This window comes from Panthera leo, chromosome E1, assembly GCF_018350215.1.
Source record: "Panthera leo isolate Ple1 chromosome E1, P.leo_Ple1_pat1.1, whole genome shotgun sequence".
Taxonomy (NCBI): domain Eukaryota; kingdom Metazoa; phylum Chordata; class Mammalia; order Carnivora; family Felidae; genus Panthera; species Panthera leo.
This window is the reverse complement of record NC_056692.1, coordinates 42,117,742-42,239,637: the sequence shown is the minus strand read 5'-3', so window position 1 is coordinate 42,239,637 and position 121,896 is coordinate 42,117,742. Positions and strand designations below refer to the sequence as shown.

The 121,896-nt window shown below is 39.2% G+C and overlaps 1 protein-coding gene across 8 annotated transcripts; it reads left to right on the top strand.

The window, feature by feature from the left end:
- Window positions 1–17,369: 17,369 nt before the first annotated feature.
- GPATCH8 (G-patch domain containing 8) lies at window positions 17,370–119,310 on the top strand. Of its 8 annotated transcripts, none has more exons than XM_042915873.1 (11): window positions 43,542–43,622; window positions 46,029–46,239; window positions 48,978–49,048; window positions 49,647–49,664; window positions 51,991–52,063; window positions 72,107–72,151; window positions 74,236–74,303; window positions 76,512–76,598; window positions 93,900–94,043; window positions 108,340–108,470; window positions 113,060–119,310. In XM_042915873.1, the coding sequence occupies exons 7-11, from the start codon at window positions 74,277–74,279 to the stop codon at window positions 116,946–116,948; spliced, it is 4,278 nt and encodes a 1,425-aa protein (XP_042771807.1). In that variant the 5' UTR covers window positions 43,542–43,622; window positions 46,029–46,239; window positions 48,978–49,048; window positions 49,647–49,664; window positions 51,991–52,063; window positions 72,107–72,151; window positions 74,236–74,276; the 3' UTR covers window positions 116,949–119,310. The 8 variants fall into 8 exon arrangements, with proteins under 8 accessions (XP_042771806.1, XP_042771807.1, XP_042771811.1 ...); XM_042915876.1 differs by having other exon boundaries at window positions 43,576–43,622; window positions 46,162–46,239; XM_042915875.1 differs by lacking the exon at window positions 46,029–46,239 and having other exon boundaries at window positions 43,556–43,622.
- Window positions 119,311–121,896: the final 2,586 nt, after the last annotated feature.

Below are 121,896 nucleotides of genomic sequence, written 5' to 3'. Positions count from 1 at the left end.
ACGGCTGGGTCGTAGGATAGTTCTATTTTTAATTTTTTGAGGACCCTCCATACTCTTTTTTCCAGAGTGGCTGCACCAGTTTGCATTCCCACCAGCAGCACAAAAGAGATCCTCTTTCTCCACATCCTTGCCAACATCTGTTGTTGCCTGAGTTGTTAATTTTAGCCATTCTGACTGGTGGAAGGTGGTATCTCATTTGTACTTCCCTGTATTTAATTTGTATTTCCCTGATGATTTATTTTTTTATTTTTTAAAAGATTTTATTTTTAAGTAATCTCTACACCCAACGTGGCGCTCAAACTTATAACCCCAAGATCAAGAGTGGCATGCTCTACCGACTGAGCCAGCCAGGCCCCCTATGTTGTACATTTTAAATTCTCCTTTTTAACCTCACTGGGCATTAGTATTATTGTTTACCCCGTCAATGCTTTTTTAGATTTATGTACATATCTTTTCACTTTTTTAAGATTTTTATTTTTTTATTGAGATATCATTCACCCCTTAATTAATTAATTTTTTGAGAGACCGCACACAAGTGGGGGAGGGTCAGAGAGAGAGGGAGACACAGAACCCGAAGCAGGCTCCAGGCTCTGAGCTGTCAGCACAGAGCCCAACGCGGGGCTCGGACCCAAGAACCTGGAGATCATGACCTGAGCTGAAGTCAGACGCTTAACCGACTGATACACTGAGAAGCCCCTCATTCACCATTTTAAATGTGCAACTCAGTGGTTTTTAGCATATTCACACAATTGTACAACCATCACTGCTATCTAATTCCATAATATTTTTGTCGCCCCAGAATGAAATCCTGTACTCCTTAGCAGTCATTCCCCACTCTTTTCTTCCTGTAGACCCTGGCAACCACTAACCTACCTTCTGTCTGTCTCTGGATTTGCCGGAATCACACAATATGTGGCCTTTTGTGTTTGGCTTCTTTCATTGAATATAATGTTGTCAAGATTCATCCACGTCATAACATGTATCAATACTTAATTCTCTTTGTGACCGATTCCATTGTATGGACAGACCACAATTTGGTTACGAATTCATCAGCTTATGGACATTTGGGTTTTCACTTTTTGGTTATTATGAAAAATGCCGCGATGAACGTTCATGTGCAAGTCTTCACTCCTTGCGTCTCGGACCTTCCATGTTTGATCACTTCTGTCTGAATTGCATCCTTTAGAATTTCCTTCTGTGAAGCTCCGCTAATGGCAAATTTTCTTAGTTTTTGCTTGTTTGAAAATTTACTCTTGACCTCTCGGTCAGAAGTTACTTATTATTTTTTTTAAGTAATCTCTATGCCCAATGTGGGGCTCGAACTCAGGACCCCAAGATCAAAAGTCGTGTGCTCCAACTGAGCCGGCCAGGTGCCCTAGAAATTATTTTCTTTCAGCATGTTCAAGATATCATTCCATTGTCTTTTAGTTTCCATTACTGCTGGTGAGAAGGCTGCTCTTAAGATTTTCTTTCTTTCTTTGTCATTCTAAAGTTTCACTGTGATATATCTACATGTGCATTCTATTTTATTTGCTCTGCTTGGGATTCTCTGGGCTTTCGGGACTTGTGGATTGATGCCTCATCAGTATTGGAAAATTCTTTGGCATTATCTTTCAAATCTCGCCCTTGCCACATTCTCTTGTCATTTCCTTCTAGAACTCAGATCAAGTTTTGTTAAACATTTTCAATGTATCCTCCAAGTCTCTCAACATCTTTTCTCATTTCGCCCCTCTTTTCTGCATTCTGGGTCACTTCTGCTCCATATTCTAATGCCTTTCTGGGATCCCACTCTCTCTTAGGCTTTGCCATGGAAATTTATAACTCTCTTGTCATATATTTGTGCTATTGTTAAGGAGATTTAAAAAAATATTTTATAAAGCACTTGCAGTTGCTTTCAGTGGGAAGGTTGGTCTGAATAACTTAGCCCATCATTACTAGAAATGGAAGTCCCAGAAGTCCCACTGGCGTCTTTATTCCCTCCACTTGGTATACGTTCTCCCTTCCCTGCTGACTCAAACTGGAGCCATTCCCCAAAGACGGCCTCCGATTCCATGTCTTCCAGCAGCCCCGTTCTTTCCTGCCCCCTTGGAGCCTTCTTAGCCCACAGCCAGAAGTGATTGTCTCCCATTCAGTGGCAGCACCTTGGGGCTTCTCCTGAATTGTTTACTTATCAGATAAATTTATGGATTGATTTATGTCTCCTACACTAGATGACTGGCTCAGGAAATGCAGGAATTGCCCCACCACAGGCTCCAGATCCTGGCAAATCAGGGTGTGTGGTGGGGATGGGAGAAATTCAGGTTCAGAAGGTTTGAGGTAGTTTCTGATTCTGACCAGGCATCTGGGGGTGCATTCTAAGACTCCTCCCTCCATGGAGCACGTGGGTGGCTCACTTGGTTAAGCCTCCAACTCTTGGTTTCAGATCAAGTCACCATCTCACAGTTCCTGAGTTCGAGCCGCTTGCTTCGGGCTCTGCGCTGCCTGTGGAGAGTCTGCTTGGGACTCTCTCTCTCTCTCCAAATAAATAAATAAACTTAAAAAAAAAAAAGGACTCCTCCTACTAACTGCTTCATTAAACCCCTGTTGGCCCTTACACATCTCCTCCTCAGAGTTGGAGATTGATTGGAGAGGGAGCCTGGGGTCTGGAAACCAGGATCTGAGATCAACTTGGGGCGGGCCAGGAAACTCGAAGGTGACTGCATTCTCTCAGCACGTCAGTAGGTGGCAGCACACACATACCCATTTGCAGCCCTAGTAGCTGCTTACACACTTCCGGGTCCACCGGGACCTAACTGGGCACTAGGAGTGTGACTGCCCTAAGTTGGACATAACTTAAGTGCCAAAACAGGATACGGTAAAGAACCTCCCCTCCAACCCTCTCCCTGTTCCCTCTCCCCTTGGGTCCCCAGCTACAGCGATACCCACCACACTCCAGTCGAGTGTTTCCTGCCTGCTTAGTCTTTGCCCTTGCTGTACCTTCTGAAAGGCTCTCCCTTTCAATCAGCTCTTCTAACCATTCCCAGCTCAAAAAAAGTTTTCTGAATTGGTTACAATGATCTTAAACTTTATATATGATAACGAGAGCCAAGGAATATATGGGAAAGAACAGAGTGAGGAAGGACTTGTGTGTGACTACCACAGTAGTGGTAGTCTTGGTAGGAAGGACTACCAAGTGTGAGAAGAGACCATGAAGGCTCTGTAATTAAATCGATACTGCATTGATATGGGAGTAGACAAATCGATCAGAATATCAGAACGGAATAAAGAATCCAAAAATAAGTCCCACAATATATGAAATTCTAATATATAACATAGGGGGTGGTTTAGTTGATTGGGAAAAATATAAAAATGATTTTCCAATAGCATGCTTTCCAAATGGAAGAAAATAAAATAAGAGTTTCATCTTATATACAACAATGAGGCTTAGGTGGATTAAAATTTTAAATGTAAACAATAAATTCATCTCACAACTAGTAGATAAATTCTGGGGATCTAATGCACAATATAGTTATTATAGTAAGTGGTACTGTATTATAAACTTCAAAGTTGCTAAAAGAATAAATCTTAACTGTTCTCAACTCAAAGAAATGATAAGTATGTGATACGATAAGGTGTTAGCTAACATTGCTGTAGTAATCATATTGCATACATAAATGTATCAAACCAACACATTGAATGCCTTAAATAGCATGTCTGTTATATCTCAGAAACTTCATAAAATCTTGTATGAAAATCTAGGAGTCTGCATGCATGATGTAGAGTGAGAAAATATTGGGGCCCCTGGGTGGCTCAGTCAGTTAAGCATCTGACTTCATCTCAAGTCACAATCTCACAGTTCATGGGTTCGAGCTTCACATCAAGCTCTGTGCTGACAGCTCAGAGCCTGGAGCCTGCTTCAGATTCTGTCTCCCTCTCTCTCTGCCCCTCCCCAGCCCACTTGCACTCTCTCTCTCTCTCTCTCAAATAAATAAACATTTAAATTTTTTTTTTTTATAAAGAGTGAGAAAATATTAACCAAGATTGAAAAAACTGGAAGCTGTAATAGAAAAAAAACAAATAAGGGTGCCTGGGTGGCTAAGTCGGTTAAGCGCCAACTCTTGATATCAGCTCAGGTCATGATCTCACAGTCTGTGGGTTCGAGTCCCACATCACTGGGCTCTGCGCTGATGGCACAGAGCATGCTTGGGATTCTGTCTCTTCTCTCTGCTCCTATCCCACTTGTGCACATGTGTGCATGCTCTCTCTCTCTCTCAAAATAAATGAATAAACTTAACAAAGAAAAAAGAAAAAAAATAAATTGACTATGTAAAAGTTAAAAAGCAATCGTTTTGCAATTATATGTATCGCAAATCACCATGTCATATACCTTAAAATTATGCAATGTTATATGTCAATGATATCTCAATAAAGCTGGAAAAAAGCTAAAATGGTTTGGGGATGGGAAAATAGAACATAAGCACAGTTGTTAAGGTAAACGGTAGATTTACTTATTTTTTTCTTTTTTAATAAATATTTTTATTTGTCATTACTCTTGAGAGAGAGGGAGAGCGTGTGCAAGTGGGGGAGGAGCAGAGAGAGAGACACACACAAAATCCGAAGCAGGCTCTAGGCTCTGAGCTGTGGGCACAGAGCCTGATGCAGGACTTGAACTCAATAACTATGAGATCATGACCTGAGCCGAAGTCAGATGCTTAACCAACTGAGCCACCCAGACGCCCCGGTAAATGGTAGATTTAGAAAAAAAATTGTAACACAAATGGCAAATCATGGGTTAATAGTTCCGCTATGCAAAAAGATTTTACAAATCGACAAGAAAAAGACAAACAACCCCATAGAAAATGGCAAGGCCAAGAATAGGTAATTCATGGAAAAACAGTAATTTTTAAAAGACTCAAATTCACAAGTACACAGGGAAATGAAACATTAAGTAACAGTAAGTTGTCACTTTGTACCCACCACACTGACCAAAATTAAAGGGAGCAAAGACACTTCCTGGCAGGAATATGGAGAAAGGTGCACTCTTGGGTATTATTGGACACTATTGAATGAAGGAGGTGGTGCAGCCTCCCTGGAAAATAACCCAGCAACATTTATTAAAATTAAAAAAAAACAACCCTCCTTTAACTGAGCAATCCCAGCCTTGGGAATTTGCCCCATGGAAACAGGACCACCCATACATAGGAAGGAGAATACAAAGATGATCAATGTAGCATTAATTGCAAAGACACTGGAAACAATGAATGCCCATCAGTGAATGGTAGAATAAATGTCCATCAGCAAATGGTTGAGCAAATGGTGACATGGCCATACAATGGCATATTATGCAGTCTTTAAAACGAAAAAAATGAGAGCCCTTCCAATAGTCTTGGAGAGCTTTTCACAAGGTATTGTTGAGTAAGATAAGCAAGGTGCAGGTGTGAATAATAAGATACTGTTTCTTTAAAACTAACAACAAGGGGTACCTGGGTGGCTGAATCAGGGTTGAGCATCTGACTCTTGATTTCAGCTCAGGTCATGATCCCAAGGTTGTGAGACTGACCCTCATGTCGAGCCCCATATCGGCCCCACTTCCGGCTCCATGCTTAGCATGGAGCCTGCTTACAATTCTCTTTCCCAGTTCCTGAGTGGCTCAGTCGGTTAAGTGTTCGACTTCCGCTCATGTCAGGATCTCACATTTCCTGAGTTTCAGCCCCGAATTGGGCTCTCTGCTGTTAGTGTGGAGCACACTTCAGATCTTCTGTCCCCCTCTCTCCCTGCCCCTCCCCTCCACTCTCTCTCTCTCTCAAAACTAAATAAATATTTTAAAAAATGATTCTTCTCCCTCTCCCCCACTTGTGCACGTGCTTTCACTCTAAAATACAATTTTTAGATTTTGGAGACTGTGAGGGTGTTATCGCCATGTTCCTGTCTGTGGTCACCTAATCTTAGCGGATCCCTACAAGTAGTTACTTGAGTGACAACCCATGGCATACTTCATGACTTATGTATTTATTACAGAGATTTATATGAACTTTGCATAAGAAAGATAATAAATTGATACTTTCTTTTCTCTTTCAACCTTTCCTCTCTGAGAAAAAGTTGCCAAGAGCAAGTCACAAACCATTCTGGTGGAAATGCTGAGCCAAGCTGGGACGGGTTACTCCCTCAACACTAAGAGAAGCCAACTCCGACTCCGGGAGAAACTGACTCTCCTACGTTATGATCTGATTGTGAAAACAAAAGTCCTCTTTGTGGAACAGAAAAACATACACTCCCTCTAAACAATGGATTGAAAATGAATTTGATTTATAAATGAGAAGACTGAGGGCGGGATACTGATTCAGAAATTCTGCAGCGTGTAATAGAAGAAATGGCAGGGAACCACTGCCTCCTGTGATTTGAAGGCCACTGTGAAGGAAAACAATGTACTGAAAGTTTTTCATATTAGGACATATATCATTGCATCACATTCATTTATCATTCTGGATATTTTCATAGCCCTTAATAAAAAATGTTAAAATAAAAAAAGGAAATAAAACACAATTTTTAAAAATTGCTTTAAGGGACCCCGGGTGGCTCAGTCAGTTAAACCTCCAACTCTTGGTTTCGGTCGGGTCATGATCTCGGGGTTTTGTGCGTTCGAGGCCTGCACGGGGCTCCGTGCTGACAGCTCAGAGCCTGCTTGGGATTCTCTTTCCCTCTCTCTCTGCCTCTTTCCTGCTCCGGGGCATGCAGGCTCTCTCTGTGTCTATCTCTCAAAATAAATAAGTGAACTTAAAAAAATAAAACCACACCAAACTTGTGTGCATTAAAAAATTGTTTATGCTGATACGTGGAAAAAATAAGCAAAAATAAAGAGAAAAAAGAGGAAAAAATCTAGTTCAGATCTTCCATGTTCTTTCACATCATCCCCTGTAAAGGAGAGTTGGCCTCTTCAGAGTTGCACCCTGAACCCACACTGTGCCCCTTACAGGCTCCTTCCTATCCCTATACCTGACTGGTGGACATTGACAATTACATCTACTAACTGTCTCCTTCAACGTCTGGTTGGTCCTGGGGGTCACAGATCATTCTTACTAAATGTCCTAGCATGGTAATCCCCAGGTTAAATATTCAAGAAGTCTCACTAAGTGATTGTTTCGTCACTCAGCCTGAAGAATCTGCAGAAGGAAAGAGGATGCCTTGGCCCCTTTCCTTGAAGAAATTCTTAGAACAGTTGGCCTCAAATATTCATGAGCATCAGAATCATGTTTTGGCAGGTGGGTGTGGTATTTTGATTTGGCAGAACTTGGGTGGGGCACTGTAATCTGCATTTTTAACAAGCACTCCCGTGTTATTCTGACCCCATTTTGAGAATCTCCTCTCAAGTCAAGATCTGCATAGACAATTGATTTCATTTCCATTTAAATTCTCAGAGACATCTCAGACTTAGCAGGTCTAAAGTGCACTCTTGGCCTGCTTAGTTGGTGGAGTGTGTGACTCTTGATCTTGAGGTTGTGGGTTTGAGCCCCACATGGGTGTAGAGATTACTTAAAAATAAAGTCTTAAAAAAAAAAAAAGTAAAGTGAAACTCTTGATACCCTCCCAAATTTTTCCACCACCCACACAACCTTCCCAATCTCAGCAAATGATTCCACATTCCACCTAGTTACTCACACCAGGAATCTTGAAGTCATTTGTTTTTTATTTTATTTTATTTTATTTTATTTTATTTTATTTTATTTTAGGGAGAGAAAGAGCACACAAGCAAGGGAAGGAGCAAAGGGAGAGAGAGACAATCTTTTTTTTAAAATATTTGTTTCATTTTGAGAGAGAGAGAGAGCCCGTGCACATGAGCACAGGGAAGGAGCAGAAAGAGACGGAGAGAGAAAATCCCACAGTCTTTGCACTGACACAGCGTGGAACCTGACCCAGGGCTCAAACTCAGGACCATGAGATCATGACCTGAGCTGAAGTCAAGAATAAGACGCTTAACTGACTGATTCACCCAGGCATCCCATCACTCTCTCTTTTTAAAAGTTTATTTATTTATTTTGAGAGAGAGAGAGAGAGCACACTCTCATGCATGCTTGAATGAGTGGGGGAGGGGCAGAGAGAGAAGGAGAGAGAGAGTATCCTTTTTTTTTTTTTTTTTTTATATGAGAGAGAGTATCCTAAGCAGGTTCCGCACCATCAGCGCGGAGCCTGATTTGGGGCTCAAACTCACCAACTGTGAGATCATGATCTGAGCCGAACTCAAGAGCTGGACGCTTAACTGACTGATTCACCCAGGTGCCCCCCCACCTCGCCCCGCTACCCTCTCCCTTTTTTTTTTTTTTTTAATTTTTTTTTCTTTTTCAACGTTTTTTTTTTTTTACTTATTTTTGGGACAGAGAGAGACAGAGCATGAACGGGGGAGGGGCAGAGAGAGAAGGAGACACAGAATCGGAAACAGGCTCCAGGCTCCGAGCCATCAGCCCAGAGCCCGACGCGGGGCTCGAACTCACGGACGGCGAGATCGTGACCTGGCTGAAGTCGGACGCTTAACCGACTGCGCCACCCAGGCGCCCCTACCCTCTCCCTTTTAAAGTAAGCTCTATATCCAGTGTGGGGCTTGAACTCATGACCCCTGAGATCAGAGTCAAATGAGTCACATGCCCTACCAACTGAGCCAGCCAGGCACCCCTGAGGGATCTCTTGGAGATGTAAACAGGGTCACGTTGCTCCTCTTCTTCAAATCTATCAAAGCTTTCCCTCTGTGCAGAGTCCAGCTCCTCGCTGTGACTTCACGGCCCTCCTTGGTGAGTGGTTCCTGCCTCTCTTTCCACTTCACTTCTAAATCCTTTTCCCTACCCCTTGTGGTCCCTCTGACCTGGACTGGCTACAGAACATGCAGGGCCCAGTGGAAAGTGAAAATGCAGAGCACTTGCTCAAAAGTTATTAAGAATTTCAAGATGTAACAGTTACACCAAGAATGGAGCATCAACCCGAGGGTGGAGCCTTTCCGAGTACAGAGCTTTGTGCTACAGGCCCTGCCTCTGCCTGGAACTGTCTGCCCCAGTTTATAATACCCAGCTCTCAGCTCAAATGTCACCTCTTTAGAATTGTCCGCTGAATTTAAAGTAACCTCACCCAGTTCCTCTCAATCATATCACATCACTGGGTATTATGATCTTCTCTGCACGTGGCCCTTTCTGAAATGATCTCATTTGTTTACTTGTATATTTTCTGTGTCTCCCTGCTTCCCTCCGCGCCCCCCCCCCCCCCACCAAAAAAAAGAAACTCAATGAAGGACTTTTCCCGCCATGTCACTTCTGTATCTCCAACACCCAGAGCAGGGCTGCTTCAAGACTAGGCACGCGATAAATGTTTGGTGAATAAAACAAATGACTATGCTGAAGAATGCACTCCAGGAAGCTGGTGAAGCATACTGGCCATCTACCACAGGGGCATCCTACAGCCACCAGCGTTTTTGCTTTTGTTTTTTATTATTTTTTTTAAAGATTAAAAAAAAATGTTCATTAAGTAAACTTTACTCCCACCGTGGGGCTCGAACTCACAATCCCAAGACCAAGAGTCGCATGCTTCACTGACTGAGCCAGCCAGGTGTCCCTATTTTTTTTTTTTTTTTTTATTTGAGTCGCATTTGAATTCCTTCAGGCATCCTTCCCACTGTCTTTTTTTTTTTTTTTAATGTTTATTTTTTGAGACAGAGAGAGAAAGAGCACAAGCGAGGGAGGGGCAGAGAGAGAGGGAGACACAGAATCTGAAGAGGCTCCAGGCTCTGAGCAGTCAGCATGGAGCCTGAAGCTGGGCTTGAATTCACGAACCATCAGTTCATGACCTGAGCTCAAGTGGGATGCTTAACCGACTGAGCCACCCAGGTGCCCCTTCCCACTGTCTTAAATTCTATCCCAATTTACACACTTCAGTTCCTGTCTTTTCTGTGGTTGAGCACGGATGAACATATCACTTTTGAATCTTTCTATTTATGTGACCAAGAACAAATTACTTGATGTCTCTGAACCTTTCCTCTTCATCTGCCCGATGAGGACAATTCTGCTATCAGCTATTTGAATTGAGATTAAAGGAAATAACACCCATACATTGCATGTAAACACTAAAATGTGTATAAGTGCTGCTGTTACGAGTTTAAGAGAGGCAGTGGTGAAATGGGAAGGACACGGCATTCTGGTTCTAGCTCTTCACCTACTACATGTATGACCTTGGCCATGTGACACTACCTGCCTTAGCCTCCGTGTCGTCTCCCACAAAATGGTTGTGTTAGCAGTGACAGCTATGTTACAGTATTGTTGGGATTATCAGAGAAGGTTCGAGAAGAAAGTAGGAGTTACTCTTACCTTTCCCTGAAAGAGCAGTGGGAAGGAGCCATTGGAAGAGCCCCGGGATAGTCCCTCGTGTAGCCAGCAGGGGTCTGCTCTCCCTCACATTGTACCCAGGACTCCTTGGGAGACACAGCTGGGTCCACAGGGCCCAAACAGAGGCAGCTCTTGGTTTCACCATCCCAAATGCCTGTCTCCATAATGAGAAAGGAACAGAAATCTGATTTCACATATAAGCAAGGCACCTCCCCCAACCATGCAAAAACAAACAGATAAATAAATAAAATAGCTACCCTTTGTGCCTTCCAAAATGTGCAGGTTCCAGCTGATGGAGTTCAGGACATACTACCCCCAAATATGGCACTGTGACATGTTGAATGTTTCAAGCTGAAGGAATTTAAGGAATCATAGATGCAGAAAGGGCTTTCTAACTCCCTGAAGCATGTCAGAAAACTGTCATGTGAGAAGTGCTCTCTCTATATCTGGAGAGAAGAAGCACCCTTATCTCTGAAGTCTGAGGGATACAGGGAGGAATCTGAATGAACAGGCCTTGCTACATTTCTCCCAGTTTACTGTATTGTTCTATCCTATCTTTCTACAGTTGGGTCCTCATTTCCTTATGAAGGCTCCCGTGTCACTTAAAACTTATACTAAATAAATCTGTATGCTTTTCTCTTATTAGTCTGTTTTTGGTTACAGGAGTTCCAGTGGAGAACCTAAAAAGGTAGAGAAAAAGGTATTCTCCCTCTCCTACACAGCCCTCTATCATTACTTACTGACCCTATACTCTTGCAGGCTGGGGCTTCATAGATCAGTCCCACTTTTGCCGCTTGGCTACCAGGAGTCTGACCTTGGGTGAGGGTGGGATTGGGGAGGTCTGGAGGAAAGGAGGGCCTTCTAAGATTGTCCCAGCTCCTTCCTCCTTTGCCTTCAGTGCCCCGCCCTTTTCCTGTTCCCATCAGCTTCAGCCTTCACAGTGCCGGTCTTTCCCTATGCGGGTTCCCACTGGACGAATGTCTAGTTTGCCATCTGGGAGTAGAGGTTTAGAGGTGGGGCTCTTGACCCAGGCAGACCCAATTTGAATCCAGACTCTACCTCTTACTAGGAGTTTGACCTTGGGTAAATTCATAGAAGCCTCAGTTTCCTTACTTGGGAAATAGGAAAAAACCTAATCATAGTACCTACTTCATAGGGTGGCTGTGAGCACCAAATGAGATAATGCATGTGGAGTTATTAGCTTGCTGCAAGCACGGCACATAGTAAGCCCCACCCCAAAGGCTGCTAAATAGGGATAAACTTTCAAAATATCTAACAACTGTTCTCCTTGGCCAAGTATAGAAAAACCCGAGGGGCTCCTGGGTGGCTCAGTCGGTTAATTTCGGCTCAGGTCATGATCTCACAGTTCATGGGATTGAGCCCCGAGTAGCGCTCTGTACTGACAGCATGGAGCCTGCTTGGGATTCTCTCCCTCCCTCTCTAACCTCTCCCCTGCCCACACACATCCTCTCTCTCTCTCAAAATAAATAAATAAACATTAAAAAAAATCTGAGTTATGTGATACTCTTTTCTATGTTGTCTTATCCCTGCAAGAAGTGAAAGAATAGAGAACTGGCTGGTATGGACCTTTTTTTCAATCACTAAATTGAATTTTTGGTTTTAATTGAAGTAATATTATTTCCATACGCTAAAATGTCAAACTATTCTGCATGACTTTTTATGAAAAAAGTCATCTCACCACTAATTATTATTTGGAGGCAGCTGCTTTCAACTCTTTTAGCTCTTTCTTCCTTATTTTTAATCATGCCTCTGTCCAATATTTCTTCATTCTAAATAATATGCTCATACTAATATTTCTTGATTTTTTTTCAAATGTAGACATTACCTATTGAGTTCCCATTATGGAATAAGACTTATATCTCCCAAACTAGCCCCCTTTCCTTTCCTATACCCTCACTATATACTTTTGTTAAACATTTTTATTAGATCAATATTCAGGTTTTGTTTTTTGTTTTTTTTAGAGAAAGAGAGGGTGCAAGTGAGCAAGGGGCAGAAAGAGAGAGAAAAGTGGGGCTCAAGCTCACTTGAAGTGGGGCTCCTGCTCACCAGAAGCAGGGTGCAAGCTCACCCAAGCAGGGCTCAAGCTCATCAGATGTGGAACTTGAACTCATGAACTGGGAGATCATGACCTGAGCTGAAGTCAGAGGCTTAACAACTGAGCCAGCAGGCGCCCAATATTCAGTTTTTATATTACTGTGATTGTAGGTATTTTTCACAGTTAAGCCATGTTACAGAGCAGAATTACTATCTTTAAATTTTTTCCTTATAGGGGGTGCCTGACTGGCTCAGTCGGTGGAGTGTGTGACTCTTGATCTTGAGGTTGTGAGTTCAAGCTTCATGTTGGTGTGAAGATTGCTTAAAAAAATAAAACCTTAAAAAATTATTTTTCGGGGCGCCTGGGTGGCTCAGTCGGTTAAGCGTCCGACTTCAGCCAGGTCACGATCTCGCGGTCCGTGAGTTCGAGCCCCGCGTCGGGCTCTGGGCTGATGGCTCGGAGCCTGGAGCCTGCTTCCGATTCTGTGTTTCCCTCTCTCTCTGCCCCTCCCCCGTTCATGCTGTGTCTCTCTCTGTCTCAAAAATAAATAAAAACGTTAAAAAAAAAAAAAAATTTTTTAAAAAAAAATTATTTTTCCTTATAATATTTTCCCTTGAAGTTTTTTGTCTTTCTTTCCTCCTTTCTTTCTTTCTTTCTTTTCTTTTTCTTTCCATGGTTTTCTATATTCTTGTCACTGACTTCCCCTGTATACACTTTGTAGAAATGAAAACGTCCCTTTCAGATCCACTAGTATCCCAGCAATATTCTTTCTGGCTTGCCCCTTCTTGGGGCCTCTGTCCTCCTGTGTCCTCTTATTTTCATCTGGATTGTGTGTTTTTAGGCCTGCTGCACACTAGTCATCCTGGAGTGTCTCCACACGGTTACCCTGGGAATCCTTTCGCTTCTTCCTCAGGCTGGATTTGATTTCTGGACCTCAAGTCTCCCTCTTTATTGTTTTACTCCTTTGTTTTGCTGTAGAACTTCCCTTAGTGTCTTCCAGAGAAAGAGTCCGTGGAAAATAGATTTTTTTTTTTTTTTTGAGAGCTTGCAGGTTGAAAAATGTCATTTTCCCCTTTTACAGTTGAGTAATGATTTGGGTGGATAAAGATTTTTTTCTTTCCTTCTTTTTTGGGGGTAGGTGGGTGGGTGGATATAGATCTCTAGGTTCAAACTCTCCTCTCAGAATTTCTAGGGAATTACTCCTTAGTCTGGTGTTTTGGAGAGATCCAAGATCATTCCAATTCCCAATCCTTCATTTGTGACCTATTTTTCTTCTTTGGAAAGCTGTAAGACCTTCTCTTTATCCCATGTGTCCTGAAATTTCACAACGCTGTACCAGGCAGCAAGCTATTTTTCCATCCATTGTGCTGGGCCCTCTCAACTTGGACATTCAGGCTCTTAGAACCAGAAAATGTTATTTCTTCAATATGCTCTTCCTTCCTTTTTCCCCCCATTCTTTCTGGAAATTCTGCTATTCAGATGCTGGACTGACACTTACATTTTCTTCTCTGTTCTTTCCTATTTTTCTTCTCACCTATTCAAAAAAATCTTTCTTTAGTGCCTATTATGTATCATTCATTATTCTAGGTGCTAGGGATACAGAAGGGAATAGAACTGGAAAAAAAAAAAACCACCTCTGCTCTAATGGAGTTTACATTAAATATTAGAAAGTGTAACTACTATGGAGAAAAATAAAATTAGGGAAAGAGACCAGGATGTTCAGAATACTAAGCTCCGTGATTTTAAATAGGGTTATCAGGGAAGATCTTACTGAGAAACTAACATTTGAATAAAGCCCAGAGGATGAGGAGACAAGCCACATTGATAAGTTATCTTGGGAGGAATGAGGCAAAAAGAACAACATATACATTAGCCCCTAAGTAGGGCAGACTGAGGCAGGAACAGGTCTGGAGGATCAAGGTATAGCCAAGAAGCCAGTGTGCCCAGAGAAGAGGGGCAGAGAGGAATGATGTCTGAGAGGTGAGGTGATAGTGGTGAATGACAGGGAAAGCCACTGAAAGGTTTCAGCAGAGGACTAATGTGCTCTAATTGACCTCATAACCTTATCACTATGCTCCTTGGAAGACGGTAGGGGGTCAGGTGGAGGCAGACGCTTAGTTGCTATTGCAATGATGAGGGAGAAAGTGAAGATGGCTTGGACCAGGGTGTCTTTTTATTGTTTTCTGGGAGATTTCTGCAATTATTTCTCAACTCTTCTATTGAATTTTTCATTTCTGCTTAAAACATTTTAACTTTCAAAAGTTATTTCTTAATCTCTGAATATTCCTTTTTTCTCTTTTTGGCATCTGATGCTTCCTGATGTGGTCCCTTATTTCCTGAGGTAATATTATATTTCTGTGGCTATTGATTGCCATTCTTTTGATGGTTTCTTTTATTATTTCCATTATCTCTGGTCCCTCTGAATTCCCCTTCCTGTTTTTTGTTTTGCTTTGGGGTGGGGGTGTCTCTGTCTTACAGGTTCCCTTCAATGTCTGGTTATCTTTGGCTATCCATTCATACATAAGAGCTAAGTGGAAGCTCTGTGTGGATGGGGCTTCTGGAATGATGGACTTCTCTGCAGGATATCTGGGCTGGAACATGACCTTTATATGTTGGGGAGACACCACCCCTACTCCCATTTTTGCCACCAAGTCTGACCACAATGTTAGCTTCCACCAACTCTTCTCACTTTCGGCATGGTACTTCTTTCCTTATCTGTGCCAGATATGTTAAAGTCTCTTTGTTCAGTCTTTCCGGAGGACAAAGGAATTTATAGAGTCCGTTTCCTAAACTGCCTTGTAACCAGTCTTGTTTTCAACTCTCTCATCTTGGTACCTGGTGATTCCAATTCCTGAACCTTTCTGGTACACCTTAGCATTAGTCAACTAGTTTCCTTGGCTTCTCCACTCCAGTAATTTGTTTCTTCTATTCTACTAAAGGCATTTCCATTTAAATTTGTTTCTTCTATTCTGCTAAAGCTATTTCCATTTAGCTATGCTTTCCGGCTTCCAAAATCTTTTCTTTTCTTTTTTTTTTTTAATCTTTTCTTTTTTAAAAGATTTTATTTTTAAGTAACCTCTACACCCAATGGGGGCTCAAACTTACAACCCCGTGATCAAGAGTTGCATACTCTACATACTGAGCCTGTCAGGAACCCCTCCAGCTTCCAAACTGTTGTTTACATCTCTTGCCTGCTGTTGTTCCTTCTTCAGGCCTCCTTGTCCATGTGAGTTTACTGCCCTTCTCATCCTTTTATTGTCATTTTAGTGGGGTTGGGAGAGAGAGAAGGGGTGTATCTGACTCAACCTGCAACATTTTAACCCTCTAGTCTCTCTACAATATTTACATTCTGTGTTCTGCCTCTCCTTAGATAGAGAGTTCTTTTCACAGCTTAAAATTGTAATTTGCTTGGACTGGGGTTGGGTGAGGCACAGGGTAACAAAGGAATGGAAGATACACATCCTTCTTCCAAAAACTTGTATTTCACTTGACTCTCTCAGGGTCGGGAAGGGCTATTTTCCATTTTATGATTTCTGTCAACTACTCTTTTCAAAAGCAGGGAAGTTTTCATGTCTCTCCTACATTTTATGTATTTTGGCTAAGGGAGCTGGAGGGCTGGGTGGGGTCCTCAGGAAAGCCATAGGATGGAAAAACCTGATTCATAACCCACACAAAGTCATTGCCGGTCATGGGCAGTAGAGATTACCAAATTTAATTTCCTTATTTTATAAAAAGGAAACTGAAACCCAGAGAGCTTTAGTTGATTTTTTTTTTTTTTTTTAATTTTTTTTTTTTTTATTTATTTTTGGGACAGAGAGAGACAGAGCATGAACGGGGGAGGGACAGAGAAAGAGGGAGACACAGAATCGGAAACAGGCTCCAGGCTCTGAGCCATCAGCCCAGAGCCCGACGCGGGGCTCGAACTCACGGACCGTGAGATCGTGACCTGGCTGAAGTCGGCCGCTCAACCGACTGCGCCACCCAGGCGCCCCGAGCTTTAGTTGATTTTGATCAACTTTGGTCTCCTTAAAAAATATTTAATCTCTTAAAAATGCCAACTCTTGGGGCACCTGGGCGGCTCACTTGGTTGAGCATCCAACTCTTGGTTTCAGCTCAGGTCATGATCTCACAGTGTCATGATCTCACAGTTCATGGGATTGAGCCTCAAATCTGGCTCCAAGATAACCGCACAGAGCCTGCTTGGGGTTCTCTCTCTGCCCCTCTCCTGCTAGCCTGCACTTTCTTTCTCTCCTTCTCTCAATATAAACAAATAAACATTAAGAAAAACAAGTCAACTCTTAACAGTTAAGGGGCCTTTAGGTCTAACTTTCCCTTCCCTTTGCTCCAAGCCTGCAGGCGCCTTGCTGTTCCTAAAGGTCAAAGGTCATTTTCGAGGTCTCTGAAATGCACTGTACCTTGTTTTATTTTTTACAGCACTCGTTAATATTTAAAATTATGTAAATATTTTACTATTTATCTGATTTTCTCCACTGGAACTTAAGTCCTATGAGAGAAGGGCTCATTCCTGTCTCGTTAGCCGCTTAATCCTCAGAGCAAACCAGGATTTGAAAGGAGCTAGTCTGGTTCCAGATCTGCGCTTTCAACCACGATATTACGTTGCTATTCAGTGAATAAAGCTGAGGATAAGCTTCTACACACACATGGAAACAAGAGGGTAAGAAAATAGATCTCACTCGTAGAAGCGAGCAGGTGGAAAACATCCGGACCCAAGCGCATTGTGCCCCCGTGACCTTTCTCTCCGGAAGCGCTTGCTGCTCTCGGGCGCGAACGCGCACGCGCGGCCGCCGGGGTCGCTCTGGGCCGCGAGAGTGGAGGGGACTTAAGGGAAGGTTCCGCCTCCAGGGCCGAAAGGCGCCTGCGCTGGAGGGGCTCCCTTCTGGACGCGACTTCTCGTTTCCTCCCTCCCTGCCTGCGCGCGCCGGGTGGGCGTGGGAGGAGGCGGGGAACTGGGGAGGCGAGCGAGGGGGCGGGTGTCGCGGGAGGGAAGGAGCGAACCCGAGAGCTTCGTCCTGAGAGGAGCGAAGGCGGCAAAATGGCGGACCGCTTCTCCCGCTTCAACGAGGACCGAGACTTTCAGGTAAACACGGGCGTCGCCGAGCATCCGGGAAGGCGCTGGCCGAGCCGGGACCTCCTCACCCCCCGCTCCCAGCTCTTTTCCTTCAGGCTCCGCTCCGGATTACGAACCGGCTCGCTCTGCTCCCGCCTCCCAATTCTTCAGGGGGCCTCCCAGCTTGAGGCGAGGCCGCGTCTGCTCTCACTTCTTATTCTCTCACCTGTTCAACTTAGGCCGCGGGTTTGCGGCTTCGGCCTGCTTGGGCGGGTTTCGGAAGCCCGACCGCCCACTGGGGTCTGTGCTCCCCTCGGGTCCGCCCGGCCTGCGGAGGCGACGGGCGGGCTCCCGGGGGGGAAAGAGGGGTGGGTTGGGAGGGCTTCGGGCGGGTGTTGCTGAGACTACCGCTTCCGAACCCCTGGGTTTTGCTCGCTCGGCTCTTCTTGGGGTCGTCCTTCGTCCATCCTCACGAGGGTGAATCCCTTTCATTGTCTGTCTTTTCATTTCTTCCCGTGGAAAAGGGTGCTTTAGTTACCAGACGCCTTCTTGGTTGGTCAAACATTGAGATTTCTCCGGGCGTGAGCGTTGTTGTTGTTGTTATTAGGCCGTTAGTTTTGCTTGGCAAACCGTAAGTTGTAGGACTGTGGTCGACGTAAGGTTGGCCCCCACCTACCTCGAAAGATTTTTTAAGAAGCGTAATGATCATGGACTTCCTAAGCGTTTGATAACTAGCGCCACAAGCTGCCTTTTTCTTTCTTTAGTTGCAAGTGTTGTAAGGAAAAATGTCCTCGTGATAGCAGGCATTATTGAGCGAAAAATAAAGGCCAAATTAGAAGAACTCGTCTTTCGGGTGTTTAAAATACCTTCCAGTTGAGCATTGTTACCGCAGAAATCTCGGCCACTAAAAGGGATTTACTAGAGATTGCCTATTTCTAGGGTAAAGTACATCCTTGGAGTCTCAAAGAAACCACTGCATTACTACCGCATATCCTGGCAACAGCAATTTGGGTCAGGGGATGAACATCAGAACTCAAGTTTTTATCCCGCTGCAGATCTTTCTCTGAATATCAACATGGGATACTCTAGATACGTTTCAGAAGGCGATTTGGAGGGTTTGAATGCCCCGAAATGATTGGGTTGGTTAATAAACAGGTAAAGCAGTTAAACCAGCACTGTTAACAGTCTAGTGCACAGAACGCTTGTGAGAAGTTTTGCAGCAGTAAGGGATCTGGGGGCTGTTAAAAAGCCTTGTAATCATGCGCCTGCTGTGTAGCTGCAGCACAGGACTGGATCTCAAGGTGTTTAAGAATATAATGCAGGGCCAGGGAAGTTGAAGCAGTTCCTGTATAACCATTTGATTCCTGAGAAAGATTGTTTTTTAGTGAGAACTATAAAACGCGTGTAGGCTGAAAGATGCGTGGGCTTTACTGGTAATTTTTAAAGAGACATGTCGTTAAACTAAAATCCTCAAGTGCTTTTTCAGAGGAGAGAATTTCAAGGTGACCTAATAAAATTGAAAATAGATAATATGGACAATTAAGTTTTGAGGGAAAATGGCTGTCAACCCCAGAAGTTCAGCAGGCTTAAACAGAGAGCATTTGCAGAGCCCTGAAAGAAGAATTTGAAAACTGGATAGCAGATTATGAGTGCTGTCACTTGAAAAAAATGAGAAAGCCTCTACCTTTCAAGTAAGAGTTCTTTCTCTTAGGCTTTGGTTGGGTTTATGTAAAACCTGGTTGCTAGTCCTTTGAGGATAGTACGTTTATTTGAAGTTTGTTTCCTGCTTGTATGTTGGAATAACCAACTCCCGCAGTATTGGGTCAGCCAGGAAAATGTTGGTTTTTAAAAATTCGGATGTCCTAATATTAAGGGTAAAATAGGGTATAGACAATTATAAGATGTTACAACTTTTGTAAATTATTGTACTACATTTCTAAAAAGCATCCATTTAAAAATACTTAAATGTAGCACCGGGGTGGCTCAGTCTGTTGTGTCTGACTGCTGATTTCTACTCAGGTCATGGTCCCAAAGTAATGGGTCCAAGCCCAGCGTCAGGCTCCATGCTGAGCGTGGAGTCTGCTTAAGATTCTTTTCTCTCCCTCTGCGCCTCTTTGCTGCTCTCTTCTTTCTCTAAAATAGAAAAAAATACATAATAAAAATACTTAAAGTAGTAATTTTCTGGATATTATGGTAAAAGGAAAAATAAAAATTGATTTTCATTAATATGGTCTTTCAATTAAAGTTACTGAGAGGAAGTGTAATAGCATGCTTCTGAATATAGTATATCTGAAACAAATTTCAGGGTTGGGTTCTTCAAAATTAAATGTGGCCTCCTTTTAAGGTTTTAAGTGATAAATGAGGTGAAGGCATTGAATACAGTTGAAAACAAATCCCAAGTAGGTTTCCAAACAAAGTGCATAGATCCTGTTGCTTTAAACAGATCTTCTTACAGCACTAGAAAATTTTCTGTGCTGTCTTCTCTGGTAAGTTCTAGATGAGTATCATTTTCTTTGCCTTTAATTTGGCAAGATAATTTAGAAGTATAAAATTACACTCTTTGCCAATTTATCATCAAGTGCAAATTTTGAAGAGTTTGTGGTATCTTGAACTGAGTATTGAGTCAGAAGTGGGTTCACTTATTTGTAAACACCTGAAGTTTAAAGGTGTTTTGTATAATACGGTGAGGAGCTTAATTAACTGTGGTATGCCACCTGGAGCACTTATGACTAGAAGGGGTAATCATTATCAGGGACATACATTTAAACATTTTCAGTAAGTTCATTTTATTTATTAATTTTTGTTTTTTAAAAGCTTATTTATTTTGAGAGAGTCAGAGAGAGTGTGCATGAGTAAGCAGGTGAGGGGCAGAGAGAGAGGGAGAGAGAGAATCCCAAGCAGGCTCTACGCTGATGGGGGCAGGGGGAGGCTTGAACCCACGAACTGTGAGATGACCTGAGCTAAAATCCAGAGTCTGGTGCTTAACTGACTGAGCCACCCAGGTGCCCCTCGATAACTTCATTTTAATAATAAACAGGTATTACTCTACAGGCTTTATGTGTATTATTAGCTAATAATCTTCACAATAACCCTATGAGGTAGGTACTATTAACGCCCATTTTCAAATGAAGCAGTTAAGGCATAGAGAATTAAATAGCTGGCCAACCACATACAGTGGATAAATGGCAGAGCCTAGATTCACACTCTGGCTCTTAGACTCTTGAACCTGTGCTCATAATCATTGTGTTTACTGGTAATTACGTATTTTCTGTATCTGTAATTGAGTCATCAAATATGGAGGATAAACTTCTAGGTCACAAAGAGTAAGTGAGCTTTTAGAGAGATTACACAAGTACTTTTTACTGTGTTCTCTTTTGTCCAGATCTGTTTCTTGGTCTCTCAAGGACTTCTAAGGAGACTTCTGACAGTGATGAGTTATACTCTCCTAGAGGATATATTAACTTAGTTTAGGCATTCTTTTGTGTAGTTTTTTTAAGTGATATTTTTTAATCTTTGGAAATCTTTGTGATTTAGGCTGATGTATTTATTTTTTTTTATGTTAAGTTTTGACTACTGCTTTAAGAATCTGACCTCAATTTCTGAATGAGACATGACTTCTGCCTACACTTACCAGGTTAAGGCATATTTGTTCACAGTTTGAAATGTTAACACAAACTAATTGAAAATATATAGTATAATTTAAGATATAGATGTATTCAGTACTTTGAATTACAGGTTCTCTAAAGAAAGTTTTGTTTGTACAGTGATGTGCAACCATAAGGCGTTAAGATCTGCTCAACATTTAGTGGTTGTGCAGCTATTAATGGTGACACTGCTGAATGCTATGAGGAAATACGTTCTTTAGTTTGTGTTCTTGCAGAGGACTGGTGATTTAAAGTAGCCTCTTGTTACTTTTTGTTCTAAATATATTCTGCGTTAGATTTCTTTTTTTTTTAAAAAATCATTTAATGTTTATTATTGAGAGACAGAGACAGAGCATGAGCAAGGGAGGGGCAGAGAGAGAGAGAGAGAGAGAGAGAGAGAGAGAATGAATCTGAAGCAGGCTCCAGGCTCTGAGCTGTCAGCACAGAGCCCGACACGGGGCTCGAACTCACAAACTGCGAGATCATGACCTGAGCCGAAGTTGGACACTTAACCGACTGCACCACCCAGGTGTCCCTCTGTATTAGGTTTCTAGTGAAAAGGAGCTATGATAATAGATAGTTGAGTAATAAAAGAATGAGAGAAATATCTTAAAGTTCATAGTAGAAATAAAATTACCCAAGGATTTTCTATAATCTATGTAAGTAATCATAGTGGTAAATAGCAATAAATCACGTATTACTTTTATGTAGCATGTTTGTAGGATTCTTCTAGGTGTTTCACATGATACCAGGATGTGGCCTTCACTTAATTCTGAAGTTGACCATTAAGTGAGGAGGTTAAAGTTTTAAAGTACTTAGGGCACGGAAGCATGTAAGTATATTTTCTGTGGTGGTGTCTTGTAAAAAAGTTTGCATTCTAATGCAGATATGACAGAGACATGGGCAAGTGTTCTAATCTCTGTTTTCTAGGTCTCCCATCATCTGGAAGAGATGCCACTAGCTATGAGAATGAATGTCTGCTTTGCTTGGGATACTGAAACTTATGCAAAATTATTACTGTTCCCTTTCTCAACATATTATGATAGGTGGAAAGGATTGGAACCAAGGCTGTACCAGTTTCAGAATACTGATGATAAATTGGCATGGTTATTAGCAAATGAAAAATTATTGGTTAGTATATTCTCAGGGGATCAAGAATTACCATGTCAGGTCAGCTTAAGGGAAAGCTCTCTGGTGGTGATTTGAAGGATACAGGGTATATATTCAAGATAAAAGGTATTTGAAAAGGGATATTTTAAGGAAAAAAAAAATCACAGAGAAAGACATTTAAGAGTTTCATTGAAGGGAGAATGGGTTTGACAAGAATTGTGATCACAGGGTTTTGTGTGATGGTATGCTTATTTGTTTTAAAAGTAGGCATGGGAGACGAAGAAACAGATCTAGAGGAATATAGTATCAGGCTGATGATTCACAGGGCTGTTCTAATACCATGAACATAGAAAAACAGGTGTGTTGTGTTCTTTTATCCTATACATATCACACAGTTCTCATTAGCGTACTACAGAGGGATTCTTTTATCATGTTTTATCAAGTCTTTATGATAAATTATATAACCAGGGTGCTTGGTGGCTCAGTCAGTTAAGCATCTGACTCTTGATTTCAGCTCAGGTCGTGATCTCAAGGTTCCTAGGTTCCAGCCCACTGACGGCGCAGAGCCTGTTTGGAATTCTCTCTCTGCTCCTCCCCTGCTCGTGTGTGCACGCTCACTCTCTCCCAAAATAAACTTTAAAAAGTACTATGAATTACATAACCAGAACTAAAAACTGTGACTTAAAAATTTTTAAAGATCTATATCATTAATTATCCTGATTCTGCTGCTTTGTAGCTGAGACACATTTCTATGTCCTTTCCATCTGTTGTTTGGGTACATGATAAAATGAGAAAAAGGACAGTGTTTTCCTGGCAAGATTTCCATTTTCTGGGGCACCTGGCTGACTCATTTGGTGGAGCATGCAACTCTTGATCTCGGTGGTGACTTCAAGCCCCACGTTGAGCGTGGAGTCTGGTTAAAAAAAGAAAAAGAATAGAAGTTCATGAGATCTTGAATTATGTATTTGAAACCCATGTAGAGATTTCATCTTTTTTCTTATGACTTGATAAATTTCTAATATTTTATTAGTGAAAATGGGTTCCAACTTGAGGTTGACATCCTGTTCTTGAATTCTATTAAAATTCCTTCCCTGAAAACTGCTTGGTACTTTTGCTTGTGTGTCTGGCATTATATCTCTTTTTCATATTAGCATTGCCATTTAGCATTAAGCGAAAGCTGACTCATGTTTAATTACCAGAGGAATTACAAATGAGCACCACAAATACTGAAAGAAGTCATTGATTTGATATTGCAGCAAATACCAGAAGATGTTGTAATGATTTTCCAGTTATAAAAAGTGAATTGTCTGTTTAACTGTAGAAGTCTAACCGAATGTGCTTAATGCATTGTATTAGTCAATGCAAAAGTTTAAATATATCCAGCTGAAAGAATGTATTGTCATGCTTATACTAAATGATTTCTTTGGGATTTAACAGATGCATTTGGTATCTTATACTTAATATAGGAATTTATGGAAGGAAAAGCAGCTAAAGTTGCTTTGGCATTGTACATAGGTTATAGCATGTATTATTTTATTTATTTTTTTATTAAAAAATTTTTTTTAGTTATGTATTTTGAGAGAGCACAAGAGCTTGATCCGGGGAGAGGCAGGGAGAGGGGGAGAAGAAGAACCCCAAGCAGTCACCACAGAGCCTCATGCGGGGCTTGAACTCATGAACTGTGAGATCATGACTTGAGCCAGTTAAGAGTCTTGACGCTTAACTGACTGAGCCACCCAGGTGCCCCTAGCACCTAACATTTTAGTAAGTGCCATAGATAGTAATTTAAAACTAGGGCCAAAATAGTAGTTTTCTGTTATTTGCCTTAATTTTTTTAAATATTTATTTTGAGAGAAAGAGGTAGAGAGAGAGAGGAAGAGAATCTCAAGCAGGCTCGACAGTCAGTGCAGGGCTGATGCAGGGCTGGATCTCATGAGCCAGGAGATCATGACTTTAGCCGAAATTAAGCAGCCATCCAGGCATCCCTGCTTAATTTTTATTTTTACCAACAGTGTTGAGGTAAGACATAGGAGGTAAGACATATCTTGAGTTGTGTGTCTTCGTAATATTAATTTGGTCTCATCTCAGGGTGCGTGGGTGGCTCAGTTGGTTGAGAGTCCCACTTTGGCTCATGTCATGATCTCACGGTCTGTGAGTTTGAGTCCTGCGTCGGGCTCTGTGCTGACAGCTCAGGGCCTGGAGCCTGCTTCGGATTCTGTGTCTCCCTCTCTCTCTGCCCCTCCCCCACTCATGCTCTGTCTCTCTCTGTCTCAAAAATAAATAAACGTTAAAAAAAATAAAAAAAAATAATTTGGTCTCATCTCATGAAATTCCAATTATTTATCATCCTTCTCTGACAATTACATTGATTTCAAAGAGGAATTTGAATTTTCTGTCTGTTTTATGGAATTGAAATACAAAATAGCTCTTCAGATTTAAAGTTGTAATAGAAAACATCATTGATCATGTTTTGTGACTATTTTATTTTTTTTAATGTTTATGTACTCTTGAGAGAGAGACAGCATGAGGGGTGGGCAGACACACACACACACACACACACACACACACACACACGCACAGAATCTGAAGCAGGTTCTAGACTCTGAACTGTCAGCACAGAGCCTGAAGGCACTTCAACTCTGGAACAGCAAGATCATGACCTGGGCAGAAGTCGGACGATTAACTGACTGAGCCACCCAGGCGCCCCTTGTGACTGCTATTTTAAATAATGATCATTGGAGAAATCAGTACTCCTGTGTTTTGTTTTGGGTAACCTTTTTCCAGTGTTGATTAGGGAGGAGAGGCTTACTTTTTCACCCATTTTGTAGGTAGTACTGATCAAAAATCAAGAAATTAATTTGATGTTTTAGATCTGGACTATACAAGAAGCTAAAGTTGATGCTTACGGGGACAACTGGATGGCTCAGTCGGTTAAGTGACTGACTTCGGTTCAGGTCATGATCTCACGGTTCGTGGGTTCGAGCCCCATATCAGTCTCTGTGCTGACAGCTCAGAGCCTGGAGCCTGCTTCGGATTCTGTGTCTCTCTCTCTCAAAAATAAACATTAAAAAAATTTAAAGCTTATGCTTGTAGATTATATGCTGTAGTGTCGGTAATTTCCCTTGTTATGAGTAAACCTAGAAGTAAAATTATGAGATATCTTAAAAGGAGCAAGAGTGGTTGAAAATTTAATTGGTTTAATAACTACTTTAGGGTATCTACACAAGAGATACCGAGAGGTATGTTTACCTTCAGAATATTTTCTAGTATATACTTGTTTTTAAGAAGGTTGTTAATAAAATAATATTTGAATAGTGGCTGTGCTAAAGAGTATGTGTATATTTGTGGAAGAAGCTTTGTTAATAAGTGGTGGTTTTCAAGGAACTTTTGTTCCAGATTGAGAGATAATAAAGAAAATAATATTTACTACTCATAAGACCAGCATGATTATCAGATGAATAGTATACTAAATAAATACAAAACTCAAAGTAAATGACAGAACCCTTAAAGTGGGATAGTTGGGCATGCCTTTATGAAGAAATTAGCATTTAAGCTATATCTTGAAAGATAGGATTGCATCTTTGCAACGAAAAGAATGGGAGGGATTCAGTTGGAGAAAACAGCCAGGGCAAAAGTTTGGAAGTGGAATAAGCAGAATTGGTGTGGGGGGGGGGGGGGCAAAAGTTTGGAAGTGGAATAAGCAGAATTGGTGTGTGTGTGGGGGGGGGGGGTTTGTTTTTCTTTCTGTTTTCACAATGATAAAACTATTGAGCATAGGGGAAAAAAGTAAAAGCTAAGGCTACAACAGCAAGTTTTATTTTAATGTTCTATGCTGGAATATTCTACCTATTTAAGATGTTTAAATGGGGGATAGACATCGAAACAGTTTTTCTTATTTGAAGATTAATTCAGTTACAATGGTGTTAGATGTGCTATACATACAGTTAAAGCTGTGATAACCAGTCTCCATTAACCAGAGTTAATGTGGGGGGGGGGCAAGAGAGGGGTTATAATGACTGATTTTAAGCTTAGTAGGGGGATAAGTAAGGACTTTTGGGGTGGAGGGAAAAGTTGGATCAATGGATTATAAACTGATGGGATTTAAAAATTGTTGGAGAGATGGGAGGTGGGTGGAGGATGGGGAAAATATAAAAAGCATTAAGAATATACTTACCCTGATGAGCACTGAGTAATGTATAGACTTGTTGAATCCTTGTACACCTGAAACGAATATAACATATGTTAATTACACTTTAACAAAACAAAAAAGAATTTTTGGAGTAGAGGTACTGGAGTGAATGAGTGGGAAAGACAGAACTTTGTGGTTGGGAGAGCACAGTGTTTGAAATAGAGATTATGGAAGGGTTGAGATTATTGGTAATGACTGGGAGAATGAAATGGCTAAAGTAGTTTGGAGGACAAGATCATAGGAAACGAAGTTAGGGAAGTAAGACACCAGAGTTTTGTAAAATCATCTAACCTGGATGTTAGAATGGTAATATTGTGCAGTTATATACTGCATGGTTTAATAAGTGCCCTCATACACACTCTTATGTAATTCTTTTGGCAACTCAGGTAGATTAGGTAGAAATTGTTTTGGAGATGATGAAACAGAGGCCCAGATATTTTAAGTATTTTGCCTAATACAGAGCTGGATTTTGAACTTTAATCTTCTGATTCTTTTGGTAGTATTCTTTCTGCTGTGTTATATAGATTGGCCACTTTTTGAGACGAGTGTTGGTATTGTCTACGGTACACAAAGCATTGTTTTGGTTTTTTTTTAACTATCTTTTTAATGTTTATTTTTGAGAGAGACTGAGACAGAATGCGAGTGGGTTAGGTAGGGGCAGAGAGAAAGGGAGATACAGAATCAGAAGCAGGCTCCAGGCTCCTAGCTGTCGGCACAGAGCCCGACGTGGGGCTCAAACTCACGAGGTGTGAGATCATGACCTGAGCCAAAGTTGGATGCTCAACTGACAGAGCCACCCAGGTGCACCAGCATTGTTTCTTTTTAATACAAGGTAGCATTTTCTACCAGTTAACTGGTAGGAAATAGTTGGTATGTTTATCATTAAATATTATATTTTTTTTCTGGAAACATCTTGGTGTTATAGATTTAATTTGGTTATTTATGACTTCTTGCTGGCCTATTCACTGTGTATATAGGTCTACCAGACAGTTCCATTTCCCAAACATTTATTGAGTGACTATGTGTTAGCATCATAAAGAATAAGAAACGAGATTAAGAAGAATAGATGGGGAAAGAGAATGGTACTTTTACTGGATACTGTCAAATTAGGGTACTATAAACTTATCCTTGACCACTACACCATCAAAAGTTGACTGCTGTGATATCTAGTGATGGTACTATCAGCTGCTATTTGTTGGGTACTTATTACATTCCAGGCCCTGGGCCAAGGCATTTTAGAGATATTTATGTAATCTTAAGTAACCTTTTAAACCAGGTGGTGGTATCTCTATCTTTTTACAGGTGAGAGAACTGAGGATCAGAGAAATCGAGACCATATAGTTAGAAAACTCAAATTTGAACCTTGAATGCTCCTAAGCTACAGTTTTTTTCTCTTGTTTCTGATTTCTCAAGTATCTGATTCAAACTCACTAACTTATGTTTTAAGACTCTTTTTTTTTTTTAATTTTAACATTTAAAAAAAGTTTTTGTTTATTTTGAGAGAGAGAGAGGGAGAGAGAGAATCCCAAACAGTGTAGAGCCAGATGTGGGGCTTGAATTTAGAAACCTTGAGATTATGACCTGAGCCAAAATCAAGAGTTGGACACTTGGGGCATCTGGGTGACAAGGTTGGTTAAGTGTCCGACTCTTGATATCAGTTCAGGTCATGATCTCACGGTACTGAGGATTTAGCCCCATGTCGGGCTCTGTGCTGACAGTACAGAGCCTGGAGCCACCCAGGTGCCCCAGGTGTATATCTTCTTTTCCCTTCTTTGTCCTGCCATCCTACAGTTTCTGTTGTTATCTGGACATGCTAGGCTCTTTTATTATTCTTGTTTTTGCATATACTCTAACCTGCCTGGAATTCCTACTGCTGTACTCAATTTTTTACTCAATTTTGGTGTCACCTCTGACATATTCCTTAGGCAGAGTTAGTTACTCCATTTTCTGTGCTCCCACAACACTTTCGTAATATTTCAGTATTACATTTACTTGTAATAGTAGCAGCTAACAGTATACAGTGCTTCCTCTGTTGTGTGCACCATTATCTCATGTAATCTCCCACTAATGCAGGTCCTATTACCCCCATTTTATAGTGAAAAACTTAGCCAGATCTCATGGCTGGCAAGTTGAAGAGGTAGCTTTCGAACCAGTCGCAGCCTTTAATCACTGTGCTTTTATCTCTCCTGCTGTATACTTCTTATGATTTATCTTATCATACCAGACTTAGAATTCCTTGGGGCGCCTGGGTGGCTCAGTCGGTTGGGCATCGGACTTGGGCTCAGGTCATGATCTCGTGGTCCGTGAGTTCGAGCCCCATGTCAGGTTCTGTGCTGACAGCTCAGAGCCTGGAGCCTGCTTCAGATTCTGTGTCTCCCTCTCTCGGCCCCTCCCCCACTCATGCTCTATCTCTCTCTGTCTCTCAAAAATAAACGTTAAAAAAGAATTTCTTGAATGCAAAGTCTTTGTTTTATTCATTTTTCTAGCATTGAGCCAGGGTATGGCACCTAAAAGTTGCTCAGATATTTGAATTAATGGTTAAGTAAAGTCAGGTATGTTAAGGAGAGGCTTAGTCTGAGAAGAATGTAGACTTGGGGACTCAGCTTCCTGCTGTGCTGTGGATTATCTAGGTTGAACTGTTATTTTCTGTGATATCTTATAGAGCCAGTTGAGGGATATTTCAGGTATGGAGGCTGTATTATGGTCATTTATAGTTTCACTTTATTACATATTGTATATAACCACACCAATCATCTTTTAATTGTGAGTTTCCTTTTCTGTGACACATCGTACATATACTTGTTTTTCTGTGGACTAGGGCAGAAATTCTTTCAAACTTCTGAAAAGAGCTATCATACCAGCCAGTGGTAAAAGAAATAATATATGTTACTGTGGGTCCCAGATGAATTGTTTAACTATTGTCTCCCTATCTTTTTGAATGCCTCAAGAATTGTTTGTTGTATTTTCATGCATTTCTGAAAAACCCCTATGGGTTTGTTTTTTTTTTTTAAGTTGGTAATTTTTCTGTGTTGTGCTTTTTTTTTTTTTGGAAACCATTTCTTTCTCGTTCTAGTTGAATTATCCAGAAAATTTGATATGTCAAACAGGTGTGCATGTATTTTTAGACTAGTATGTGATATGCTCATACCCTTGACCCAGTGTAATATGTTTTCAAGTTCTTAGTTGTTTGCTGAGATTGCTAGCCAATTAGCTTTCCTACCAATTTATGTAGAATTAAGTTTAATAAATGAATTTTTCTCTGGGTATTGACTGGTCTCAAGAGTGCTTTAAAATAATTATAATTTTGTTCCTCTTTAAACCTCACAATCTATGTAGTAATGCTATAGTGTAATAATGTGGATTTTACAGCTGAGGAAACCAGCCTAGGCCTGGACAGAGGTTTAGTAATATGTCCAAGGTGATACAGCTAGCAGATGGTTGTGATTTGATTTCTGGTGTCTCTGATATCAGACAGAGATCTTTGGTTTTATAATTGCATACTGGAAGCCATTGTACATTAGACAGTATGATTATGAAAACAATACTAAAGAATTGGGGGTTTTGAGGAGTTGACCACAATGATGTTTCTGTCGACTAAGGGGAAATAAACTTTAAGTATACTAATAAAATGATACAATAATTCCCTAGAATGTTCATTTCCTTTTGGATAGGGTTTTTCCTCCTAAGACATTTTTATTCTGAATTGTTTAGGATAATATTAGAGTTAGTTTTTTTGGAATGAATAGAGAGGGGGATGGGGATGATGTCTCTTATTTATTTGGTGACAGAGGAGGACTGGTTGTGTTCATAGATGGAATATGAAGCTATCCTGTATGGCTCTGTCTGCTAAACATACCATTTTTTGTCCATGGTAGGTAAAATCAGCATCATTATGTGTTTTGAAATTAGAAGGTCCAAATTATGAACAAGTATGTTGCTTGAGTTGTAAGGTCGGGCTATGATTAATATTTCCTCTTAGTGACATTAGATTATCTCTAAGAGAATAATAAGTACAGTACAACAGATAAGTTTTGCTTGGGGATATTTGAAGCAGAGAGAGACAGGAATGTCTATAATATGCAGCCTAATAACCAGAGCCAGGTGCTAAAAGATAGGGCTAGCATTGAGTGGTAGAATATACTGCTAAAGATAAAACTACTTTAAACTTGGCTCATACCTAGTTTAGGGAAAAGTCAGACAGGATTTAAAACTTTAGTTTGCATAATCCTTGTGTTAAATAATTGATTCATCAGAGATCTTGGATCCAGTGACTTTGACTATGAGTAATATTTTTTCATTAGTTTTTTTTGGGAAATTGTGTTAAATTTTAATAGTCATTGTCAGATGGAAGAGAATATCACCTCTTTATGTCTGAAATGTTGTGTTTTGTTATTTGAGATTGTGATGTTTATTGTGATGTAAACAATTTTTTTAATGTTTATTTTTTGAGAGAGACAGCAAGCGTGAGCACGCATGAGTGGGGGAAGGGCAGAGAGAGAGGGAGAGAGAGGGTCCAAAGCAGACTCCATGCTGACAGCAGAGAGCCTGATGTGGAGCTCGAACCCATAGAACCATGGGATCATGACCTGAGCCGAAGTTGGATACTTAACCAACTGAGCCACCCAGGTGCCCCTGTTTGTTGTGATTTTTAAAGAATTGTCCTGATAATTTCCTCTTCTCTAGTTTTAATTTTCCCTATGGGATTGTATAAATTCCAAAATAGCACTGGTTAGCAAATAACAAGTTTCCACTTATATGGATAAATTTAGGGCAGTCCCTGCCTCTATTTATATTTAAATGATCATCACAGCTAAATTTGTAATAGAGAAGTTTCCACATTTGTCCTGTGCTTGGAAGCAGAATCCTTGACCTATAAGGAACTAGAGCTACTGTGTATTTTAATGACCTGCAAGTCAGCCAGGTTCTATTCATTTATTATTAGATCTACCACAAGTTGAAGCTTTTTTTTTTTTAATTTTTTTTTTTTTTTTTTAATTTATTTTTGGGACAGAGAGAGACAGAGCATGAACGGGGGAGGGGCAGAGAGAGAGGGAGACACAGAATCGGAAGCAAGCTCCAGGCTCCGAGCCATCAGCCCAGAGCCTGACGCGGGGCTCGAACTCACGGACCGCGAGATCATGACCTGGCTGAAGTCGGACGCTTAACCGACTGCGCCACCCAGGCGCCCCTTTAATTTTTTTTTTTTTTTTTTTTTTAACATTTATTTATTTTTGGGACAGAGAGAGACAGAGCATGAATGGGGGAGGGGCAGAGAGAGAGGGAGACACAGAATCAGAAGTAGGCTCCAAGCTCCCAGCCATCAGCCCAGAGCCCGACGTGGGGCTCGAACTCACGAACGGTGAGATCGTGACCTGAGCTGAAGTCGGACGCTTAACCGACTGAGCCACCCAGGCGCCCCTGAAGCTTTTTTTTTGAGAGAGAGGCAGTTGAAGGAAAGTCTGTTGGGTATATGTATACATCTGTGTACATTTTAACATCTTTTTTTTCTTTAAAGTGAAATTGCTTCTGAGGTGCTGGGGTGGCCTGTGTCTCCCTCTCTTTCTCTGCACCTATCCCTCTTGCACTGTCTCTCTGAAAAATAAACATTAAATTTTTTAAAATTTTTTAAATTTATTTTTTTAAATGTTTATTTTTGAGACAGGGAGAGACAGAACATGAGTGGTGGAGGGTCAGAGAGAGAGGGAGACACAGAATCTGAAGCAGGCTCCAGGCTCTGAGCTGTCAGCACAGAGCCCAACGCGGGGCTCGAACTCACAAACTGCGAGATCATGACCTGAGCCGAAGTCCAGCACTCAACCGACTGAGCCCCCAGGCGCCCCTAAAAATTTTTTTAAAAAGTGAAATTGCTTCTAGTCCGATCCTTTTGAACTTAAATTTCTTTTCTTTATTTAAGATTTTATTTTTAAGTAATCTCTACACTCAACGTGGGGCTTGAACCCACAACCCTGAGACCAAAAGTCGCATGCTCTACTGACTGAGCCAGCCAGGCACCCCTGTACTTAAATTTCTTATCACCATAAATGAAAAACTATATTTCAACTACGAAAGCACATAATACGTAGAAAGGAAGAGTTGATTTAGGCATTGTGGAGTAAGTGTTTCAAGCAGTCATTAAAAGTAAATTTTAGGGGGGCGCCTGGGTGGCTCAGTTGGTTGAGCATCCGACTTCGGCTCAGGTCACGCTCTCATGGTTTATGAGTTCGAGCCCCCACATGAGGCTCTCTGTTGTCAGCACAGAGCCCACTTTGGATCCTTTGTCCCCCTCTCTCTGCACCTCCCCTGCTCATGCTCTCTCTTGAAAAAGCAAACATTAAAAAAAAAAAAGAAAGAAAGTAAATTTTAGGAATACTGTAACATAGTGATCTGTGATTTTTCACTAGGATAGATATGTTGTGGTTTATGTCTTTTGTCCTGGCATATTTAGTCTCAACACTCCTTTTTACTCTCAAAGTGCCCTGGTTTGCCTGATAACATTTTGTGATCATCTTAATTCTGATGGGGTTTGAGAAGTCTAAAGGAGATTTTTGAAAGTAGGGTAAAGCAGAAGAAATACTTCTCTTAAAATCCCTGTTGAGGCCTTCACATAATCAAAGGCCATATTGACTATTTTTGGAAAGAATGATTTTTTTTTTTTTTTTAAGTTTATTTTTGAGAGAGAGAGAGCATGAGCACAAGTGGGAGAAGGGCAGAAGGAGAGGGAGGAGGAGAGAGAATCCCAAGCAGGCTCTGCACTGTCAGCACAGAGGCCATTGCGGGCCTCAAATTCACAAACTGTGAGATCATGACCTGAGCTGATGTCAGAGTTGGGTGCCTGGGTGGCTCAGTTGGTTAAGCCCCAACTTCAGTTCAGGTCATTATCTTGGGGTTCGTTTGAGCCACATGTTGGGCTCTCTGCTGACAGCTTAGAGCCTGGAGCCTACATCAGAATTTGTGTGTGTGTGTGTGTGTGTGTGTGTGTGTGTGTGTCTCTCTCTCTCTCTCTCTCTGCCCTTCCCCTGCTTGAACCCTCTCTCTCTCTCTCAAAAATAAATAGAAACATTAAAAAAAAAACGTTAAAAAGTCGGATGGTTAACCAACTGAGCCACCCAGGTGCCCCTCTTTTTCTTTTTTGCTTTTGCTTTTCTTTGCTTTTTTTTTTTTAAACGTAAACTCTACCCCTAACATGGGGCTTGAACTCAAGACCCTGAGAACAAGAGTTGCATGCTGATGGGATGCCTGGGTGGCTCAGTTGATTAAGCCTCTGACTTTTTTTTTTTTAATATTTATTTATTTTGAGAGAAAGAGAGTACAAGCTGGGGGAGGGGCAGACAGAGAGGAAGAGAATATCCCAGCAGGCTCTGCACTGCCAGCCCAGAGCCCGGTGTGGGGCTCATGAACCATGAGATATGTGACCTGAGCCGAAATCAAGAGTCATACTCTTAACTGACTGAGCCACCCAGGTGCCCCAAGCCTCCATCAACTCTTCATCTCATCTCTGGTCTTAATCTCAAGGTTGTGAATTAAAGCTCTGTGTTGGGCTCCGTGCTGGAGTGAAGCCTACTTAAAAAAAAAGTCTAAGTCTTAAGTTCATCAAGATGACTTGAAAAAAAATTGAGGGGGTGGGGGGTGGGAGGGAGGGGACGGTGGGTGATGGGTATTGAGGAGGGCACCTTTTGGGATGAACACTGGGTGTTGTATGGAAACCAATTTGACAATAAACTTCATATATTGAAAAAAAAAATTGGGCACGAACAGGGAAAGAAGCAAGAAATAAAATATTTATTACTGTTATCATAATCATCACCACCACCGTTACTATTATTACTATATATTTAAACCCTTGGGGGGGGGTTTAAAGTCAATTTTATATTCCTTCCTCTCCCCCCCCCCCTTTTTTTGCTTTTCTAGTACAACATTTAAAAGGGACAAATGGATTCAAAGTGAAAAGTAAACCACTTAATTTTCTCAAAGACAAACACTATTTCCAATTACACGTGGGTTCTTTTAGACATACATAATACGTATACATACAGGCATTCTCCACTCTTCTCCTTCCCCAAAGGGTAGCATGTAAACACATCTTTCGGCACTTTGATGTTGTTTTTCTCTTAATGCTAATATGCTGAGATTATTGCATAACTAAAAGGTTTTTGTTTTTTAAGCAAGGTTTTTTTTTTTTTATGTTTATTTTTGAGAGAAAGCGAGAGCAAGGGGGAGGGGCAGAGAGAGAGGGAGACAGAATCCAAAGTGGACTCTGTGCCAACAGCAGAGAGCCTGATGTGGGGCTAGAACTTATGAACCGCGAGATCATAAAATCTGAGCCGAAGTTGGATGCTTAACCGAGTGAGCCACCCAGGTGCCCCTATTTTGAGCATTAAGTTTTATTTACTTTTAAAAAATGTTTATTTTTGAGAGCGAGAGGGAGAAAGAGCGCATGCGTGAGTGAGGGGCATAGAGTGGGACAAAGGATCCTAAGCAGGCTCTGTGCTGACGGTAGTGAGCCTGATATGGGGCTGGAACTCTCAAACCAGAGATCATGATCTGAGCTGAAGTTCGATGCTTAACCTGACTGAGCCATCCAGGCATCCCAAGCATTAAGTTTTAAATTTATGGAATAGTTGTAAATATAGAGTTTTGGATTACTACTCACCCAGCTTCCCCTACTACAATAGTTGCACAGTAACCATAATATAATTATCAAAACTAGAAAATTAACATTGGTACAGTAATATTAACTAAACCACAGTCCTTATTTGAATTTTACCACTTTTATCCACTAATGTTCTTTTTCTGTTGCAGGATCCCACCCAGGAATTTGAATTGATTGCATTTAGTTTTTCTTCATCTCCTCTAATCTGTAACATTTCCTCAGTCTTTTCCATGTCTTTTGTGATAGGAAGCAGGTTTTGACTAACTGTTCTCTTTATGGAATATTGTTTCAGAATTATGGAGTCAAGGTTGTTTATTTTTAATCTTTTGAGTTTTGTATAGTATAATACATTGGCAGAAACATGGGACTAAGAAGATGCATATCACTAGGTTGCACACCTGAAACTAATGTAACATTGTGTTTCAACTATACTCAAATAAAAATAAAACAAAATTACATTTATGCCTACCATCTACTCCCCCACCCCCAAAGAATCAGAAGCCTTTAAGAATTAAGGACAATCTGTGTGTCAGTTTTCTTATTTGTGAGATAGGGATGATTAAAAAAAAAAAAATCACCTAGGGTTGCTTGGGTGGCTCAGTCCGTAGAGCTTACAACTGTCTTCTTTGTTTTTGTTTTTTTATTTTTTATTTCTTTAGTAGGCTTCATGGCTAAGCGTCTGACTCTTGATTTTGGCTCAGGTCATGATTTCATGGTTCACGAGATGAAGCCTCTCCCCCACTTGTGCACATACTCGCATGTTCTTTATCTGTCTCTCTGTCAAAATAAATAAACATTTTTTTAATCCCCTAAATTCAACTGATTGCCAAATCCTGTGCTATCTAATAAGTTTGTTGCGATAAGGTTTCTGAAGATATTTTATAAAACTAAAAGAACCTACACATGTCTATGTATATGGGGTGGTATTAACCATTCTCAAAACTTTGTTTTAAATAAACCTTTTAGGACAGTTTTAGCTTAAAGAAAGATCACTAAGATAGTACAGAATTCCCATAGATATGCACCCAGTTTCCCTTGTTATTAACATCTTACATTAGTGTGGCACATTTGTCACCATACTAATGGACTCATTGATACCTTATTATTAACTCAAGTCCATAACCTATATCCTTAGTACTCCCCTCATGTCCTTTTCTGTTCCAGGGTCCTGTGTAGGATACCACATTACATTTAGTTGTCATGTCTCTTTAGACTCTTCTTGGCCGTGACAATTTCTAAAAACTTTTAAAGGGTAAAACTTTAATGTTGTAATTGTTATTAATTTGGGGTCTAATTTACTATTTCAGTTTATTGTAAGAACTTATATATGTTCTATAGCACAGAAGGACCCTATGTCTAATTTTTATTATATATTTGTTTTTTAAAAATTTATTTGAGAGAGCGTGTGAACATGAGCTAGGGAGGGGCAGAGAGAGATACCTAAGCAGACTCCATGCTGTCAGCGCAGTCGTGCTTGATCCCACGAACTGTGGGACTATGACCTGAGATGAAATCAAGAGTCGGATGCTCAATGGACCAAGCCACCCAGGCACCCCAACTCTTCTTTCTTTAAGGAAGGAGCTATTTAGTCTTTAAGGCAATTTCCTCCAAATGTCTATTATCTTTGATCTTTTCCAATAGTTCTCCCTTTGTTTTCTGTATATTTGCCCCCCTTTATATCCTAATATTTATTATTTTTATTATTTTTTAAATTTACTTTTGAGATTGAGAGAGGGAGCACGTGTGGGGGCGGTGGGGGGGGGGGGGGGATAGGGGAAGAGAGAGAGGGAGACACAGAATCTGAAGCAGGCTCCAGACTCTGAGGTGTCAGTGCAGAGCCAGACACGGGGCAAACTCGTGAACTGAGATCATGACCTGACCAAAGTCAGACGCTTAACCAACTGAGCCATCCAGGTGCCCCTATAAGCAGTTTTTATACTTTTCACACGTTGCTACTAATTGATTTGTTTATTGTGGGAAATCAAGCACTCATAAATGTTAAGAAGTAATCTCTGTTCTGGATGCCTGGGTGGCCTAGTCGGTTAAGTGTCTGACTTCGGCTTGGGTCATGATCTCACGGTTTATGAATTCGAGCATAGAGCCTGCTTGGGATCTTCTGTCCCCTTCTTTCTTTGCCCTTTCCCCACTGGCACGCATGCTCGCTCTCTCGCTTTCTCTCTCGCTCTCTCTCACGCTGTCTCTCGCTCTCTCTCTCTCTCTCTCTCTCTCTGTCACACACACACACACACACACACACACAAATAAATAAATAAATAAAAAGAAAAAGTAATCTCAGTTCACTAATTTAGTTATGGTTGTGGAATATTTCTAGGCTGTTTAAAGTCAACTTCTATCACAAATAATATTTAAATTAAAACAATTAACTTTAGATGTTCGTTAGATGCTTCTTCAGATGTTTATCAGTTCCTGTCACATTTTCAGAACACCACTCAGTTCTTGTCCACATAGTCTTACACAGTTGTAATTAGTGAACTGCCTTTTTGATTTGTTCCTCCTTCCATTTAAACTTAACCTGTTTCTGCATAGTTTTAAAACTTTTATTGTAACTCCCTAATTGTTGTGTTAATAAAATAGAATTAAATTAAACTCTTCCTCTATTGGACATTTGCTTCTAATTTTTTAAAAATATATTAGAGAAGTGCTACAGTGAATGTTATCTGCATTTAAAATTCGCAGAAGCTATGGAAAATGTGGTATCTGGAACCCTGTCTCCCAGTGTTCTTCCTCCTGCCTCTTCCTCCTGGAAAAAAAAATCACAAAGTAGCATACCAGAAAGAACATGGACTTTGAAGTTAATAATGACTTTGGGTTTAGAATTTGGGCTTCTTTACTTACTATTTAAGTGAGTAGATTTTGTACTTACACCCCTGAATTCTTCATCTGAAAATAGAAATAATGATACCTACCTTGTTGGATCATTCAGAGGATTGAGATCATGCCTGTGAAGCACACAGTTCCTGATACTTATTAATAGGTACTCAAAAGATAGCTGGTACAAATGTACTGTTTAGCAAGACCATGGGAGTAAACTGTTAAAAATGAGTTCCTGAGTTCTTCTAAACAGTATCTAATTTAGGCGGTGAATTAGTTATACCAGCAGAGTATTTGTATTTTTTAATGTACATATTTGTTGGTTTCATTGAAAAGATCATTTGGTTATCATTTTTAAATTTCTGAGTTCAAGATGGGAGCAAGGGGAGAGTGGGTGATGGGCATTGAGGAGGACACTTGTTGGGATGAGCACAGGGTGTTGTATGGAAACCAATTTGTGAATAAATTATATTAAAAATTTCTGAGTTCACATAGTTTGTCTTTCATGATTATTAATTTTTTCTATTTAAACTAATTAGTTTTTTAAAATTGAAATGTATTATAGTTGGGATTACATTGTGGATGATTAGTCGATGTCTTTTTTTTTTTTTTTTTTTTTTTTTAAATAGTCAACCTCTCAGCAGCAGAAGAGCAACTCTGGTGTCAATAACTGAGAAGACTGGCAAAAAAAAAAAAAAAAAAAAAAAGGAGCTGAGCTTATAGCCTGTTATGTCTGATGTATAAGCTTTTTTTTTTTTTTTTCTTTTTCAAGCTTATTTATTTATTTGGGGGGAGGGAGGGAGAGAGGGGCAGAGAGAGAGAATCCCAGGCTCTGTCAGTGCAGAGCCTGACTTGGGGCTCAAACCCACGAACTGTGAGATTATGACCTGAGCTGAGACCAAGAGTCAGATGCTTAACTGACTTGAGTCACCCAAGTGCCCCTGATGTATAAGCTTTTTAAAAAAAGTTTCAAATATTCAATTGGAAATCATGATTTCATTTTATGTTTATGCTTAAACATTTAAAATTAAAGTTAATATTTTTGAATCAACACCACTTTAAAATGTGTTAAACATTTTAAAATAAATTCATCAGAAATTTATTTTGAATGGCATTGATTAAGCATTCAAAGATAAATACAAAATGGTTGTGATTTCTATTAAATACAAAATATTTATGATTTCTATTAGAGTATTTGAGTATTAGGGAATTTAAGTATAAAATTCAAAAGGAAAAAACACGCAGTTAAAAACAGAGCCTCCCAGGGGCACTTGGGTGGCTCAGTGGTTGAGTGTCTGACTTCAGCTCAGGTCATGATCTCATGGTTCCTGAGTTCAAGCCCCACACATGGGGCTCTCTGCTGACAGCTCAGAGCCTGGAGCCTGCTTCAGATTCCGTGTCTCCCTCTCTCTCTGCCCCTCTTTATTTGTGCTCTTTCTCTCTCTCTCTCTCAAAAATAAACATTTAAAACAACGAAAGAGCCTCCTTCTCATCTCTTGTCTCTTAAGCACCCGGTTTTCTCAGAGTTCACCGCTAGTGTCAGCTTCTTATGTATTCTAGAGCTGTCTATGCATATTTTTTAGTTTATTTTTATGTAATAAGTCATACAGTAATATTGACTTCTATTTTGGTGTTTAGTTCTATAAATTTTAAAACATGTATAGATTCCTGTAACCATCACCGTGTGTTTACACAATAGGATTTAAACTTTCTTAATGCTTAAAAAAGTATTTTTAAGGGGGGAGATGTAGATATACTGGCTTTTTCCTTTTTTATTAAAAAAAAGTATGATTAAGATACAGGGTAATTCATTTTAGTGTACAGTTCTTCGAATTTTAACAAAATATAGTGTAGTCACCAGTGCAATCAGTATATAGCTCCAGGCAACCGCTGATCAGTTTCCTTTTCTCTGGTTTTGCCTATTCCAGAATGCCATATAAATGGAATTATACAATGACTTTTGAGTATGGCTTCTTTCACTTAGCGTAATGCATTCGAAATGTTACTGCTTATATGAGTAGTTTCTTTTTATTGGTGAAGAATGGTTCATTGAATGGGTGTATCATAGTATTTTAATCTATTTCTCAGTTGAGGGACATTTGATTGGTTTCCATACATTCACAAGACAGGATTTTCTGTGAACACAGGTTTTCCTTCTATGTGGACAAATACCCGGGGACGGAATTGATGGATTGTTTGTTCAATGTGTGTTTAATTTTATAAGAACCTGCCAAACTGTTTTCTGAAGTGTCTGTACCATTTTACACCCCACCAACAACCTATGAGAGTTTCCATGCAATTTCTGCAACACTTGTTAGTTGTTTTGTTTTTGTTGTTGTTGTTGTTGTTGTTTTAAGCTGTTTTAATAGAGGGGCAACTGCATGGTGCAGTTGCTTCAGTGTCTTATTCTTGATCTCAGCTCAGGTCATGATCTCACAGTTTGTGAGTCTGAGCCCCATGTCGGGCTCTGCACTGATGGCGCGGAGCCTGCTTGGGATTCTGTCTCTCCTCTCTGTCCCTCCCCAGCTTGTGTTCTCTCTTTCTCTCAAAATAAATAAATAAACTTAAAAAAAAAAAAAGCTATTTTAATAGATGTGTAGTGGTATTATCTTGTGGTTTTAGTTTGTATTTCCTTAGTAATGATGTTGAGTGTTTACTTGCCATCTATGTATCATCTTTGGTGAAGTCTGTTAAATCTTTGCCCACTTGAAAAATTGGGTTTTCTTATTACTGTGTTTAGAAAGTTTATTGTATATTTTAGAAATACAAATCCTTTATGAGATATGAGAGTTGTGAATACTTTCTCCCAGCCCAGGTTTTTTGTTTGTTTGTTTGTTTGTTTGTTTGTTTTAATAAGTGTAGGCTGTGTGCCCAGTGTGGAGCCCACTTGGGGGCTTGAACTCACAACCTTGAGGGCAAGACCTGAGCTGAGATCAAAAGTTGGACACTTAACTGACTGAACCACCCAGGCACCTTGCAGCCCAGTTCTTCATTTTTTTTCTTTTATAGATTGTGCTTTTGGCAGTGTAGCTTAAGAAAGCTTTGTCTAGCCCAAGGTTACAAAGATTTTCTTCTATGTATTTCCTTCTAGAAAAGCTTGTAATTTTAGGTTTTATATTTAGGTCTGCGATACATTTTTTAAAAAATTTTTATTGTGTGCAGTATGGATTGAGGCTCATTTCTTTTCTTTCTTTTTTTTTTTTTTTTTTTTGCATATGGATACCGAATTCTATGCCATTTATTGAAAATGCTATTATTTCTCTATTGAATTGTCTTTGCATCTTTGTTGAAGATCAGTTATTCATAAATATATGGGTCTTTTTCTGGACTCAAACTATATTATTAATCCTGTTTTGTATTGTGTGTGATAGATCCAGAATGATTTGACAACTTAGGCGGCTAGTTTTAGCAATTTGTAAAGCATGGGGCACCTGGGTGGGTTAGTCACTTGAGCGTCTGACTCTTGATCTTGGCTCAGGTCTTGATTTCAGAGCTGTGAGTTTGAGCCCCGTGTCGGGTTCTGCAATGACAGCGTAGAGCTTGCTTGGGATCCTCTCTTTTTCTCTCTCTGCCCCTTCGTGCCCTCTCAAAAATAAGTAAATCAAGCAAACAAACAAACATGGTTGTCCTAAGTTTAATACTCTAAAGATTTACTTTCAAAATAGTATCCAGTTATTGTTGGTATTAACACCAATAGTGGTAGTGGTAGAAACAATTAAGTGATTGTTTCTAAACTTTTAAATGTTGCTTTAGAAGTTAAAATAAGAGGCAAATGTTAAAGAGATTGTTGGACAAAATATTGGAGATTAAGAGAGACTTTCAGAGATTGTACCTATTTTTCATTTTTAGTATTTGTTGATGATTGCTTTTCCTCATTTTTAAAAAAAGTTTTATTTATTTTTTGACAGAGAGACAGTGCCAATGTGGGAGGTGCAGAGAGGTGGGGGAGAGAGAGAATCCCAAGGAGGTTCTGTGCTATTAGCGCAGGCCCCAATGTGGGGCTTGAACCCACAAAACTGTGAGGTCATGACCTGAGCCAAAACCAAGTCAGATGCTTAACTGACTGAGCCACCCTGGCACCTCTGCTTTTCCTCATTCTTGGAATGCCTGCTCCTCCATTTTTAAGATTTGCTTTTTGTCTTTGGAAAACCTATTCCTGTCCTGTTACTCCTTTCTTCTTTTGGATATACTCTACTACACAATTTTATTTTTATCATTTTTATTGTGCTAAGATACATACAACGTACAAGTTACCATTTTAATTATTTTAAAGTATACAGTTCAATGGCATTAAGTATATTAACAGTGTTGTACAACCATTATCACCACCACTGTCTGATTCCAGAACTTTTTCATCACTACCACACAATTTTAGCACCTAATTGTTCTCTAATGTTTAGCCACCGAGTTAAGTTTTAGGGTTGTAAGAGGTAAACAATATTTAGTTCTTGTTCTTAAGGACTTTACAGTCTGATGAAGGAAATAAGTAACCTAGTAGTTTTGATACAGTGTGGCAAATTATATGTTTAGGATCTCTATGGTTAAGATTTATTCAAGTAAAATTTTACCTTGAAAAAGTAAAATAACTTTTTGTTAACATTCAAGTTGTCCTACCACTCCACACATTGGATTAACATAGGCTAGACTGAAGTCTTTCCTCTTTTGATTTAGGTCAGTTCAGGACTTACAAATCATCACGCCCTCTATTTTGTAACATAAAGGGAACCAGAAAGTTGGTATTCTGTTTTAAAGCCAAATTATGAGCTATTATTTGCTAATAGAGTAGGGAGATCAGAGAAAACCATGATTAGAGAGAACTTCCTAGTTGTCTCCTCCTATCCTCAGTTGAACTATTTTGACTTACTCTAGTTGCAGTGACTGCTTACTTATGGTCAAATATGGCATTATACAGACATGTTTATCTCTCTTGGCAGATCATTTGAGGAATAGCTGTATTTAGAATACTGTGTCAAGAGATTGTGTTTTTAGATTCTTTGAAACTTGGGAGTTAGCAACTTGATTTAAAGTCCAATGTTTTAGCAGTTTTAATTTAAAAGCAATGTTACCAACATTGAATAGTATTATAACAGATTTTTATTTGCATTCTTCTATTATTATGATTTATCTTCTTCAGTGCAAGATTGTTTATGAAAAGCTAAAAAACATGGCTTTTTTTTGTTTGTTTATATATTTATTTTGAGAGAGAGAGAGCATGCACAGGAGGGGCAGAGACAGAGAATCCCAGGCAAGCTCTACACTGTCAGTACAGAGCCCGACGTGGGGCTCAACTCACGAACAGTGAGATCATGACCTGAGCCAAAACCAAGAGTGACACTCAACCCACTGAGCCACCCAGGCATTTTTAAGATTCTGGAGTCTCCATGATATCATCAGTCAGATAAGGAGTTGATAATCCCAAATGGTTGATAGTATTTTAGTTAGCAATTTCAATGTTTATCAAAGGGAGAATTCCTATTACTGGGCCTAGACTTCTAATAAATTGGTTTTTTTTATAGATTTAGAAAAGTCTGAAATTGTGGCACAGTTTTGATTGTCTACTGAAAAAGAATAAAAAGTTAAAAATAACCCCTAGCTGGATTAGATTATTCATATTTTGGCATTTATTACTTTTGAAAAATAACTGTAGTCTTGTCTTTTCAGGGTAATCACTTTGATCAGTATGAAGAAGGACATTTGGAAATTGAACAAGCATCACTTGACAAGCCTATAGAATCGGTAAGCCTATAGATCAGTGCTTAATTTTGGGTCATAGTTAGTTAGGTAGTGTTCGTGTGACACTTGATGTGAATGAATTTAAACTTATTAATAAGTTATAGTACAGTTTAGAGCTGTTTTCTTGCATGCCCTACAGTAATCAAATAGAATTTGGGATGTTATCTAATATTTAATATTTTGGGAAATCAGTCTGAAAGATCTAGAAACCACTTAGAATTTGATGGAAAATTTCATTTTGGCCCATACTGATATTCTGTTAAAGATAGCGAGTTAAAGTTTAGTGTTTTTGTAAATTGAATAAAGGAGTAAAATGTATTTTGATCCTTTAAAAGCTACACCTTTCCTTGGCAGCACAATTACGTGTGAAATGTTCCATTAGGAATAGTTAAGGACTAATATATTTACCAGACACTTACGAAACATGATAAATTTGGTAGCTTAAGAGATGTCTGGTTTTTGTGAAAAGCTGATTCTTTCTATCCCTTTACATGACTTAGTTTTGGATATTGATATAAGTCAATAGAACAAGGAGATTTATTTTCCTGGCTTTTAATTTTTTTAAAAAATCTTAATTTTTGAACATCATTTTCATTTTGAAAAGCTCTTTATTTTTAAATTACACAGTGCATTGTTAAAATGTCTAAACTTGTCAGTATTGTCAGTATTTAATATTTGTGCTTAAGTATACATATTTAATTAGGGTCTCAGTGAGTTATTGGTAAACTTGAGTGAAAATGATCGAAGAGGAAGTCTTAATCTTAATAGCAGTGAAGACATCTCCCTTCTTCTTTAAGAAACACTAGCTTCTTCTCCTCCCTCAGGAAAATAAGACAGTTTAGAGAGCACAGACATTTTAACTTCAGCTTTTATTTTCAAAACTATAACATAGTAAAGGATCAACATATATTTATGTTCCTAATTAGGTTGGTGTTGTGTGTGTGTTTGTGTGTGTGTTTAGATGTTTACAGAAATTTACACAACTTGGGGTGTTCGACATTTTTCTTCCACAGCAGTTGGCCCATATTAGCTAAGCAGCCATGATCTGGTTTGTATTGCACGGTCTGCCTTTTTTTAATTTCTTCTCTAGGGTTTCTTTCTCCCCCACCTCCCCTTCTTATTTCTGTTCTTCTGGTCCAGTGAACACTGCATATAGTACCTTCTGTCTTAATGTGCTGGCATGATGCTAGACTTAGGCATGGCAGTAATTGATGACGCATGTGATAATGCTGCAGAGGGAGAATTCACATCTGATCTTGAGCTGAAAGCCCAATCTTGTATTTTGACTTGAGGATAAAATGCCAAGCCCACATTGCTAAGTTAAAAATCACTGAAGTTTGTGCCTTGTTCTGTGTCATCTTGGGAATTACCACAAGGCAGAATTTTATAATGAAGTCTGTAGGCTGGCTAAGCTAGCATTTTGTACTTGAAAAATAATTTAATTTTTTCATTTTATTTAAATGTCTCTTTGGGTCATAGTTTAAGAACAGATAGTTGTCAGAAGCAAGACCCAAGTACCATATCTACAAGGTACATGATTAATATTCTTAAATAAGCTATAAATCTGTGGGTACTCTGATTCAACAGTAGTAGGGAATTTAATTAGACTAAATTTGCAGCTTAGTATTCATTATTACTATACTCAAAAGATTTTTAAAAAGCTCTAAAGTAAATAATATTTAACATTTTTAAAGCATTTTAGGGCTGTATTTTAAGGTTTTTGGAAAATTCATTCCTTCGGCATGTGAGACTAATGCTATTTTTCCTCTCACACTGTCCAGGATTTTTTCTAGCATATGTCATAGAAAGAATGCTATCAGAAGACTGTCTGAGTGATCACTGTTGAGGAATCTCAAAGAGTAGGAGTGGAATTGATAATATGCCTTATTTATTGAATCGTATTATCTTCTCCACTTAAAATAGTGAATGACATAGTGCTCAGACTGGATATTTAATTTTTTTTAATAAATAAGTGTATGTTCAGAGATGCATATTAATTATATCTCTAATGAAAATTTACTCCTGAAACATAAATAAATACTATTTGCGTTGTGGTAGTTTAGGTAATAGGAGGAGGAGCTTCATAGCCTACATTGCTTTAGGTAGAAGTGGAACACACAAGACAGGAAGGATTTTATTTCTCTTATGAATCACTTGGGAACAAATTGAAAGTTTTTAAAGGTTTTAAGGAAACTTTTGCTAAAACAATTGGCGTGAAAGTTGGTAGTGCGGTATCAATCTCCCCCTCCCCTCCAAAGGGAAGAACCCTATCATCTAAGGAATTCCCACCAAATAAATATATATTATATCGCTGGCTGGCTATATTGAGCTCTCTTGTTCTTAGGGGGAAATGGCATTGCTTTTCACACATAGAAAGAGTCTCTGCTGAATTAAAATCTTTCTCTGCAGCAATATCTATTGAGAGGTGCTGACTGTTTTGCTACAGCATGCAACTCAAAAGTGGCTGGAAATATGCAGCTTTGGGAGTCTACAGATCACTGCAGGAGCTAAAGGTCTAGTCATTTTTTTTTTTTAAACAAAGGTAATCTGCAGCAGCTGGTAACCGTGGAAATCTCTGCACAGGTTTGTGCCAAGAAATATGCCTGTGTGAAGGGTTATTGTGAGTATAGGATTAAGGTCTTTTCCTTTGGTAATAGGGTAAATTTGTTGTAAACTGGCAAGATGGGGAATGAAATACAAAGACTCAAGTACAAAGATTCAATAATGCATTATGCTTTAGTAAACTTCTGAAGCCTAGACTTGTTGGTGAGATAGATGATCCACATTTCAGTTTCAGTCAGGAAGTGTTGAAAACACCTCAAAATCCAGCATTTGTAAAGTATTTCATAATCTTTGTTGCGAAGTTTTATTTCCCCTGCTTTATTTCAGTCAACCAAATATCTTTCAATGAAATTTTTGGTCAAAAATAAAACTGTTCTAAGAAAATTATGAAAGAATTGCCAGACAACTTGGTTATCTGAATTACAGAGAAGATGGAAAGTATTAATGTTTTCCCTTATTACAAAAAGAAAAACAACTTTACAGAACGTGAATTTTAAGTTACTGTTTGATGATTTTTTTAGGTCGCAGCCATTATATCCTCTACATTTTTTAACGATAAAGTATTTAGAAAGCAAAACTTAAGTCTAAAGCCAAAGCTCACTTTAGAATTCCACCATAGTTCGAAGAACTGTTTGGTGTGATTTATGATATATGGTTTTTTATGACCTTTGTCATACAATATGAGAGGTGAGATGGGGGCATGATTACAGCTATACAGAAGGCAAAACACGTACATCATAGTAAAATATGTTGTCACTGTTGCAGTTGGAAGTAAAACTACCCATCAGCCATTAGTTGGTCTTTGTTCTACCTGAATAAAATCCTGTCTTTATAGTTGTTAGGTTGACTGAGAGGTTTTTAAAAATTAATGTAAGTTTTCAAACTCCAGTTGCTGATGTTTACTTTGCTTCTCTTGGGATTTAGAAGTATATTTATAATTGAGTTCATGTTGCATATCTGTTTAGATCTGTGGACTCCACTAGTTCCAAACTGTAACTATAAGACTGCTGATTTGACATTTAGCAGTGACCATATGTGGACTGCACTATAAATAATGTGCTTCTTGGAGCTGAATGGTGTAGCATTACTATATGGCTTTTCTCTCTAGTCTTCATTGTGTCATCTGTAGTGAGCTATAGATTTTTTGTTTCGGGAATTTTTACAACTTGTTGTTTGCATGGGTTCACCTAGTAGCATTTGGTTTTTGCTTATAGAGTCTTTAATACACAATCAGCAAAGCTTACAATCCACTCAAGAGACCTACCATTTTTGTCACTGTTGAAAATGGGCAAATGGTGTAAATTGAATGTGGCTGTCAACTAAAACAAAATTCATTGTGGAGTTAATATTCATCCAGTCACTGACATAATTGTAATACAGTTTTCTCTGGAGACAGAAGATTCTATTTCCTGCTATAAAAACTGGAATCAGCCTCATACAATAAAGTAAATTTTAATCTATGTTTTGGCAGGCTCCCATTGTACAGATTGGTGGTGCTATTGCCAAAATGATCATTGTTACTATGACAGAATACAGCTTTATAGAGCAGAGAAAACTTCTTGGGAAAATTTCTAGTTGATAGTTAATAAGTAAAAATGTTGAGGAATGGCTGAAACAATAATGAGGCTTTTTTTGTTGTTGTTTTTGTTTTTTCTGGTATTGTGTTTTAGCATGTTGATAGTTTATAATACTTACATTTCTTGCTTTCAAAGATTTTCCCATTGAAAAATTATATTTTCCTTTCTTACACATGTAAAAGAAGGGAACAGAGGGTAAAAATGTAGCATTTTAATTATATATTTAAGTTTAGAAATAGGAAAAAAAAAAAAGGCCAATTGAGGTAATCTAGGTGTAAAAAAGTTTGAGTTTTCAGCTCAGCTTTGTGGTTTGACCAGAATTAAAGAACTTCATGCCTAACCAAAGAAAATGCCACGCTGCCACCATTTTGGTCTTAAGAACATAGAGTAACAAATAGCTTGTGGGAACTCTGTGAATCAAGTGGAAAACTAGTTTGTTTGCCTGTTTCCTTTGGGCAAAGTTTAGTTGCTTTATCAATTAATTTAAAATTAGTATTTGTCTTGGGGCACCTGGCTTGTTCATGCTCTGTTGGTAGAGCATGAGAATCTTGATCTTGGGGTCGTGAGTTCAAGCCCCACATTGGGAGTAGAGTTTACTTAAATAGGTAGGTAGGTAGGTAGGTAGGTAAGATGGGTAGAATTTCCCTGCAGTTCTTCCATGTGCATTTAATTTATAAACAGCCTGTCATTGTCATGCCCATTTATTAGTTATAAACCAGACAGTGTTAAAAAGTTTTTTTCAATTACTTACTTTTGGTTCTACGAAATTAAAATATAAAGTTTGAAGTTGAATTATATTTTAAAATAAAAAACAAAGGTTTTTTAGTTACGACTATAGTGACTGAAATAGTAAATTGTTAAATAGTAAATTTACTTCAGAGGTAAATTTAGTTCTTGTTACCCTCATAATGTCTAGATTACCTGTTTGGGCTTTAAATTACTCCAATTTACTGTTATAAATAACATCCATGGGAATAATTTGCAAAATCACAACTCCAAACAGAGTAGATTATTATTTTCACAGGCTTATGAGTGACTCCCTTGTTCTTTCACAGTGACTGTTCAGTGAATATTTTGATCATTTCAGGGATAGGCAAGTCTACTTTGTTGTACTTTGTTGTGAGGTATTTTGGTGTGCCTTCCCTTGTGTTACCCATCATCCCTAAGCCTATTGAATTTTTGACAAGTGTTTATAAAACTTTTTTTCTTTTTTTGGTAGGAAAAGGGACCATACTGAATACTAGCCCTTTCTGCAGAGTCACAGAGCTGCCTTTTTTCCTACAAAAGCAGGTAGTCTGGAATGATAGGAAAGGTCCAGATTTTCTGTTATTAGTCATTCACTTAATCTCTGAGGTTGGTGAGGGGAAGAGGTTCTGGGAGGTATGTCTGTTGTGTCTGTTGCCTTTGTTATAATCATAAGGACATAAAGTGGCATATTAATTTTAATACAGACCCTGACATTTCATTCCTTATCCATACTTAGGAAAGTAGAGTTAATTAAAGGACAGCTTTCATCTAAAGTTTGAAAAATGCCACTACCATTTTGTATCAGCTTGCTTTTTTTTTTTTTTTTTTTTTTTTTTGAGAAGGTGACAGCTATCTTGAGTGGTTTTGTAAAAGTGGTGCTAATGTGTATAATCCTAAAGTTTTCTTTTTTCTTCCTCTCCCTTTAACATTTGCTTTTCCTTTCACTGTTGTCAGTCACAACACGCTGCTCTTGAATCTCTCAGCTGGTCTTGACTCGTGAATTTACTTATGCTTTCACTCTTCTTTAATAAATACATTAATTGCAAGCAGTGAATTGAAAACAAGACAAAAAAAAAAAAAACGACCATTAGTGATTGGACAGTTTCTTACTTTGTGTTACATTTAACTGTTCTTTTGACAGCCCAGTTTTTAAAGCCAGGTTCGTATGGAAATGCTTTCACTCCACTTGCACTGCTTTTGGAAATAGCATACTGCTTCATCTGTCTGTTTATTTTAGTGCATTCATAATATAACACAGTCAGCATAATGTCTCATCTCCACTTAGCCAAAGATTGAATTTTCTTAAATAAAAAAAGGGAGCGACAATTTTTGTCAGCATGGTTTAATATCCTAAATCTTTGTGCCAAGTAGAGTTATAACATTAGCCTATTAAAAGATTAAATGATAATTTAGTCAACTATATAACCTTAGAGTCATTCTGCTATCCGTGTCCTATAGTTCTTCAGATGTAAGAGTTATGATATAAAGTAAGGATTTTATGTACAGGTAAGTTTATATTCATAATAGTATAATAAAGTCCTCTTTTTCATTTTCTGCTAACATTGCTTATAGTAAGACTTTATCATTTGTTTTTAAGTTTTTGTGATGTCTAGTAATAAGGAAGTTACTGCCTCAGATTATACATAACCATGGCATTTTCTAATTCAGTTCCTGGGAAAAAGTAATTTCTAGTGACCTTTTGTTTCATTTATTTATTTTAGAGAGAGAGAGAGAGAGAGCGCGCGCACAAGTGGGGGAGAGGGGCAGAGGGAAGAGAGGGAGAGAAAACCCCAAGCATGGAGCCCAATTCAGGGCTCTATCCCACGACCCTGGGATCATGATGACCTGAGCCAAAATCAAGAGTCACTCAACGGACTTTGCCACCTGGGCGCCCCTATATATGTTTAAAACAGTAGTATCTTTTGTTTTAGGGACAGATTATTTTCCTCCTCCTCCTCCTCTCCTTCTTCTTCCTCTTCTTTTTTAGAAACAAATTTTCCATTATTGTTTGCCTCATTTTTGTTTTTAAAAAGGTATCCTGATCTTTATTCTGCCCTGATCAGTGAATAATCAGTTGCTCAGCTGAGTTTTCCAGTTTGCCTGCTGTCATAAACTTGTGGAAGGAAATTGTCCCCCCACCATCTCAAAACAGAACGTTGGAAGGCTTAACCTTCCTCTTATAACTTATTGTCAGAAAAGATAACAGTAAAATTAATTGTTTTCTTCTATAATTCTAAAGAACATTTTATCATTGAATATGGAACTAGAAGATAAAAAGCAGTTTAATAGGAGATGTTTGGTTTTAAATAAGATTTATGGCTTTAGCTTTATAGATTGATTTCAGGAAATAATGAGATTATTTTCAAATGGTGATAACTAGGTTACTACTGTAAATTACATTTTAATGCATATAGAACACTTTGTGTTTATAATTTTAAAATGTTTCTCTTTGGAGGAGTATAGCAGCATTTTATCTGACGTAGTTAATGGTTATTTTAGTTTTGTCTTCATATTTCACAACGTTTGTAAAAAGCGAATGGGACAAAGATATGCAGAGACTTCTAAGACCTTGAACCCTTAAAAGCTGACATTAATTGTTGTTTCTGGTGTCTTTATGTACAGTTTTCATTGAAATGCCTTTTCTGGTGTGCTCCTAGGAAGATGAGACATTATGTATATTGGTTTTTTCCCCCTACATGCACTAATGGTTCTTTACTGTTAACTTATTGCTAGGCCTGTTTCATTCTAACATTTTAGCATTTTTGTTAGATTACATGTTGAAATGCATCACTCAGTCTGTGCTTGAGCTCATTTTATTTTTCTGTTTAATCAATTTAATTTCTTGTTTTACTAACCTCACTGTTTTTTCAGTTTAATATTGGCTGCATGCTAGTTAAATATTTATATTTTATATATATATACATATATATTAAAAAAACCAATCAAGTCTAGCCTGGATTTTGCTCTGATTGTGTTTTCATTTCTAGTGGTGGGGCAGTCTTACACTTACAACTTACTTTGTATCATGAAAGCCTGACACATAAGCAAAATAACTAAACACAATGTAGATTTTCTTTAAAACAAAAAAACAAAAAACTTCAAGTGGTGCTGTCTAGGTGGTGGATATGATTGTATAAGTACCTTGACTTTATGCTTTTTAATGTTAGTTTTAAATTTCATAAATGTATTCTTCCCCCTTTTCCCCCTTCCCCTTTTTCTCCTTTTTAAAGTGTTATGTACAAAAGTTGCCCAGCACACCATCAGAAAGGACCCTCACCCCTATGTTCTTCCCATATAAAATACTGGCCAGCATTTCTTTTTACATTAATGCCCCTTTTATTGGGCACATTTACCCTATTATTAGCACTTTTTTGCATGCATATATGTAGAATTATCTCTTGCTCATCACCTGTTTAAATGTCACTAGGAAGGGAAGAATATATTATTGGAATATTTTTGGTTTGTCTCTCTGTTCTGTCTGTCAGGATAATATTGGACATCGCTTACTCCAGAAACATGGGTGGAAGCTGGGCCAGGGATTGGGAAAATCTCTTCAGGGTAAGTTTTTTAAATGTACAAAAAGAAAGAAAGAAAGAAAACAATGTTTCTGATTTGATCTTATACCTGAATATATTATCTTTTTAAGAAAAAAGTGTTTGGGCTTTCCCCCCTGCCTTTTCTCCCCTAGAATAGTCTATATTTTTCCTGTAACTGTATTTTAAGTCACTATTAAGATCATAAGTTGCAAGAGTAAGCTGCTGTGTCATGAATACTTTCAGGTCAAACATATTGTGTGTGTATGGCTCAATTGGTTTTAATTTTTTTTGATGGGGGTATGTCATTTAGCAATATTGTATTGTGGCTTCAGTATTATAAAGGGAACCATTCAGTGGCAGAATTTAATTTTTGCCCTTCTGAATTCTCCCTGAAGCTGGTGATTGCCCTGGCTCTTTTCCTCTATGGTCAGAACCCATGTAGTAGGAGAGAGAAGAATTAACCCATATGAAATGTAAGATGAAAGCAGAGGATTGTTTCCTAGGGCTCTCTGAGCAGAGAGGTCATTTCTCAGGTTCATATTAGGCTCTGGAAAATATATGGCTTGAAGTTTCCATTGCATTCATTTTTCTTTTAACTATAGTAATCATTTGGGTAAAAACAAAATACTAATATTTCTGCTTTTGAGGCTCTGGAAAATATATGGTTTTGTTTCCATTGCGTTCATTTTTCTTAAATCATTCCGGTAAAAACAAAAATACTAATATTTCTGCTTTTGAGTTCTTGCTAGTTGGAAACCCAGCTTCATTTACCTTTTAGCTCCCTCATGTTCGAGAGCTACTTACTATTCTTGGTAGTGTTCTGTGAACACTGCCTCAGAAATGATGGAAATCCTTGCACTTCTACTTCTGGTCACGGAGGGTCTCATATAAGAGGATCTTTGGGGGAGAGGTGTGCTTCTGTTGACTGATTCTTTGATTTTTGGAAATAGATTTCCACAATGGGAATGGGAATCTAGCCAATTCCAGTGTGCGTGTTAAAGGGGATAGGTCAGGGCGTTAAGCAGAATGTTCTAGTCTTTAAAGACGTTTGCTTTTTATTTTTTTCTTTTTTTTTTTTTTTTTTTTTTTTTTTTTTTTTTATTTTGTTTAGCTTTTTTTTTTTTTAATTTTTTTTTCAACGTTTTTTATTTATTTTTTTGGGGACAGAGAGAGACAGAGCATGAACGGGGGAGGGGCAGAGAGAGAGGGAGACACAGAATCGGAAACAGGCTCCAGGCTCCGAGCCATCAGCCCAGAGCCCGACGCGGGGCTCGAACTCACGGACCGCGAGATCGTGACCTGGCTGAAGTCGGACGCTTAACTGACTGCGCCACCCAGGCGCCCCAAAGACGTTTGCTTTTTAAATGATAATTCTACAAGTTCTATTTAGTGGTGACACAAAGGAGATGCTTAATAAATATATTTCAAATTAGTATTTATTAATAAGCACTAACCTATTTTGGGGGGTAGGAAAAAGATTTGATTATCTTTAAACTTGTTTTCTGGTGGCACAGGAACTCATTGCAGTTGATTACAAAGAGCTGTCTATAATTAAGAGCCATTTATTTGTATGGTGTAACCCATGGATTTGTAAGAGTCCAGAAGAAGGGTACGGATAATCAGGACTGAAAGGATAAAATTTGCCCCAGTAGGTTATGTAGTTGTGAGTGTGGGGTTGAATTGAATGCAGGTGATTGCTCAGAGGATGGTCTCAAGACTGCATTTGATCTTTCTCTATTATATTTACCCTCCTATTCAGAGATTCCCAGGAGCACTGTTGATTCTTTTTTTTGTTCAGGCACACAAGGGAGTAGAATTTGGGGGCATTTCATAGGAGCTAGCAAATCTGTTTGAATCCCAGAATTTTTCATTTGTAAGCATCAGAGTATTAAAGTACACCTAGCAGAGGAAGAGTGAGGAAGAGTGGCTTTAAGAAAGGAGAAGTAATTGGATACTCACTTGTTTTAGGGTGATGGAAAAATTTAATTTTATTTTAAGAATACTTAGAATTTTGGTTCTGTTTTTATCTTTGAGCTCTTTGAAAAGAGGAATTAGGTTTTATCCATATTTTAACTCCATCTCCGTGGTTGCAGACATATAATAAGCATTCAATAACTCATAAGTCCTTTATTCATCTAAAATATAAGGGGAATTTGAAGCCCATCCCTTTTTTTCTTTTCAATGGTGATAGAAAACACATAACATAAAATTACCATCTTAACCATTTTAAGTGAACAGTTTAGTAGTGTTAACTAAATCCACATTGTTGTGTAAGGCCCATCTGTTTTGAATGGCTGGTACAGTATCTTTACTCTTGAAAAGAATGGAACCTTATTCTGTTGCCAACATTAAAGGCCAAGTTTAATTGTCTTGTCAATGGCTCTTTATTTTTTTTAGTGTTAGATTCATCAGTGTGCATGTTTCTCTTGCATAGTTCTTTCTGTAATACCCACATGATCTGACCTAGAATGTAGCTACATTTATGGCATGTTGAGGTCATTCATGACAGATTGTTTTCATTGTACCAAACCTTTGCTATAGATAACCACTGAAGAAAGTCCTCGTGATCTGATGAAAATGAAAATGCCTTTTTAGTATTTTATAGACTAGTCACTGCATGTAATTTCTGGGCTCATAGCTTTGTAAATCCTTTCAGTTCTCCTTTTTATTTGCTTTTAGGGCTCTAACATCTTTAACATGCAACCATCCACTAAAATTTAAGCCTCATCTCTTTAGATTTTTTTAACGTTTATAAATGATTTCAACCCATCCAAGGTTTTTACAAAGAATGTCAGTCCTTGGAGGCTACAGTGCAACTATCTTGTTACTATATAAATTGGGGAATAGGGTATGCTGACTCTAGAATGAGATTATCTGTGGCAGGATAGAAAATTGTACTTTGTAAACTGGGTTTATTTTTGTACTTGAATTTTATTTATTATTACCATTTATTCTCCCTTAGTATTAAAATATTTCAGGGGCGCCTGGGTGGCGCAGTCGGTTAAGCGTCCGACTTCAGCCAGGTCACGATCTCGCGGTCCGTGAGTTCGAGCCCCGCGTCAGGCTCTGGGCTGATGGCTCGGAGCCTGGAGCCTGCTTCAGATTCTGTGTCTCCCTCTCTCTCTGCCCCTCCCCCGTTCATGCTCTGTCTCTCTCTGTCCCAAAAATAAATAAAAAACGTTGAAAAAAAAAATTAAAAAAAAATAATAAATAAAATATTTCAAAAGTTAGAAAAGAACTTTAAAAAGGACTTTTATTGTGTATGGCAGATAAGTGATTGCTAGTGGTTTAGAAAAAAAAAAAAAAAGACTTAGGGTTGCCTGGGTGGCTCAGTCAGTTGAGCGTCCGACTTCGGGTCAGGTCATGGTCTCGTGGTTTGTGGGTTCGAGTGCCATGTCAGGCTCTGCGTGGACGGCTCAGAGCATGGAGCCTCCTTTGGATTCTGTGTCTACCTCTCTTTTTCTCTCTGCCCCTCTCTCTCCCAAAAATAAATTTAAGAAAACATTAAAAAAATTGTTAAAAACAAAAAAAAGACTTAAGGTGGAAAAGATATGTTGATAAGGTGTCTGAAGGGAACAATACAAAGACCTGTTGATGAGAGATATTATGGAGCATTGCTTATTATAGGGGCAGAGGATGTATTTAAATTGGAATAAAGCAACAGTGAATGATAGTTGTATTTTGTGGAAGTTGGATTAGATTTGGTTCTTGAAATTGTTTTATAACCTTCTAGCAGCTTTTCTTTTTTTTTTTTTAGGTTTTATTTTATTTTGAGAGAGAGAGAGTAAGCACAAGTGGGGGAGGGGCAGAGAAAGAGGAAGAGAGAGAATCCCAAGCAGGCTCTGCTCTGTCAGTGTGGACCCTGACACGGGCTTGATCCCGTGAACTGTGAGATCACGATCCCAGCCGAGATCAAGAGTTGGATGTGTAACCAACTGAGCCACCCAGGTTCCCTGTGGCAGCTTTGAAATGAAATGTAGTTCAAAATCTTTATTTTGCCGTGAAATGTTTAGTCAGTAGGTGTAGCCTAGAAGTGGAGTACCTAAACTTTGTTACATTGTCTAGGTGCTTTTTGATGGTTTCGCTGCCCTTTTTTTTTTTTTTTTTTTTTTTTTAAATCATAAACAAAAGTTCAGCCTGTGGGAAAAATGGATGGGGTCTGATACTCTTTCATCTCTCACCCTGTCTCGAAGATTCAATCAATAACAGACATCCAACAAATAATTTACTGAGCTATTGAGGCTGTAAATAAGCATAGCAAACCATGGACAAAGTAGGTAAGACATTGTCCTGTTCCCCAAGACTTGCAGGCTCTACACTGTCAGCATGGAGCCCAAGGTGGGGCTTGAACTCCCTAACCATGAGATCATGACCTGAGCCAAAATCAAAAGTTGGGCGCTTAACTGACTGAGCTATCCAAGTATCCCAAGTCTTGCTTTTTTAAACTGCTGTAGACCTTTGAAGATTTCTTGAAGCAAGGGTCTACGTTTTATACTTTTATGTATTCTTTCCATACTTAGAATTAAGTATGTGATCAATCTGAATATATAATTGACAAATCACTCCAAGTTCCTCGAAGGTAGGGATTTTTGTCTAGTTTTTTTGTAAAAGTACTTGGTGTAGGATGTGAAGGAGGTGTGAGCAGCATTTAGAAATATAAGATACAGGGGCGCCTGGGTGGCTCAGTCGGTTAAGCGTCCGACTTCAGCTCAGGTCATGATCTCGCGGTCCGTGGGTTCGGGCCCCGTGTCGGGCTCTGGGCTGATGGCTCAGAGCCTGGAGCCTGCTTTTGATTCTGTGTCTCCCTCTCTCTCTGCCCCTCCCCTGTTCATGCTCTGTCTCTCTCTGTCTCAAAAAATAAATAAACGTTAAAAAAATAAATAAATAAATAAATAAATAAATAAATAAATAAATAAATAGAAATATAAGATACAGATAAGAGTTTGGCTCTGCCACTAACTTTAAGTAAAGGGACAAGTTACCATCACTGAATTTTTTTTTTTGGTCCAATAAATGGGAATTAAAATCTCTGCTCATTTTCTCACAGTTAATGGGGATGAAGTAAATTAAGTGAAGTCACTTTATAAAAACTATAAAATGCTGTATAAATGCTCATTGCTATTAATATCTCTTGTGTATATTTAGATATTTTAACTAAATTGGAGATAATCCATCTTTAGGTCTTTTTCCTGTTTTTTTTAAAGTTTATTATTATTTTTACTTTTTAACGTTTATTCATTTTTGAGAGACAGAGCGTCAGTGGGGGAGAGGCAGAGAGAGAGAGGCAGACACAGAATCTGAAGCAGGCTCTGGGCTCTGAGCTGTCAGCACAGAGCCTGGCGCGGGGCTCGAACTCACAGACCAGAGCTGAAGTTGGACATTTAACCAACTGAGCCACCCAGGCGCCCCTGTTAATTTTTGTAAAGATGATTTAAGTTTATTTATTTTGGGGGGAGAGAGCACAGTGGGGGAGGGGCAAAGAGAGAAGGAGACAGAGAGAATCTCAAGCAGACTCTGAACTGCCAGCACAGAGCCCGCTGCAGAGCTTGAACCCATGAACTGTGAGGTCATGACCTGAGCCGAGTCAGACACTTAATCCGTCCAGCAGACTTTATTTTTAAGTAATCTGTCTACCCAACGTGGGGCTCAAACTCACAACCCTGAGATCAAGAGTCACAAGCTCCATCGACTGAGTCAACCAGGCACCCACCTTTAGGTCTTAATAAACCTAAATGTCATAAAAACCATAAATTCAGAAGCCCTGTCTTGTTGCTATTTCCCAGAATTTACAATATGGTTCTTATATGTGCTCACTCTGTGCTAGATAACTGACTCCTTGATCTGTGTTTTTAATGCTGTGTGCATTTTAGGGTCCCTAAACCCCTAATTTTCGTGTATTTTTCAATGATTCTGAGGTCTTTAGTTTTTGCCACTTCTGAGCCTAATTTACAATACCTAACAGTCCCAATCACTAAACTGTGGCATTGGGAAAACTGGATAGCAACTCAGAAACAAGAGGTTGGATCCACACTGTCATTTCTTACCCCAACATATATTCCAGGTGAATAAAATATTTAAATGTTAAAAAAATCTTAAGATCACTAGGGTGAGCAATGAGATAATTATTATTTTAAAAATAATGTTGATGGGGCGCCTGGGTGGCTCACTCGGTTAAACGTCTGATTCTTGATCTCAGCTCACGTCTTGATCTCAGGGTCATGAGTTCAAGCTATGTGTTGAGCTCTGTGCTGGGCATCGAGCCTACTTAAAAATAATAATAATAGGGGTGCCTGGGTGGCTCAGTTGGTTAAGTGTTCAACTTTTGGTTTCGGCTCAGGTCATGATCTCATGGCTTTGTGGGTTCGAGCCCCACGTTGAGCTCTGTGCTGGCAGCAAAGAGCCTGCTTGGGATTCCCTCTCTCCCTCTCTAGCTGCCCTTCCTCCACTCATGCTGTCTCTGCCCCTCTCAAAATAAATAAATAAACTTAAAAAATTAAAAAAAGAAATAATGTTGGAATGAGAACATCTTTTCTAGATTTAACTGCAAGCCCAGAAGTCTTTAAAAAGGATACATTTTACTATTTCATTGCAAATAAAAAAGAAAAAACAAGTAACAAACTGGGGGAAATATTTGCAATATCTCCTTATAGACAAAGGAAAAATTTCCTTCATGTGTTTATTACCTAAAAGAACTTACTACCTAAAGAGAAAAGGGGACATGATATGAACACTGTTTATAGAAAAATAATGCAAATGACCTTTAAGCGTATGAAAATATTTTCAGTCCTTCTTATAATAGAAATATTCTTTATCTAATTATTCATCTATGTATTTTTAGAAATATGCATTTATAACCACAAATACAGTTTTTCACTTTTGCTTTGGAAAGGTTAAAAAAAATTAGCCTGGTCATATTTTGGGAAAACAGGTATTTGCATCATAGCCAATGACAATATAAATTGGTAAACCACTGCAGAGAAAAACTTTAAGATTAAAATGCATGTTTCCTTGGGGCCAGCAATTCTAATTTTCTGTTCTTCGTTACTCTTTGAAATGCACAAACTAATTTATGATTGAGATTATTATATTATTTCACGATAATTTAAGATTGGAAACGGGGGGCGCCTGGGTGGCTCAGTCGGTTAAGCGTCCGACTTCAGCTCAGGTCACGATCTCACGGTCTGTGAGTTCGAGCCCCGCGTCAGGCTCTGCGCTGATGGCTCAGAGCCTGGAGCCTACTTCCGATTCTGTGTCTCCCTCTCTCTCTGCCCCTCCCCTGTTCATGCTCTGTCTCTCTCTGTCTCAAAAATAAATAAACGTTAAAAAAAAATTAAAAAAAAAAAAAAAAAGATTGGAAACGGTTGGCCATATTGTATTGATTCCAAGACATTTTTTGCATATTTTAATAAAGATAAAATTAGATGCATCTTCTTAATGGCATTATAGTTATAATTGGAAGCTTTTAAATTTTTTTGTGGCACATAAAATGTGTTTAATGGTTAATGACCATTTTGGATTTGAAGAAATAGACCACTGAAATTGTATAAAGGGAAACCATGCAGCTTTAAAATGATTGAAGTACATTAGTATGTATTCAGTATGTGTAGAACAATTTCCATGGTACCTTAAGTAGAAAAGGTACAGAACTGTGTGCTGTATGTTAAAACTATCATTTGTGTTATATACATAGATATATATAGATTGTGTTATATACATACTTATACATATATACATGTGTGTGTGTGTATATGTGTGTGCATATATAAACCAATAGATACATGCCTCCTGCTTAAAATCAGTATTTTGTTCCCCAAATCAGATGATCTGTTTGAAAGCTTTACTTGAGCACCTATTTACATTATTTAAAATGAGTTACACGTCAACCCCTAACCAATTTTCAAAAACACAGCTGCCTATCTGTGAATTAAAAGAAAGTTGTTGGGATATAAAATACTTACACATTTCTTTTTTATTACAAAATAATTAATATGGTTGTTAACAAACAGTTGCTTTCTGTGTAGGAACACGTCTGTCTCTTTTGTTGATATGTAAGAAGCTTCTCCAAAGTTCTACTAGTGTATATGGAATGTATTTCTAGATTTCTCATGTGTCTTTTTCTTAAAAATATTGAATTAGATTTTTGAGAATGAAATATAAACATATTACTTTGTAAAACCTTTGATTGAAAAATATTGTGTCAAGATCCATCCATGAACTAAGGTATTCCACTGTGAAACTTTAAATGGGCACACTCTGGGATATGCCTATATATTTATTCGTATTTGCTTGACTATGCAGAAAAAAATCCTTGTAAAGGTAGATTCTGAAGGGAAACTGAGTTACTTTTCACTGTATTCTCTCTTTTTTTTCAATGTTTATTTTTGAGAGAGAGAGAGAGACAGAGAGAGAGAGAGAGAGAGAGAGAGACAGACAGACAGTGCAAGTGGGAGAGGGGCAGAGAAAGAGGGAGACACAGAATCCAGAGCAGAAGCAGGCTCCAGGCTCTGAGCTGTCAGCACAGAGCCTGACACGGGGCTCAAACCCACAAACCACGAGATCATGACCTGAGCTGAAGTCAGATGCTTAGCTGACTGAGCCACCCAGGTGCTTGGCTTTTTACTATATTCTTTTAAAATTTGATACAGTATACTTACATTGCTATTTAAAAATACAGAAAATTATTTCGAAAAAGAGTAGGCGGAATTAAAGCAGAGTAGAGCAGGGTGTGTTTCTTTGGTTTTATATATATGTGCCAGCCATCCCCTTTGGCTTGCAGTTTCGGTTAGCAAATAAATGATGAATATAGTTGGGTAGGGCCTATATTACCTAGTAATAACAGTGTTATTACTACTTTTATGACTGAAGGAAAACTAGACTTGGATTGAATACAACAGAAATATGTAGTGTTATAATTTAGACTTTATTGTTAAATTAGAATGTTGATCTTTATTTATTTTTTTTTAGTGTTTATTTATTTATTGTGGGGGCAGAGAGAGAGAATTCCAAACAGGCTCTGCACAATTTGCAAGGAGCTTGATGTGAGGCTTGATCCCATTAACAGTGAGATCATGATCTGAGCAAAAACCAGGAGTCAGATGCTTGACTGATGGAGCCACCGAGGTGCCCCAGAATGTTGACCTTTTAAAACTTCACTAACTTCCTAAGAAAAATCATTCTTTGATTGAGAAAAATGAGTTTTCCTTTATTTTATATTTTAAGTAAACTGTACCCCCAACGTGGGGCTCGAACTCATGACCCTGAGATCAAGAGTCATGTGCTCTTCTGACTGAGCCAGCCAGGCGCCTCCATAAATTTTCCTTTAATATTGTAATGATATAGGTAAATTTTATGGATAGGGTCTTTGTAAAATCTAAGTTGCTATCTTTCTACGTTAGTTTACTTTTGAAATTTATTTTCCTTTAGGAAAAGGAAATTACATTGAGTACACATTATATGCAGAATACTGATATAGAATCTAAATGTTTTGTATGTTGCACTTAATGATATAGGTATTAGTGTACTCATTTCATAAATGAAGAAACAGTTTTAGAAAGGGCATACAGCTACAGAGTTTCTGCCATTCAAGTATAAGCACAACTTTGAAATCAGTGGTTTTTTATGTATACCTTTGCCTTTCTCAGAAAAAGCTGATAACTGAAAATAAGAGTAGTTGGGGGAGGACAGACATGTAGCTCCCCCATATCACAAAGGTATGGATTGTCATACTTGAAGTGGGTCTAGCTGAAGGAGCCTGTAGCTGAATTACCTCTTTTTCCTGCTAATTAAATGATCTTCTCAATCTTTACACAGTTGCCAAAAGCAAGCATAATTTTTAGTAGTTCATGTATCACATTTAGTAAGATACAGATTCTATAGAACCTATGACCTTCTGAATGAAATTTCATTAATATAAACAAAAGAGGAAGCCCATTCAGTAAATAAAATTAGAATTGGCAGTCTGCAATAAGAGGTCTGGGTTTTAAGGCTAGACTAAAAAGGAAGAGGGATTAGGGAGAGAAGAGGAGATCATGAGCTCAGTTGCTGTATAGACTATTTGTCTCAATATAGAGATTGTCACATTTAAAAGATATGTCATAAGACATTAAATATATGTTAAGTTTGTGGCAAAATAACAGGAGAAAAGTGGCAAGTTTTTCAAATGAATATTTGGAACAGATAAGTTACAGAAGTCCTATTTTATCATTCGCATCCCTTTTTTTTTAAACTATGAAAAGATAGAGTGAACCAGTTACAGAAGCAGGTTGGACATTATCAAGGAAGATTACTTTTACTTTTTTTTAATGTAAAAAAAAATTCATTTTTGAGAGAGAGAGAGCATGAGTGGGAGAGGGGCAGAGAGAGGGAGACACACAAAATCCAAAGCAGGCTCCAGACTCTGAGCTGTCAACACAGAGCCCGACACAGGGCTTGAACTTGCGTACTGCAAGATCATGACCTGAGCCAAACCTGAAGCTTAACCAACTGAGCCATCCAGCACCCCAAGGAAGATTACTTTTTTTTTTTTTTTTTAAAGGAAGATTACTTTAAAAGAGGAACTGGTGAAGGATTACATGGAATTATTTGCACGTTATTGAATACTTTGTTCAAGAAACCATATAATGAATATATATAATATTATAAAGACACTACCCTTACTCCTAGAGTTTGCTGTTTATTTTCGGAGTTAAATGCGGGAAATCTTAAAGAGTAAATGCTGTAAGTCCTCAGAAGAAGGAATGACTAGGGAAGATTTCACTGTGAAGTCTTGAGGAAGGAGGAATGGATATTACTAAAGATAGGAAATACTTGTGTACACAAGGTGATTACAGTTGGCCAAGTGTAGGCATGACTGGTTGGAGTAGAGAATGCCCACAGAGCAGTGGATTTTTTACTTTTTTTTTTTTTTTTTTTTCTTTTAAAGAAGAACCTCTCCACGTATTTTTTTGATGTTGAACCTTAATATATAAAGGCAGGGGTCACCTGGGTGGCTCAGTCAGTTAAGGGTCAGACTTCAGCTCAGGTCCTGATCTCACGGTTTGTGAGCTCAAGCCCCAGTCAGGCTCTTCACTGACAGTGTGGAGTCTGCTTGGGATTCTCTCTTTCCCTCTGTCCCTGCCCCTTCCCCCCGCCCCACCCCTATATAAATAAACTTTGAAAGGATAAAAGGGGGGGGGGGTGGATGACACAGTTGTTTTGGTTGAAGCAGAGTCCTGGGTCTCCAGAAGCAGTTTGGAAACCATAAGTAGAAGGCAGTGATAGGAAAGTGGTTTGAATAGGCACAAAGCAAATACTTACTGAGTGTTTACCATGTGCCAAGCACTTAAATAGTTAATTCTTACAAGTCCGTGAAATAATTATTGTTATTTTCAGTGTGCAGGAGGAGAAACTGAGGCTTAGAGAAGCTTAGTAAGTTGCCCAAGAATAAGCAACCAGTAAACAACAGTATCAGAATTCAAACCTTGGTTTTTCACACTCTAAAACCATGCTCTTAACTACCCACACTGAATGCGAGGCTTTAATACTATACCAATCTAGAACTTTATTTTGTAAACCAAAGGCAGTTTTTGATCAGAGGAGAGACTTTCATAGCAAAAAGAGATATTAAAGATAATTTTCATTTTACAGATGGAGGAATTTAGGCTTAGGGTTCTAAAATGTCTTTGTAATAGTGCTGAAACCCAGCCCCAATTCTCTGATTTATGATCTAATTTTCTTCCCAGTATACCAGCCAGGATATTTGTGGTGGAATTTAAGTACTAGAATGTTCATGATATGTCTGAAGATGAATGGAAGACCATTTAGAAAGTTGTCACGGTATAAGATGATGAGGACTTAGAGTGATAGCAATGAAGAAGATGTGGGTATGAAGGATGATAAAACATCAACCAAGAAGCACAGTGTACAGTTAGTTCATGCATGCATCTGACTAGCAAGCCCTTGTTCACTGGGTTTAGTGATACTCCTTTATAATAGCTACTAGCATTTTATTAAGTGTTCAATGAGTGCTTGCATATGGATTCTCTAATTTAAATGCTCTTTGAGGTAGATATTGTTCCTGTGTTTCAGATGAGAAAATTCACATTCTGAGCCATGCTTTACCCAAGACCTGGTAGTAAATAAGTAGTAGAATAATGGTGCCAAAAGTATGCTTTTAATCAGTATACTATAATGTACTTAAAGTCTATGTGGTGGCTCACTTCTCTGTTCTGGAAAGATACAATGGTGGTGAGAAATGCAAGTATTACAGAATTGAAACATGTAGTGGTTATTCTGGCCAAAAAAATTCACAGGTAGCTGTGAATGTGGTATTTTTTTCTTAGGGCACTTTAAGGGATGGTTGTTTATTGGTTTTTATAACTTCTGTCTTATTACTCTAATTTTCTCCCGTATTATTCATATTTCTCTCCTGTAGCAGTTTTAATATTCTTATATAAATAGTGTTTTTGTGTCTCTTAGCCCTCATTAGACTATAAACTTTTGAATGATTTTGAATGATAATTGTGCATTTACATGTTCTCTGTTTTCTTTTTTAATTCTGCATAAATTTATTGAATCCTTAGAATATGCCAGATTTGTACTAAGTCTTAAGAGTTCGAAGATGGGGTGCCTGGGTGGCTCATTCAGTTAATCATCCAACTCTTGATTTTGGCTCAGGTCATGATCTCATGGTTGTGAGGTGGAGCCCCACATCAGGCTCTGTGCTAACAGCACAGAACCTGCTTGGGATTCTCTCTCTCTCTCTCTCTCTCTCTCTCTCTCTCTCTCTACCTCTTCCCCACTCGTGTGTGTTCTCTCTCTCAAAAAAAAAAAAAAAAACCTTAAAAAGTGTATTAGTGATTTGGGGTCTGAATTCATATAATACTGTTTATTTTTCTTTGTAGTCTTTTTTTCTTTTGAGAGAGTGCACGTGAGTGGGGGAGGGGCAGAGAAAGGGGGAGACGGGATCCAAAGCCGTTTCCTCGCTGCCAGCAGTGGGCCTGATGCGGGGCTTGAACTCCTGAACTGCGAGATCTTGACCTGAGCTGAAGCTGGACACTCAACTGACTGAACCACCCAGGTGCCCCTATTTTTTCTTTATAGTCTTATTCTTAGCCTGATTTTATATTGTTTCCTACTGTATTACTTATGAACTTCTTTGACTAGGTTAATTTGAATGATTAAAATGAAACTGGTTTATGTAGAAATTGGGTTACTTATTTAGGCAAGAAAGTGGAGTGTCCAAGAAACTTTTTAAATGAGCAATATAGAGCATACAGTGATGATGCTATTTTTGTAAATAGACTAGTCCAACCAGGTAGAAATACTTGAAATTATAAACATTCACTAGTGAACCAGTATTTGATAAATAGGAACTAAGAGGAAACAAAATTGCTTTCAATGCTATATGGATTCTTAGAGTTTAGGACTGTAAAAAAAATTTTTTTTCCTAGGGATGCCCTAACATCTCTGGACTCTTAGCAGAGAGTCCAAAGGAAATAAGGGAGATTTTTGAGTAATTTCAATCTACTTGACATTCTGAATTCTTATATTCCATGCAGAGTTCATCTATTATAAATGGGACATACCATGGATTAATATCTTGCTATTCAGTACACATACATAGCCACTATTGTCTTCCTCCACATGCCAATAAATAGTAAAACATTTTGACAGTGTTTATTCAATTTTTCATAAGCTGAATAATTTATTAGATGATTTGAACTATATGTTTAATTTGGAGAAGTTCTTGCTAAAATTGTGCTTCTTTAAATTTATACTTTTGGCTTGGATTTAATATTTGTGTAACATTGCTTTTCAAACTCAGTCTCATTTTGTTAACAGAATTATATGTGGGAAAGATTTTTGGGTAATACTTGGGTTATTGGTCCTGGATAATCACTTTGTCCCATCTGTAAATAGGATTGTTTCATTATCACCAATTTGTATGTAAAACATTACATTTTTGTCACAGCTTCTATTTTAGAGCATCGTTCATTTTATTTTGGAAGTGAAAGGAAAACAAATGATTTTAATTTTCTGAAGCCTTAAGGAGGTAAATGGTTTAGAGTCCAACAACATCCTACATGGTGATTTATGGTTTCCAAAGCTTCTTCTGTTTGTTATATCTTGATCTGCATACCGATCCTGAGACCTTAGGGGAGGCTGTGGAGACTCAGGCTCTGGTTGTCAAAGGTGACACAAATGCTTAGAAATGATCTCTTATTGGAGAACTGAGATTTTGTAGCCCAGCTTTTTTGGGGACTACCTAGAAAAATATAGAAAGGAAAAAATTAAAGATGAACTGGGGAGAAGGTAATGTGGAAAGTAAAGGAGGAGAAGTTTAAATGAAGGTGGAAAGTCTTTTTTGGGTTATTGAGTGATCCTGGAATAGTAAAAAATTCTCAGTGTAGTTATGGAAAAATAACCAATAGTAAGAGAATATAACTCCAATAGGGTGTTGGATTGTTGGATTATTAGAGTGCCATAGGACTCGCTACTATCCACATAACTCTCCGAAATATTTTCTACTCAGATATTTTCCACTCCTTATAGCTTAAGAATTGAAGTGAGCCGTGGTGCCTGGTGGGCTCCATCGGAAGAGCATGTGACTCTTGATCTTGGGGTCATGAGTGTGAGCCCCACATTGGGTGTAGAGATTAAGTACTTAAAGAAATAAACTTGAAGTGAGCCTTAGCGAATATTAAGTCTAACTCCTTAAACATGTAATGCCTGTTTCTCCCTGACTGCTAACGAGCGACAGTAGATAAAACAAATTGAACAAGCCTCTCATGAACAGTAATGCAAAATTCAAATATTTCTTTATAATAGCTTACATATCTTTTGAGATATGGAAACCTGTATAATATGGCCGTGTGTTCTATTTTATAAAACAATTACTTGATTACAAGACAGTAAATTATCAGTATTTTGTGCATTAAGCAGAAAGCACCATGATGACTAAATATATAGACCTGAACAAGTCCTAGACCCACTATGAACATGTTCATTCTTTTGAGTCAACAAATGCTTTTTAATTGAACACTGCTCTATCCCAGATCCTGTGTCAGTTATTCAGGATACAAACAGAAGTAAAACTCAGGGCACAGAAGTGTTACCTAATTTTTTTTTTTTAATGTTTGTTTATTTTTGAGAGCGAGAATGAGAGAGAGTGAGCGCAAGCAGGGGAGGAGCAGAGAGAGAGAGAGGGAGACACAGAATCTGAAACAGGCTCCAGGCTCTGAGCTGTCAGCACAGAGCCTATCCCGGGGCTCAAAAATTCACAAGCTGTGAGATCATGACCTGAGCCGAAGTTGGGCACTCAACCAACTGAGCCAATCAGGCACCCTTAACCTTTTTTTTTTTTTTTTTTTTTTTTTTTTTTTAACTAAGGACCTAATATTCTTTCTCCCTCTTCCCCCTGAGCCCCATGTTTTGGGTTATTTTAACCTGAAATTGTATTTATTAAATTGATTTTCCCATTTAAAAATTTTAAATTGATCATAATGGTTAGCATGAAACAACCTTCAGTGAGTCAAGAGATTTTTAGCCCAAACAGGGGTGCCTGGGTGGCTCAGTCTGTTGAGTGTCCAACTCTTGACTTTGGCTCAGGGTATGATCTCACAGTTCGTGAGTTTGAGCCCTGAGTCCAGCTCTGTGCTGACAGTGTAGAGCCTGTTTGGGATTCTCTTTTCTCCACCCTCTCTCTGCCCCTTCCCCACTCACACTCACAGGTGCATGCGCATGCTCTCTCTCCCTCTCCCTCTCTCTCTCTCAAAATAAGTAAACTTTAAAAAAAAATTAGCCGAAGCAATCTTAGCTGGAGTAAAAGTTTGATTTTCTTTAGGTGACTTTTTTTTTTAATTGAAAGCATCTCACAGTTCCATTTATTAATCTTTTCTAAGGGCTTGTGTATCTCATGTCATCTGTGGATGACATGTCCTTTTCAGGTTTAACATTCTGATTCCATAAAATGTTTACTGAACCCTTTTTTTTTTTTATTTCTTTGTATTGTTTTTTATTTATTTTTGAGAGATCAAGCACTAGCAGAGGAAGGGCAGAGAAAGAGGGAGACACAGAATCCGAAGCAGGCTCCAGGCTCTAGGCTCTGAGCTCTCAGCACAGAGCCCTATGCAGGGCTCAGACTCACAAATTGTGAGATCATGACCTGAGCTGAGGTTGGATGCTTAACCCACTGAGCCACCCAAGCACCCCACTAAAGCCTTTTGCCCTGTCTTTGTCCTCATTTACATTTTTTTAATTATTAAAAAATAATAAATTTTTTACAATTTATTTTTGAGAGGTAGAGAGCAAGCAGGGGAGGGACAGAGAGAGAGGGAAACACAGAATCCAAAGTAGGCTCCAGGCTCTGAGCTGTGAGCACAGAGCCCAATGCGGAGCTTGAACTTATGAACTGCGAGATCATGACCTGAGCTGAAGTCGGTCATTCAACCAGCTGAGACACCCAGGCGCCTTATGTCCTTGTTTAGTAACATTTAATAGTAATAGTAATTTTTATATTAATATATATTTATAATATATTTTAATTATTAATACTAAATTATTAATCACAGGCTATGTGATTAAAATTTAACTACTTTATCTTGTAAAGCTAGCCCTGATACTTTGGTAAGATGGAAGGATGGGGATTCTTTTAGGTCACAGTTAAATTTCTGTGCTCTTAGAAAACATCTGTATTTGAAAATCAAAATAATCTGGTTGTTGTATAGATCACTAAACAGGCTATGGCAAGAATATAGTTAGTTTGGTAGTATTGGAGAATTTGAATTCTGTTGAGTAGGAAGTCTTTTTTCCTTTTCTTTTTTTTAACGTTAATGTCTATAGGAATAATATGCTTGATGTTTCCAGTTAATGTTTGCAGGGAGATGGCATATATCATATTAGAGTTTAAATGATGCTGAAAGTAACCATTCTTTTTATGATACCAAAGACTATTCTTTTCAGAAGAAATTTGCAAAAATGAAACTTTGGCTTGGAAATAGATATACCATTTTTTCTCTGTTTCTGAAAGCTGTATCACTGTTTTAATAATGAAATTATATTTAAATACATTAACATAGCTTAGTATATAGAGTCCTTTTTTTTTTTTAAGTTTATTTATTTTGAGAGAGAGAGAGAGAGAGAGAAAGCAAGCATGGGAGGGGCAGAAAGAGAGAATCCCAAGCAGGCTCCTCAGTGTCAGCTGTCAGCGCAGAGCCTGAGAACTAGGAGATCATGACCTGGGTTGAAACCAAGAGTCATACACTTAACTGACTGAGCCACTCAGGCACTCCTAGAGTCCTCTATTTTGAATAGTTTCGCAAATCAGAAAATATTTCATACATGTGTTTGAGTTGCTTAAAGTAAGAAAGATGTCAGGTTAGGTTCTTGGTCTTAATCAGTTTAATGGCCTTTTGGAAGTGAATATTGTGACTTTTGATGGCTTTTACTTATTTCTGCTTTATTAGGGTCAGTCTTTAAAAACAATTGTAGACATCTTAAGATATTTTTAAGCTTTTTCAGATATATACATTTAAGCTTTTTCAGATATATATATAAATGTTCTGTTCCCCGCCCCCATGCCAGAAGTTTAAGTTGGTAAGATAATTTTGTTTAATTATAGGTAATTACTGGGGTTTAGGACTTTGTTGATCATTGCCATATGCCCAATGCCTTCCAACAGTGTAGTAGCAATTCAACAAATATTTGTAATGAATATTTGTTGTTGAATGAATCTTAGTAAGGGGAAAGACAGCAGAGAGAAATTGAGGTGTTCTTGTATCTGTTGACTATCCAGCCAGTGTTTTAATCACTTTGGAAGCTTCTTCATTTCTAATTTGTTTCTGTAGGGAAATCCTATATGTCTTCTGATTCTGAAGTGTGACTGATTACCAAATTACGGTTGTCCTTTAATATTTTCTTCTCAATTGTTCTATTCCTTGAGTTTTTCTCTTTAAAAATAACGTTTCTCAAAAAAGTATTTCTCTTCAGTCCAGTTCTTTGGGCCAGTTTTGTAGATTAATATATCTTTAACTATATTAAAATCAAAAGTGATTCATGAGGGATTATTCTCAGAAACAAGGTGGCTATAGTTAATCAGTGAATTTTTGTATTTGGCCTTATTCTCTTCTCTCTCTTTAGTTATGATAAGTCATAATAGCTTCACGTTTTTTAAACGTTTATTTGTTAGAGCATGAGTAAGGGAGGGGCGGGGGGGGGGGATAAAGAATCTGAAGCAAGCTTTATGCTCAGCACAGAGTCTGACATAGGGCTCGATCCCAGGACCCTGAGATCATGATCTGTGCCGAAATCAAGAGTCCGATGCTTAACCCAGGTGCACATTTTAGCAAGAGATGCTTATATGCACACTTTAAAGTTTGATTTAGAAAATATGAATATCAATTTTTCCCCATCATATGAATACATTAGTATTGGCATATTGTAGATCTGGTAGGGTTCCTCCCCCCGCCGCCCCGCTTCTCCATTTGGCCGGATCACAGAGTATTTATTGATCTTTGGCTGAGGAGGACAATTTCTTTTATAGAAAATATTTAGTGTTCTGATTGAAGTTGCCTCCTTTGGAGTGAAATAAGTAACAAAATGTTAATTTAATGAATCTTAAGAGATATTTTCTCCTTTAAAAGAAACAAAGAGTAGGGAACCTGGATTTAGTTCAGTTTTTTAAATTTTATTTTTATTTTTTAAACATTTTATTTTTAAGTAACCTCTACACCCAACATGGGGCAGGGACTTAAAACCCTGAGATCAAGAGTCACATGCTGTACTGACTCAACCAGCCAGTAGAACCCCCTAGTTCAATTATTTTAAAAAAGAAGTTGAGTTTTCTAAAGAATATCCTATCAGCAAACATTTGGTTGCTACCTACCTTTTGAAAAGTCATCACTATAAGTTGTTATTCAGGTGTTCCACAGTGGTGTCTTTATGGTGGGATTTGTCATTAATCACGAATGAATGGAGAGGATTTTTTCCTTGGTTTGGACCCTCTTTAATAATGGAAAGAAATTGCTGCTTGGCCCAGGCAATAAAGTCATCTTCAGACTGTTTTTTGTTTTGGGTGTTGTTGTCACATATATGTATAGATATTTTTTATAAGTAAGCTCTACGCCCAATGTGGGGCTTGAACTCAGGACCTCAAGATCGAGTTGCATGCTCCACCGACTGAACCAGCCAGGCACCCCTGTATTTTTTTTAATTGAAGTGTAATTAACACACGGTGTTATATTACTTTCAGATGTGCAGGATGATTCAGCAGTTAAGTGTAGTTCCCTGCTGTCACCAAACAATGTTCTAACAATACCTTCAGATTATTTTTGAAGCCAGACTGTTTGTTTTCTGTGATGAGTTACCTCTGAGGGGATTAATTGTAAATGTGACAGCCATCTTGATGCCACTTTCTGGAGTCCTGGTCTCCTTCAAAGCTTGGCTTTGTTGTATGCAAAAAGATGTTGGCAAGCCTGGGAACACTTCGTTAAAAGGAAGCAAATTTCTGAGGAAATTTACTTGAAGAGTTTTATTCATTCATATCAGAACTCTAATGCACATAAGTTTTCTAAGCACTTAGTGTACAAGGTTATTTTCCAGACCTCTTATTTATTATATATTTTTTAACAAGGTCGTGATGATTCCCCTCCCAACCCACAGATCCTCTTAGAGTTCTTTTACTGAAGGAAATGACTTGATCACTGTCCAGTTGATCTGTCTTTGATGTTATTTCTTCAAGAAGTCTGAAGTTGGGCCCTGAATACTGATTTACCAGAATGGATAGTTAAGTGAGAGATTGGAAGCTAGAGCGAGTTCTCACTGTAACATGCCCCCCTCCCCCCACCGCTCCCTGCATTATTAAAGAGGAGGTTGGACATATTCCCGAGTAACCGCGCAAAAATCTCACACCCTGGTCAGACCAATGTGGAAACAACTGCTGGAGCTGGAAGTGTCCTTCCTCTGTCTGCAGCTGAAATTGGGGGAGGGACAAACCAATAATTATTTTACCCCTCCTTATCTGCCTGCTAGAAGGCCTGTTTCCTGCCCTCATGGTTTCTGCCTAACAGATGGTGTTTCTTTTTTACAGCATTATGATCCTGGACTTGTTGTGGTGATGGTAAACTTAGCAGTGGTAATTTTTTATTTTCAGACTGAATTACTCCTTTTGTCATCAGTGCACCAATATGTTAGGCTTACTTTCTCTGTTGTAGCCTTCATCCTTCTGCTTGGTCTTTTTCATTTTCCTTTCCTTTCCTTATGCAACTTGTCTGATCCTTGTTCATTAAAGGGTAATGTTAAGAAGGGATGTATCTGTTTGTGTTAGAACTGCCAAAAAAATCAGTTAAAACATTAAATTCTAATACTGTCAAAAACTTGATTTCCCCACAATGTAATGGGCACTAGCACTTGCTACTGCAATTTATAAATAAATTAAAACAAACTTTGACTGCCTTAGGAGGCAAAAGTACTAATGCAGAGTTCATAAACAGGGGTTTACAGAGGTAATGAATTTGTACCAAAACTTTCTTGATTCTTGCAAAACAAATTCTGACAGACTGAAAAAACCAAAACAAAACCAAAAAAAGGAAATTTCTTTGACATTTCTTTTCAATTCTTTCATTGGACCATTTGTGTATTTTACCAGTAAATCCCTGATTGAGACGTTATGAAAGTGATATTGCACCTAGGAAGTCATTTTTATAACCTGTCTTTAATTTGGTCCTTTTGCTAAAGATTGCAGTCACTGCTTATTTATTATACCATTGGGCATAAGGTAGTAATGCATTTTCATTTTGTTTAACTGGCAGTCTTTAACAGTATCTAAAAGAAGTCTGTATTTTAGAACTTTTTTCTCTTTTTTTTTCTGGCATGAAATGGTCTTTATTAACTTCAACTTTCACTGTTAATTATTCCTAATTATCTCCTTATTTATTGTTTGAAAACAATAATGAGATACTGGTGATAAGTAAACTTCTGAATTTGTTTTTCATTATGTTTTAAAGACAAAAATTACACACAAGTATGGAGCAACTGGATATGAGTGGTTGCCAGTCACTTAGAGAATAGTTTCTTCTTTTTTCTCCAGGACTCCAGTCATGAATATAGCATTTATTTATTTATTTATTTATTTATTTATTTATTTATTTTTAATTGGTTTTGGTAATACCTCAGATTTAGCCTGACAAAACTCATCTTTTAGCCCAAAGGTATAATACATATGTGTGTATAACAACAACAAAAACACAAAAAAGCAAACAAAAAAACAATTGTTTACACCAGCCTGAGTGAAATGATGAGGGAAGTAAACATTGTGTTTTTTCACTAAAGGTGTGCAACGGATAAGGTAAGTAAGTCCTCTTTTCAGTGGGCTTACATCACAATAAAAAGCGCAAGTTGTGATGTAAAACAGCTGTGGTAGTAAAGTGCTTGTCTGCCCCATTTTGCTTTGTTTGGCTGGTTATGAGTGGATTAAATATACATTAAAAAAAATCTCCAGCATAGATTGATTAGTTAAAAGTCAATTTTCTTCGCAACTAGTCCTTTTCACAGCTTACCAATTGCTATAGCCAGTGTTAAATCCACTCTGGAAAATGGGATCTCAGAGCACCAGTTCAAAAGTAAAATTTGTCCCTAAGGGCAACTAACTGTTGCTTTTTATTTAAAAAATTTTCACAGCCCCAGTTAATTGTAAAACATCTTTTGAAAACAAAAAAATATTAAACATGCTGAGTTGCAGTTACCTAGTTGCAGTTTTCCTGTATCATGTTTGAAACAGTGCCCTTTTATTTAAGCATGTAATTTGAAGTATTTGTTACTGGTTTTAAAAGTGTATGTGGGGGGATGTCAGTAGATAGTAAGAGTGAAATGATTCTTAATGGAAAGTTATTTGGGGGTCTTTTTAAAAAGCAATTTCTGAAGTTTTTGATTTTAAATCTCCTGGTGCCATTGCTTAGAAGTGCTTTGCATTATTTATTTAATTTTGCCATAGTAATCTGGAATTATTTCCAACTGGAACGTCAACCAAGGTGGTTAGTTGGGCTTAAACTGGGAGAGGTAGGTTTGGTCGTAAGCTGTGAGAATGGCTTGTGTTTGGTTCACTGTAGCTTTCTGGTCTCTGCACTCCAAGGCAAGATCTCTAACCACCCAAACCCAATGTATGAAGTGAACTGTTGGCTTAGCTTTGCCTCTTACCTTGATTATGTGTTCCTGTTACAGGGAGAACAGATCCCATTCCGATTGTCGTCAAATATGATGTCATGGGCATGGGTCGCATGGAAATGGAGGTAAATTGATCTCGTTAGTTTATTTTTTTTAATGTTGTATTTATTGATATTCCAAATTCAGTTGCTAATGCAAGAATACATTTATCACAGTACCCCAGTGTTTATAGCAGCACTCTCAACAATAGCCAGATTATGGAAAGAGCCTAAATGTCCATCAACTGATGAATGGATAAAGGAATTGTGGTTTATATACACAATGGAATACTACGTGGCAATGAGAAAGAATGAAATATGGCCTTTTGTAGCAACGTGGATGGAACTGGAGAGTGTGATGCTAAGTGAAATAAGCCGTACAGAGAAAGATACCATATGTGTTCACTCTTATGTGGATCCTGAGAAACTTAACAGGAACCCATGAGGGAGGGGAAGGAAAAAAAAAAAAAAAAAAAAGAGCTTAGAGTGGGAAAGAGCCAAAGCAATAAGAGACTCTTAAAAACTGAGAGCAAACTGAGGGCTGATGGGGGGTGGGAGGGAGAAGAGGGTGGGTGGTGGGTATTGAGGAGGGCACCTGTTGGGATGAGTACTAGGTGTTGTATGGAAACCAATTTGACAATGTATTTCATATATTTAAAAAAAAAAGAATACATTTATTAGAATGTAGTGTTAATATTTTTCTTTGGTCATTTAAAAATATATTGTACATTCTGGGGTGCCTGGGTGGCTCAGTTGGTCGAATGTCTGACTCTTGATTTCAGCTCAGATCATGATCCCAGAGTCACGGACTCAGCACTGAGCATGGAGCCTGCTTAAAATTCTCAGGGCACCTGGGTGGTTCAGTCTGTTAAACATCTGACTCTTGATTTCAGCTCAGGTCATGATCTCACAGTTACTGAGTTCAAGCCCCGCATCAGGCTCCTTGCTGACGGTGTGGAGCCTGCTTGGGATTCTCTCTCTGCCCCTCCCCACTCACATGTGTGCTTTCTCTCTCAAACTAAGTAAATAAACTTAAAATTTCTCGTGGTACCTGGGTGGCTCAGTTGGTTAAGCATCCGACTTCAGCTCAGGTCATGGTCTCACAGTTTGTGAGTTTGAACCTACATCAGGCTCCCTGCTGTCAATTCAGAGCCTGCTTTGGATCCTCTGTCTCCCTCTCTCTCTGCCCCTCTCCCGCTTGCACTCTTTCTCTCAAACATAAAAATAAACCTTTAAAAAATAAATAGAAATTCTCTCTCCCTCTGCCCCTCTCCCGCACTCATGTGTTCTCTCTAAAATAAAAAGTTGAAATATATATTTTTAAAAATTTTTTAAAAATTGATTTATTTTGAGAGAGAGACAGTGCAGGTGGGGGAGGGACAGAGAGAGAGAGAGAGAGAGGGAGGAAACCCCAAGCAGGCTCTGGACTGGCAGTGCAGAGCCCGACATGGGATTCGAACCCATGAAACCGCGAGGTCGTGACCTGAGCTAAAACCAAGATTCGGATGCTTACCCGACTGAACCACCCAGATGCCCCCCAAAATATATATTTTTTTTACATTCTCACCTACTGCTGCTTTTGAGGCAGGTAGATGACAGATAATTCCCCTATTTTAACAGAGGCATGAAGAAGTTGGATGTTGTGGTTTTGTTTTGTTTTGTTTGTTTTTTGTTTTTTTAGAAGAAGGCGCTTGCAAGCAAGGGAGAGGCAGAGGGAGAGGGAGGGAGAGAACCCCAAGCAAGCTCCATGCTCAGCACTGAGCCCTATGCAGGGCTCAATCTCATGTCCCAAGCTGAAATCATGCATTGGATGCCTAACTGACTGAGCCACCCGGGCGCTCCACGAAGCTGAATGTTTTGCCCAGGGTTGTACCACAAGGCAAGATCAGACTTCAAACCCAGACCCTGGTGCTCATTTCATTAGCCATTGTTGTTCAACTCTAAACATGTTTGTTGTGGTAGAAGCTTTGCCCATGTGTACAGCTGTCATCTGTGATACCTTCTTTTCATTGCCTAAAATCTTTTCTCCATTCATTCCTAATTCTTTGGCATTAAACGTTGAAGTAAAGTCTGTTATTATCAAAAATGTGCCTGTTGGGAACCACCAGCACAAAAGGATTAATTAGCTATTTTGCACACATATTTCTTGTGAGATGACAATAAAGCAAGAGGTGGCTGAGTTTATAATATGAAGTTTTTAATTTCCATGCAATACTGTAGTTGTACAAATGACTTTTTAATAGTTAATTGGGGGTTCTTTAGGAATGAAGACTAATTATATCTATTTTTGTGAAGCTTGATTATGCTGAAGATGCTACCGAACGGCGCCGTGTCCTAGAAGTAGAAAAAGAAGACACAGAAGAATTGAGACAGAAGTATAAGGTACTTAAATGAAGCCAGTCTTGCATGTTGGGTGCTCACACTGAAAGAGGTACTTGTTTTGGTGAAGAGGATCTCTTTTGATTACAGCATTTATTTGACATTTGGTGATGATTATTAGTAGGCCTCAGGTTTCTGTTACTTGCCTATTTGTTGCCTTTGTAAAAACTATAGAGCTAATACTCTGTTGGGATGATTGCATTTGTATTTGAAAACACAGTGCCTGGTACACAGTAGATGGTAGTAGCAGTAAAAATTGTTATTTAAGATTCCTTTGGGAACTTGAAAGTATTGCTAAGCCTTTTATTTTTCAGCGGATGAGGTATTTTAAGAATAATAAATTGAGAACTTTAGTATTTTCCTTTTTAAAGGATTAGTTACAGAAAACTGCAGTTTAAACCATATTGTAAGTTAGCTTTCAAATAGACTGGCCAGGGAACATGCCTTTCAAGATGTACTATGCCCAATCTCTACCAAAAAAAATAGGTAAATTTGAAGATAAGAAACAAGTTAAGATTATTGGTCATGATCCTTAAAGTGGGAAGAGGGAAAAAGGATTTATTTTTAAAAATCTGTTCTACCATACAAATATATACAACACGAAAACTGACAACTGTAAGGAGAAATTTTATATTTACCACAATAGTGGGAGATTTTAATGTATCTCCTTCAGTAACTGATTTAAAAAGTAGGAGAAAAATCAACAAAAGACATTTGAAAGATTTGAATAGTACATTAACAAATTTCACCTAATGGTTGGTATAGAACTATGAATCCACAATCACTGAAAATCAAAAATTTTGAAGATATATGGAACATTTATTTAATCAAAATTTTCTACCATAATCTGTGTATCAACAATTTTGAAGAATTGAAATCAAGCAAGCCACAAAGCAACCAAGTTTTAAAATAAAAGGTATGATTAAAAAAAAACAAAACAAAACCCTGTTATATTTTGAGAAAATTGTTAGTTTCCAGTCAGTGGAAGAAAAATTCACGGTGGTAACTGGAAAATATTTTGAACTGAAAGATACAAATACTGTATTTCACAATTTATAGAAGTAGCCTTAAGTAACATATTTTAATTTTTTAAAATTTTTGATGCATTTATTTACATATTGTTATAAATATGTGCTTCATTCACTAATTTACACACTCTTTTTTAATTTTATTTTTTTAGTTTATATCCAAATTAGCGTATAGTGCAACAATGATTTCAGGAGTAGATTCCTCAGTGCCCCTTACCCGTTTAGCCCATCCCCCCTCCTGTACCCCTTCCAGTAACCCTCTGTTTGTTCTCCATATTTATGAGTCTCTTATGTTTTGTCCCCCTCCCTGTTCTTATATTATTTTTGCTTCCCATCCCTTATGTTCATCTGTTTTGTCTCTTTAAAGTCCTCATATGAGTGAAGTCATATATTTGTCTTTCTGTGACTAATTTCACTTAGCATAATACCCTCCAGTTGCATCCACGTAGTTGCAAATGGCAAGATTTCATTCTTTTTGATTGCCAAGTAATACTCCAGTGTGTGTGTGTGTGTGTGTGTGTGTGTGTGTGTATCTTCTTTATCCACATACCACATCTTCTTTATCCACATACCACATCTTCTTTATCCATTCATCCATCGATGGACATTTGGGCTCTTTCCATACTTTGGCTGTTGTTGATAGTGCTGCTTATAAACATTGGGGTGCATGTGTCCCTTCGAAACAGCACACCTGTATCCCTTGGATAAATACCTAGTAGTGCAATTCGTAGGTCATAGGGTAGTTCTCTTTTTACTTTTTTGAGGAACCTCCGTACTTTTTCCAGAGTGGCTGCAACAGCTTACATTCCCATTCAATTTTTTTTTTAATGTTTATTTATTTTTGAGAGAGAGGGAGTATGTATTTTGAGAGAGAGGGAGGGGCAGAGAGAGAGGGAGACACACAGAATCCGAAGCAGATTCCAGGCTCTGAGCTGCAGCACAGAGCCCGATGCGGGGCTTGAACTCATGAACCATGAGATCATGACCTGAGCTGAAGTCGGACACTTAATCAACTGAGCCACCCAGGTGCCCCCTCAAGTAATATATTTGATAGCAAATATATATCCTTAAATGCTGTGTTAGAGAAAGCAAGAAATGAAGTAAATGTTTCTCTCAGGAAGTTAGAGAAAGAATAGCAAAGTAAACACAAAGAAATAATAAAAGATTAAGAAAACAAAAATGAAGCATAAAACAAAGCCAAAAGTTAGCTGTTTGATGTACTTGTGATATTAAGAAAGAAAAGAACTTAGAAAACCAGTATCCATAATGAAAACAGACATTATTGCAGATGTAGTAGGCAGCACTAAAAGATAAAAATATTATGAATAACTTTATTCCATTGAATGCAAAAATAAGATTTAAATGGACAAATTCCTAAGAAATAGAACTTGCTAAAGTACACTAAAAAAAAAAAAAAGAAAAGAAAGAAAACTTCAGTAGTTCTGTACCTATTATATAAATTGAATCTGTAGTAAAAAAGTCTTTCCAGAAAGCCCAATTAACTTCACTTAGTGAATTCTGTCAAAATTCATATAGGAAGTCACTTCAGTCTTAACCAATAATTTCTAATCTTCCAGAGAATTGAAAATGAAGAAAAAACTCCCCGCTCATTTAGTGAGAGTCTAGTACCACCTTGATGCTAAATCCTGACAAGGATACTTACATGATATTCTGATTTATAATACAGATGCAAATCTTAAAACACGAGCAATTACCGAACCAATTTAGGATGTATCAGTTATGCCAGGAATGCAAAATTGATTTAATGTTAGAAATATAGTCAACCACATTAAGAGATTAAAGGGAAAAAACTATATGATCATCTCAATAAATGTAAAAAAAAAAAAAAAAAAAAAGCAGTATATAACATTCTTCATTCATGCATGATGAAAAGTCTTGTCCAAATTGATAAGAAAGAACCTTCCTTAACCAGGTAGAATGCTTACAAAAACCATATAGGAAACATTATACAGTCTTTAATTGGAGGTCTCAAAATGTTAATACCTGACCTAGGTGTTCCTGCTGTGAGTAGAAAGTGTAAATCCTTTAGGTCCACCAGTGAACTGGTCTGAAATTCCAATCTCTTAATTTGTTTATATCCTGATAGATGGCGAGTTTCTTGATGCGTTTAAGAGACAGCAGGTAATGATAATAGTGAAATTTTTTTAGTTCCTGTTTCAAGGATGAAGACAGCTTTCTTTTTTTTTAAATTCTTACTTATTACTATTTTTTTTCTTAATGTTTATTTTTTGAAGGAGAGTTCACACGAGGGAGGGGCACAGAGAGAGGGGAGACACAGCATCTGAAGAGGCTCTAGGCTCTGAGCTGTCAGCACAAAGCCCGATGCAGGGCTCGAACTCATGAAACATGAGATCATGACCTGAGCCGAAGTTGGACGCTTAACCAACTAAGCCACCCAGGCGCCCATATTTATTTATTTTTTTAAGTAATCTTTACACTCAACATGGGGCTTGAACTCCCAACCCCAAGATCAAGAGTTGCATGCTCTATGTTGGGTTCATGGGACAGTGCATACACTGGTGCTATTACTAATATGTTCTCTGCTTTTCTATATGTTTGAAGCATCTTATAATTAAAAACTAAAAATAAATAGATAAAAAGAATCAACATACATGGAATAAAAAAAAAAAAATGCATGTTCTATCAGCTGAGCCAGCCAGGTGCCCCATGCAGAGAACTCTTCCTATTTCTGAACTTTTCGCAGGGAGAGCTTAATTAGCCTCTTACCATCAAGGTCCTGAGGCCTAATCTTCAAGCATCTAGGGATTTCTCTGTCTTGTTGAGCTCAGCTCTATGTTAAATTTTTTGTGTTTTGGGGTGTCTGGCTGGCTCAGTCGGTTAAGCGTCCTACTTTTGGATCTTGACTCAGTTCTTGATCTCAGGGTCAGAAGTTCATGCCATGCATTGATTGGGCTCCAAACTGGGCATAAAGCCTACTTACAACAGGGACGCCTGGGTGGCTCAGTCGGTTAAGCGTCCGACTTCAGCTCAGGTCATGATCTCGCGGTCCGTGAGTTTGAGCCCCGCGTCGGGCTCTGTGCTGACCGCTCGGAGCCTGGAGCCTGTTTCGGATTCTGTGTCTCCCTCTCTCTCTGACCCTCCCCCATTCATTCTCTGTCTCTCTCTGTCTCAAAAATAAATAAACGTTAAAAAAAATTTTTTTAAAGCCTACTTAAAACGAATGAATGAATGAATGAATGAATAATTTTTTAATGTTTTGTTTTATCCAGAATTACAACATGGTGAAATCATCTTCATTCCCTTCCTTTTTTCCTTTCGTAGTCTCTTATCCCTACCCTTTTCTTTATGTACTAGTCAACCCTTTTGGACTGGCTTTAGCACTTTTCACTGAACCACTTTATTCAAGGCCACAAAACACCTGTTTTTGCTAAGTCCAGTAGGCTTTTTCAAACTTGTATTACATATTTTTTTAAAAAAAATTTAATATTTATTTTTGAGAGAGAGGGGTGCAGAATGGGAGCAGGGGAGGAGCAGAGAGGGAGACAGAGAATCTGAAACAGGCTCCAGGCTGTCAGCACAGAGCCTGACACAGGGCTCAAACCCATGAACCATGAGATCATGACCTGAGCCAAAGTCGGACACTTAACCAACTGAGCCACCCAGATGCCCCCAAAACTTGTATTCCATTTTGTTTCTTGGCAGCATTCAATACAATTGACCATTTTTTCCTCTTTAAAGCCTTTTCTTTTCTCTTGTTTTTGAAGATTTTATACTTTCCTAGATTCCTCCTTCCTATCTCCCTTACTGCTTCTATATAGATTCCTTTTTGGTCCCTTCTTTTCTGCCTGAACTTTAGATGTTAGAGTTCTTCATATTCAGACCTGGGCACTCTTTTTTCTTTCTAACACTGTCCGTAGGCACTGAATGGTTATGACGTTATGTTTCATTATCTTTCATTTGGTTCTTTTTTTCATCCTTTAGGTTCTTTTTTATCTTTAGGTGTTAGCTTAGAAATCTTCCCTCATCACCCAATTTAAATAAATCCTCCACTCTACCTCATTCTCTTGTAACACTCTCTTTTATCATTTATAATTATAAAATTTTGTTTGTTCACTTTCTTATAGTCTGTCTACAGTACTGGGCAGAAGGGGCCTTGAGGAGAGAGACTGTGTCTATTTGCCCGTTTATATACTGTATTCAACATAATGCCTGACACATAAGTAGTCAGTAAATACGAGTTGAATAAATAATTTCTTTGAAATAAGGGGAAAAGCCAGATTTATTTGGTATACTGTCCGAAATAGAAATATTCTAGGGGTGCCTAGGTGGTCAGTACATTAAGTGTCTGACTCTTGGCTTTGGCTCAGGTCATGATCTCACAGTTTCATGAGTTCAAGCCCCACATCAGGCTGTGCTGGCAGCAAAGAGCCTCCTTGGGATTCTCCTTTCTCCCTCTCTCTCTGTCCCGCCCCAACTTGCACTGTCTCTGTCTCAAAATAAAGAAACTTAAAAAAAAAAAAGAAATATTCTAAAGAATACATTTTATGTATTGTTTTCAAGTAGAAGTCTTAGGCAGTTGTATCTGATGGGAAGATCATATGTCTGAACCCTGGGGTTTTTTTGTCTTTTGGTTTTTTTTTTTAAAGTTTATTTATTTATTTTGAGAGAGGGAGAGCATGTGTTCGTGCACACGGGGAACGGGCAGAGAGAGAGGAAAGGAATCTCAAGCAGGCTCCTCACTGTGAGTGCAGAGCCCGACATGGGGACATGGGGCTCGAATTTACAAACCCTGAGATCATGACCTGAGCCAAAGTCAGATGCTTAACCAACTGAGCCACCCAGGTACCCCTGAACCCTGGTTTTAAGGGAGGTTGAGAAAGTGAGTTTTCTGATTTCTATCTTGGGAAAACCAGCACTGATAAAGAAGGCTATCCACAAGTTGCTTAATAGCCAGACAACATGAAACTACCCAGGCTGCTTAGCAGAAATGATGCTGAATGATTGAATATGGCAAAAATTACAGTGTGCTGTATGTTCACTTTGTAGTTTTAATAAATTTATCCAAACTAGTTCAATACTGACATTCCACAAAATACAGCAACCTTTTCTTGTTTACTGATTAACTAGCTTATGTGAGAAATGGTAGATGATAGAACTGCCTTAAAAATGTATCCAGAAGATATGAAACTGAATAGGAGGCCAATGTCCGAAGGCTTTGAAATGAGACTTATCTTTAAATCTATTAACTAGAGGAGCTACTAATTGTGAGACTAATATATCTACCCTTGCTGTAAAAGGCTAACAAGTAATCATTTGTCTTTTTTTAAATTTTATTTATTTTAGAGAGAGAGTGAGCGGGAGAGAGGGGCAGAGGGAGAGACAGAATCCCAACCAGGCTCCACTTTCAGTGCAGAGCCTGATAGAGGGTTCAATCCCATGACCGTGGGATTATGACCTGAGATGAAATAGAATCAGATGCTCAACTGAGTGAGCCCCCCAGATGCACCAGTAGTCATTTATCATTCCTTATCTATTATATATTCTTAAAGTAAGCTAGAGAAAAGAAAATATTAAAATCATAAGAAAGAGAACACAGGTGGCTCAGCCAGTTAAGTGTCCAACTTGGGCTCAGGTCATGATCTCATGGCTTGTGAGTTTGAGCCCCATGTCGGGCTTTGTGCTGACAGCTCAGAACTTGGAGCCTGCTTCGGATTCTGTGTCTCCCTCTCTCTCTGTCCCTCCCCTGCTCACTCTGTGTGTGTGTGTCTCTCTCTCTCAAAAATAAATAAACATTAAAAAAATTTTTTTTAAAGAAAGAGAAGATACATTTACTGTACTGTACCGTATCGGTACTATGAGTTGATGTTATCTGTTTACAAGATGAATAATCTGTCAGTACCTACCTCAATATTGTCTTATATGACACAAAATGTTGTAGCCGTTGTACTTATCATTAATACTGTAATCAAAAATAAAAAAGGTAGAGGAGCCTCGGTGGCTCAGTTGGTTAAGCATCTGACTCTTGATTTTCGCTCAGGTCGTGATCTCATGGTTCATTAGTTCAAGCCCCACATTGGGCTCTGTGTTGACAGCACGGAGCCTGCTTTAGATTCTCTCTCTCCTCTTCCTCTGTCTCTGCCCTGCTCTGCTCACACTCTTGCTCTCTCTCAAAAATAAGCAAACATTTAAAAAATGAAAAGCTAACATGAAAAAGAAATTATAAGGATTCATATATTGATAATGAAGAAGCAGTAGTATGATTGCTTTATGGTGACCTAATCAGTGCAGTTACTTCACAGTAGCCTAGACTATACACTAATGAATGCTTATAAAATTTTTATGGCATACCACATGTTCTTAATACATTACTGAAACATTGTTACATTAAAATATATATCTATATATCTGCATAGATATATAGATATTTCCCTGAGTTGATAGCTTGATACTCAGCTTCTCCAGTTATAAGAGAGCCATACAGTACATAATATAATTCTTTGAAAGCAAAGTTATAAAATAGTTAAGAAAACCAACACATTATTACTTTCCATCAAGTGTTACTTACCTTATTCCTAAGTAAGGATAGGCTATCCACTTCCATACAGCCTTGCACAGGATGTCCTACATTATGAGTACTTGGGAAATGATGATGACATAAAAACATCTCTCAGAATTCTTGTCATATAGTTACTAGATTTTCACACAAAGACAGTAACACACATACACAGCAGATAAGTTTATTAACTATATGGCATGATGATTATATTACTGGTCATTAAGTGGAAGTGGATTATGATAAAGGTTTTCTTCATCTTCACATTGAGAAGGCTGAGGAGGAAGAAGAGGGGTTGGTCTTGTATCAAGGGTAGAAGGAGGTAGAAGGGGAGGTAGGAGAAGCTGGCACACTTAGTATAACTTTATGGAAATACGTCATTATTTCTGTCTTATTTATTTATTTATTTATTTATTTATTTATTTATTTATTTATTTATTTATTTTGCTTTTTCATTTTCAAAAAAATGTTTCTATTCATTGTCTTCCGCCATTTGCTTTAATTTCAGTGCTTGTGTCCTAGATGGGTCCATGTGGTAAAAGAAGTCAAAAGCAGTCTTGAATAATCAGAACCCTTCTTCCAGATGGATTACTGCCAACTTGTTCTCTGGCACTGCTGCTTCTACATTTTCTTCTTTATTGTCTGGCTCTGGTGTGGAAGCAGTTGTCTCCATTGAGTTGTCTTCTGTTAATCCCTCTGTTAGCTCTTGAATTTCTTCAAGATCCATATATTGCACCCTTCCCCACCACCATCACTTCCCCTCCCCCCATTTACTATTTCTTCTGTGATTTCTGTGATTGGCTCTATTATAAATTCTGTGAAATCATGCACAACATCTGGACACAGTTTTCTCCGGCAGGAATTTATTATTTGGAAATGTTATGGCTTTCACGGCTTTTTCTGTAACAACAATGGCATCTTCAGTGGTGTAATCCTCCCAGACTTTCATATTCTCTCTCTTGGGGTTCTCCTTCATAGTGTTCACAATCCTTTCTGTAGTGTACTGTGTATAATAACCCCGTGATCTAGAGGCTGAATTAAAGACCTTGTGTTTGGGGGCAGAAAGACTACTTCAGTGCCTTTGCTGAATTCACCAGGTTCTGGGTGGCTGAGGGATTGTCCAGTATCAGAAGAACTTTAAAAGGCAGTCTGTACTGGCAAGTACTTCCTGACTTCAGGGACAAAGCACTGATGGAAGCAATCCAGAAAAAGCATTCTTCTTGTCCAAGCCTTCTTGTACAACCAAAAGACTGATAGCTGGTGTTTATTTTTTCACTTTAAGGCTAGGGGTTGGGGTAGGGGTGGAGGTGGAAGTTAGCTTTATAGGTAAGGGCAGTCCTGATCATAAACCCAACTGTATTTGCATAAAACAGTAGTGTTAGCCTCTCCCCTCCTGCCTTAAATCCTGGTGTCTGCTTCTCTTTCTTGCTAATAAATGTCATGTGTGGCATCCCATCCCCAGAGTAGGACACTTTTATCTGCATTAAAAACTTGTTCAGACAGATAACCTTTTTCCTCAGGGATTTTCTTAATGGCGTCTGGGAACTTGTCTGCTGCATCCTGGTTGGAAGAAGCCGCTTTTCCTGTTATCTTGATAGGTTTTGGCCAGACCTCTTTATAAAATTATCCAACCATCTTTTGCCTGCATTAAATTCTCTAGCTTTAGATCCTTCACCTTTTGCTTTAAGTTGTCATATAATCACTTCACTGTTTTTTAACCGTATCAGAGTCCGTATGTATTCCTTTCTTATAGCAATCCTAAACACACAAAAGCTTCCTTTTCAATACGAGATTGAAAGGTTTTGCACAAAAAGTGCAAGGTTTTTGCACCGGCTAATTCAGCTGCAGTGGCAGCTTCACAGGTTTCTTCTTTCTTTCTTTCTTTCTTTCTTTCTTTCTTTCTTCCTTCCTTCCTTCCTTCCTTCCTTCCTTCCTTCCTTCCTTTCTTTCTTTCTTTCTTTCTTTCTTTCTTTCTTTCTTTCTAATGGTCCTTACATTGGATTCATTTATCTTCAAATGTCAGGCAACCACTGTTGCTGATGTAAATCTATGGTATTTATCTAGCAGTTCACCTTTTTCTTGTAATGTCATGACTTTTTTCTGCTTGTGAGCATTTACAGCATCACGAGTGGCACTTTGTGTGGGTCCTGTGGTGTTATTCAAGGTTTACAGTATTGCACTAAACATGATGAAAAATACACAAGAACTAGGAGAGATCACTTTTCACTGCAGTACCCAATTTGCTAGAGAGATGAACTGCTCATGCAGAGATGATTAACATCACACAGCATTTTAAGTGGATATTCTCAACACTTGAGCTCACCCCAGCAGCAACAGGAGATAGCTGTGAAATTATTACAGTAGTACAGCATGTACTGTAGTTCTTTATGCAGTTATGATTTAATACATCATCTTTACATTTGTTCACATTTCTCTCTGCCAGTGGTACCATTTAAGGTCTGTAAGTGTGTACATAAGTTTTGATAAATTTTAACTGTTTGTAATAGGTTTGCATGTGTTTTATGGTAATAAATGATAAACTAGTATCTACAAGTGTTTTATGCATTAATGACACACTGTTTTTTTCTTTTTTCTTTTTTCTTTTTTTCTTTTTTTCTTGTTGGTATTTTTTAGACTATGTGGTTTATCTGCAAATTTTTTCAAATTGTTGCAGATCTCCAAAAACTTTCCAATATACTTATTGGAAAAAATCCTCATGTACGTGGACCCATGCAGTTCAAATTCATTCAAAGATCATGTACTCAGCTTGTTTTGAGATGTCTTTTGATGTCTAGCTTTTAAATGGAACTGCTGAGGCAAATTGGACCACCTTTTTGGGTCAGTCCCACAGTTTTGAGCCAAAACCTCATTAAGACCAGTGGATAACCAACATGTCTGTGTTGGCTTTTCAGATTAGCAGTGCAGCTTATTTGGAGAATAGCCTCTTAATATTTAATTCCATAACTGGCCACAGTCTCAAGTAATGCTTTTGCCTTAAAGTCTAAAAAAAAGATGGGGCGCCTGGCTGGCTCAGTGAGTAGAGCATGTGACTCTTGATCTTGGGGTCATGAGTTCAAGCCCCACATTGCTTGTAGAGATTACTTAGAAGAAAAAAAGTTAATTAAGTTGAGTATTGATATAGTTGCTCCAGCTTTATTTCGGCTAGTATTTGCCCGACATACATCTTTTTCTGTCCTTTAACTTCCAACTTTCTGAGTTGTTTCTTGAGTTTGGGGATATCTCTTGTGATCAACATGTAGTTGGATTTTGTTTTTCTGGTGATTTTTTTTTTTTAGTACATCTACATTTCTTTTTTCTTTTTCTTTTATTTCTTTTTCTTTCTTTCTTTCTTTTTTTTTTTTTTAATGTTTATGTATTTATTTTGAGAGAGGGAGAGAGAGAATCCCAAGCAGGCTTGATGCTGTCAGTATGGAACCTGACATGGGGCTTAAACTCAACAAAACCATGAGATCATGACCTGAGCCAAGATGAAGAGTTGGACGCCTAACCAACTGAGCCACCCAGGGGTCCCAGTACCTTTACATTTCTTGTGATTTCTTATCTGCCTTTTTACTTTATATTTTGCTGATTTTTCTGTCCTGTCTTACCTTTATAAAATTGAAGTTTTCTTTTTTTCCCTTCACTATTTCTGTTCTTCTAATAATTACCCTTGGGAGTTTAAATTATGCTTAATTTAACAAAGTCTAAAGTTAACTCCATCGCATTAGAAGGACTCGAGAACATTTAAACTTTGAATGCCCTCTTCTGTTACATTTGGCTATATCAGCTAGCATTTTGCTTTTTATCCTTTTTCAGTCCTGCAAACTAGGTATTGTTTTTGTTATTATGTGTATACATGTGTGTGTGTATATATATGTCTATATTTATATAATTTTTGTTATATTTTTTTGTTTTTGTTATGTATTTGTGTGTGTGTGTGTGTGTGTATCATATATTTTTATTGCTTACCATTTACTTTCAGTATTTCAGACCTTTTTACTGGCATCATTTTCCTTTTTCCCTAAAGTATATTCTTAAGGAAACAGTGACATTCAGGTCCACAGTTAGAAACATGTTTAATACAGGGCTGCCTGGGTGGCTTGGTTGGTTGAGTGTCTGACTCTTGATTTTGGCTCAGGTCATGATCACAGGGTCATGGAATCGAACCCCGCTTCGGGCTCTACACTCAGGGTGGAGCCTGCTTAAGATATTCTCTCTCACCCCACTAAAAAGGAGAACTATAGACCAATTTCCCTGATGAACATGCATGCAAAAATCCTCAACAAGATATTAGCCAACTGGATCCAACAATACATTAAAAAAATTATTTACCACAACCAAGTGGGATTTATACCTAGGATGCAGGGCTGGTTCAATATCCGCAAAACAATCAACGTGATTCATCACATCCAATAAAAGAAAGGACAAAAACCATATGATCCTCTCAATAGATGTAGAGAAAGCATTTGACAAAATACAGCATCCTTTCTTGATAAAAACCCTCAAGAAAGTAGGGATAGAAGGATCATACCTCGAGATCATAAAAGCCGTATATGAACGACCCAACGCTAATATCCTCAATGGGGAAAAACTGACAGCTTTCCCCCTATGGTCAGGAACAAGACAGGGATGTCCACTCTTGCCACTGTTATTCAACATAGTATTCGAAGTCTTAGCCTCTGCAACCAGACAACACAAAGAAATGAAAGGCATCCACATCGGCCAGAAGAAGGTCAAACTTCCACTCTTTGCAGATGACATGATACTCTATATGGAAAACCCAAAAGATTCCACCAAAAAACTGCTAGAACTGATTCATGAATTCAGCAAAGTTGCAGGATATACAATCAATGCACAGAAATGAGTTGCATTCCTATTCACCAACAATGAAGCAACAGAAAGAGAAATCAAGGAATCAATCCCATTTACAGTTGCACCCAAAACCATAAAATACTTAGGAATAAATCTAACCAAAGAGGTAGAAAGTCTATACACTGAAAACTATAGAAAGCTTCTGAAAGAAATTGAAGAAGACACAAAAAAATGAGAAAAGATTCCATGCTCCTGGATAGGAAGAACAAATATTGTTAAAATGTCGATAGTACCCAAAGCAATCTACATATTCAATGCAATCCCTACCTATCAAAATAACACCAGCAGTCTTCACAGAGCTAGAACAATCCTAAGATTTGTGTGGAACCAGAAAAGACCCTAAATAGCCAAAGCAATCTTGAAAAAGAAAACCAAAGCAGGAGGCATCACAATCCCAGACTTCAAGCTATACTACAAAGCTGGAATCATCAAGACAGTATGGTACTGGCACAAGAACAGACACTCAGATCAATGAACAGAGGAGAGAACCCAGAAATGGACCCACAAACGTATGGCCAACTAATCTTTGATAAGGCAGGAAAGAATATCCAATGAAATAAAGACAGTCTCTTCAGCAAGTGGTGCTGGGAAAACTGGACAGCGACATGAAGAAGAATGAACCTGGACCACTTTCTTACACCATACACAAAAATAAACTCAAAATGGATGAAAGACCTAAATGTAAGACAGGAAGCCATCAGGATCCTCAAGGAGAAAGCGGGCAAAAACCTCTTTGATCTTGGCCGCAGCAACTTCTTACTCGACACGTCTCTGGAGGCAAGGGAAACAAAAGCAAAAATGAACTACTAGGACGTCATCAGAATAAAAAGCTTCTGCACAGCGAAGGAAACAATCAGCAAAACTAAAAAGCAACCGACAGAATGGGAGAAGATATTTGTAAATGACATATCAGATAAAGGGTTAGTACCCAAAATCTACAAAGAACTTACCAAACTCAACCCCCAAAAAACAAATAATCCAGTGAAGAAATGGGCAAAAGACATGAATAGACACTTCTCCAAAGAAGACATCCAGATGGCCAACTGACACATGAAACAATGCTTAACATCACTCATCACGGAAATGCATATCAAAACCCCAATGAGATACCACCTTACACCTGTCAGAATGGCTAACATTAACATTAACAACTCAGGCCACAACAGATGTTGGCGAGGATGCAGAGAAAGAGAATCTCTTTTGCATTGTTGGTGAGAATGCAAGCTGGTCCAGCCACTCTGGAAAACAGTATGGAGGTTCCTCAAAAAACTAAAAATAGAACTACCCTACAACCCAGCAATTGCACTACTAGGTATTTATCCAAGGGATACAGGTGTGCTGTTTCAAAGGGACACATGCACCCCCATGTTTATAGCAGCACTGTTAACAATAGCCAAAGTATGGAAAGAGCCCAAGTGTCCATCGATGGATGAATGGATAAAGATGTGGTATACATATACAATGGAGTATTACTCAGCAATCAAAAAGAATGAAATCTTGCCATTTGCAACTACGTGGATGGAACTGGAGATAGTATTCTAAGCGAAATTAGAGAAAGACAAATATATGACTTCACTCATATGAGGACTTGAAGAGACAAAACAGATGAATATAAGGGAAGGGAAACAAAAATAATATAAAAACGCGGAGGGGGACAAAACAGAAGAGACTCCTAAATATGGAGAACAAACAGAGAGTTACTGGAGGGGATGTGGGAGGGGGAGTGGGCTAAATAGGTAAGGGGCATTAAGGAATCAACTACTGAAATCATTGTTGCACTATATGCTAACTAATTTGGATGTAAATTTTAAAAAATAAAGTTAAAAAAAAATTCTCTCACTCCTTGTCCCCCCACTGTGACTCTTCCCTGCTCATGCTGTCTCCCTCTCTCAAAAATTAAATATGTTTAATACTGCAACCACTTACAACTGAAACAAAAGTTTTACAAGACAGAATTTACCCTTATGTGAACTATATTCTGTATTTTTCTGGTTTTGGGTTTTTTTTTTCCTTTTCTGTGCCTGCTATAATTTGCTAAACTAATGTCATGACTTACTGGTGAATTACAATCTATGATTTCAGAAATACTGCTTTATTAGGAAGGTTTTTTTTTTTATTTAAAAAAAATCTTTTTATTCATTTTTGAGAGAGACAGGAGTGTGAGTAGGGGAGGAACAGAGAGAGAGGGAGACACAGAATCCGAAGCAGGTTCCAGGCTCTGAGCTGTCAGCACAGAGCCTGATGCAGGGCTCAAACTTGTGAACCGCGAGATCATGACCTGAGCTGAAGTCGGATGCCCAACTGACTGAGCCACCCAGGTGCCCCTAGGAAGGTTCTTTTTAATGAATCTCTTGGTGGTAAAACTTTTATCTGGAAATGCCTTAATTTAATCACTTCTGAAAAATAGGTCATTTGGTATACATGTGACATGTATTTTCTCTAAGCACACTGTCTTCAACTTTACATTGCTTTTGAGTCTGCTGTCTGATTGTGGGTAATCTTTAAGTTTTTTCTGTGTGTCTTAGGATTTGATGGTCTTTAGTCCTTTTGTAGTTTCATTGCAGTGTATCTAGGTGCACATTTTTATTTAGCCTGTGTGGTATACTTTGTGCTTCCTGTATCTGTGGAGTTATGTCTTTAACTAGTTTGGAAAAATTCTCAGCCTTTATATCTTCAAATATTTTTCTCTCATCTATGCTATCCTGTTTTTCTGGGATTCCACTTGTACATGTGTAAATACTGTATACTCTGTGGCTTCTAAACCTCTCTTGCATATTATCTGTCTCTGTACCTCATTCCAAGTAATCTCAAACTGACGTCTACCTCTTTTATTTTACCACATCTTTTTTAAAAAAAATTTTTTTTTTAACGTTTATTTATTTTTGAGACAGAGAGAAACAGAGCATGAACGGGGGAGGGGCAGAGACAGAGGGAGACACAGACTCGGAAGCAGGCTCCAGGCTCTGAGCCATCAGCCCAGACCCCGACGCGGGGCTCGAACTCACGGACCGCGAGATCGTGACCTGAGCTGAAGTCGGACGCTTAACCGACTGAGCCACCCAGGCACCCCTACTACATCTTTTTTAAATTGACATATAAATTGAATACTATAAAATTCATCTTTTTAAAGTGGCTTTTAGTGTATTCCATAAGCTTGTACAACCATTGCTACAATCTAATTCCAGAACATTTTCACTTCCCTACTGCATCTTTTTTGAGGTGTGTCTGGCCTATTTTTTTCATCCATCCTCTAGGTAGCTGATGAATTTTTTGGTTTATTTTTTACGGTTCTTATTTGGTTCTTTCTGCAGTCTGCCTAGGTTTTTTTGTTTTGTTTATGTTTTGTTGTTTTATTTTGTTTTAAGTAGGCTTCATGCCCAACATGGGGCATGAACTCACTACCCTGAGATCAAGTCACATGCTCTACCGACTGAACTCACAAAACTGCGAGATCAGGACCTGAGCAGAAACCAGGAGTCAGATGTTTAACCTACTGAGCCACCTAGGTGCCCCACTGAGAGGATTTTTTTTCCCCTCTGCCAAGATGCAGAGGTCTTAAGTACTCTCCAGCCCACTCACAGGTTCTTTGATTTATTAATGAGGCTTCTGTGATCTAGCTCCCCCATCTTGCTCAAACCCCAAGTTCCTGTGTCACTACCCACATGTCCTAAGGAGAGCCTTTGCCCATCACAGCCTGATACCAATTTCAGTTATTTGATTTGTTTTATTTTCTATTGCCTCTTTTTTTTTAACTTTTTTTTTTTTTTTTACATTTATTTATTTTTGAGAGAGAGAGAGACAGAGCATGACCAGGGGAGGGGCAGAGAGAGAGGGAAACACAGAATCCGAAGCAGGCTCCAGGCTCCAGGCTCCGAGCTGTCAGCACAGAGCCTGATGCGGGGTTTGAACTCACAAACTGCGAGATCATGACCTGAGCCGAAGTTGGACGCTTAACCGACTAAGCCACCCAGCCGCCCCTCTGTTGCCTCTTTTGAGGATATTTCTATGGTTCCTTACACTGCAGTACAAATTGTGTTTTTTATTTCTGGTTGTTTGGGGGGTTTTTTAGCCAGGGGTAGGAGTAGGGGATGCTACCATATGCTAAAAGGCAAAGTAAAATTAAACTCTTTTTGGGGGTGTCTGGGTGGTTCAGTTGGTTAAGCATCCCACTTCATCTTAGGTCATGATCTTGAAGTTCATGGGTTCGAGCCCCGTGTTGACTCTGCTGACAGCTCAGAGCCTGGAGCCTGCTTCAGATTCTGTGTCTCCCTCTCTCTCTGCTCCTGCCCTGCTGTGTGCTCTCTCTCTCTCAAAATAAACATTCAAAAAATTTTGTTTGTTTCTCATTTCTGGTTGCTTGGGGTTGTTTTTTTTTTTTTTGTTTTGTTTTGTTTTGTTTTTGTTTTTGTTTTTTTTTTAGCCAGAGGTAGGAGTAGGGGATGCCACCATAATGCCAAAAGGCAAAGTAAAATTAAACTCTTTCGGGGGGGCAGGGGACCACTGGGGTGGTTCAGTCAGTTACTCATCTGGTTTCGGGTCAAGTCATGATCTCATGGTTCCTGAGTTTGAGCCCCGCATCGGGCTCTGTGCTGACAGAGCTCAGAGCCTGGAACCGGCTTTGGATCCTCTTTCGTCTCCCTTTCTCTGCCCCTCTCCTGCTCACGCTCTCTCTTTCTCAAAAATAAATAAACATGGAACTCTTTTTGAATGTTTATTTATTTGAAGACAACTATTAGTACACACAAATTACCCACCTAATTGCCGCTTGTGTTCCATCTAGTTTTTGCTAGTACCGCTAAATAACCGTCTTTATACCATTCACTTAAAATTCTAAGTTCATTTTTTGTTTGTATTTTGTGGTTCTTACAGGATTATGTTGACAAAGAGAAGGCCATTGCCAAAGCACTGGAAGACCTCAGAGCCAACTTTTACTGTGAACTCTGTGATAAGCAATATCAGAAACATCAGGAATTTGACAACCACATCAACTCCTATGATCATGCACACAAGCAGGTGAGGAATAGTTGCTTGCTAACAAAACACTTTATTTGTTAGAATTATTGAATTTTATAAATGTACCCCAAAAAGCTTGGTGACTATGGTTTCTTATATCTGCCAGTCTTTATCTGAGGTCTATCTGACTTACTTTTTTTTTTCAGTGACAAGTCCTGACATAGACCTCCCTCTTCCAAGAATTTATGTAGAGAATTGTGAGCTTCATAAATCTTGCATAAAGTTTTTGGCTTTGATTATTTTCTGAATTTGTATTTAATTTGGTAGTTCAACTGAGGATCACTAGGAGTTTTATTTCCCTTTCTCTCTCTTTGTGAACATGTTAAACTTTGAATAGTTATCCCAGACTATGGGTGCTTCATCTTCTATATACAGGAGTTCATGCTTTATTGGCTACTATTTCCTATCAGTAAGTTATTTTGTTATTTGGTATACCTTGGAAACTAGATAAATCTTGAGAAGGAAAAAGAATTAGATGCTGTTCTAACTTTAACAAAAACCTCTGATGCTGCATGTTGAAGAGCTTGCTAAAAAGTAAATTATACTTTCTTTGCAGTCTTTTTTGCTTTCACTGACTTAGAAAATAAAATTGTACCTAACTAGATACTGGCATAAAGAAGGTGGCCCAGGGGGGATTTTAGAAGAAAGAAATGGATCTTTAAATTTCTGGCTTATTGAATAATTTTGAGCCATTTGATGTTGGGTGATTTTAGCAGAATTTACTAGGTCTTTGAAGGCATAATAGTTGTATTTGTTAAACTTGTAAGATTTGTGAGCATTGCTGGAATGCTGTCTTAAGTGGATCTGTTGAACCAACTTTTTTTTTTAAATACCTTTGCTTCATCTTTCAACCAGCCATAAGATTTCAGTGCACAAGTAAAGAGCAAGCTTTAAGCTTTACTAGCACAAGGATAGTTTGTAACCTGTTACACTTTTTGCAACAATCTCTCTCATGTTTAACCACACCTAACCAATTTAAGATGCTTCCACTGATAGAATTGTATCCAAGACAGCTTTTGAACTTTTGATACACCTTTGGACATTGTGTATTATCAAGGTCTGCTTAATTTGAAGAAGAGAAATATAGAGAGGATATATATGGACAAGATATATACTGGAGTTACCTTACTTTTTCAAAGAAACATCTGTCAAGAAAGAGTTACAACAGCAAATATTGCTTATCCAATAATTTTTATGGCTTCTCAGCGTATACATAATTCAAATTTGGGGGTTATTTTTTATGGAATTGAGAAAGACTTGTAGCATCTAAACACACAACCACCTTTTTGGGCTCTAAAAATTTCTTCAATTAAGAATTGTCTACGGGGGACAAAATTGTCTGTGGGGCGCCTGGCTGGCTCAGTCGGTGGAGCATGTGACTCTTGATCTTAGGGTCGTGAATTCAGGCCCAACGTTGGGCTTAAAGCGTACTTAAAAAAAAAAAAAAAAAAAAAAAAAAAAAAAAAAGAGTTGTCTGATAAATTAGGACTCCAGAAGAAACTTTAGGCACCAGAAGGACATTTAGAAAGGTTACATTTTTAGTTGATGAGAAGTCTCTTGAGTAAAGTTTCTATTAGAAAAAAAATAAACCAGGAAAAGTATAATTCAGACTTGAGCAATGTTTAGATTGCTTTTTAAGGGAAAATATTCTATCCAAGCAACAGAATTACAAATGAAATCTGAGCAGAAATGCAGAACTAGTGAAATTCACATCGACAGCATTAATGTGAGGGATGATAATGTTTTAGTGATGCTGCTTTCAACTTGAGAGTAGTAGTAATTGTTACAGCTCTGGTTCATTTGAATTTGACATGTCTGTTCTGTGCACCTTGGGATGACTTCATTCTCTCTCCATGTTTCTCTGTTGCAGTGGTTTTCCACATGGGGAGTTTTGTCCTCTAGGGAACACTTGACATTGTTGATTACCACAATTAGGAAGATGGTGCTACTGGCATGTAGTGGGTAGAGGTGCTTCTAAATATCCTACAATGCACAGGAAAGCTCCTTGCAACACAGAATACCTGGCCCAAAATGTCAGTAGTGCTGAGGTTGAGAAACCCTGTTCTATTAAGACTACTGAAAAACTTTCAAAGACATATGATATTGCAAAATCATTTGGCCTTTCCTTGGTACAAACAAATCACTGTCATTTTAAGTCCCTCATCATGTTATAAACATTTGTAAAGTGCTCATCTAGATGATCCCAAATACTATTTTTTAGATTATCATTTCATTTAAAAATGAAAATACAAAATTAAGGGTTTCTTATAAGGAACTTATGGACTACCTTTCTCCATTAACATAGAAAAATGTCTGCAGTCCTTGGTCTGGGAAGAAATCTTTAGCTGGTATGGTTAATGAATGCATGTGAGCCTGTTTCTTCACCATGCTCAAAAGCCCATCTTAGGTATTAAAAAAAGAATGAATGTAGTGTGAGTTTGTTGTTTTCTTTGGTTTTGGCGGAGTGTTCTGTATTTGGTTGAAACATAGGCTTTTTCATCTTTCTTTATACTGCCCTCTTAGTGCAGATAGAGTAGAATCTTGAAACAATGCTGTAAATATATAAACAAAAAAGTGCACAGTACTAAATTTTTTTATAGTTCTCTTCCCTTTACTTAGAATTTCTAAAGAGCCTTTAATTGCCCTTGGTACAACACAGCTAAATAACCTCTAAGAGGAGCTATGTCCTGTTTTTCATTCCTCTTTGATGGACATGAACTTACCATACAAATGGACCTACCATTTTCCAAATTCATGCTCTAAAATCATAAAGACACCCTGTCTTGTCTTCCAGGAAGGCACACAGGATTATTATGAATCTGAGATAATAGGTAAGTACATTCAACCCCTATATTAGTAATCCCTAGTTTGCATCTTCCATCAAATTTTTACTATTAAAATTTCCAGAGAAATAATCTATCCTGTTAGTGGTAAAACTAGTAGTATAGACAGGATTCTGAACACGCCCTTATCTTTATTAAGCACAAATAATCTCTCAAAAAAGGGCTGTGTGGTCACCCACGTTTTGTGGTGATTTTGGGGGGTTGTTATCATGTGCCTCTCCCTATTCACTAGTTTTTCTCAAAATTTCCAAGATTTTTGTGAAGAAAGTCACTACCCTGCAAATATGAAGACCCAGCTTTTTTAAAGATGAGAAAGCTAATTAGACATTTTGGCTCTTTTCAGCAGTTTAACTCTCATTTTAAGGTGATAATTTCAATACATTTTGAAGGGTAGTCCTCTCCATTCTTCAAAAGCTAGCTCAATCTGTGATTCCTTTTTATGTAAGTTAGTCCTAATATGCCTCAGAGCTTAATAAACATTAGTATCCATCTTCTATCCCTCTTGGCTTAATTACAGTACAGTTAAGGTTACTTTGAAACTAAACATTTTTCATCTCTACCTCCTTGCATCTTTGATTATTTTGCATAGCTAAAAACAGGTCTACTAGTGGATATGATCATGGAAACCATTTTCTTGAGCTTTTCAGAGGGCCTAAATTTCAAACTACAAAGAACATTGTTTCCCAGAAGTCAATTTGTAGCAACACAGTAATAATAGTACCTTATCTTAACACTGGTTTTTTTGTTATTGTTTTGCTTTCTTTGGTGCCTTGCCACCTAGTCAGGATTCTCCCAGTCTTACTCTCTTTTATTTGTGCCACTAAGGGTCCTCTTCACCAGCCTCCAATACATAAACCAGAGGTCACAAATTGTCCCACAGATGTATTTTGTCTGGTCTTTGTAGTGTTAGATTTTTCCCATTTAATTTTGATTGGTTCTCTGTCTTTTAAAAATGAGATTTTATATAATTCAGGCTTTGTCTTATCTTGAAAAATTGAAATACCTAAGAACATTGGGCCTGCATTTCAACATAACAGTTGGCTAAAGCTGAAGAGTTGCTATCTCTTTAGAAAGTCACATGCTCACTCTTCAATTAGATGTCTCTTACATCAACCTGTGTGATTCACTATATTGACTGCCAAATCCTTCTAAACATTTGAGTTTGTGACCCAGGCCCAGACCTTCCTTTTCTCTCCACACACACGGTTCTAATTGACAGTGGAGAAGCAGCACATTGAAAAGCTGCCTCCTTATTCATCTTTAAGTGTTGGGTCCAACTTCTTTGCAATTTCAAAACCATCTGCAGTAGTCGCATCCAGTTTATCAAAATCTGGTACATATAAATTAGCGGCTTTGGGCAATTCTTTTTAGAAAGAATCAGTGTCTTGGTCAGAGGAAAGAATGCTTTCAACCTGCTAAAATAGCTTCAGTGTGAAAACCCCTTTCACGTTTCTTGAAAAGACTGAAGTTTCATTTAATACCAAGGTCTGTTTCAACAGTAAAAATAGTGGTTTTATGAGCTGTAAATAGCTGAACTAAAACAGATTAAGCCTATAGTAAGTACCCCTCGATGACTGCTCTGTTCTGAATTGTACACAATGGGATCTGTGACTGCGTGATTTAGTTAACTCTGTCTAAACTGTTACAATTATTTTGGGGCAGTATTGCTTACTTTTCGTTGACTGTTATGTATATCTGGTATTACCAAGGAATAGAAGGCTTAGTTTTCCTCATGACTCAGAATTGAAATAGGTTCTGTGTTGAAGTATTTTCTGAGAAATTCCTTGGTGATGGAAGGAATGATCATCTTTGGACTTCACATGGACTTCATTCAGATTTGGACTGGCCACTCTCCACTTGGAGTTGCACTGCTTACTGTTGCAGTTTTGCCCCTCAAGATATTCTACTGTATTTGCTCCTCTGTGTGCTTGGCACACGGGGCATCAGGACAATAAGCACATCAAAACCAATTGGACCTCTGGCAAGCCACTACAGGTTTGAGGAGCTTCAGACTGGGTTCCCTTTCTTCAGTGCTACTTTGATACTCATTGCAAGGGAAACACAAATGGAAATGTTTAAAAGGCAATAAAAAGTAAATAAAATAAGAGAGAAATAATTTTAGGGCTAAAATACAAAAGAAACTGAACTCTTCTAAAAGAAGTGTAACCACAGGGGTGCCTGGCCAGGTCAGCCAGTGGAGCGTGCACCTCTTGATCTCAGTGTTGGGAGTTCAAGCCCCACATTGGGGCGTAGAACTTACTTTGAAAATAATAATAATAATAATAATAATAATAATAATAATATAATAATAATAATAGAAGCGAAACCACTTAGATACTACTAAAGATAATCTACACATATAATCTATATTTCATGTGTTTCTGGAGTGTTTATCCTTAGAAAACTGTAAATTGATTATTATAAACAGGTGAAATAGATTAGGAAAGCCGTAAAGTATTTATGAATCCCAAAGCTTTGTAGATGTTGACTTAAACAGCATAATTAGCTTCTGAAGAGATTATGCCTGGAGAAGCAAAGCAGATATGAAGAGGAAGGCTTCCTAAGAACTTGAGACATTGTAGTTTTATTTTAGTAACCTGTAGCAGAGAGATCCAAGTTTGTTACTGCTGTGTGTGTTATTTTCTTTGGAACTGTTTTGCTTAATAAAAGAATGACATTATTTGGCTAGTCCTCCAAAAACTGAGCATGTTTTGAGTCTGTACACTTGTTGAATCTTATGTACTCACCGCCTCTGCTCTTGTTGGGAATAGACTTCTTAAATCCAGCTATCACAATCTAGTTAACCTTAGAAAATTCTTGTTTCTGTTTAGGGAAACCATCTGCTTTTGTGAGCAGGCAGGGGTAACCCTAAACAGACCCTTTGGGAACTTCATTTGCTGGTAAACTCTGTATTCTCTTCCTGGGAATTTCTGACTCTGTTCTTCATTTTGATACACATTCCCAATATGAATTAAAATGATTCTGCCTTACATTCTGCAGTTTTCAACCTGTTTTCTGGCCCTGCACATTTACATTTATTACAGTGATACATTGTGGTGGAGACTCATATATGAGGCTATATGTTCTGTTGTAGTCTGAAAAGGTAAAGCAACCTAAGAAATAATGATAGTCTGTGAGTGACAGTCCTGAAAAGAGAGCTCTGAACTGAGATGCTGCTATTGCATTTGCTTTAGGCCTAAGCAGTTCTTATGAATTATGCTCCTTTAAATTTTACAAAGAGGTCAAACCTTTGCCTCCAGATATGATTTTGAGGGCTATATAGTTGTATCTATTTTTTTTAAGTTTTGATTCATTTATGTTGAGAGGAAGAGCAAATGCGAGCAGGGGAGGGACGGAGAAAGAGGGAGAGAGAGAATCCCAAGCAGGCTCCACACTGTCAGAGCAGAACCCAGTGTAGAGCTTGAACTCATGAACTGTGAGAACATGACTGGAGCCGAAATCAAGAGGTGGATGTTTAACCAACTGAGCCACCCAGGCACCCCTATATAGTTATATTTAAAACTCATTATCCACAAAACCACAGTAGTTTACCACTTCACACATATTAGGATGGCCAAAGTTAAAAAGACATCGTAACATATGTTGGAGAGGAGATGGAAAAACTGGATTACTCCTACATTGCTAGTGGAATTGTAAAATGGGGTAGCCCCTCTGGGAAACAGTTTGGCAGTTCCTCAAAATGTTAAATATAGAGTTACCATATGACCAGTGTATACCCTTGAAAAATGAAAATATGTGTCCACACAAAAATTTGCATAAGATTGTTCATAGCAGCGTTATTAATAGTACCCCAGAAGTGGAAACAGTGCATATATCCAACAACTGATGAATGGACAAACAAAATGTGGTATATCCATACCATGGAATGTTATTCAGCAATAAAAAGGAATGACTTAGTGATAAACACAACATGCACAAGTCTTGAAAATATTACGCAGAGTGAAAGAAACCAGTCGCAAAGACCCCCATATTGTGTGATTTTATTTACATGGAAAGTCTAGAATAATCATATCTATAGAGAACATATATTAGGTTTCCAGGAACTGTGTAGAAAGGAGTAATAGGGAGTGACTGCTCATGAGCATGGAGTTTCTTTAGAGGGTAATGGAAATGTTCTAACTAAAATTAGTAGTGATGCTTGCATAGCTCTGATAAACCCACCAAATTTTACACTTTAAATGGGTGAATTTTATGCTATGTGAATTGTATCTCAATAAAATTATTTTTTTAATCTCATGATCCAGCTTAAATTTTGGTGATGGTGACTGTATGTACATATACGTACATGTATGTGAAAAAAACATGTTACAGCAGGCACAGCTTGGTACTGTAAGAATATACCACACTTTGAAGGCTTTTTGCTGACTTCCTGAAAATACCAAAGCAAGTATTTAACAAGAATTTTATGACGTATTAATTTGATATTCACCAAATGATAAGTATTGTCATAAATGACTAATTAGGACTACTCTTAGCAAAAAGAATGACTACTTCTGTATTTCCCTCTGATTTTTTTCAGTATCTATAGTCGGCATTAGTGTTTAGTTTTCTCTGTTACTGAATAAAATTTATTTTCATCACTTACTGATAAACGTGCTAAAAAGAAAGACTTTACATCCAATGTCCAGTAACTTGGTTTCCTTAACCATTCAACTGTAATCTTCCTTCCCTGAGTAGTTGAATGCTGAGGCTTTCTGTGTTCTTTCCTGGTCCTTTTCCTTCTTCACCACATGGTGATGTTCTGGATGGTCTCATTCAGAAGCATCAAACACCAAGACTTGCACCCAGGTAACCTGGCCACGTGATAGCTAGAGCGTGATTACTCCAGTTTGGGAAGGGAGAGGAGATTAATGTTGTGTTGTGAAAGAGAGGCAGGAAATGGTGGGGAGAAGAGGCTATGGATTTGGGGTATGCAGGATTGTTGACATAGGGGAAAGAAAGTGGTTGAGGTTCAGAGCCGAATTAGGGACACCTGGCTGGCTCACTTGGTGGAGCGTGCAACTCTTGATCTTGGGGTTGTGAGTTTGAGCCCCATATGGGTGTGGAGATTTACTTTAAAAAAAAAAAAAAGGTCGATTATACTTAGAAAAAGAGATTGCAGTACAAAACAGTTTCTTTACTATTCCCTGTCACTGTTCATTATCAACAGATAATACATGAAGTATTTAGATGTGTTCCTTCTCCCGATTTATTTTAAAACTGAAATACGTTATTGAGCATCTCTTGTGCCATAGACAACTGTATGTGCATTGCAGGGTTAGTTACAAAGACTAAGCTTTAGTCTCTGTTCTGGGAGAGGAGCATTGTTGTTGGTGAGAAGAAACCGTGGACAGTCTTTTGACCCTACAGAGACAAAATCAGGTTTTCTCTTGAGAGTTCAGTAAATATTAGAACATAGGATTGTTAGTGGCAGTAGGAAATACTCTGCCTGTTTTTTGATGTCTGAAATTCCCTTCATCTGGAAATAATAGCATGTTTCTTTAAATTGAGATAAAAGATTTAAAATACTTGAGAAAAAGAATAATCAGATTTATTCCTAGTAGACTATACCCAAATATAAACTTCTAGCATCAATTTTTGTTAGAAAAGAGTAATACCAAAAGATAACAAATATTTTATTAATTCAAAAGCTTATTTTGTTATTAGGGAAAATTATGTGCAAATGTATCTTTGTCTCATTCATTCCCAGGTCAAACGCCATGCCACTCCTTGCTAGTCACACTCCACATTATTGATAGTGTGGGCAAATTTATCACTCACATTAAAAATCTGGTAAGATTTACCAGATTCTCAATTCTCTGGTTTAATTTGTTCAGAGTTGAATAGTGGTGCAGGAGTTTGCAGAGTTGGGTAATCGTGGAGTAGATATTTTGCTGCCAACACAGTGCTATTTAAGCTGCGTTTTAAGAACTGGAATGTCCTGGGGCGCCTGGGTGGCTCAGTCGGTTACGTGTCCGACTTCGGCTCAGGTCATGATCTCGCGGTTCGTGAGTTCGAGCCCCGCGTCAGGCTCTGTGTTGATGGCTCAGAGCCTGGAGCCTGTTTCAGATTCTGTGTCTCCCTCTCTCTCTGCCCCTCCCCCGTTCATGCTCTGTCTCTCTCTGTCTCAAAAATAAATAAACGTTAAAAAAAAAAATTAAAAAAAAAAAACAAACTGGAATGTCCTTTACATTGAAGTCGTCTTTAGCACAAAGAACATGGTTATGTGGGTGGGTATTTCAAGCGCTGGATTATTTCTTAAGGTCTCTCCCTATATTGGTCTTTGGGAAATTTAATGGAAACTACAGCTACCATATGATTGAGAATCAGTGAGAAAGAAATGGCCACTGTGTTCTATGCCACAAATGTATAAGCTTTTTTGGAAACATGCCATTGGTTTTTCAGAACAGGATCTTCAAACCCTTTGATTTTGAATGGGGTTCAGTCTCCTTTACCTTGAATGAAATTCTGCCCAGCTGAAAAATGTATTATATGACTTAAATTGTTACTAATAAGCTTAAATAGTTCAGTGAAGAAACAAATTTACTAGCAATACTTCAGAAGGCATAATTTATAATTTTCAGAGACAAGGACATAGTAGCTTTGGAGTTAGCTTAAATGATTAATTATATCCACTCAGATCAGACTGTATCCCAGTTTGGAGTAGTCTAACTTGAATTTTTACGTATGGAATGGAATATGCTTGGCCTTTGAAAAGTTTTTGGATTGATGACACGTCAATAAATGTTTTTCCTTGCATAAGCTCTGTCTCTTCATTTAAAAAAAATTGGGGGAGGGGGCACCTAGGTGGCTCAGTCAGTTGAGTGTCCGACTTCAGCTCAGGTCATGATCTCACAGTCTGTGAGTTCGAGTCCCGCATTGGGGCTCTGTGATGACAGCTCAGAGCCTGGAGCCTGCTTCGGACTCTGTGTCTCCCCTGTCTCTCTGCCCCTTCCCTGCTCATGCTCTGTCTCTCTCTCTCTCTAAAAAAAATAATAATAATAAACATTAAAAGAAAACTTTTTTTTTTAACATTTATTTATTTTTGAGAGACAGAGACACAGAGAATGAGTCAGGGAGGGGCAGGGAGAGAGGGAGACACAATCCGAAGCAGGCTCCAGGCTCTGAGCTGTCAGCACAGAGCCCGATGTGGGGCCAGAACCCATGAACCATGCAATCATTCACTTGACCTGAGGTGAAGTCAGACATTAAACCGACTGAGCCGGCCAGGCACCCCGAGCTCTGTCTCTTCTTTGACAGGCAGGTATGTTGCTCCTCTGTTCTCACCTTGAAGAAGTTACCTGAAGTTGTGTTCCTCTTCAGAATTTAAGAGGAAAGTAAAAGTACAGGACACAGAATTTCATATGAGCATTTAGTTGCAAATGAGCCAGGCTTTTCCATGGACTAAAATAACCAACTCTGGAAAACCTGACTCTGAATTAGGGACTTTTGCCTTTATAAAAATTACTTTTTAGGAGCACCTGGGTGGCTCAGTCTGTTAAGTGTCTAGCTCTTGGTTTCAGCCCAGGTCATGATCTCACGACTTCCTGGGTTTGAGCGCCACATCAGGCTCTATGCTGGCAGCATGGAGCCTGCTTGGGATTCCCTCCCTCCTTCCCTCCCTCCCTCCCTCTCTCCCTCCCTCTCTCCCTCCCTCTCTCCCTCTCTCTCTCCCTCTCTCCCTCTCTCTCTCCCTCTCTCTCTCCCTCTCTCCCTCTCTCCCTCTCTCCCTCTCTCCCTCTCCCTCTCCCTCTCTCTCTCTCTCTCCCCTTCCCCTGCTTGTGCTGTCCCTGTTTCTCTCAAAATAAATAAACTTAAATTTTTTAAATTACTTTTTACATAGGAAATTGAGAACTTTCTGATATCCTTTTTGCCATTTGACCTAATTCTTTTTTTTTTTTTTTTTTTTTTTTTTTAAGTAATCTCTACACCTAACATAGGGCTCAAACTCATGACCCTGACATCAAGAGTGGTATACTGTACCAACTGAGCCATCCAGGCACCCATGGCCTAATTCTGTCCAGAAGTAAGGGGCTTAACATTTTAGGCTTTTTGATTCTCTAAAGAATGAGACTTCTTGCTGGATGAGAGTAATAGCTAGGAAAACCATATATCTCATATAACTTAACTATGTCCCTAATAGAGATAGGAAAATATTTATCAAACTTTTCTACAAGTGGTAAAGAATTTATTTGGGGAAAAATTAAGGATCCAGTGTTTCAGCCAAATTACTCACCAAGCATTTACCAGATGCTTTCTGTAGACTTAACTACTGTTCTGTGCACTACGGTGTTGATTACAAAGATCAGCTACGTGAGCCCCACATTGAGTGTAGAGATTGTTTTTAAAATAAAAATTTTTAAAGGAGGGGCTCGGCTGATAAAGAATGTGACTCTTCATCTCGAGGTTGTGAATTCAAGCCCCACATTGGGTGTGGAGATTACTTAAAAAATAAATAAAAGTGAAGTTTAAAAAAAGAGCAGCTACAGTCTCTGCCCCAGATAAAAGAACAGAGACAGTATTGAACTTTTTTTATTTATGTTTGAGAGAGAGGGAGAGAGTGTGAGCAGGGTGGGGTGGGCAGAGAGAGGGAGGAAGACACAGAATCAAGAGCAGGTTCCAGGCTCTGAGCTATCAGCCCAGAGCCCAATATGGGGCTCAACTCACAAACTGCGAGATCATGACCTGAGCTGAAGTCGGATGCTTAACCAACTGAGCCATCCAGTTGCCCCAGTATTGAACAATTTTGATACATAAAGTGCTTTATATTTATTTTGACACTTACCCTCATAAACCTGCTAGAATGGCCCTATTTTTCTCATGGGGGAAACTGGAGCTCATAGAGATGAAATCACCACTTGCTTGGTAATTAATGGATTTGAACACAAGTCTTTCTGACTCAAACTTTACACATACTGCTTTTCTGAAAGGCAAAAATAAGTATAGACAGAGCAAAGTATGATGGTTGCTAGATGAGTACTTAACAAAATACTAAGTTCAGAAAGAAGAAAAAAATTTTATGAGGTATCAGTAAAGACTTTGGAGGGGGATTTAGTCTGACCTTGGGTAGAATCTGTTTTTATCATCAAAATACCCTCACCTGAAAGACCTCAAACATACATTTTGGGTTTGGGAGGGTTGCCAAGCCCTATCTCTAAGGTTTGGGTTAGAACTCTGGGGTTCCCAATTTTACATTTGAGACTTTAAAGTTTGTAAAGGTGATTTAGGAATGTTTGCTACACCCTGTTTGGTGTATAGCTTCACCTAGAATGGGGCTGCACTCAGATTTGTTTTACTGACCTCATCCCATTTTCATCCCTCCCTACCTCCAATTATGTTATGGTAAGAATTTGAGATACAGCGTCTTCAGGATGATGTGGACATAGTCTTATCCCTTCAACTTCAAGGTTGCACCAAGTGGTTGCTGAATGATTGGAAAGCCTAACCTCTGTCTGATTTAGCTTGGAAACTCCAGGCTTTGATAAAATGCTCATTCTTCTAGAAAGTATCCTGTAGTTTGGGAAATAACTCCTAAAAGTAATCAAATATTTGTAGGAAGGAAGGAAGGAAGGAAATGACCAGGCACTGGGAAATTTTGCAGGCCTATGGGGTGGCTAGAGTGAAGATGGCAGATATGAGAAAAACATATGTTCTATTTAAATTTTGGCTAGAGCGCCTGGTAAATGTTTGGGGCAGAAAAAAACTAAGTTTGTAGCCTGAAATAATGATACAATAGTCCTGACAGGCTCTTTCTGTCTCATTCTCCTTGAAAGAAAGAAATTGGAATTCATATTTATTCAAGATAGTTGATCCACCGTCTTGAAGTGGTTTTTATAAAATTCTTAATTCTGGATAGCCAGCTTTAGGAAAACATTTTGCCAGCTGTTGGTTACTTGAACATTCCCAAAATAAAGGTAAATGAAAATAAGATAGACGGTTTCTAGGTAGCAGTGGTCTTTCCTGAAGTTCTGTTAACTATTTTTCCTGAATGTAGACAGGTCCATGTATCCAGGAGAGATTATTACTGTGTCAGTCTCTGTGTATGTACACATATATGTGTTGTACAGGTGCTTCCCTCTCCCCCACCCTTTTAGAGTTGATGGCTTTGTCCCTGATTGTTCAGTATAATAGTTTGCAGATTCACTAAGAGAGCCTGTGTAGTAATGCTTGCTTTATTTTTTTTTCTCTTCCACTCTTGTTTTATTTTTACTTTTTTTTCTTTGTGATGTGACATTTTCAGCTGATGTATTGAAAGCAAATCCTTCTAATTTGGGAGCCCAGATCACAAGAGTGAGTTTTTCTACTAGTGTCTTTAGCTGTATATCTTTTTTTGTGTGTGTCTTTCCACCCTTTTCCCTTCCCAATTCAAAAATATTCAAAACACATTTCATAAATATTAGATATGAAAATTCCTCTGTCTGTTGAACATCATGCCCTTCCACAAAGCAATGTCCACTTTATATTGGGTCAAATTCCTTTTCCTAATGCTATTGTAAAAGCATAGGCTAATGTATGTGTTTTGTTTTGGTTTGTTTTTTATATTATCTAGTGTGTTGGAAATAATTTTAGTTCTGTCTTCATTGCAGATATGTCTGGACTTTGTCACCAGTGTGTCATCAGCACTGTTCTTTTTTGGTTGTTGTTGTTTTGTTTTGTTTTAAGGAAAATTATATACTAGTTTCTGAGAATAAAAGATTCATTCTTTTATCAGGATTTTAAGTAATAAATCCTTTGACTTATCTCTGTTCTCTCCTCATCCCCTGGATGTTCCTCTCAGGGCCATGAAGGAATGGAAAAGCTATACATATTACTCTCTAATTTCAGCAGACTGACCAGACGCAAGTGGTCAGACTGGTGAGCTCTGAACATGCTAGCATTGGAAGATGGTTTGTGTGATAGTCACAGGAAAACTTCATGCTGAAAAGAAATAGCACCTTTTTATGGTGAAATAAAAGTATGCTTTCTATTTGTTTTGATTCACATAACCTCCCCATGTAAGCTGTACATTGCTTTTTAAGATCTTACTCCTGGGTAATTTTCTGTACTAGCCTAACCCCTTTCTGTTCTCTTTGGCTTGTGTTATTACAATTTATCTCATGTTCTGTTTGTTTAGTTTTGCATCCTGGAGGAGCAGGTGATTAAATAGTCCCTTTTTTTTCCTCCTAATGTTCTAAAATTTGCTTGTTGTATCTGAAAACATTTAATTTTGCCCAGTAAAGTAAGTGGTATGCTGTCCTAATTAGAAATGCAGGTACTCCAAGTGTTTTATCCAAAGTAATCTGCCATTGTGGTTTCAGTTACTGAGTATTAAACAGTGTGTTCTACGCTAGCACTATAACCATTGATTGAGGGTAAATATTCTAAAGGCCTTGTTTTCAGGATCCCCAAATTATTCTAAATCACCCACCCTCTGTTCCCTTTGTTTTTGTTTGTTGTTGTTGTTGTTACACCAGAGATTGAAAGATCTCAAGCAGAGAGAGTTTGCTCGAAATGTCTCTTCAAGATCCCGCAAAGATGAGAAGAAACAGGAAAAAGCCCTTCGGCGGCTCCATGAATTGGCTGAGCAAAGGAAACAAGCTGAATGGTGAGGATATGTTCCTTTATTTTCTTTTTTTTTTTTTTCCTCTCGAGGTTTTATTTTTATTTATTTTTTTGAGAGAGCACGACAGGGAGGGACAGAGAGAGAGGGAGACAGAATCCCAAGCAGGCTCTGCACTGTCAGCACAGAGCCCTCTGTGGGGCTCAAACTCACGAACTGTGAGATCATAACCTGAGCTAAAAGTCACGAGTCAGATACTTAACTGACTGAGCCACTCAGGCACCCTGAGGATATTTTCTCCCAGAGGGTTCTACAGATAGTTATAATCCTTAAGATTTTAGATTATAATTTAAGATTTAAGATTTAGGAATTATAACCCTTGGGGCACCTGGGTGGCTCAGTTGGTTAAGCATCTGACTCTTGATTTCAATTCAGGTCATGATCTCACAGTTGTGAGATCAAGCCCCTTGTGGGGCTCTGTGCTAGGCATGGAGCCTGCTTAAGATTCTCTCTCTCCTTCTCCCTCTGCCCCTCCCTCCCGCTCACTCTTCCTGTCAAAAAAATAAAAAAGGAATTACAATACTAATTAGTGTATCTTTCTTTCAAACTGAAAGCATATCTGTAATTAGAGTGTAATATACTGATGAGGAATATGCACTTCTGAGGCCCTATCCTACCTTCTGTCCCACCTTAGTTATCTAAGCTCTATGCCTCAGTTTCCTTATCTATAAAATGGAGATGATAATAGTAACAATTTACCTCTTACAGTTGTGAGGAGTGATTATCTTTTCATCAAAAGTGCATTATAGGGGAGCCTGGGTGGCTCCGTCAGTTAAGTGTCCAACTCTTGATTTCAGCTCAGGTCATGATCTCATAGTTGTGAAATCAAGCCTCACATTAGGCTCCACACTGGGCATGGAGCCTGCTTAAAATTCTCTTTCTCCCTCTGCCCCTCTCCCCTGCTCATGTTCATTCTCTTTCTCTCTCTCTCTCTCAAATAAAAAAAAAAAATAAAAAATAAAAAATAAAAAAAGGCCTTAGAGTGCCATGCCATAGAAGATGCTCAGTAAATTGATAAATTCTACAAATATTTTTCCCATTTTTCAGCATTCTTCTGTAGAAAAGCACATATATTACAGTATTCTGTTTTATAGCTAAAAAGTACTGGCGCAAAGATTCAAGTGTTATAACTTCCTTTTAAGTACTATACAGTTAGTAATAACCACTAAAACCTAAGTATTCTATCCATTTATTTCTCTGCAGGTTCCTACCTTCTTGAGTGTTCTTTTTAATCTTCCTTCATGGTTCTTGATGATTATCAACTTGGGAGCTGGTATTTAGCCTTAGGTGGAATTTACCCCACCTGGGGCGGAATTTCCAAGCAACTAGACTTTGGGGACCCAAAGCATCTGAGGATTCATGCAGTATGTGCCCTGATGAGAAAGACTTAGGCCCCCATGTTTGTTTGTTTGTTTATTTTTTTCCAAGTTTATTTATTTTGAGAGAGAGCACAAGCAGGGGAGGAGCAGAGAGAAGGCAGACAGAATCCAAGCAGGCTTCATTCACGCTGTCAACGCAGAGCATGATGTGGGGCTGAACTCGTGAACCATGAGATCATGACCTGAGCCGAGATCAAGAGTCAGACGCTTAACCGACCGTGCCACCTAGGTGCCCCCCATGTTTGTTTTTAATGGCTGTCCAGGATCAAAGGAAGTAACTGGTTACAGTAGAAAGAAACTATGACTATGGTTGTGTTTTTTTTTTTTTTTTTTTAACGTTTATTTATTTTTGAGACAGAGAGAGACACACCATGAACAGGGGAGGGGCAGAGAGAGAGGGAGACACAGAATCTGAAACAGGCTCCAGGCTTCGAGCTGTCAGCACAGAGCCCGATGCGGGGCTCAAACTCACGGACCGTGAGATCATGACCTGAGCCGAAGTCGGACGCTTAACTGACCGAGCCACCCAGGCGCCCCTTGCCTCAGACTCTTGATCTCAGCTCAGGTCTTGATCCCAGGGTCATGAGTTCGGGCCCCATGTTGGGCTCCAAGCTGGGTGGGAAGCCTACTTATAAATAAATGAATGAATGAATGAATGAATGAATGAATGAATGAATGACTATGCGGCTCTCATGTCACTCCCTATAGTGACAAGCAAGAAGGAAAACAGGAGGACTGAGGACTGGCTCAGTGATAAGAGCTAACTAGCTATGCCAGCTCACTGGGACCCTGTGCATCTCTCTGCACAACTATCCTAGACTATTTTTTGACCTATATCTCCTTGACTTGTGAACTTGAGGGACAAGGACTCTTCTTAACGTCTCTATCCCCAGTGTTAAGCATTGTGCCAGATACACGGTAGTCATTGTGTCATTCATTCAATAATTCTATTGAGCGTTGTGCTAAGTGCTGGAGATACAAAGTTGAACAAGCCAAAGTCCCTGCCCCCATGGAACTCATATTTTTTGCTTGTTTGTTGTTTGATTGGTTTGTTTTGGTTTTGGTACTGAAACCCGGGAGCTCATATTTTAGTGAGGAAGACACACAATAAAGATGTAAACCATGGGCGGAGGGATGTTACCTGAGAGACCAGTGACAGGGAAGATCTGAGATCTAAGCTGAAATATGAAGGATAAAAGAGCAAGACCAAGAACATCTTTGCTTAATACCTACGTGTTGCAAGGATGGATGGACAGATGAATGGATAGACAGACCAATGGGGCGGATTCTGATGTGAATGAGACTCACGCTCTAGTGCCAGTGTACTAGACACGCTCTAGTGTCAACCGACTGAGCCACCCAGGCGCCCCTGACTATGGTTTTTAAAAGTTTACAGCCAAGTTGGGGCCACAGATACCAAGTTCCTGGACTTACTAGGTTCATTTTGTCTCTGGATCCTTTTTTTACTTACTTCTCTGAGTGTTTTGGAAAAAGAAGGAAGGGAGAGAACACATAGTATAAGTTGTGAAACAGAATTAACTGCTGAGCTCTAATGTTGAGTTAAACTGCCTATAAACTGGTTCTGATTCCTTCTTTGGGCAGCTTTTTATATAGTAACATGTTACTCTTGGGCATATCACAAAGCTATCTTCTCAAAAAGTATACACCGGGTTACTTTCTAACTTAGGACGTATTTTAATACATATTTTTCTTCAGAAGTGTCTTGGTAGTTGTCAGTTTCATAAGCAAACAGTTAAAAGATGACCAAGTAATCTCTTGGGAGAATAAAAGAAGGTTTGACCAATCATCAGGTATTTCATTGTCCCAGAATTAATAATGCATGACCCCATCATATGTATTATTGAATTAACATGGTAAAGAGTAAGCAAAAGAACAAAATAAGATCCCTTCTTATTCACCTAGAGGGTCTCTTTGCCATGAGGTAGGTTTCGTGGCACAGTGTGTCTCTTGCTATCTAAATCTTTTGGGTTCCTGTCTTTCATTAGCAAGAGTTTTTAGAGAACAAGGGATAACATATCATCCAAATATATGTAGTCCCTGAATTTAGGATAGCTTGTAGCTAGGGATCAGATAACAAGACTTCATCTAAATAGATACCTGATAAGTTTACCTTAAGTTTGGCTTGAAAGGTACCTCAAGTGTATAGTCCACACACTGTAAAAATTTCAGACATGACATGAGTTTAAAACACTGGCTTTGAGGCTTCTCTGTGTTCCTTTTTTCAGAGCTGAGAAAGTGTTTGGTAGCATCATGATCATCGTACAGAATGTCCAGAAATCAAAAAACCAAAGCAAATGCCAGACATACTAACCAGAGACTACCATAGAGTAACACAGTGGAAGTTTCTGACTGTGATAAACTCAGAAAATATCCACATTTTAAAAAGTAAAATTTGAGGAGCAACTGAGTGGCTCAGTCGGTTAAGCGTCCAGTCTTGATCTTGGCTCAGGTCATGTGGGTCCTAGCCTCGCATCGGGCTCTGTGCTGACAGTGTGGAGCCTTCTTGGAATTCTCTCTCCTCTCTCTGCCCCTGCCCCACTCGATGCTCACTCTTTCTCTCAAAATAAATGAATATACTTAAAAAAAAAAAAAGTATAATTTGAAAACACAGAGGAAATTAGAGGGGTTTTTTGAGCTGAATGAAATACAATCTTTGTGAATAGATGTTCAGCCACCCATTTGATGGCATACTGATGGGTGGAATGATTCAGTAAGAAATGAGAACAGGAGTGCCTGGCTGGCTCAGTCAGAAGAGCACACAACGCTTGATCTTCAAGCCCCACATTGGGTGTAGAGATTACCTAACAAAATAAATAAACTTAAAAAAGAAATGAGAACAAATACAGGATGGGTCAGCTGTACCAGGTGGTAATGACAGACTATTTGAATTGTGTAATAAAGCTTTACTTTTTAAATTCTGGACAGCTTAGGAAGAAATAGTATTAACTGGCTGGCCCTGGGAGTACAGCTAATTAGTATGCTAACAGTATGAGACTTTGCCTAAACCCACTGAGCAAGTATCTCTTTTTGGCACAGGGCTAGGAAATGACCGCCACTCAGTGTCTTCGGGTCCAACCTGCAATGAACGGTGGAACGTGAGAGAGAAGTGTTATATAAGAAGTATGAAGTGTATACCGCTAACCTTTTTTGTTATTTTTCTAAACCCTTGTGCAGTGCACCTGGAAGCGGTCCCATGTTCAGACCAACCACAGTGGCTGTAGATGAAGAAGGCGGAGATGATGATAAAGATGAGTCAGCTACAAACAGTGGCACAAGTGCCACAGCCACTTGTGGCCTGGGATCTGAATTCTCCACAGATAAAGGAGGCCCTTTCACTGCAATACAAAGCACTAATACCTCTGGACTGGCACAGGCTCCTGGGTTAGCCTCCCAAGGCATCAGCTTTGGCATTAAGAATAATCCAGGAACTCCACTGCAGAAATTGGGAGTGTCATTTTCCTTTGCCAAGAAGGCTCCTGTCAAACTCGAATCAATAGCGTCAGTGTTCAAGGACCACGCAGAGGAAGGACCCTCTGAAGATGGAGCCAAAGCTGATGAGAAAGGTTCTGACCAAGGATTGCAGAAGATGGGAGAATCTGATGGTAGCAGTAATCTTGATGGTAAAAAAGAGGATGAAGACCCTCAGGATGGAGGGTCCCTAGCCTCAACATTATCTAAGTTGAAAAGAATGAAGCGAGAAGAAGGAGCTGGGGCTGCAGAGCCAGAGTATTACCACTACATTCCCCCAGCACACTGCAAAGTAAAACCAAATTTCCCCTTCCTACTCTTTATGAGAGCCAGTGAACAGATGGAAGGTGATAATAGTATGCACCCAAAGAATGCCCTAGAGAGCAAAAAAAGCAGTTCTCCCAAGCCTAAAGGCTGTATCAAGGTGATAGCAAGCCAAGGAGCAGAAAAGACAGTTGATGAAGTCTTGGAGCAACAGACAGAAACCAGTGCCGCAGAGCCCTCAGAGCCTGGAAGCAAAGCTGAGACAAAGAAGACCTCAGGAGGGGATGTAAGTGAGCAGAGTTTAGAGAGTCCATGTCAGAAGGCTTCAGAGAATCAAATATGTGAGTCTGACCCCTCTAAAGAAACCTCTCAGATCACCCCAGCAGGGAAAGAAAGCCAGGAGGGACCCAAACATCCTACTGGTCCCTTCTTTCCAGTTTTGAGCAAAGATGAAAGCACTGCCCTCCAGTGGCCATCGGAACTCTTAATTTTTACCAAGGCAGAACCCTCCATTTCATACAGTTGTAACCCTTTATACTTTGACTTTAAACTTTCAAGGAACAAAGATGCCAGAGCTAAAGGGACCGAAAAACCAAAGGACATAGGAGGCTCCTCAAAGGACCATCTCCAGGGCCTTGATGCTGGTGAGCCAAATAAAAGCAAAGAGGGTGGAGAGAATGTAGAACATTCCTCAGGAGGCAGAATGGATGCACCTGCTTCTGGGTCTGCCTGTAGCAGTCTGAACAAGCAAGAACCTGGAGGCAGCCATGGGTCAGAGACAGAGGACACAGGGAGAAGCCTTCCTAGCAAGAAAGAACGATCTGGGAAGTCCCACCGACACAAAAAGAAAAAGAAGCACAAAAAATCCAGCAAACACAAACGGAAACATAAGGCTGACCCGGAAGAGAAAAGCTCTAAGACAGAGTCTGGGGAGAAGTCTAAGAAGCGCAAGAAACGAAAACGAAAGAAGAACAAGTCATCGGCCCCCGCGGATTCTGAACGGGGACCCAAACCAGAACCCCCTGGGAGTGGTAGCCCTGCACCACCAAGACGACGGCGGCGAGCTCAAGATGACTCCCAGCGGAGATCCCTCCCAGCTGAAGAAGGGAGCAGCGGCAAGAAGGACGAAGGTGGAGGTGGTGGCAGCTCCCAGGATCATGGTGGGAAGAAACACAAAGGTGAGCCTCTAACTTCATCCTGCCAGCGAAGAGCTGGCGCCAAACGGAGCAGCCGGTCCAGCCATCGAAGTCGACCCAGTAGTGGAGATGAAGATAGTGACGATGCTTCGTCACACCGGCTACACCAGAAGTCTCCGTCCCAGTACAGTGAGGAGGAGGAAGAGGAGGAAGACTCAGGCAGTGAGCATTCCCGGAGCCGTTCCCGGTCGGGCCGGCGCCATTCCTCACACCGTTCCTCCCGGCGTTCTTACTCAAGTAGCTCCGATGCTTCTTCAGACCAGAGCTGCTACAGCAGACAGCGCAGTTACTCTGATGACAGCTACAGTGACTATAGTGACCGATCTCGAAGGCACTCCAAGCGCTCCCATGACTCTGACGACTCGGACTATGCCAGCTCCAAACACCGGTCCAAACGGCACAAGTACTCCTCTTCTGATGACGACTATAGCCTCAGTTGCAGCCAGTCCCGAAGCCGGTCTCGGAGTCATACCAGGGAGCGCTCAAGGTCCCGGGGCCGCAGCCGCAGCAGCAGCTGTAGTCGCAGCCGGAGCAAACGGAGAAGCCGCAGCACCACGGCCCACAGCTGGCAGCGGAGCCGAAGCTATAGCCGTGACCGCAGCCGCAGCACCAGGAGCCCTTCCCAGCGATCAGGTTCCAGGAAGGGATCATGGGGTCACGAAAGCCCTGAGGAGAGGCGTTCTGGTCGTCGAGACTTCATCCGCTCTAAAATCTACCGCTCCCAGTCTCCCCACTATTTCCGACCAGGCCGGGGAGAAGGTCCTGGGAAGAAAGATGACAGCAGAGGAGACGATGGTAAAGGGACAGGCCTGCCCTCCCAGAACAGCAACATTGGTGCCGGAAGGGGGTCGGAAGGTGACTGCAGCCCCGAAGACAAGAACTCCGTTACTGCCAAACTGCTCCTGGAGAAGATTCAGTCAAGGAAAGTGGAGAAGAAACCCAGTGTGAGTGAGGAGGTGCTGGCCACCCCTGCTAAAGCTGGGCTCAAGCTCAAGGACCCCCCACAAGGTTATTTTGGGCCCAAGCTCCCCCCATCTCTTGGCAATAAGCCTGTTCTTCCATTGATAGGGAAGCTCCCAGCTACCCGAAAGCCGAACAGCAAGAAATGTGAAGAGTCTGGCTTAGAAAGGGGGGAAGAGCAAGAACAGTCAGAGACAGAAGAAGGGCCTCCAGGGAGTAGTGATGCCCCATTTGGACATCAGTTCCCCTCAGAGGAAACAGCTGGCCCCTTATCAGACCCACCCCCAGAAGAGCCAAAGTCTGAAGAAGTTACTGCTGATCACCCTGTTGCTCCACTAGGCACCCCAGTGCACTCAGACTGCTATCCTGGGGACCCCACCATCTCCCATAACTACCTCCCTGACCCCAGCGATGGGGACACCCTAGAGTCCTTGGATAGTGGCAGTCAGCCAGGCCCTGTGGAATCCAGCTTGCTGCCTATAGCGCCAGACCTTGAGCACTTCCCCAGTTATGCACCTCCCAGTGGGGATCCTAGTATTGAGTCAGCTGACGGGGCTGAGGATGCTTCCCTGGCCCCCCTAGAGAGCCAGCCCATCACCTTCACCCCTGAGGAGATGGAGAAGTACAGCAAGCTCCAGCAGGCCGCACAACAGCACATCCAGCAGCAGCTTCTAGCCAAGCAAGTAAAGGCCTTTCCAGCCTCGGCTGCCCTGGCCCCAGCCACTCCAGCCCTGCAGCCTATCCACATTCAGCAGCCAGCCACAGCCTCTGCCACCTCAATCACAACTGTTCAGCATGCCATCCTGCAACATCATGCAGCGGCAGCTGCCGCCGCCATCGGAATTCACCCCCACCCTCATCCCCAGCCGCTCGCCCAAGTGCATCATATTCCCCAGCCCCACCTGACCCCCATTTCCTTGTCCCACCTCACTCACTCAATCATCCCTGGCCACCCGGCCACCTTTCTCGCTAGCCATCCCATCCACATCATTCCCGCCTCAGCCATTCATCCTGGGCCCTTCACCTTCCATCCTGTCCCACACGCTGCCCTCTACCCTACCCTGCTTGCTCCGCGGCCTGCTGCAGCAGCTGCCACCGCCCTCCACCTTCACCCACTACTTCACCCCATCTTCTCAGGTCAGGACCTGCAGCACCCGCCTAGCCATGGCACATGAGTTGGGGGATGGGAGCCCAGGTAGGGCCAGGGAAGGTGACCCATATATCTTCCCTCGGGGGTGTTGAGCCATTAATACCAGCAAGTAGAAGCTGGGATGGGCAGTGTCTGACAGCCAAAGAATCGAGTTTTGGCTTGCAGGGGTGGTTTTAGATTTGAGGTTTGCTTTGGGTTTACTATCAGGGATTTTTTTTTCCCCTTCCCCCCCTTTCTGTTTGTCCCTCCCTCTCCTGTGTTTCTAAGCTAGGGAACACCAGTAAGTGCTACCCACCCCTCTGCGGCAACATCTCCAAACTGTCAAGTTTGGATATTCCTCTCTTCCCTCTACTTTTTATCCTCCACTCTTCCCTTCTGTAAATTTTAAAACATTTTTCCTCTCTGGCCGGAGGTTTGTCCATCTGGTCCTGCCCTCTCAGTGTCTTTGACCATCCCTTGGTGACCTTATGCTATCCCGGGTGAGGTGGAAAGGGAGTCTGACCTGGAACCAGATGCTACTCAGGCTGTTATTCAATCAGTCCACTTCCCACACAAACAGAAAGCCACACATTTGGCACTGTTGTCCTCATATCCCTCATCCCAGAAGAGGTATCTGCATATCCCAGAAAAGAAGATCCTATCATGAATAGAAGCTATGCGGAACATAGAGTCGCCCATGTGCTTCCCCAGAGAGGAGCTCATGTGTCTGAAGGGTGTATTTTCTTCTGTCATGTTGATGTTTCCTTCTTAATTTATAGGATTTTTTTTAATGTAAAAAATTGCACTGAACTCTATAAACGTAAATGCTGCTTTTTGTAGCTCATATTAAAAAAAAAAAGTTCCATATTTGTAGTATACTGCAATAATATTTTTTACATCCAGCTCTTTAAGTGATCCTTGTTCTGGTGGCTTTGTGTAAATATGTTTGCCCTAGTTGAACTAAGAAACTTTAAAGGTTATAAAATGAAAACAAAAAATAAAGTATCTGTTTTCTGCTAGATGCAAAAATGACTAAGCATGTATATTTTATCAAGCTCATGTATTTTTTGAAGTTATGAACTATAAAAATGTTAAAACAAAAAAAGAACAATTGTTTAACATTTTTTGCTGGGACAGAACGTTTAGTTAATTTGCAGTAAGTGGTGCCCCCAGCACTGGGATTTGGTTGTTTTTTGTTTTTGTTTTTGTTTTTCAACTAATGGGCAGCAGTCAGCTGGGGGTGTCAGAGGGGTCCTCAGTTATGACATCTCCCTCATGTGCTTTGCAGTTTTATACAGAGAGGTGAGCCCACAGAGGAGGAGAGAAATTTGAGAGCTTTGTTCTCTGGAAGCAGGGAGATTCAGAGTGATTGTCTGGGGGATTTCCTGGGTTTTCTGGGGACCTTGTTCCGGGCAGTCCATTTGCCTTCCTAGTACTTAGCCCCCCTCTGACAGTTTTTGTTGTTGTTTTTGTTGTTGTTGTTTGTTTTCTTTTGTTTTTAATGTGCCTTCTGGGTTGGCTAGAAACAGAAGTAGAAGTAGACTTGAGGATGATGAGTTGGGACAGTTTCTTCCCCCCTTGTTGGGAGGTGAGCATATTTATAGATACTGCAGATTATTTTGCTTCCTAGTTTCCATGCCTTCTGCCCAGCTTAGTTTAAGCAGTGAAGATTTTTTTTTTTTTTTCCCTTTTCTCCCATGACACCTACCGGAGGAAGTACCACCTTCATTCCTCTTCTTCCTCTTGCCTTTCACCAGGGCTCTCAGACCTAATTCACGTACTGGCCCAAAGGTGTTTATATTGCAGGTCTCATCTTTGGTGTAGGTAGCAGTTCTCTATTTGGCATTTCCCTACCCATTCCTGTGGCTGGAATTGGTTGGGTGGTTACCGGACAGGAAAAATCAAACCCTACTCACTTGGGCCAAGGCTCTGGGTTCTGCCTTTCTTCTCAGATTCCCAAAAGAAAAAGGTTTTGAGTTTATGAGAAGCAAGTGCTGGGCAAACAAGGCTCCTGCCTGAGCCTCCTACCTGTTCAGTGCTCCTCCTCTGATTCAGAAGCATCACTTTGGATAACTAGCACTGGAAAAATGAAATCATCTGTTTGAAGTGAAGGGACTCATTTTTCTTTGCTTTCAGCCCATGTAAATATTTAAATAATACAGTATTAACATTTTTGTGCTGCTTCCCATTAGCTTGTAGATTGAGCCATACTCTGGCTGCCTCTCTACCTTCCTGGGGGCAGTTTTCTTTAACTTTCAGAATAGTGATTTTAAAACTTAAAAAACAAAATAACCTATCCTTACTTACAAACATTACAGATTGTATTTAACTTTATCACATATGATAGAGATATATATGCTGTAAAATTAGGGAAAGGAACTTTCTAATAAACCAATGATTTGTGGAAACTTAGCAGAGTCTGTCGTGATTGTTGTCCCATCCACTCAAGTTGGGAAGGGATGGAGTTGTGGGTTACAAATAATACCTTGTTTGAAGTGATCAAGGAATAGAGTCTTGTGAACGAGTTGCTTATGATGTTTGGAATTGAGCTTCTCAAGACAGGCTGCCCACGTAGCAGCAGATTGTGCTGTGGGAGGAAATAATAGTGGTTAATTTTCTTTTAGTCTTAGGTGGATGTCTTGGAATATGCACCTCGTTGCCACACTTTCCCATGAGAATTTTCTTCTATGTCTACTTTTTCGCTCAGTTGAAATACAATCTCTGTGTAGTAGAATGTGTGGCATGTAGGTGCTCACTAAACGGCATTGGAATTTCTGGCTTCAATTTTCAGGATTTGGAATGCACTTCAGGGGCAGTGGGATTACAAGTCATCTGCCTGGATTTTGCCTTCCTGATGGAGTTTTGTATACCCGAACCAGTCTTGAGTTATTCTTCTTAACCTCATAATAATAACAATGCTTCAGAGCTGCGTAGTAAAAGGAAGTGTGCCCTAATTGTTACAGCAGATAAAAACCTCTCTCTACTCTTCTGTATCAAAAAAATGACAAAAGGCAGAGGAAGTTTAGTTTCAAAAGCTAACCATAGATTTGTAATGATAAATTGAGATCCCTCTCTCTTCCTCAGACTTTCAGGAAGGAGGAGTACAAAGTCTGTTTCTTTCCTAATCTCTCATGCAGCTGTGTTCTCCCTAGACAAAAGAGAAGCTATTCAATTTGAACCTTGGGTTGGATGCTCAGATCTTCCTACCTTCCTAACTGAGCAAAATCCCTGCCCAGAAAGAAGGAATGTTACAAAGTGAAAGTGAAGGACGCCTGGGTGGCTCAGTCAGTTGAGTGTCTGGACAACTCTTGATTTCGGCTCAGGTCATGATCCTGGTTAGAGTTCGAGCCCCACATTGGGCTTGTTTGCGCTGAGGGCACAGAACCTGCTTGGGATTCTCTCCCTCTCTCTCTCTCTGCCCCTCCCCCCTACTCATCCTCATGCTTGTGCTCTTTCAAAATCAATTTTAAAAATTTTAATTAAAAAAAGTGACTTTCTGAGCAGGCAAGGTGTGCCTACTGGCCTGTAGAGAGTGCTGTGTGAGGGCATGTGCAGCCGATTCCAGTAAGGGTTCTTTCAACCACCTGCCTCAGCCACCTATACTTGCAACCTGGAAGTACTCCCCTTTCTACCCCCTGATGACTAAATCAGGCCTTGTTGACCTTCCCATTCTTATTTGTCAGAAATACCTTCACCTCCCCCCACCCCCTTATCAGCTCATGTCTGAATTATTGTAGCATATTTCTGGCTGGGCTCAGAGTCCTATGCAAGCTTACTGGCTTTTCAGAATCTGTGTTGGGTTCATTTTATGTACTGCTTCCCAGTAAAATGCTAAGCTTGGAGAGGACACAGACTGATTTCTATACCTCCTTTTTTTTTTTTTAAGTCCCTTAGAATGTTTTACATAGAGTTGAACGCATAGTAAACATTTTTACTATATGTTGAAAAATAGGAACAAAAAATACTGAGGATTATGCAAGGATTAAACAAGGAAGCATCAAAGATAATGAAGGATTTTTCTCTATATATCCTCCACGTCACCTACCTCAGTGCCAGGCACATAGAAGTTCAGTCATTGTTGACTGAAGCCTTAACAGAACTCTGGATTCATTGAGGAATTCTAGGACTCGGGGTTGGTGGGATGGGAAAGTGGGAGCAGTGTGTCAGCACTCTGCCTATTATCTCAGAAGGGAGATCAACCCAGCTCTGGCCCCAAAGGAACACCCGTGAGAAACAATTCTTGAATACCAAACTCTTTTGTTCCCAAATCTGATCCTTCACCTATTTCTAGTTGTAGCTGATGGTACTACTGTCCTGACAGACAGCCATGCACCAAAGCTGTAAATTACTTTTGACACCTCCCTACCCCAGTGTTACTGATTGTGTAACCTCTGTTCTCTCTTTTGTTCCTATCATCAGTATCCTGGTTCAGACCTCACCACCTTTAACCAAAAGGATTGCAGTGGCCACCCATCTATCTGACCTTCCCGCTAAGTCCCTTGTTTCTCAGTTCCTTCTATCCACAGCCAGTGTAATCATCCAAAAGGGAGCACAATTGGTCAATGTATCTCTTATTCCCTGACTTTAAAAATCTTTGGTTCTCCATCTCCTACAGATTAAAAATTCAAATTCCTTGAGGCATTCAAGGACCTTCAGTGATTTGATCCTAGCCTTCCATTTCATTCTCGTGCCCCAGTCCTCCCCTTTGAACACCGTACGTTGAGTCGACTACTTGCCTTTCCCTATAATTGACCTCTATGGTCTGCAGCTCTCTTTTCTCATGGTATTTCCTGTGCCTAAAAAACCCTCATTCTCAGACAAAAGGCACCACGGTGTACTGGTTAAGAACACGCAATAAAAAAAGGCGGGGCAGGGGGGGCACCTGGGTGACCCAGTCAGTTAGGTGTCCGACCTCGGCTCAGGTCATGATCTCACTGTTAGTGGGTTCGAGCCCTGCATCAGGCTCTGTGCTGACAGCTCAGAGCCTGGAGCTG

What these genes read in the sequence shown, in the direction of transcription:
- GPATCH8 (XM_042915872.1), top strand. Translation starts at nt 17,447, where the DNA reads ATGGCGGACCGCTTCTCCCGCTTCAACGAGGACCGAGACTTTCAG. An exon ending in TGGGTCGCATGGAAATGGAG is followed by an intron (nt 74,304 to 76,511) that starts GTAAATTGATCT and finishes ATTTTTGTGAAG; the next exon opens with CTTGATTATGCTGAAGATGC. An exon ending in CAAAGGAAACAAGCTGAATG is followed by an intron (nt 108,471 to 113,059) that starts GTGAGGATATGT and finishes ACCCTTGTGCAG; the next exon opens with TGCACCTGGAAGCGGTCCCA.